The sequence below is a fragment of the Ciconia boyciana genome, chromosome 21, assembly GCF_034638445.1.
Source record: "Ciconia boyciana chromosome 21, ASM3463844v1, whole genome shotgun sequence".
Taxonomy (NCBI): domain Eukaryota; kingdom Metazoa; phylum Chordata; class Aves; order Ciconiiformes; family Ciconiidae; genus Ciconia; species Ciconia boyciana.
Genome location: NC_132954.1, coordinates 3,030,344 through 3,171,418, shown reverse-complemented (window position 1 = coordinate 3,171,418; position 141,075 = coordinate 3,030,344). Strand labels below are relative to the sequence as shown.

The 141,075-nt window shown below is 50.0% G+C and overlaps 4 protein-coding genes and 1 long non-coding RNA gene across 12 annotated transcripts; 1 reads left to right on the top strand and 4 right to left on the bottom strand.

The window, feature by feature from the left end:
• Window positions 1–1,045: 1,045 nt before the first annotated feature.
• On the bottom strand, window positions 1,046–15,508 carry TMEM200B (transmembrane protein 200B). 2 transcript variants are annotated; one of them, XM_072885245.1, is made up of 2 exons: window positions 14,662–15,090; window positions 1,046–7,881 (listed from the first exon to the last, which is right to left on the bottom strand). In XM_072885245.1, the coding sequence occupies exon 2, from the start codon at window positions 7,856–7,858 to the stop codon at window positions 6,554–6,556; it is 1,305 nt and encodes a 434-aa protein (XP_072741346.1). In that variant the 5' UTR covers window positions 7,859–7,881; window positions 14,662–15,090; the 3' UTR covers window positions 1,046–6,553. The 2 variants fall into 2 exon arrangements, with proteins under 2 accessions (XP_072741346.1, XP_072741344.1); XM_072885243.1 differs by lacking the exon at window positions 14,662–15,090 and adding an exon at window positions 15,322–15,508 and having other exon boundaries at window positions 1,047–7,881.
• A 2,600-nt stretch (window positions 15,509–18,108) lies between these two features.
• On the top strand, window positions 18,109–31,379 carry LOC140662192 (uncharacterized). Of its 2 annotated transcripts, none has more exons than XR_012046010.1 (3): window positions 18,109–18,378; window positions 19,160–19,227; window positions 24,644–31,379. It is a non-coding gene; the product is annotated as an uncharacterized lncRNA (long non-coding RNA). The 2 variants fall into 2 exon arrangements; XR_012046009.1 differs by lacking the exon at window positions 18,109–18,378 and having other exon boundaries at window positions 18,548–19,227; window positions 24,644–24,880; window positions 25,379–31,379.
• Window positions 31,380–36,309: 4,930 nt separating this feature from the next.
• Window positions 36,310–88,711, bottom strand: LOC140662050 (lethal(3)malignant brain tumor-like protein 3). 5 transcript variants are annotated; one of them, XM_072885066.1, is made up of 21 exons: window positions 88,571–88,699; window positions 85,061–85,202; window positions 70,107–70,215; window positions 69,383–69,554; window positions 67,871–67,928; window positions 66,728–66,816; window positions 65,351–65,455; window positions 64,583–64,718; window positions 63,990–64,081; window positions 62,859–63,010; window positions 61,144–61,220; window positions 59,598–59,683; window positions 55,694–55,804; window positions 54,385–54,499; window positions 54,171–54,270; window positions 53,148–53,327; window positions 51,649–51,780; window positions 51,192–51,253; window positions 48,596–48,762; window positions 43,945–44,007; window positions 36,310–40,546 (listed from the first exon to the last, which is right to left on the bottom strand). In XM_072885066.1, exons 3-21 carry the CDS (start codon window positions 70,166–70,168, stop codon window positions 40,418–40,420), a joined length of 2,088 nt encoding a protein of 695 aa, XP_072741167.1. In that variant the 5' UTR covers window positions 70,169–70,215; window positions 85,061–85,202; window positions 88,571–88,699; the 3' UTR covers window positions 36,310–40,417. The 5 variants fall into 5 exon arrangements, with proteins under 5 accessions (XP_072741167.1, XP_072741168.1, XP_072741166.1 ...); XM_072885067.1 differs by lacking the exon at window positions 85,061–85,202 and having other exon boundaries at window positions 88,605–88,711; XM_072885065.1 differs by lacking the exon at window positions 85,061–85,202 and having other exon boundaries at window positions 88,571–88,703.
• Window positions 88,712–96,004: 7,293 nt separating this feature from the next.
• On the bottom strand, window positions 96,005–108,574 carry SRSF4 (serine and arginine rich splicing factor 4). 2 transcript variants are annotated; one of them, XM_072885312.1, is made up of 6 exons: window positions 108,384–108,574; window positions 101,572–101,714; window positions 100,584–100,696; window positions 98,600–98,814; window positions 97,621–97,704; window positions 96,005–97,440 (listed from the first exon to the last, which is right to left on the bottom strand). In XM_072885312.1, the coding sequence occupies exons 1-6, from the start codon at window positions 108,488–108,490 to the stop codon at window positions 96,657–96,659; spliced, it is 1,446 nt and encodes a 481-aa protein (XP_072741413.1). In that variant the 5' UTR covers window positions 108,491–108,574; the 3' UTR covers window positions 96,005–96,656. The 2 variants fall into 2 exon arrangements, with proteins under 2 accessions (XP_072741413.1, XP_072741415.1); XM_072885314.1 differs by lacking the exons at window positions 101,572–101,714; window positions 108,384–108,574 and adding an exon at window positions 101,017–101,531.
• An 8,322-nt stretch (window positions 108,575–116,896) lies between these two features.
• Window positions 116,897–127,362, bottom strand: MECR (mitochondrial trans-2-enoyl-CoA reductase). Its single transcript, XM_072885071.1, has 11 exons — window positions 127,082–127,362; window positions 123,676–123,773; window positions 123,398–123,529; window positions 121,658–121,801; window positions 121,472–121,574; window positions 121,102–121,204; window positions 120,731–120,804; window positions 120,175–120,235; window positions 119,654–119,726; window positions 119,014–119,299; window positions 116,897–117,848 (listed from the first exon to the last, which is right to left on the bottom strand). The coding sequence occupies exons 1-10, from the start codon at window positions 127,210–127,212 to the stop codon at window positions 119,136–119,138; spliced, it is 1,083 nt and encodes a 360-aa protein (XP_072741172.1). The 5' UTR covers window positions 127,213–127,362; the 3' UTR covers window positions 116,897–117,848; window positions 119,014–119,135.
• Between the last annotated feature and the right edge of the window lie 13,713 nt (window positions 127,363–141,075).

The window sequence follows — 141,075 nt, the reverse complement described above, 5'->3', positions numbered from 1 at the left end:
GTCCCTTCCAAACCCCCCGAGCGGGGAAGCGGCAGCTCCCTGGCCAGAGTCCGACCCCTCCATCACCCTGCGGAGCGGGACACCCTGGCTGGAAGCGTCCCACTGCCCTCGGTGACTGCCTCGGTGACGAGGGGGTCGGTGGGTGCAGCTCTGGCACCCAGGGGACATCGCGGGTGGCCACGGCATTTAGTGCCTGGGCAGGGACGGCTCCATCGGCCCCAGCTCCGGCACCCCAATGTGGGTACTTCTCATCTCCCAAAAGCAGCTGCCCATTGCAGGACACCGAGGCTGCTCCAGGCGCCGGAGCCGGTCCCCGCTGCGGCGTGGCGATGCAGCCGAGTGCCGGGGAGCCGCACGCGGTGGCTTTCGGCCGGTCCTGACCCGCAGCTCCGGCTCTGCAGCAGTGAAGCTCCAAGGTGGTCAGACACAAGCTTTCCCCTGCTGCCCTCCACACACATGTCCTACCAAGCTGCTCCGTATGAGACAGTTTTCCTGAGGTAGGAATGGATTCCCAAAGCCCAAATTCACAGCCCTTAAATGCCCCAAGTCCCAGTCAACCCCTTGCATGCCAGACAGACATTATCTGCACATCCTCCCCCCGCCCCGTTTGCCCCCAGCACCGCTTGTCCCCAACAGGCTCCAAGCCAAAGCCCCAGAGACCTGGCCCGCAGCCCCGCCAGCACGCATCGCAGGGACGCTGATAGCAGCTGACGGGGGACTCGGGCTTTGGAGCTCAGCTCTCCCCGTCCCACCCAGAAGCAGCCCGAGGGGCTCAGCCCATGTTGCACAGCCCCTTTCTGCAGCAGGAGAAATGTGCAGAGCCTGGGGTGCCAGCGAGTCTGTGCAAGACACCCCCAAACCCACAAGAGCCAAAAAACAAAGCAAAAAAAAAAAAAAAATCAAGCAACTACTCCCATACCCACCCCAGCTCCAGCCTGGTCCCGGCTCCCTCGGGTGCTGGGAAGCACGAAGACGGGTGCCCTTGGCTCAGTGCTGGCTCATTAATGCAGAGAGGCACTTTGCATCACACTTATTTCCTTTTTTTTAAAAAAAGTATCCAAAAGCAGCACCCTATATACCTCGCCAAAAGGTCACAAGGCTTTATAGCAGTGGGGAGCACTTCCACACCCCATCACTCCCCATCACCCCCGCTTAGGGGTCCTTATTGCTGAACACAAGGTGCAAAGTGCCGCACTGTCGCTCGGTGCACGTTGCGATGGCCCCAGCCTCGGCCCCGGCACAGAAAGCCCTGACACTTCATCTTCCCAGCGCCTCAGGAAGGAGATTTATAGCAGAGAGCACTCACCCTAAATAATGCACCAACATTTGCATTCCCTGGCTGTACTACAAGTGCGTGGCCGCTAGCAGAGTGCTTTCCTTCACTTTAAATCTTAAGGAAGGACTTTCTGGCCAGGCAGACTCATGGCCGTGGCCTCCCTTGCTGCAGGGAGAGGAGGAGGAAGGAGGAGGAGGAGGAGGAAGGGCTGCAAACCAGCCCGAGGGCTGGCAGCTTGGTGGGACCCGGTGGGCTGAGCAGCATCGGGCGCGGGGTGGGAGCGACCGTCCCCAGCTGCGGCCGATCTGGCCGAGCATGGCCGTGGCTGTCTGCGCTCGGGGGTTTGGGTCTGGATCCTTTACAATCGGGGTCTGCTGCTTTTTGGCATGGCTGCTCCAGTCCTCTCCGTCCCCCCCCTTTTTGCCCTTTTGGAGGACGTTTCTTGGGCCAGCTCCGACCCTGCCCCATTCGAGCTGCATGGTCCTTGGCTCCAGCTCCATGCAGGTGCCCGTTAAAGAGCTGGCCGAAGGGCTGTTATTAGCCCCCTCCACCACCTCCCCTGGGGACAGAGCATCCCAACAGCCATCCTGGAGCCCCACCGGTGCTAGCTGGGGAGGCTCCAGGTATGGGAGACCCTCTTACAGCTGTTGGTGGGGGCTGCACCCTCCCCAGGGCAGCTCTCCCACACACAGCCGATGGCGGTGGTTTCCCCCAATCCATTTTCCACATTTTGTCCATTTTTGGCCCAAACTACAGCTGGCCCGTAACCGTGCACCAGCCTAGAGGTCCCTTGGTGGTGCGGGGGTAATTGCAATTAGCGGGGCCCCTTGCCTCTCCTGCCTCCGTCCTCTGCTGCGGTGGCCCAAGGGACACCCCACGGTCAGTCCTGGTCAGAGTTGGGGACAACCCCGCTATTTTCATTTGCTGGTGTTTTTGGTGAAATCCCCCTTTTCCTGGTAGGAATCTCCCCCGGCAGCAGGCACCTCCTGGGGTGGGGCTACGCCAGCGGGTGATAACTGAGTACCTGAGTCTGAGGATTTAACCTACAGTTTATAGAGCCAGTTCCTGGGCAGGGCGAGACGACAGGGTCCAGCATCGCCCCTCACAAGCAGCACAGCGCGAGATCTCCGGTGCTTCCAGGATGGTTTAACTTCACAGCTCTGCAGCCGAGCGGGGTCAATGGAGAGATTCGGGGTGGATTTTGTTGCTTTAGTTTTTTATTTTTGTTTTAACCCAGATCCATCCCTGCCCGGTGTTATTCCCAGCACGCTGTGGGGACAGCGTGGGTGTGAGAGCATCCACGGCATCCATCCGTTGAAACCAGCGCTGTTAAAACCCCACAAAACAGTGGGAAACAGTGTCCGCAGGCAGAGCTGCAGGTGAGGGATGCGCAGATGATGCTCTCCCTAGAGAGGGCATGGGTCTTCTCACCCCATTGGATTCATTAATAAAGCAGCCTTGCATTTTGAAACGATCCCTGTGTGGCTCAGAAACGTCTCCCCAGAGGATGCTGCTGAGTGGGGCAGGAGGATGCTGGGGCGGGAGGAGGATGCTGGGGCGGGTGCGTGGTCCCGGCAGGAGACGTTGCAGGCAGGTTCCCCTCGCGTCCCCCGTCATTTGCCATGTTGCATTGCAGCCACTTCCCGAGGTCAGGCTGAGCCCCAGCCAGAAAATGAAGGGGGAAAACTAAAACAAAAGCCCCCCGCCCTGAAGCAGCTCCTGGCGTGGCTCCTCACAGCGTTTCGGGCTTGAATTTCCTGCTGCCGGTTTCCAAAGCGTGGCCCAGGGCCTGGCATTAGCTCTGGCTGCAGCTGGTTAAGCCCAAATGAAAAGTTATTTTCAGATAAAAAACAACCTCCTGGCACATCCCCTGGGATGCTGCTTCGGGGCAGACCCCGCCGGTGACTTTCTGTTGTTGCTGTTTATTGCATTGAGCCAGTGCCTAAATAATTTTGAGATTAAGCAGCTAAATAAATAGCTGAGCCGTGGGCTGGTATCGCTCCCAGCGGAACCTCAGGGATGCTACCAACTCCCAAACCGCAGCCGTCGGCCCCATCTCTGCTCCCCTGCAAAGGGGGATGCCGGTACCCAAACTTTTTGGGAGAGTTTGCACTGGAAACAGAAAGAGCCTCTTCTTGTAAAGCAGGAAAAAAACACTGCAGGGGTGTGGGGGGAAGCTTAGGGGTTGCTTTTTGGGAAAAGGGGGGTTCAGCAGCCCCGCAGCCGGGGGGTCTTGCATGGGGCAGGCTGGGAGCGGGTGGAGGGACACGGGGGAAGGTGGAGATGGGGCCGGATCTGCTCTGGGCAATAGGGCACGAAGCAGATATCGCTCCTGTTTGAAAGGCAAAATAGAAATGAAAATCAAAAAAATAAGAATAAAAATTGAAACAAAAACATGCCGAGTTTTCAAAGGGAGGAAAAAAATAGAAGTTGTGCCAAACCCTGACTTTTCCAAAACAACCGTGGAGAGGTTTCGTTTCTTGCAGGCTTTAATCTGCCGTTCCCCAGCTCCGGTGCCAGGCGCTGTTGGTAATGAGGGGCGATGTGGATGGTGATGAAAACCAGGCGAGAGACAACAGCATCGCTGGCACAACCCTCCCTGGCTCCCACAGCCCTGACTCCCGTCCCCAACCCCATGGGGTGACAAAAAGGGGTGACAGGAGCCCCCGGCCAGGGATGGTTCCCCTCTGCCCAGCACCAGCCCCGGGACAGGGGGATGCCGGCCTCTGAGCTGCTGGGAACGCTTGTGCTGAGAATATATTTTTGCCAGAAAAGGCAGTTTCCAAGCCATTCTGTAGGGATGTTTAGGTCTGGAGAGGGATATTGTCCCTGAATTTTGCAAGATCCAAGGCTCCGTGCTCGCTTCAGACCAGAGAGAGGGAGAAGCAGAGACAGGAATGAAAAAAACACCCCAACATTTCATGCAGAGAAAACATATTCCAGCCATTTATGTGCACCACGGCGGGCTCTGGTCTTGGGAAGGCAAAAGGCAGAGATCCCATCTAAGCAGCAATGCCACATTTTGAAGCCTTCTGAGTCACCGGAGAGCACCTCCTGAGTCGCCCCTCCGCTCTGATCCACCCTTCGACACCCGCGGCATCCGAGATGAGAAGAGCCGGGGGAGTGGGACGGGCTGGACGAGCCCCCAGCACCGGCAGACGCAGCTGCTGCGGATGGACGGGGTGTTTCTGGCCGGAGAACAGGATCAGGGCAGCGATCGGAGCACGAGGGGCACCGTTTACTTCTGGATCGACGGGGAGGATCGGGGTGGTCCCGGGGTGCCCGGCAAGATGCATGTGCCGCGTGCTTCAACAAGCCAAAGCTGCTGCTGCTGCTGCAAAAAAAAATATCCTTCTCTGCTTTTTGGTAGGTGACATCTCCCCGGAGATGGGGGAAAAGAAACAGGCAAAGAGCAAAAAGATGCTTTGGAAAGACGCAGCCATCACGGAGGGGCTGTGGGGATGCTCCCACCTCGGTGCCCTTGGCAGCCACCAAAGGCTCAGCGTCTGCCGGTGGTGGGTGCCCAACCGCCCCCCGGCTCCTGGGACTCTGCCAGAGCCAGAGATGGACTCAGTGTTAAAAAAAAAAGGGGTTTTTCTGGGAGAAGAACCAGCTCAAACCCTGGCGTCGTGCCTCCCAGGGTCAAGGGAGGACAGCCCGGTGGAGGTTTGGCCCGGTGTTCGCACGAGCCGGTGGCACAGCCGGGACCCTCCAGCCCCTGCCTTAAAAATACAAAGGTGAAGGATGTTCCTCCAGCTCCACCACTGCTGCCCCGTGGCTGTGCCACGGCCGGTGGCACCTGACAGCTCCTCACCCCTGTCCCCATGAGCCCTCCTGGGTGGGCTTCACCCACGGGGACATCGGGGGGACGCTGCAGCCACGTGCCGGGGGAATCCACAGGAATCGGGGCTGAGCACCAAAGCAGCGATCAGCCCACGCCTTCCCCAGGGGCAAACGTGGCAAATACCCTGGGAAAAGATCAGGAAAGAAATGCCGGAGCAAAAATTGCTCATTTGCAAGAAAACGGAAAGTGGACGCTTCCCTTCTCCGGGCTGCTGAGCCCGGAGCAGTCTCCCGAGATGGGCTGGGGACGGCATCCCGCAGCGCAGCCTCACCCAACAGAGGGAACCCTGTTTCTCTACCTCATTTCTCATTTTATCCACATTTTCCTACTGCATTTTCCCGCTGTGATGGGTTTTTGGAGGGTTTTGTTTGCGTGCTACCTCCTCTCCGGGGATCGCACCACCCCAGTGCCAAGGCTGGCTCTCTGGCCTCATCCCACGCAGCTCCTGTTCTGCATCCAAAGGGCACCAAGTGACGCGATGGCACCCAACGGGGCCTGGCAAAACCAGCACCAACACTCACCCCTACCGCTGCCCCATCGCATCCTCCCACTACCGCATCCTCCCGCTACCCGCATCCTTTACCCCACCAGAAAACAGCACAAATAAACCCCGACCCGCAGACGGTCTTTGGGAACCACCGCACCCCAGCGACTCGGTTTTGATTTCTCAGCTGCCTGCACAGCAGGAGGGTGGGCAGCAGCACCTCACTCGCTGCCTGCAGCTCCCCAAGCACCTTTACATCCCTGCTCTGCAAAAAAACCCACAACCCCAAACCTTGAGCTTATCACCTTATCCTGCAAATATTCAACATCTGGTTATAGAGCACCCGTACTCTCTCCAGCTGAGCCTGGGTGGGGGCAGCACGGCCTCGGAGACCCTCCGGGACCCGCTCCCGCAGGCGTGCTGCCCGCTCCGAGCATCCCGCAGGCGAGACGATGAGGCGAGGCGAGGCGGGACCGCGTGGCATCGAGATAATATTTAATAGCCCCGTCAGGCTTACGTGCTCTGGTCAAGCAAATTTTCTGGTGGGTTGAGGCTGGGCAAGGGGTCACCCCCCCCAAAAGATCCCCCCACCCCAACCCTGCTGAAATAAAGTGCTCCACAGGCTGGTGGGGCTTTGCCTGCCCTGCATCCCCATCCTGCAGTTTGTGTTGGGTCTCAAAGCGAGGGCTCCTCTGGAAAAGCCACCAGGAGAAGGGCTTGTAAGGCCAAGGGCATCCACCGGGAAGCTGTCGAGAGGCAGCCAGGAGAGGACATCCCACCTCAGGCGAGTCCTCCCCCAGGAGCAGCGGGTCGGGACCTCGCTCTTGGCATCCACTAAAAAATGCTGCCCCCAAACCCCTCCTGGATGTGGGGTTTTGGGGTCGCTGGTGGGTGCTGTGGGCCAGGATGAGGGACTGCAACGTCACAGTCGCCGAGGGCCACGGGGACGTCAGACCCGCGTGCCCCGCTCCATCCCCACCGCCCAGGAGCTGGGTCGGGGCTCGCCCCGGCCCTGGGGCTCGCTGGACTCCAGCAGCCAGTCTGAGGACTCGCCAGTGCTTTCCAGTTTGGCGTAACCCACCAGGCTGACGTGGTCCAGCCGGGGCCAGCTCCGGTTCTTACGGTCCTTGATGGGGGCCACCAGCAGCACCGCCGGCCGGCCGAGGTCCAGGGACTTGGAGTGTCCCGGGGTGTGGAGCTGCGCGTCCGGGCTGAGCTCCGCCGCCGGCGGCTCCGTGCCGGGGCAGCTGCCATCCATGTTGACGATGACATGGCCACCACCGCCGCCACGGTCCTGGCCGCGGGGCGCGATGCTGCCGTTGCTGGGGAGCGGAGCCCGGGAGAGCCGGGGGGCTTCGGCAGGGGGCTCGGCAGGGCCCCCCTCCGCCCTCTCGCCAGCCCCCCGCGCTGCCGCGTCCAGCAAGCGGTTGTTGAGCTTGATGACGGGCAACGCCAAGGCACCGACGGCCGAGGAGAGGAGGGACTCGGCTCCGGCGCGGCAGGAGAGGCTGAGGTTGACCTCGGCGGAGGCGCCGGAGCGGAGGCTGAGGAGGGAGGTGGCGGGGGATGCTGCTGGGGGCTGGAGGAGCTCGGCTGTGGTCTGGAGCCTGTTGGGGCTGTAGCAGTTGGACCACTTGCTGCCGGGGCTGGGGCAGGGCTGGCAGGAGAGATCCACCTGGTAGCAGCCCTCCACGCACTCGGCCTTGGCCTTGGGGACGGGCTGGCCATCCCCATGCTGGCAGTGCCTGTCCTCAGGGCTGATCCCCTCAGGGAGCCCCACCGCCATGGAGTAGAGACCCTTCTGCATCAGCCTGCGGGTCTCCATGTCCCTGTTCTCGTACAGCATGGTGTTGGCGCAGATGAAGATGAAGAGCCCGATGCCCATGATGACAGGACCGATCAGCTTGAGCTTCTCGCTGTGGGGCACGTGGCGCCCGGCGGCCACCTCCCTCCTCACGTCCCCCGTGGTGCTGGCATTCCCTGCGCCGGCCCCGGTGCCCCCGGGTCCCCGGTGGGGCCAGTAGCCCACCACAGCGATGGTCATGCCCACCAGGACCACCGAGATGCCCACCATGACGAAGGCTCCTGACGGCGAGCGCATGCGGAGCTGCCCTTTCACCGGGACCTCCGGCGGCGACTTGCGCCGCAGCCTGCGTCCCCGGCGCCGCGGCGGGGCGGGGGGCACCGGCAGCTTGGTCCCCCCTGCCTCCGGCTCCCGCATGGGTCCATTGGTTTTGGCGCTCTCGGCAGTCATCGTCTCCGGCTCGGGCGCTCTTCCTGCAGGGTGGGGAGGAGAAAAAGGGGGAGAAGAGGCATCACTTGATGGGTCTGGGGGTCTGCGTGCCTGGGACGCTGGGAGCATGGGGACGCCAGGAGCATGGGGACCACAGGGACACTGGGAGCACAGAGATGCCGGGAGGATGAGGAGCGTGTGGACGCTGGGAACATGGGGACCACCGGGACACTGGGAGCACGGGGACGCTGGGAGCATGGGGAGGAGTACATGGACACTGGGAGCATGGGGACGCTGGGAGCATGAGGATGCCAGGTGCATGGGGGGCATGGGAACACCAGGAGCGTGGGGATGCCGGGAGCACGGGAAGCACGGGGACGCCAGCAGCATGGGGGGCACGAGGACGCCAGGAGCACGGGGATGCTGGGAGCACGGGGGACACTGAACCCACAGGCTGCACCACATCAGGGACCAGCAGCTTTGCTCTCCTCCTTCGCCTGCCTGCTTTCCTCGAGTTGCTTCTCTCTCCCCGCTCGAGAGCAGTGGAAGGGCTAAGGGGCTCCCTCCGATCACGCTGCCAAAGCCTCAAAAATATCCCTAAACCCCCTGGGTTGCCCAAGGCAGCGAGGATGGCCGGGACCCCGCGGCACTGGCACAGCGACATCGCTGGCATTGGGGGGCCAAAACGACCTGTCCTGGGTCACCGAGTCCTACGACACCTGCAAAAGGGCGGCACCATCCAGCTCGGCTCGGCAGCAGCGAGGGAAGGGGCCGTTTATTTGCCCGCTGGGGAAACTGAGGCACGGCTGCACATGAAAACGCAAACCAAAGGTCTGGCAAAGCCACACCGCACGGGGCCCTGCAAGCGATGCAGCTCCCCAGTTTGCTCCGCTCGCTATCCAAACAGGACCTAAAAACCTAAAGCAACGTCCCATCAGCCTCGAGCCGCTCGTCAGATCACAGGACCCACCAACCCAGCACCCGCGCAGGATTTTAGCTGAAAGAGGCCCTTTTCCCCAATCTGCTGCTGTCTTCCGCTTCAGGGGGAAGCCGGCCCACTCAGTGCATCCACAGGGTCCTGCCCTGGCATACACCGAGATAGAGCTCCACATCCAGGGATTTATGGGGCGTTCCAGAGTGCAAAGCATTTAATTTTATCCAGTACCTTGTTTCCCAGATGAGCAAGAAGGCGTCAAAGTTGCTGCCAAAACCAGCCGGTGACCAGCCCGGCAGGGAAGCATCAGCTGGGCTGGCACCGTCGTGCACAGGGTAAGCGGTGCCCTGCGATACGGGGAAGCTACAACACGCTCTGAACATGTCTCAGACCGAAAACATCTTTAAAAAAAATAAATAACCTCATGTTGACAGGAATCTGTGTCCTTGCAGCCCGGCTGCTCGCTGCTGTGTGCCCAGCAATGGTTGGTAACGTGGGCCGTGGCTGGGCAGCCCGGGCAGGACGGCGCGGCTGTGCCCTCGCCCGCGTCTCCTGGCACTGCCGGGGCCGGTGTGGGAACGCTGCCCGGGCTGTTCCCAAACGGGGACCGGGGACATGCCGCCGGCGTGAGCGGGGAACGCTGCAGGGTGGCCCCCAGCCAAGGGATGCTGCGGGAGGGGGCTCACCACGCCGCTGCATCTTAAATTGCAAAAGAAAAGCGTTCGGATAGCCCAGCAGCCCGGCAGCATGGATGTTCAGCAATTAAAAGCCAGAAACTAAAACCAAGGAGAAACACCCCGGCAGGAGGAGCGTGACCGCTCTAATTTTACTCCCCGAGATGAATGAAGCGCCGAGACCCAGCAACCAGCATCACCGATGGCAGAAAAATAAGATGCTAAGTTTTTTTTTTTTCCAGTCTTAATCATCTTAAGGTGTTATTAGCATCAGAGGGAAGGAATTAAAGATATGAGTTTCAGGATGACAGTGTGTTCCTGGCACAAGGCTGTCAAGCTGTGACAATTTGAATAAGGGAGATTTAAAGGGGAAAAAAAAAAGTCCCAAACAAAACCACGCGAACCCACAGCCCACTGCTGAGTGGGGCGTTAAACCTCGCTGTGAAACAAGCCGATAATCCTGCATTGCAAAGGGGGAAACACAATAAACCAAAAGCAATGGTCACCCTGAATGGAAAATGAGTTTCTAAATATTTTGGTATTAAAGGGAAACAACCGGGCACTTGAACGCATCCCAAAGACTGGGGGGTGTTTTGCCTCCAAATGCCCTGATTTAGGTTGTGTCCCAGCTTTCTCTAATTACCATCTTAGATTCAACTTCTCTTAAATTTCTATTAAACCCTTTAAATGCCTTGCTGGCTACTTAGGGATTAAAAGAAGTAAAGCCCCCTAAACCACAAGAGCTGAGCAAAGGCGCTTTGATACCGGCTGGGGGGGGATGTGAACCCCCCAGGGCTCACGGCCCCGAACTCGCCCTGAACACACACCCCGGCCGCCTCCCATTTCTGGCCCCGAGCCTCGGCCGAGCCTCTTTAAACCCAATTCCGCCGTTATCTCCTTTAACCCCCCCGAGCCCCCGCGGAGCCAAAGCCAGCGCCCGTGGGGGCCACGAGCATCGCCCCGGGGTCCCGCCCAGGGCCCGGTGTTGGGTCCCGGTGACGTTCACCTGGGCCGTGCCGGGCTGCTGTTCCTCCGCTTTCGTACTGGATACGGCCCGGGGTCGAAGCGTGGGAGCCGGGGTGCTTAAAAATGGGTGCAGCAGGACCAGAGGGTGCCCATCCACCCCGCATCCATGGGGCCCAGACCCAGGCTGGGTCTGAAACAACCCCATTCCCGGCTCCTCTCCCTTTTCCCGGGCAGAGGGATGGAGATACAGGGCAGGAGGGACAGGCAGATGCCGGCAGTCTGCCTCCAGGCAGGGAATCCCCTTCGCCCCCTCCCCAGCCCCCTGCCACCACTCCTGCCCCGAGCGTCTCTCCCCTTATCTCCCCGCCGCCCGATAGCTGCCTGCTTTCTGAAGTCGGAGCATTTAATTGCTCAGCGTCGGGGCTGGTTGTTCCCAGAGTTCAAAACCATTATTTTTATTAATAGAATCCCCAAGGTTATATAAGCTCTTTAAAAAAAAAAAAAATTAAAAAAATATAAACCCCAGCGTTGCCATCCAATTCTGCAACTCGCAGACGCCGACACTCACGCGAATTAATTCAATGTTGGAGCAGCGGCGCTGGACGCAGCTCAGCCGGAGGGCAGGGCCGGGGTCCCGGGGGTGCTGGCGGGGCAGGGGGACAGCCCGGTCCCTTGGCTGGGACAGGCGGTGGCTCGGGGCTGCCCCTCGCTCCCGGCCACCTCCCTCCAGCCCGGAGGCAGCCGTGGTTCACCGGGACCGACGCCTCCAGTTTTGAGGCTTCGATTCCCGGTGGGGAGGAATGACAGTATAGAAATGTAAATGCCGTTAGCGTTATAGAGCGAGATGAGGGCTGCTCTGCTGCCAGGTTCGGAGTTAAGCTTCCAATCCCCGCAATAAGCCTGGCATTAAAATAAACGCAAATATTTCTCTAATCCCCCCCATCACGAAGGCATATTGCTGGCTCCACCCTCCCACCCCAATCCTCTCCCGTCGCCTTTGCAGACAGACGCTCCTAAAATTTGACACTAAATCCCAACGCATCCGACGACAGCGGAGCTGGACTGGGGGCAGAGCAGAATTCGGGAAGGGTCCCTCTCGCAGGCGGGTCCCTGCACCCCTTGGGTGCCCCAGGGGTGCTCTGCCCCTGCCGCGACCGTGCTGTCAGCTTGAGTTTGCAGCACGCCACAGGCTATCAGAAAGCAGATTTGGCCTCAAAATCTCCCTCCGGCCGGGGGATGAGGGGCTGCACCGGTGCCTGGCAGTGGCACCCTGGTGCGGTGTCGCAGGCGGTGCCAGCCCGTGGCCAGGCAGCAGGCTTAGGTGCTGGAGAGCTGCACAAACACCTTACGGACCGGGGCCAAGCGCAGGCAACGCGGAGGGCAGCTGCCTTCCCCTTGCAGGTTTATCCCCCTTGCCAGTTATCCTTCCAGGATAACACCTGGAAAGGGCTTCGGTGAGGGACGGACTCCACCACGTCAGCAGGGATTTAAAACCCAGCACCTCCCCAGGGCACGGTCCCATCCTGAGCCCAGGATCCCGTCGCGTGGGTCTCCTGCACGTCTCGTCTGCAGCGCATCACCCCAGGGAGCCGGTACAGGGAGCAGCCCAGGCTGTAACGAGCGCTCAAGAAACGCCTGACAAACAGAAAGCCCCTTGTTTTTCCTTTTCTTTTCCTAAAATATTGTGACTTTAAAGCCGCTCTCCTGACTTTGGGAATAAACTGATTTTGAAATTCGTTGCCAAATCAGCCAGCAAAGGCTGCAGTGTGTTTAAAGGCCGTGGTGATGGGTGAGACCCCCAAAGTGCTGCGACACAGCGCAGCCCCCTCTGCCTCATCCAAGCCCCCGTGGGAGCCCGTGATGCCAAAGCCCATGGTGGCTAAGCTCCCCCAAATCCCCCCTCCGCAGGGAAGGGGGACCCAGGCAGCCAAGACCTTAGGGGTACGAGGACACACCGAGCTGCGAGAGCCCTCCCTGGCTTCCCCACCCACCGGGGAAGGTACGGAGAATGGTAATGACAGTCTGTGCCGAGATGTGACACTTAAAAATAACTCCCTTTTTCAGCCTAACCTCCAACGCCGCCCCCGGCACGGGGCAGGGGGGGATCGCGCAGAGCAGCACCCAGGCACCAGCTCCCCTCTCCCCATCTCACCTCCCACCCCGGCTGGAGGAGAGGCGAAGCCGGCAGGGGAGCAGCACCGGTCCCGGCGCGTGGTGCAACCATCACCTTGGATGCTCGGGGTGGTTTGAGGCCCCACGTCCTCGCCCGCGTGGTGCCTCCTCCTTTCCTATTTTTCGCAGTCCACTTCAAATTTCCCCCCTTGGCTACACATTAAAGGTGTCCAGAGAGAAGAAACAAGACAAAAAGCCGCTGGGCGTCTTTCTGGGACTCTCCCAGCAGAAGAAAACCCTGTCACCATCCCGGCACCCACCAGCAGCTCCCAGCCCGAAGCTGCAAAGCCTCCTCCAGGCTCCGTCCCAAAGGGTAAATCTCCCTGCCGTGACCCCAGCACAAGTGTGTTCCCAACGTGGTGACAAAATCTGTCTCTCCGGCTTCAGCTTTGGCTGGGGACACCTGTTAATCAATCATAATTAATTAAGTTCCCTCATAGAAGCTTTCACATAAACCCTGTAACGCTAATTATCATGGTGCGAGAAGGATTATCCCCCTTCCCAGCGGGAACCACCCTCTGGTCCTGGGCTGGGGGTCTCACGCCTGCTTTTAACGGGGCTTGTGCTACATTTTCACCTTTGCTGCAGCACAGGAGATCCCGGCCATGACTATTTACCCTCTGCCCGTCACCCAAAGGTGATGGCTCATCAGCCTGAAACGCCCCCCGTTTCTCTCTCCACAGCAGTGGAGACCTCAGCTTCCCCGAGCGAAGGACGGGATGGACGAGACGTTAACACCCAACCACCTCCACTAAGCACTCGCTGATGGAGACACCACCTCCACGCCTGGCCAAGCTGCCGAGAAGCGTCTTGCTGGCTTCCCCTCTTCAGGTCACACATCCCAGACAGCAGCTGGGAGCCACCAGGGCTACCACTGCCACCTGGAACATGAGCCGGGACAGCAGGCTACGGGGAAAGACGGTGCTGGGGTGGTCTGGGGACACCGACGGGGCTGTCCCTTTGCTTTCCACCCCGTGCTTGATGGGGTCCCCCCGGTGAGAAGGTCCCGATGGGCAAACGGGATGCAGCAACGCCCGGGAGCGGGGAGAGCCACCAGTGCCACCAGCCCCGTTCACCTTGACTGCTCCAAAGTCCTCTCTGCTCCCAAAACGGGGCCATCCGCTAAACTCCTCTCTACCCCTCAGGCAAAGAAAGTGCGTGGAAACATCCAGCTGATTACTAATTACAAGAGCTTGCCTTACCCAGATTTGCTCTGCTAATTAGACTAATCTCTACGGCTGGGAAATGAGCCGCAGTCACCCATAGCGAGGAGATCACGCAAGTTGGATGGATGCTTAACTCATGTCAGACCCCTGTGAAGGGGATCGTAATTCCCGGCCGCCTCTGACGGGCTATTGTTTATGGAGACAATAGAAACGCCAGCAAATTTTGTGTTTCGCCTCCAAGCTGACGCCGAAATCAGGACATCTGCATTGCTCAACTTTTTTTGATATGAACCAGATGCAAATAATTAATAAATCCAAATTCAAGATAATGCAGGCATCTAAATTTAAACGGAGAGCGGATTTCTAATGGCAGCTTTTTGCTTGCTTGGAGGAGGAGGAGGAGTGGGGAGCTCAGGGGGATTTCCTGGGAGAATTCCTGCCTCTTGGAAGCGGCGCAGGGTGGCAGGGCACCCGGGGATGCGGGCTGCAGCCAAGCACCTTGCAAATCCTCACGGCGAAGAGAAAAGGAAGGAGAGAAAAAAAAATCCGTAGGCTGGGATTTCCAGGGAATTAGGACCAAACTCTTTCTGAATTTGGCACCTTCCCTGCTGCTCCTTTGAAAAATCCCTGCCAGCGTGGAGGGAGGGAGGGAGGGGGGAGACTCCGGGGGGCTGCCAAATCCTCCCTGCTCCCAGGCACGGCCCAAGTTCTCCAGCGGGTACAAACACCTCCAGCCCACCTCCTCCCACCCAGGGACCCACATCCCACTTTGCCTACAAGCAGCGAAGTTCCCAGCCGTATTCCCGGCCGGGATTCCTCTGGCCTCCGGCATTTTAAACCCCCCACCTCCCCTACTCTTCACCCGGCAAAAGCCCGGTCTCCCCGCTTTTGTGAACAGGAATCAAGACCCACCTGGAAGCGAGACGGGAGCCGTGGGTCCGGCTGCGGTTGTTCCCCCCCTGCAAGCCACAAAGCTGAGCCCCTTGTGCCGAAAGGCCCCCCCGATCCCAAAGTCCAGGAGCTACCGGGATAATTTCCACCCACTTCTCCTCTCTCGAGTGTCTGCATCAAATCCTGCGTGGGGATTAGCTGCGTGACCGCTCCTCGCCTCAACCCTCTGCCAGGAGACTCGGGGAACTGCAAAAAGTGCCGGGATTCGGGCAGGACAGCCGGCTGCTTCCCGGCTCCCGGTTTCTGGCCACGCAAGGGGGGATGTGTCCGCGCGTGGGCTCGCACACGAGTGTGCGTGCACATCTGTGCCCGCCTGCGTGTCAGCGTGTGCAAGCGAGCGTGCGCCCGTGTCCGTCTGTCCATGCGCTGTGTCTGTGCGTGTCCCTGCGTGTGCCTGGGCTCTGCGGGAGCGTGGCCGTCTCCGTGGGTGCCCCATCTCCGTGGGTGCCCCGTCTCCGTGGGTGCCGCTGCGGGGCCGGTGTGCCCGGGGCTGATGTCAGCGTGCGGGGCCGGGGCCGGGGCCGTCTGTCCGTGTACTCGCGTGGGCACCCACCCGCCGGTGCCCCCCCCCGGGGCTCCGCTCCCCTCCCGGCCGCCCCCCCCAGCCCAGCCCGCACTCACCGGCGGCCGCCGAGCCGTGCGCCTCCCGCCGGGGCCGGGGCCGGGGCCGGGGCCGGTCCCCCGGGGGCGGCGGGCGCTGGGCTCCGCCGCCGCGGCCGGGGCCATGGAGCGGCGGGAGCAGCGGGGCGGCCGGCTCCCGGCTCCCGGCTCCCAGCTCCGGGCCGTCTGGGCGCGGGGCGGGGGGGCGGCGGGTTCCGCCCGGCCCCAGGTCCCCGCCCCGCCCGGCCCCGGCCGCGGCCCCGCGGGGAGGCGGAGCGCGGGGTGGCGGCGGGGGCCGGGCCGGGACCCCCCCCCCCCGCTCTCGCCCCGGGGGCGCGGGCTCCGGCGGGGCCGGCGGCGGGTTCCCGGCCGTGGGAAGGTCGCGGTGGCTTTGCGGGGAGCGACGGGGATTTTCCCGCCTGCGAGCGGGGCCGGAGCCTGGCCGGGCCCCGGGGAGCGGCGGGGAGGAGGGCGGGCAGCCGCCGGGCCGGGATGCCTCTCCCTCGGGTCCCCTCTCCGCCCTCCCCAGCAGGGAGCCCGGCCCCGGCACCCCCCTGCGCAGGACGGGACCCGCCGCTGCCGGAGAGGATGCTCCGGGCCCAGAGCCCCTGCGCCCACCCCTGCGAGGCACCCACGGATCCCATTTCTCCCGGCCAGGCCAGCCTGCGCTGGGACTGGGGTTGTGGCAGTTTCCCCCTTCCCGCTGTGAAGGCACAGGGGAGTTCAGCAGCTGGGATAAAAACGTTACCCTAAGTGAACTTTAGCAGCCGAGGCGTTTGATGCAGCCCCCCGCAGACAGGGTTTAAAGCAGGTTCCAGAAGCACTTTCTCCTCCGGGCAGGCACAAAGAGGAGAGCTTCTGCAAGGAGCCGGCTTTGAGCGCGGCGTTTTGCTTTTCTTCCTCTGAACTTGCCAAAGAGACACCCACAGCCCCCTCCGTCACTCCACGGATCGTGGCACTGCATCCCTGCATCCCCATCCCTGCATCCCTGCGTCCCCGTCCCTGCATCCGCGTCCCCGTCCCCGCATCCGCATCCCCGTCCCCGCGTCCGCATCCCCGTCCCCGCGTCCACATCCCTGCTGTAAGCGCCGGCGGCACATTGCAATGCACTGAAACAACCGATCCGAGCTTTCACCAACGTATTCGTGCACCAGCACCACAACACAACGCACTGGTAAATTCTGAGGAGATTTGGCCTAATTACACCCCTGAGCCACTGATGCTTTGCAGGCAGAGAGGCTGTTTATCAGCCTTTAATTAAAAATGTACCGAGCTTGCATTCCCCATCTTCCCCATAGTTGTGGTAAATCTAAGAGCATCAAACCAGACCCCTGCTCTCCCCAGGGAGCCACAAAACACAACTCTGCAATTCCCCGTGCGACTTCGCCACTGGCACCCGTAAGCAAATGCAGAATCCAGTCGGCCGGCTCTATGGCAGGCAGCATTCCCCAGGAAAGGTTTTTAGGGGTAAAGCTCAGAAATGGGGTGCAGGATGCTGGGTTCCTCGCCCGTCTCTGGCGGGGGAGCATCGTCCAGTGAGTCGATGATGAAAGAAAATCCCCATTTCTGGGTTACGCTGCGGAGATGCTGCACGGGGTCATCTTTCTCTGCCCTCTGCCGGGGTCAGTTCAAGCTGCGGTTGGGGAATTTTGGAGCTTCTTGAGCGATGAGCGCTGGGGAAGGGCAAGGGATTACAGCTGCGGGTTCAAGGTGCCAGCTGCACCGCTGGACCGGAGCGATGCCTCGCTCGTCCTGGCTATCCAGGCGAGCTAACAAACACCCAGGGAGGAATGATATTTGACTTTGGCTTTCCATGCTGCTCAAGCGACACGTTCAAGGTCTCTCTTCGTTACCACTGGAGACCATCTGGGCACTCCACGATCCAGAAGAAATTAATGCTTTTGAGCAAAATTTGATTTCTATTCAGAGGCTGTACCTGTGCCAGGCGGAGCTGGCCAAAGAGCCGGCGGGGGAAGCGGCGAGAGCTCCGCGCCGGCAGCTTTAGGAGTGAGGGTCAGCGCTTTCGGCAGCGCGGGCAGGGACGGGATCTGGCAGCGGGGAGCTGGCAGAGGGCCGTCGCGCTCAGGCACTGCCCATCCTTACACAGGAGCCTGCTCAAAAGCAGTTTTCCAATTGCAGGTTGCCCAGTGATGCCCCGAGTGGGTTGGCCTCCCCGTGGGTCTACCATTAATGTGATAAAAGACGTTGGAAGCAGGCGTAGGCGAGAGGGCAGCTGCCTGCAGTTCTGCAGGGGTTAAAGCTGGACCGTGCAGGGGACAAGCTCCTGCAGAGGAGGAAGAGCTCAGCCTGGCTCATCCACCCTTCCTGCGGTACCCAGCTCAGGGAGGGAGAGGTGGGTGTTGCTGTTGCCTGTGTCCTTGCAGACGGTGGGGTCACCTCCGGAGGAGCAGAGAGGTGAAGAGGAGAAAAGAACCCGCTGGGGACAAAAGTGACAGCAGGGAGAGAGAGGAAGGGGCGCAGGGAGGAGGCTCTGGAGCAGAGCTCGTGGCAGGACGGGAGGTGTGCAGGACCAAAGGCTCAGAGCACTTTTCCCGATGCTCTGGGAGAAGGTGGGCAGCGGTTGCTCTTACAGACACGTCTTGGATGGCGAGGAACGACAAAAAACAATACGAAAAAGAATCGACATCACTGTCGCTCTTCAGAGAGAGGAAAAGATGAATCTCATGGTAATTGGGCACCTCCTCTTGACTTTGGGGGAGGGAAGTGATCTGAATCCGCCTTGTTTCAAGCTCTGGTGATCCTGGCAAAGCCTCCTCTGCTCTCTGCTGCCTCGGCTGGGGACTGAGCCTGGACAGGAGGGACCATGCGGACGGAGGAAGGAGAACTAGACAGGAGTGCTCACAGCCAGGATCTGAGATCAGAGAGAAGGAATGTTGTTATGGAGAGGCTGAAAGCTCGGGGTGGGGATGACTCATGCTGGAGAACATACAGCTGTTGGAGCGGGATTTGGCACCCGCTCGCCAAGGCTGCGGAGCCTTCCCCATCAGCAGAGACGGGAGAGAGGAGCCTCCGCCATGTCTGTGACCGGGCAGAGGCAGCTGCCAACCTGTGCTGGAGGTGATGGGGAGGGGAACGCTGCCTGCCAAAGTGGGGTCATGACCCGGAGAGGTATTTCGGGCAGCAGGCAGGGCTTAGCAGTGAGGTTTCTTGCTAGCAGGGTCCCTTCTAGCTGAGGGATGTGCACCCTTAGTGCAGGGCCTCGTCTGCTTTCGGCTGGGGTCGGTGATGCCGCCCTGGGGAAGGGGGGAGTCGGAGCAGTGGGGATGGGATGGGGCTGGATGGGTCAGCTCTGCTCAGCCCCAGGGCTGCAGCTGTGAAGACGTACGAGGTACAAAGCAGACATCCCTCTCCCTTCCCTAGTAATGGGGAAACTGAGGCACAGAGCGGGGCTGTGGTGTATTCCCACCACCAACTCAGCTGCCGAGGTTAAAAAAAGCCTCGCGATGGCTCTTGCTCACTGCAGCATCCTTGGCCCGTGGTCACGCGCTGCTTGCGCTGGGAAGAGGCAGAACATTTTGTGGCTGGAAGCAATCTCTGGCTGAGGAGTCAGACCCCCATCCGCTCCTGGGCTGCTGGCAGCCAACGCTTGTAGGGCACGAGGGCTTTCACCCAGCTTTCATCCAACTTCCATCCAGCGGGAGATGCTGTAGCAGCTTCCCCAGTGTTCACAAGGCTGCTGCAGAGAGAAGGGGGAAAAACCATTCCCCCCATCCACTGAAGCCAGGGCAGGCAGGGAAGGAGATTTGGGCAAGACGTTAGGAGCAGGGGGATGAGCCAGCATCTTCCCAAGGTCCCTTTCAGAGAGATTTTTTGGTATCATGCCTGGAAATAACCACAGTGCCAGATTCCCAGCGCCGTGGGATAAAAAGCTCCATAGGCTGCTTCGGAGGTGGCCCCGTTTCAGTGGTAAGTGAAGCGACTGTAAATATAAACAGACTTGTTATTAATCACGTTCTGTAAGTGTGGAGTCATTATCTTTATGTCCCTGGAAAAGTAATTATCTCTGGCTTTTCAATAAGAACTTGGAAAAGCCTAAAGACTTGAGTTCTGGAAATGTCATCTGTCTCCACACAGAAGAAAACCTGCATATTTTCACAGATTAATACAAGTTAACCAAATTTACAAAATGAGTGAGTTTTAATATATTTCCAAAGCTTTAAGTTAAATGCCTCTTCCCTTCCCAGTGATTTATAATCCTGTTTTGCAAACTTTTCCTGTATTGGACATATCATACTGTACTGTATGATGCTGCATTTTATTCTCTACCCAGTAGTATGTGTACAGGAGACAAGGTGGGATCTGATTTACGGGATTTCTCCTCCACTGCCATGTAAAGCAATTCCTCCTCGCCTGACCAGGCTCACGGGTCGCAGAGCTCCACATAAAGAATTATTTCTTCCGTACAAACAACCAAAAAGAAACGTTTTCCAGTTGAAGGGAACATCAAGCTGATGACTTCAGGCCAAAACGCAGCTCTGTGAAGTTTTATGCAACTGAAAGTCCACAGAAACATATCCACGCTCGACAGAAAATATTTGGGAAGATAACATTGCCTGCTGCATTTACATTCCTGATGTTCCAGCAGCTGCTGGGGGCAGGGGGGGAAGAGGAGGAGGAGGAGCAGCGAGCGAGATGTGAGATGCGGCAGACCCAGGACCGGCCCTAGCCAGAAGCCACTTGCATTTCCAGCTCCGACGACGCAGCGTTAGCACAAGCTGGGGGAGAAAATCTGCATTGAAGCCGGTTTTAATTTCACCCAGTGTCTCTAAAGCAGAACACACACTGTACGTTAGGAACTGAACTGATAGCTAGAGGGAAGGTGGTTGCTCCCATCGCATACGTACCCACCACCTCGGCGGATGGCTCACGCTGGGGGTCAGTGCGTTTTTAAGCAGCCAGAAGCATTCAGGAGCAGGTTTTTTTGCTCTGGAGTAGCTGCATCTGGGCATTGCTTCGTTTGCTTGGTCACGCAAGGGATCGAGATCCAACTCCTGATGGGAGGAGGGGACTGTCTAGGAAGGATTATCCCCCAACGCACCAAAAGGCTTGTCCTTCTAGCTCTTTTCCAGATTTCAGAGGTTCCCGCATCAAAATGTTTTGGTTTGTCTTTTCGGTTATATTCTAAATTACTACGCATTAGTGCTTGCTAATGTTGAAGTAACAGAAATAAAAGCTGGAGTGAAGTGCTTCAGCTAAAGCTGGGATGAGATGTTTCATAGAAATGCAATATTCTGAGATTGCCTTTTCATTTCAAAATGAGCCATAACATTTCCAGCTCCACATGGCTCTTGGGAGAAGGTAATTTGTATTTTCAACCCTCTCTTGCTTCGGTGGAGCGGGCAGGAGCAGGGCAGGACTTGGGGCAGGTCGGGCTCTTGCTGACGGCAGGCAGGTACGGCAGCTCGGTAAAACCCCGCGGTTTGGGGGAGAGGCGAGGGATCTTCATGATGTCTCATCCTACAGGAGAAATCCCCGGGGAATCCAATGAAACCATCAGGGCCAAATTTTAACGCACACAGAGGGAAATGCGTTTTCAGACCCTGTTTAATTGAATTGCCGAACTCATCGCTGTAGGAGCTCACAAACGAGCTCAAAAGGGGAGAACTCAAATTGACTAAGTGCTTCATCGGCAGCTAATGCACGTGATGGATGGGATGACGTCTGCAGCCGCAGAAGCCCTTACGGCATCGGTGCTCCGAAGGGACGGAGCACACCGGGAAAGCATCATCCTCCGCACGCCCGGCGCTCAGCCCGGTCCTTGATGGGAGACCTGCCCTGCCACGGGGCTGACCCGGGCTGGGGTCTGTGTCCGCGACCCCGCCGTGCCTCCCGTCCCCCATTTCTCCCCTCCCTTATTAAATCACACCCTCATTAGTACCAGGCCTTCGCTAGCAGCTCGCTGTGCCGGCGTGGCGGGGAGAGGGCCGCTCCCCGCTCGCAGCCCGACGGAGGGATCCTCTTGGTGGAGGTGACACCAACAGGGTCTGGCAATGTCCCTGCTCCTTGTCCCCTCCGGCGGGACACGGAGCTGTCCTGTGCCAAATGCCCCCTTCCCAAAACACTTCGATATTTGTTTTGCTGATGCAGAAGCCGAGCATCTCCAGTCCGTCACAGGAGGAAAATCGCAGGGCTCAGGCGTTTGGGCAGCCACGAGAGGAAAATGTCCCCTCGGACCACAAGCTGAGGACACACCTTAGGTCAGCACATTAAATAGGCTTTATTGGCAATTAAGATAACTGAGCCCTGCATTTCCCAAATACAGCAAATATCCCCAAAGCAGAGATGTACCCTCACCGATATTTGCTCACGTAAATGGTGTCTCTTGCTGTGTCTGAGCACCAGCGCCCCAGGCAGCCCCAGAGAAGGCTCTGGTTCTGCTATCAAGCCTCTGAAGGCTTGATAATTTAATTTAAAATTTAAATTATTTTAATTAAAATTTAATTTTTAAAAAAAATAAATAAATCGCCCAGTACAATGGCCACAGCCTTTTCTTGTACATTCAAGTTAGTTACCACAGGTCAGGTAGGAGCAGGAGGAGCCTGAGCAGTGTCTCAGCACTAACACATTTATCTGCTCCTTGACCCATCAGCTGCATCTCAGCATCTCTCAAATGTTATTGCATTTATCCACATCCCTGCTTCAAATAACATCCCGGGGCGCAGGCAGGGAGCAGAGGTCTTGGGAAGGGGGAAGGACTTGGGTAAGAGCCCTTGGAAAAAGAGAGAAGCCCAACCTGAAGCTCAGACACAAAGCTTTCTTGATTTGGGATATTCAGCTTCATCCCTGGATTAATGCTCGTCCTCTGCAGTCCTTTCCTTGACAGATTCGGATCCCCCCACCCACATCCCTTCGCAGGCACAGAGCCGCCACGCACAAAGAGCATATCTCACTTTCTAGGGCTTGGGAGGATGCGAAACGCTCCCACGCATCTCGCTGCGATGCTCCCTGCAGGACAGCCCCCCCGAGGGTCTCAGCAGGGGATTTCAGCCCTGTAGCACCAGAACCGCAGCGTGGCCCCCCGAATCCTTCCTATCCTGGTCCCCAGGGACAACCAGTCCGGCAGCAGGGCTGGAGCTGCACCCTGGTCATGTTTAGAGGTGATGGTGGTAAAATTAAATGGATGTGGGGTGGAGGTGTGGGGCCAGAGCAGGGCGATGCGCTTGAAGCTAAGAAGGAACCGAAGGGCAGGAGCACCCAGGCATTTAACAGCACCTTTCAGGGAGCTCATTTCCCTCTGACCAGCTCAGATGTGGAGATTTATCTTGGACACCCGATTTTCCCTCCCCTGGGAAGGTCCTGGGGCCCCCCTGGCTGCTCAGAGAGATGAGACGTGGTGGCCTCACTAAGATCAACAGCCACAGGGCTTACACAGGGCTGGGATTCACCCAAAGGACACATTTCCACCCAAAGGGTGCATTTCCACCCAAAACAAGCCAGAGCAGAGCTTGTTTGCCATATGGCGCGGCCGGCGAGCAGCTGGCACGAAGGCAGACCAGCTCTCCACAATTTCATCTTTGCAATTTTCTTCTCTTGAGTGAGAAGATCAAGAGGAAGAAGAAACAGAGAGGGGACATTTGCTGGCATCCTTCTCCTTCCCTGTTGGAAAAGTCAGATGCTGAGGATGGAAACCTGGCACAATGGCTATTTCCAGGAAATTATTTGGGCTCCAGCATCTCACTGTGCTTGACCCTCCCAGCAAAGGCTGGGCATAGACGGACGAGTGGGCTCCATAGACGGACGAGAGCAAGGAGAGCTATTAAACCTAATGGGTGGGAAGTGGCCATGAATAAATCAGCAGCATCTTTCCAGCCATCAAAGCCTGAAACCCTCCAGTATGGAGCGAGAAGCGGAGGGGATGCCAAGGTGACATATGTCTGGTTTATGATAGGGGCTATTTAATGCTGTTACCTACAAATCCAAAACACTTGGCCCATGGACCCCCACCCTGCTGCCGTGGGGTGGGATTTTGGACCTCACCCCCCAGCCCTGCACAGAAACTCCCTCCCAAGGCCACCCTGGAACACTGGCGAGCGAAGCCTTTCATTTCTGAATGCCTCCAGGCTGGATCTGTGCAGGGGTTTCACGCCTGCCCTGCCCTTTCGATGCCGCAGGCGGGAGAGAAGACGTGGGAGGCATCACCAGTTCAAACCTCCCTTTAACCAGATACACCCTCTAACCATCCAGCCTGGCCTCAGTAATCCCAAATCCTAGGTATTAGGCATTTAATCTTGCATTTTATCATGTCTCCTCTTACCAGGGGGTCCGAAATTAAAAGGGAAGCAGGGAAGAGCTGAGCTTCTGCAAGTTTAATTGGTTCTGGCTGGTGGATAAGGAAGGAAGGAAGGAGGAAAAGGCAGCGGTTTCTTTTGTTGGCTTTCCTTGGTGCTTCCCGAGCAGCTATAATTATTCTGGGAGAAGGGAAGAGATGCAGCCTCAGGGGAGGGAGGGGCAAAAATGCCCCCTCCCCGGACAGAGGAGGACCTTGTGTTCGTGTCTCAGCCGGCCCCGGGCACGAGGGAGCCAAGCAGCTCCGTGGAGCTGAGCCAGCAGCCTGGGCTGGAGGCCCGCGGACATTATTTTCCATGATGCAAACCAGGGGGGGAGAGGGGCCAACGCAGGACACGGACGAGTCAGAGGTTTGGTGCCTTTGATGTCTTCCTCCTGCCTTGCAGGAAAGCTGGAGGCATCTCTCCCCGCCCCGGGCTGGTGCTGGGGAGGGTCCTGGTTGGGCTGCGAGCGGGGACGGATGCTGAGCACTGGAAGTGGCAGCAGGAGGAACCGGGGACAGAGCCAGAGGGGATGCGAAGCAATGAGCGGGGGGCCGGGGAGCCCCATTTCGAGCGCTGGGAGCTCCTGGGTGGTACCCAGTGCAGGTCTCAGCTCCGCTTTGCTGATGCCCTACAGGTCCTGGGATATAGAAATCCCAGTTTCCATTCCCTCCCCCCAGCCTGCTACACATCCTCTGGCCATCTCACTTTTTACTCCAGAACAGAAAGCTCGATGCAGGATACCTCACCATTAATGCCGTCTCGCTAGTCACCCCCAGATCCTACCAAGGCTACTCAGAAATGGAGCTGCCTTGGCTAATAAATGCACTTATTTTATTATTATTAGCAGAATGGAGAGCTTTTAATTGCATTTCCCCACCCCCCCAGATGTAACGAAGGACTGTACTTTGATCTCAGTTGAAATATCTATTAGCAACAGGTATGTACCTTCAATATGCTATTTTCTAGATAAAAATAAGCAGATCCACAGCTGATGGGATACAAGAAAAAGCCCAAATGGTGAAGCTGTAATCCCGCTTTTCCATATTTACCAGGAAAAAGCACGATGTGGGAGTTTCAGCATCCCACAGCAGTGACCACCGGCTGCTGGGGAAGGTCTCCGGGAACTGGGATGCTGGAAGATGTCACTGCTGCCAGCCTGTGGGAACTGCTGCACCTCACTAGGAAGACGACGAATTTTGGAAGAACCACGCGCACTTAAAGAATAATGCAACCTGCCAGCCACTTAACGCAGCCCAGATAAATGGAACCGACAGCTGGAGCTTACCCAGGTAAAACTGGCAGAGCAAGAGGGCTCTGGGGACAGGCAATGAGCTTGGGGATGAACTAGGACACTTTCGGAGCCGATACTGTGAGGTCTTTCCCGGTGTGGGTGTGCAGAGGTCAGCACGGCTTTGGGAAGGGGGCAAGGCGGGGAGGTGGGGCCTCTCTCACTGCGCCGATGCTCTGCAGCATCCGTGAGCCGATTGCACTTGTGGGACCAGGCTGTACCACCGTGTCCTCGCTGCCTCAGCCCTCTTCGTTCAGGAGGGCGCTGCTGGTGATACATGGGTGATAAACGATCCAGAAATATGCAGTTTGAGGCCACCGAAGTGGCAAATCACCCTCCAGCAGTGAGCCCGCTACCTTAGACTATTTCCCTAATAAAGACTGCAATTAAGATTAGAGTCAGAATTTTTGCAGCAAATGCATTTTCACCTTAAAAATAAGAAAGAAGCAAAAAAAAGAGTGTGATGGATGAACCCTGCTTTCTTTCATCTTCTTTATAGTGAGCGCTCTCTGCTCTACCTCTACTCCAGTGCCAACCTCAGCCTCCTCGCTGTCCCTGTGCATCAGGAGCTGGTGCCTCTCCAGACACCTCTTGCAGGGCAGCTTATAAATTTCCACCCGAAGGCTCAGCACTGACACAGATCACTCAGAAATGAACGGAACAACCATGTCTGGCGAGGGGTTAAATAAAACCCCATGTGTTGTGGGGCCATAGCATCGTCCTTTCCAGCCTCAGCGGGACCATCCAGCTCTGCAGTTTGTCTGTGGGGTGCAGGGCATCCCCCTTGTCCTGGTTAACAGCCGAGATGTGACCCCCTCAGGTGCGATTGCCATCCTCAGCTGGACAAAATTCCCCTCCCCTTCTCCAGGCTCCTCTGGTCCCCAGCAGGGAGACGGCTTAAATCCCACTGGGATGCAAGGTCGGCACCAAGCACGTTCCCTGTTGCAGTGCAGGAGAGGGTTTGCAAGGAGAAGCTAGAAGAGGCTCAAAGCTCCTGGCAGCTGAGATGTGCCAGTAGATGTCCATTTGTCTCACCCTCTCGTATCTGGAGAAATAGTGGAAATCCGGAATTCAGCAGGACCCCCAGCCTCCTGCAGGGCCAAGGGTTGGGTGCAAACACGCAACCTAAACACAGCACAAGAAGACGTCCCACTGCCCCCCGCCCCATGCTGCGCACTGGGAGATGGGGCAAGAAAAAGAGGCGTCAGGACGGTTTCATGTCACAACGTTGGCTACACACGCATTGCAGGAACATCCCCGGAACGGCTGCTCTGCTGGTGTCCCAGGCTGGCACGCTCCAGAGAAAAGGTGCCCATAAACAACATTTTGCAGCTTAAACCCATCGTGAGAATTAGGCTCTGCCTGCTCCCATCCAGCCAAGCATCCTCAGCGTGTTGCTCCATATGGCAACCATTACCGCTTGCGGCAACCGGAATAGTTTGCACCATGCACACACACACACGCACGCACACGCTCTCTCCCCTGCCAGCCTCCTGCCCTTCCTTGTGCATAATCAAGCCCACATGCTAACGAGCAGGCGTGCAAAGCCAACCTGCCTCCCCCTGCAGAGAGCGTTTGCCGGGGCAGGGTTTGCCGCACAACTTGCCTTGCCGAAAGGAGCCCGGCATGAGCGCTCCCGGCAAAAGGACGGCTCAGCCTTTCCCTGCTCCATCGTGTGCTTTGGTTCTTGGGGAGAAACATCCAAAGGCTGCTTCTCCAGACCCAGGGAGCAGCCGCTGTGAGCTCCTGCTTGCTTGGGACAGGCTTGGACACAGCGGCGGTGCAGCCAGGCAGCGCGTGCAGTTGTTTTACAAGCAAAGCCAGTAATGCTGTTTGCAATTAAAACAGCCCAGCCCTTTCCATTGCGAGGCCTTGCTTCTTGCCGCTGGACCTCAGCAAGCTTCAAAGCCCTCGGCTGGTGTTTCTTGGCACCGGGCGAGTTTTCCCCCTCCTCTCCAAGAACCTCACTGGAAAGGACTTGGTTGCTTGGGCCTACAGCATGTAGCAGAGGCGAGGAGGCTGGATGCATGGACAGAAATTCAGGAGGTGAAATAACACCAGTTACCGTGCTTTGCTGAGAAGTTTTACCTAGAAAACATCAAGCTTTGTACAACCCGTCCCAGTCCACACGTGCCTATACATATGTATCTGTAACCCCGACTGGTTGCTGCAGCCTGGCACCCCAGCGCAAGTCCCGAGACGGTCACAGCCAATCGGCCATCAGTGCAAAGGCAATGACAAGCGTGAAAAACGCTGGCTATAATCCCTCTGGAGAGGATTAAGCCATGCTGATTTCAGAAATCAAGATGTTTTATGGCCACCTAAGGACTGAGCAAGGGAGGAGACACTGGCAAAGGGACGTGGGATGGACTGAGCAGGGACAACCAGAAACCAGGGTTTTTTCTGGGAGCAAAAGGGATAACTTTCATTTAGGGAACCTGACACTGTTTCGCCCAGCAAGTTTTCAATTACAGCCTGGCTAACAGAAAATCCTGTAATAATTATGTCAGTGTTGCAATGTTATGGAAAATACCATCACGAGATCAGGTCTGTGCCAGGCTCCTCCAGCAAGCAGCAGGGCAATGTGCACAGGCTGGCCCGCATGCCTGCTCCCCTCCGGCCTCTCCTGCTCCCCACAAAGATGTTGGGGCTCAGAAACCTTCCGGGTGCCTGGAACACCATCAGGTTGTGGGTACACACCGTGGGTTTCTCCCACTGTAAGCATGGGCTAGAGGGGAGTCAATTAAGGTCTCACGGCGTGGTGGCTCACGGAGGAGGCTCTCCAGACCTCTAATCCTCTTCAGCTTCATAACCTCCATTGGTGGTTTTTTTCTTGGAGATATTTATGGCTCTTTCCGTGTTGCTTTCCATGTCCCACTGAATATTGCATGTGCTACCGTTCCCCAAGGACCAATAGTCTGTCGAAAGTTGATTCTTTACAGGCTTTTCTAGAGCTGCTAAATGGCACCTCTTCTCTTCCCCCCGGCATGATTATATCTGTGCATTTACCACTGATTATATTTGCAGGCACATTTGCTGTGATTATTAGCTGAGACCTGTCAAGGAGTCAAGCTCAGTTGTTAGAGCATCTCTGGGGGCTGCAGTCGAAAAAAAAAAGCAGCATCTTTCCTTTTCACGGGGGCACGTGTCGGAGGTTCAGTAGAGCTGGGTGCTGGCAGAGCCACCCACGAGGGGTCCGAGCCACCCATGAGCCATTTATTCCCATCCCCCTTGCCATGGGGGTATTTGGCTGCAGATCCCGACCCAGACACGGACAGCAAGAAGCAAGGACTAGGAGCTAAAAACAGGGTAAAAAAAGGTAAGAAACGGAGGAGAGGAGATGTGCAGGTCCAAAGAGAAGGTGGGGAATCTGTGCCATGAAGCAGGGACCTTAGAAAGCTCTGTTCCTTACAAAGGTGCTTATAGGGATTATTATTGTTAATTTATGTAGATCCACACTTGCACTACAAGAACTTAGGAACTAATTAAACAGCAACCGAAGAACAGCCTGGCCTTGGCTCTTGCCCAGAGCAACTCCTAGGAAGAAAGGATCCCGAACCTAGAGGGAACCCCAGCTGTCAGAGTGCTGCTTTCCTCTATATGCTGCTTAATCTTCCTAGAAATGATACGAAATTTGGGATGATTTTCTGGAGAAGTAGTAAAAAAATAGGCTCACAAACCCTGGAGTTCTCCCGAGGCAACACTGCAAGCTCCTTTGGCATCTCAACGCTACAAAATGGGTTCCCTCTCAGTGATCCAGGGGAAAGGGATCATCTGATGGGCAAAGATTTTTGACACCACGTTAAGTAGAAGACTTGGATCTGGTCTCCAAGCGTCTGTGTCTAGATGAAAACCAGGGAAAAAAAGAAGCCATTTGGGAGAGTAATTTGCTGACCCTGCTAACGGGCACTGGAGCAATTACACACATGGCTCTAATAGGCAGCAAAATAATTAACACTCTGCCAAGGGCTCAAGTGGTGATTTTATGAGTCCTGCTGAAGCTGAGCTCCCACAGGGGTATCAGGGCAGGGGTTTTTTTTTCATTCTTTTGGGACTATTTCATGATCTCATGTGCAACTATTGAATTTTTCCATCTATGAATTTATGCTGAGCTGCCTGAGCAGCAGTGAATTAGCTGACCCTCCTGCCCTGCGAGGAGAGAGCTCCAATGCACCTCACCTCCGGGACCACCCAAGCCATGCGCCCACATTACCAACCCCTCCAGCTGCTGATATTTCCTAGCCGATGGTTCCAAAAGTTAGCCAGCACTTGCTGAATATTGCAAGGAGCTTTTCTAGGTTAATCACGCTCAGAGCCTGCGCAGGCAGGCGTAAGGAAAGAGGAGAGAGGAGAAAAATCCTGTCGTGTTATTATGACAACGCATGCAATAAATACTACTGAAAGCATCCTGTACATCTCGCCTGCGGGGATTCACCACATCTGACCTCAGTCATCTGAAAATCAGCCATCCTCTGGGCTCTCCCAAGAGTTAAGGGGGAGAGTCAGCATTTCCACACATCAGATCCCAAAACAGCTGTGTAAGGGAAGGGGGATTAATTCATTTCTGCAGATGCTGGTTTCTTCTCCCTTGACCAGCACAGGAGCCGAGATACCTCAGACGAGATGTTCAGCTGATGCCAGTTGAAACAAATCACACTTTTGACTGGAGCTCTTCCCGCGAGCCAGGCAGTTGATGCTCTGTGTTGTAGCTACCTGCAGGCAGGTCTACACTCATCTGGGTGATGCTCTCCCTTGAAACCAGGCAAGAGCAACACATGATGGTCCCTCATGGTCCAAAGTTGTTTGGCTTCTGCTCAAGAGCAGAAGAGTGTGAAGAGGGTAACGGAAGGTAAAACCGTCTGTTATTACAGAGTATCTCTGCCATAGCAGGTCTCGTCCCATGGGATCAACAGAAGACTTTGTTTTCTTTATCCCTTCCAGTAATTAATCAATTTTACTGCTAAACAAAGCCGCCTCTTTGAAGGGGAGGTCTCCTATTTTAAATCTTGTTTCAGAGGAAGCAGTCGATGATCCTAACCAGACGTGTCTTCTTAAAGGGATGCAGTTGCTACTGCTCTGACTGAAGACTCTGGAAGATCAAACAGTGCTCTGAAAATTCACTTTACTACTTCATATTCCTCTGCGAAGACGCTGTTACCCAATTTCCACCATCCAGGAGGACTTAAACACATATTCCCAGCTCTTCCCCACTGATGAAGCTCATACAGAAACTTCACATCCATCTCACTGGGTGATAGAAAGCTCCTAGGGAGGACGTGGGCAGTAGCATCTACCAGAAGCTCCATCATCTCACCATAAAGGCTGTGATACCCCGATCGCTTGGGTGTTAGTTAAACACAACACCTGGAATGAGAGCCAAGGCTCATGGTTTACTTCTTCTGCCATGCCAAGAGTCTCCAGCTGGGGTGGACATTGTTTTTTTGGAGTTATTAGCATGTTATGCTCCTCCTGGTTATCACCAGAAGCTCTTTGTGGCTACAAGTGGACAGGGTTAATTTTGTTACCTTCTGTGCTCACGTCCAGCCCTTTCCTTTGCAGTTATAAGGGCCAATCTCTGTATTTTTATCGCACCTGGAAGAAGGCTCCTTGGCTCCGCGATCAGAAGCTCTGATCCAAGTTTATAAAGGTTTTCCATTTGTTGTAGATGTGGAGTTGTTTGCAACATCCAGCTGGAAAAATGGTGGCAACATGCAAGAGTGCTATCCGCTGCATCACTCTGGGTGTTTAATGTAATTTGATTGTAAATAGATGTAAACAAGCACTGGCTTTAGGGCAAGAGAAAAGCTTCGGCAGCTCTGTCATGCGGGTAACTCTGTGCAATAGTAAAAAAAAAAAACAAACTCTGCTTCCTGCCCTGCTTACATCAAGTCCTCCTGCACATTTTATAAGAGAAACTGCCTGGGTATAAAAAAAAAAAATAAATGACTCACTCTGAAACTGGTAACATTGAACACAACTATGTTTTGATCCAAAGCCAAAAATGCTTTATTTATTTGAAATGTGATTCCTTTATCTACTGCCTGGTTTACGAGTTGTTTAGGGCAGTTTCCTTCCAAATGGGTCGCTCAGCACAGAGTTTTGCAAAATCCTGGAGAAGTGGAGAAAGCAGCAAGGAAGACATGGAAACCGTCTTGGCTGATTTATGGAGAGGAGGGTGGGAAAGGGGCCTCCCCATCCCTTGGGAAAGCATTCTCAGAGCCGCCTTCGCTGGAGACCTGCTGCGAGGATGCTGCAACGAGATCAGCAAGGCAGCCCGTGCTGCAACCACCAGCATCGCTCTCCCACTCACACCAACTACATCTCCGATGCTCACTTATCCTTCCAGCCCAGCCTGCGATCTCTAGTGATGCTCTCTGGTGAGCATCACAGGAGCACAAAGATCCCGACAGCATCCTGTGTCGACAGAGGAGTCTTTCTCCTTTGAGCACCGTGCAATTCCCACTTGTTTTGGGTCACCCCATCCTGGCTCCTGCTGCAGTGGTGGGTAGAGAGACGGTGCTCCTGCCTGTAGCCCAGTCTCGCTCAGGCTGGATGAACTCGGTGCTGCTTGCTCCTATTTATTCTGGGCTTTCTGGCTGTGGGAAGGGTCTACAGCCCATCTTGGTGGGAGCAGGGGAGGCTGCGTTGCTGCTGGGGCTGTGTTGCTGCTGTCCGAGAACATCTTCATGCTGTTTTGTTATGGGATTTGGAGAGGGTGGTGGTAAAAGCTGGGGGTCTGCCTTCACCCTGCGATGCCCAGGGACACCCCGTCCTTTGCTGCCCAAGCCACCACCTCCGGGAGCGATGCAGGGTCAGGGTGGACCTTTGGGAGAGCGGATGTTGCTGGGAAGGTGGGGAAAGGAGGGATGGGGGTAAAGAGAAGGGGAAGCTGCATGTGTGTGCAGCGTTCATGGATGGGAAGAGAATTGATTGTGGGAAAGCGGCAGAATTAACTGATCGCATGAAGAATTGATTGATGGGGAAGCAGCTTCACAGGGCATGGAGCTGAGCAGGCAGGGAAATCCTGCAGGCAGGGGAGGGAGACCAGAGAGAGGAAAAACAACCCAGGGAGAAAAACAGAGAAGGTGCTACTGAGCTCTGAAGACTAACTAGGTTAATTCTTTCAGCATGTGGGGCTCTGGCACAGCACAAGAAGGAAGAAAAAAACCTGTGTCATGGGGGGAAAAAAAAAAAAAAAATCAACATTTCAACTGTTGTTTTTCTTCTGCAATGAAGATGCTTGAAAAGTTTTTCACTGAAACCAAAGAGCAAGACCTTCCCCAGCCATCGACTAGCAGCAGAGACATGCTTGGGAAAAGGGAAATTTATATTTGAGCCTCTTCTCTGGCCTTTTTCAATTTCATCCATAAGAGAGACGAATTCAAGATGGTGCGAAAACCATCTGGAGAGACTCATTGAATAGTTGTGTGGTCCCACTTCGTAACGCAGAGACATACCACAGCTTCCCTGTGCTTCGTTTCTGCCAGGGATAACAAAACCCAGAGCTGCGTGCCCCGGGTACCTGAGCCCAGAGCAGAAAAGCTTCATTCGAGTTTTAGGACGGTGCCTGAAGCAGAGGCATTTTGACAACCCCGACCTGCAGAGCTGCCGGCTCCCAGCACAGCCACAACCCCAACCATGGAAATCATCCGAGTTTGAAACAACCTGTTTTGGGTTTTTTTTAACACTTGGGTAATTTGAGTCAACTCAAGCACAGAGCTGAAAGGGAGCTCGGATAACGCTCTGCAGGTGGAAAAGCTTCTTAAATCAGCATTGCTGCAAAAAGCCACTTTCTGGCCCAAAAGTACCCACCACTGATGACATGTGGGGACATCAGGTTGACACTGGTGAAACCATAACCCCGTTTTTGAGGACAAACCTTACTGCAAATGCAACACCTACGTGATCAAAGGCACCAGTGCCGTGCTCCGAGATGGGAGCTGGTCAGCCCGGCAGGGAAGGGGTTTGCCAGGGGGATGCCAGAGCCCCCGTGCCAGCATCTCTCGGGGCAGTGGCACAGATACCCTGCTCACACAAGTCCTCAGCGCATTTCTCAGAGAAACAGCTGGAAACATTCCAGCAGCAAATGTATCTGTCTCCAAAAGGGGGAAAAAAAAATCTTGCTTACATTAACAGTGTCTGGATGGTGAATAATGTAGAGAGGAGAAAGTGTCATGGGGCAATTAATAAGCTGAGGCTGTACTTGGTGGCAAGGATGTAAGAAAATATTAGGGGAAGTGACACGCAAAGCCAGTAAATAGTGGAGCAAATGCATTATTTGGGGAAAGGACCAGCAGTTCTGCTGATGGCTGGGGTGCAGCAAACACAGTTAAAGTCCCCCCTGGGCAGAGCACAGCCAGCCTCGTCCTTGAACCCCTCCAACCACCGTTATCTTTCTCCTGAAGCTGGAAGTTGTCCATCAGCTTCAGACGTGCAGGATGGAGAAGGGCAGGTTCCTCCCTCCATCCCCGCATCCTTTTTCCCCGCTGCGGCTGGGCTGTCAGGGTATCGCAGCGATGTTCGTCTTTACAGTTCCTGCTGCTGGGCAAGCTGCTGGGCTTGAGAGTTGTAAGTGGCCAGATGAGATGTGTGTGTAGGAAACCAAGGCAGAGGCCCTGCCGGGGGTCCCTGGAGGTGCAGGATCCGGCCAGCCCTGTGGGCATGTATGAGGAGGTAAGAGCTGGCGTGGGGTGCTCAGTACTCACCTCCTTTTACGCCCACTGGTAATAGCAGGTTAACTGAGCCCTGATAAAATGCTGATTAACACCTCAACCCTGCTGCAAAAGCACAATGAAAATCAGTGTTTAAAAGCACTTAAAAGGCAAATGGGCTTGGCTGCTTTTTCATTTAAGAAGATGCTCAGCAGAGCAACCTTTGCGGCAGCCTGCGGGCTGCTCCCTCCTGCAGGTGAGCCTTGGGGGGACACAGACGCCTCCTTTGCCAGAGCAACCCCACTGCAGGCCCCCAAAATCCCCCAGGCCAGATCTGGGCATTCAAGGGAATAAAGGCCACAGTCAACCTCTCAAAGGAACAACACAACTCCAGCACAAGCTTTTCTCTCAAAATTAATGTTATTCATCTTTGAAAGCAACCAGCTCACACCACCCCAACCATAAAACCCCGATCCGCTGCCGCCGTCGCTCCAAATGCAGCCCCTCTGTGCCGTACCATCTCATTTGATTTGGAACAGAGCTCAGCCCAGCAAGTACCAGTTCTTAAACTCCAGAACCATGCAGCCAAGACCAAGAGCCTCCTGTCACCCACAGCTCTCTGGAAGGCTGCAGCACCCCTGGCTGTAAAGGCAGAGGATGCCGGCACGGGGGCACGGATGCAGCACTGCTGCTCTGCCGCCAAATCCTCCAAGGGAGGAGAGGACGGTGGGTCACTTGTTTTATGGTGCAGGAGATGTGCTGCACGGGGTGGAGGTAGGTAGGATGCTCCTTTTCCCAGTTGCTGGCTCTAGCCCCATCAGCCACATTTGCCCCTTCAGCAAATTTTCGCACCAGCATTAACAAGAACGAAGGAGCTGCTCAAAGGGGAACACAAAGCTCTGTGCAAGCAATAAAATCACACGATGCCCCGGTGAGCGCTGCAGGTCACACCTTCCCTTACGGGAAAGCGTCATGCTTCCAGCAATGAAAGGCAACAAGCAAAGGTTTGTGCACGTACCTCACTGCAGAGCTGGGTATCGCTGTCCTCCACGGGGCAGAGCTGCTGGAGAGGAGGAGGAGGACGATGACAACAAGGTCTCTTCTGGAGGTGCAGGCTAAGGGGGTCGCCCACCTGCTCCAATGGAGTGTGTGCAAATGCCACCCTTGAGTCACAGCTGCCAAAGCTCGGTGTAATTACAAGGGTTTGATGAGCGCCTGGGACAGGTGGAGTTTAAGGAGTTTTGCTTCAGTGACTTGAGCTGGTCTGAAGGGCTGCAACCAGGCTCGCGAGGGGAGAGATGTTGAGCTGGAGGATGATGCAAAGAAGCGATGCAGGTGGCACATCCCTTCCCACCATACTTGGTCTTAACCTTAAATCAGAGACCCCTCCAACCCCTCGAGTGGGTGTGCAAACCTCACCAGGGAACTGTGCAAGGGCCTCGGCACGAGGGAAAAAACAGTCCCAAGGAGCATGGTCAGGGCTGACACTGAACAACTTGAGCATTCAAGCAGGCAAAAAATATCCTGCCCAAGGAGAAATATGGCTTGGGACAAAAAATTCCATGTCTGCCTGAGCAGAATAATCTGCAAACATAATCAGCCATTTGGGTGATTAATGCACCCTGCTCTGTTAAGACTTCTTCATCAAAATCTTGGTTAAAAAAAATCCCTTCTGCAGAGAAATTCAGATATCACAATGCAACGACACAGACAAGCACGCATCCCAGCAGAACCCCGAGGGAACTAACAGAGCAAGTAAAAGCAAAATTTGCTGTTACTGAGGGGGCAACAAGCATCCAAGCTAACCAGACTGGGAATCCGATCACGGTAACAAAAGCAAACAAGCCAAGGTTTAAATAGGAGCAAAAAAACCTTGGAAGGGAAAAACCAATGAGAGCAACTGTTTACCCTGATGATGGGATAGTTTAGAAATTATGGCTGGACGCCAACTCTCTAATATTTTTAGTTTTGAAAGGTCTGCTAATCTCAGCAGCCAAAGTGAACCTGTGCCCTGCTCCCCTCTTGCCCTTGGCTCGGCGATGTGCTGCTGGTGTGGCTTCAGCCTTTTGGCTCTACCAGAAACACCTCTGTGAAGATCAGGAGGAAAGCTTCCGCCACCTGATTTTGGGGGAAAACCAACTGAGGGCATATTGCACAGTGTTTTGCTATTTATCAGCTAATTATGATTAGAGCAGAAACAAATGCCCAGGTGAGTTAATTAAAATTATTATGGGGGGCACAGTGAAGAAGCCCAATAGGGCATTAAGGAAGGTAAAACAGACACAAAGACCCCAAAATGCAGAGTTTTGACATTGATTCATACTGATAACAAGTTCTTGCTAGTTTTAGTTAAACACTCAAATTCAGAAGCTGCTTTAGGAAGACAGCAGAGTCCTGGGACGGTCTGCAATAGGAAACCATGAGGGATTAAAATATTCTGTCAGCAGTAGAGGACAGCAAGGAACTGGGGGATCAGGCACAGCCTCAGCGGACGATGGCAGCCAAGGCTGATGCTGTCCTGCGTACAAATCAAGGAGAGCTTGGCTCCGCCTGATGAAAGAGATAAAAGATGAAAATGCTGCCTGCATTCTGATTGCCAGGTTTAGGGGGAGGAAAACAAGGGGACAAAGCCAGGGACCCCTGCGATGACCAACCTACCCTGGTGATGGCCCTTCAGGGCAGCGAGCCAGCCCAGCTTCCCTGCGAGCACGTGCCAGGGTCAGACCCAAACACGGAAAGAACGAGTCAGGTTTGAACTTATATTAATTTTATTCACATTTCCAGAAGAAAGCATCAGTGGAGTGCAACGTCATGGCTAGTGTCAAAAAGCTCAAGTATTTGTTTGGTTTAAAACAGGCAAACATTTCAGAGGCTGAACCGAGACAACAGGCACACGCTCCCTTCCCCTGCACATGTTTCCAGTTCAAGTAATAGGAATTTCAAAAATAAGCTAGCTCATCACATGATGGAGAGGATGTCAGAAACTTTAAAGCTTTCTGTGGTATAAATCCCTAAGCAGGGCATGAAAGTAGCAGGCAGGAAATCTTCTACAGCTGAACTAGCTTATCCCCTGGGCTGAATGTTTTGTGTTTTTTTTTTTCCTTTGGTTGTAGAGCTTTGCTATCAGCATTGGGGAACGCTTCCGTCCAACTTCAATGCGATTCATTACCCAGAGCATAAATTTGCTGCTGTTGGATTACAAGAATGATCGTTGGTGATGGCAGAGAAAAATTTTAACAGGACTCCCTACCGGGGAGAAAAAGAGAAAAGGAGAAAAATCTGATCATTTTGGATTTCAAAAACAGGGATGCAGGAATAAGAACATATCCAGGAATAAGATCCATTTTAATTGAGAACTGAGACTTCCCAATTGCACTGCTGGCCCATGGGAAGGTGTCACAGCTCTGAGTTGCTTCGAAGTAATATATTTCTAAGTGACTTCTGGGTTCAGTTGGGCCAACAGCTGGTTTCTGCTGACAGCAGACAACGCAAGCCTCCTAAAACCAGGTGGCATTAACCAGTTTCAGCTTTGTTCACCATGGAGCTACAACTTTTGGCTTACTGCTTCAAAGTGCATGTTTCAAATTAGACAACAAGGCATTAGACAATCAAAGGCATCTGCAGACCCCTCGCCTTGACAGAGGCCTCGATCAGGACTGGGAAAAGGCAGAGCTGAGTTTGTACAGGCAGAGTTTGGCAGCAGAAACAAGTCACTGAGCCGCAAGTGAAAGCGGGGCTCCTCGACGCAAGTGGAACGGCATCAGCAATCAATGAACTCCCAAGTTATGGGGCTAAAAGATGAGCTGGTTTAGGTTTTTTTCAGTCATGTAAATATTAGGGAATTTTAAACATGACCAGTGAAGACACTGGAAATCTTTCTGCCCTTGCGTTATTGTGAAGTGGCTTGATTTTATTAGAATATAGCTATATTTGGAAAAGGAGTCAGTAATAGATGTGTGCACATTCTTGCTTGCTCTGCAAAGACAATTATTGGATTACAAAAAAAGGCACAAGAAGCACATTCCTCCTTCTTCTATCCCTAAAAGGGTTCCTCCTTCCTCCTTGTTGAAAGCACTACTCTTGCTGTCACTGAACAAACTCCAAGTACACATTTTCGTCTTTGATCCAGCTGGCTTGGAAGCCCCTAGGATTAAAGATTTCTCTTCTGTTTGAATAATTTCAGTGACTAGAATCTCACTGCTTGTTTCACTGATTCTCTTCATCCTCTATCTATATATAGTAAAAGAGATGAAATAATATTATATTTTGTTTTATTGCTGGAGGCAATCTGCTGTCCCCTAACTCAGTTTCCCAAAGGAAGGAGGTAAAACAGAAAATCCAGCAGGACCGGCTTGCTAGAAACAAGAGAAAGGCAAAATTGCACTCGCCCCACCTGGCTGGGTGTCACAGAGGGGGGAACTGGAGCAAAGAAGGCCTCAGGGTTATTTAGCAAGTCGGTGGAGAGCCAGGAACAAAACAGTCCAGATCCTCTGCTCCAGTTGTCAGGAAACAATTTTGCTTTGCCTAGAAGGCGAGTTGTGTCAGAGTCCAGGACATGCCACTTACAGTTCAAGTCTTTACACAGACGTGGGATGTGCAGAGCGGGATAAAGGAATGTGACTCTTTGGTGAATATCCTGGTTATCATACTAAAAATGTATTTTAATAAATTAAATTCATATCTTGTCTAGTCCTTAACACTGCATTAAATTACTCTCCTGCAGTTGCCTGGCTGATATTTAATGTTTCAGCTATTAAATATCCCAACCACCCCTATGTCTTCTCTGTGGAAGGCTTAAACTCCTTAAACATCTTATACAAAAATAGAAAGTATGGAGACAAATTGCTCTATATATTAATCCAGGACCGAATGGCTTCAGCAGTGTGGATTCTGCTCTATTTACAATTTTAAGGAACTTGCTGCTTTAGGCAAGTCACAAGGACCTTCTCAGAAGCTGGAAGGCTGGACAAAGGACATGGTGTGATTAGGGAAGGAAGACCAAGTGTGCTCCTTGTGTCACGACACAGTCACGGACAGCGTGTTCATTCTCAGTTCCTGATGGCTCTTGGAGAAGCTGCAGGGCTGGGACGACGGGAACACCACTGGTGACAAAGATGCCAAGTGCAGGACAGAGTTTGAGGTGCCTACGGATGGATGACATGTCATCATGCGATGCCCTGAGAAATTCATGCAATCCTGGGCTGAGGCTGATGGCACGCCTGCCTTTGGCAACACCGTGTACACACACTTAGAGCGCTCGGAGGGGTCCACGCACGCAGGATTCAGCCTGGCAGCTCTGAATGAGGGGGTGAAAAGGCTTCCCTAGCTAAGATGGTTCTAGCTAAACTCCAGAACAGCCAAACATCTATCAGGGAGAGTGGCCAGAGGGAGAGTCATGAGCTAGCATGCTGCCAGGCACAAACGGAAACAACAAGCAGAGCCCCAGCAAGGCTCACCACTTCTCCCAGGGCTTCCATTGTAAGAGAACGGCTCTGGAAGCAACGGTGTGGAAATCCCCCACCCGGGACATTGCAGTCTTAGGTGCGTGTTCACAAAACCATGCTCTGACTTCCAGCGCAGCAGGAAATACTCGTGCTCCCCTGCCGCCAGGACAGCACAGACTGCATGCACAGGAACACAGCCACAAGCTTTGCTTCTGCTCTGACGCAGATCAGCTCTCTCTTTTGAGAAGCAATTCTTACCTCATTTTGCTGTCTGTTCAAACCCTGGTTCCCCTCCAGTCAAACTTCCCTGTGTGCTCTGCCTGCCTTGCCACTAGAGAGGCAGAGGAGCCGATTCCCTGCTGCTACAGCACACTGACTCTTCGGTAGAACAGACGAAAGTCCACCTGGAGGCTGAAAAGGCTAAAACACTAACCGTTCATGAGTTTCGATTGTTCAAAAATAAAAGCAAATTGTTTCTAGGAAATCTGTTTGCATCTGTACACATATGCTGGCCACTGCTGGGTTTCCAGTGAGTACTCCTAGCATTTGGCTGACAGTGGAGAGGACAAGAATGAACCCACCAAAATCCCAAGTGCTCCTGATTGTGCTATTTTGCCGTAAGATGTTCCTGGTCCATACAGCAGTTGCACAAAAGCACTGATGGGAGAATTACAGCTAGAATATTTATCTTTGTCTCCTGTGGGAGACATCTTTATGAGAGATCTTTGCCGACCCAAAGCTTATCTACAGAGGGCTTGCTTCCCGCTGTCTGGTGGCATGAATGAGAACGTTTTGCTTGTTACCAGAAACGATGCAAGTCATCACTGATGGAAACCCTTTGGCCACGGTACCTTTCTGCTGTGGTGTGAGCAGCCCAATAGCCAAGTGTATCAGAACAACTAGGATCAGTAGGAGAAACTGGAATTTAAAAATCCGTCCTGAAAAGGTCAGCTCTTGAGTCACAGCATTGAAGGATGCAGGTGAGTTGCTCTGAAGTGCATCTTTTTCCTATTTTCTTCCTCTCTTTTCAGAGTTTTTATACATACAGAATATATTAAACATGCTGGTGATAACTCAGTCTCTCTTTCAGGCACTATCATTGGACACAGCAGTCATTTTACTCATAGCTTTCTTCTTGCTATTGCAGCTCCACCAATGTTACCCTGGATTCCCCTTATAACCGGAGGTTTCTTCTAGATCTCAAAAAGAGATTGATATATCAAAACCAAATTCAATTACAAAATATAATAATATCCTCTTCTTGGAAGTGAAGCTGCCCCATATTCCAGACTGTGGCAGGATTTTTATGTCCTCAAAATATTTTTAATAAGTTCTACTTAAAATACATCTGAGTCCCAATCTGCCTGTTCGGCACGTTGTAATGCTCTCTGTTGAAGATCTGTTCCCTGTCAATTCCTCGTGGGCTCTGCCGAAGGGCTCTTCTCAGTTGTCTTCTGCAGACTTGAACATGAGAATGGCGTTGTAGATCTTCAGGGCAGGACCCAGCTTGATACTGAGTATTTTAACTATGTCGCTCTGGTTCAGGAGCAGGAAGGCCTCACCATCTATCTGCTAGAGGTTGGAAACACAACATAAGATGAAGATTACCATCAAGAGATAGGCAGGATTCTCACTTCTGGTCGTTCAATGAAACAACATACTTAGATCTGAGGAATGAAAGTACAAACACAGCTCTGAAGACTGAAACCTTGTATTTCTCCCTAGTGCTGGCACCCACACCCCTGTGAGGTCTCCAGGCATGCTGCCCTTTCCAAGGGTCTCAGGCCTCACCCAGCAGCCCTTTTTCTAGAAACAGAGAAGCCTGAGTGTGGGCAAGGCTTATGGAGAGACCATGAGGAGGATGCTGGTTCATTAGACTTTATATTCACTATAATTGCTCTAAAAAGCCAACAACTGTCAAAAATCCTACAGCCTATTCACAATCTGTGGCCAGAAAATAGATCAGGAAATCCAGAATGCGAGTCTTCAGGAGGCAACTATCCAAGAATTAATATATTACACTGATCTACGATGATTAGAAATATAAAATCACCATTTCCTAGTGCATTCATTACATACTGTCATTGCACAGGCTCTTCAACTCCTGTTAAGCTGTTCAGGGTAAAATTTAAAGCCAAACACTCTTTTTTTCTGCTTTTTTTGGTCAGCTCTGCTAAAAACCTTACAGATGAGAAAAATTCCTGAGATGTGAACATCTGGCTACTCTCGCAGCTAGTACGTACTATGCCCATAGACAAGAAGTCTCTATTTAAAGGAGAAACAGTAGGCTACTGTGAAATAGTTTTCAATGACGCTAAATGGGCTTGCTTAGCACATGGTAAAAGAGTTCATATGCTATATAAAACAAGGCATAGTTAAGACATATAATTTGTCTGGACTTACATACACACTCTCCTAATCCATCAGCAAGGTGATATTCAATTAGATTCAAAGTAAGCAAATGAAAAACATACTACCTTGTGAAAATACAGGATGCTCTAGGTAGCAGCGAGTGAAATCGTAACGTATTATTTTAAGAAGAGGTTAAAAATTTACTTGGGTTTACAAGAACATCCACAGAGACAACACAGATATAATTATAAACCCCAAATGCTGCAGGGAAGAAGCCAAAGATTAATGGACACAGACGAACAATATGTGTCTCCCTAAGTTATTCCATTAAAGTCCATTTACAGGGACTGACAGCATCTCATCCTCTCACTTGATGTTCACCAGTGCAGCAGACAACACCGGCCACTCAACTCATCCAAAATAACAATTCTTCTATTTCTGTAGTCTTCCTAACTAGAACTTTTTTGGACATCAATGACTGGTGGAAGAGGATACAATGAATAAACTTGGACAAACATATAATTAAAGCAAAGAGCTGGGAGCCAGGAGGTTTGGTTTCCCCGTCTCTAACCACACAAGAGACCATTAACAAGTTACTTCATTTCCCAGTCTGCACACTGGAAATGACAGCAGTGCTCCTGGTCCACAGATGGCCACACAACGTCCCCGAATCCTACTTGCAAGCTGCCTAGAGTCTACACTACTGCAATGAACGTGTTAAAAATAGCTTGAAAGAAATGGACTGCTGCTTAAATTAAATAATATAGAGTCAAGAGTAGCCAAAAACTGCTGGAAAACAGCCCTACGTTTCAAAACGTTTTTCAGTCCAATATTATTATCGTTTTCACTGCATTGCCTCAAAGATGCTTATTTTAAACAGACCTTCCCTGAACTGGACCTAGAAACAAACACAATATCAGTGCCTGTGCTTTATTATTCATTTCTTTGTTCCATCTTATTTGGATGGTTTTTAAAATTCTGTGCACAATTTGTTCTGTTCGCTCCTAATGTAAGCAGCAACTTATCCCTCTCCCCCCCCGCCAAGAGAAGTCTGCAAGGGATTTATTTATCCTAAACGGCGAGCACTCAAAGGCCTGATTACAGCTAATGGACAACGTGAGTGGAGCTCAGCAGTCCCGTCACTCACACCTGAATTCTGGCCAACGCCAAACTGCTGAAAGGGTTTTAATTTCAAACTGACAATTTGGTTTGAGCATAAACCTGAAAAATAACCCAAGCCCCTCTCATTTGGCACAGGGAATCATACTTTGAGGCTGCAGAAAGTAAGGTATTAAAATAGAACATGGCTATCTGCTCTCTGAACCAGAAAGCAGTCACTGTGTTCAGGGCCTGTTTAAATGATGGCTAGAAGAAATAAGATACATTGTGAATGGTTGGATTCGTTAGAAGATTTGCTAGTCACATCTTACCTACCAAACTCTCACCTCTGAATAGATCTTCACTAGAAATCAGGATTCACCTTTGACACTCAGCTACACTGGAAGATTGGTTCATTCAAATAAATTTCATTATTCCCACTATACTCAATTAAAGATTATTCCGCTATATTGTTACATTGTGAACAGTGCTTTTTGCAAGCCTCCATTTCTTTTGCTTTATATTTTGTGTGAGTGCATGTTTTTTAAAACAAGGGAAAACAAAATACAGATACATAAATCCCATAAAATGCACTACAGCCTGATTCATCCTGAAAGGAAGCCAGCTCTGGGGAGCAGTCATCTATTCCAAACCTGCCCTTTAGAGTCGCTACAATGTGCAATGCTTTTCCTCAGTACAGACGGTGCGCTCAGCGCTGCACAGAACAGAGAAGGTACAGCCTCTTCCCTCAAGCTCTTACAATCAGAGCGGTAGAGCTGTGATAATAGAAGGGGAGGTACGTCTGTGCAAATTTATCAGGGGCTCATAAAGATTCTTCAAGTCATACCTGCAATGTAACTAGAAGCTAAAGCACTCAACAGAGCCTAAGTGTCTATGATCCATGCAAAGAAGTGTGCTAAGAAAGAGGACAGCCATATCCTGCACTAGCTGTGGTTTCTCAGAAGCCATGAACGCACCACAAACAGGGAACAGAGTCCAGCTCAGCAAGTGGCAGCAAAGACAGGACACGCTGCATGCAGGAGATGCTCTGATTTCCCAGCTGCTGCTTGTTCAAGGAAAGGTTCCCCTCCTGCTCTCACCTCAGCCATGGGGGAAGCGAGCAATTCCTGGGAAACCCTAAAACTCTCAGCCTCACCAAGGGAAGCAGGCATATGTGCTTGTCAGAGGGAGCAGATGAGATCTTCATTGCACCATTCCAACAGGACATCTTTATAACGATGCCAAACCCTCTGCACAATAGTCCAAGACAGGATGTTAAGCATAAGCTCAGTGATCGGAACTGCAGGGGAAATTTAAAGCAGCAGAATGCAATTAGCCATGCTGGAGAATTCAGCTCAATGCTGAAGCTGCCTCCTAAATGCCACAGGCTCTTTAATGACAAGGTCTGAGCGTATCTGTGCTCTCTGCACTGTAACTCCAGAGTAACGGGGTACAAAACCACCTCGCTGCTGTTGGACCCGCCAGCGGCACAGCACAGGATTTGGGCAGACTTCACTTACCTCTTCCCTGAAAACAGATGCTTGTTCTTTGCAACCAGGTAAACGCTGGATAAAGCTTACCACCTGGAATTACATTTGGGAAGAGAAATATGGACAATTAAAATGGGGTATCATCAAGCAAAAAGGTCATCTTTCTGTATATGAGTTCTATATGCAAGAATTTAAAAAACTTTAATACTTAAAACTCTCCCATTATTGAAGGGTATATATGTAAAACATTACTGGGTTGTTGCTGCAACACGCCTGCAAAGCATATGCTGGTTACCTGTAATACTTTCTGTATGGCCTTTTGACCATTTATCTTTCTGTAAAAGTCCAGTTTCTCCATTGCTCAAAAGAATCTTTATAAAATATCAACAGTATTTTTACAGAATAAAAGCCATATATGGCTATACTATTTTAAACCCATCCACAACTTCTCTTTCTCTACGGTATTGCCAGAAAGTAAAATTTAAAAGAAAAAAGGATTTAGGCAGTTTCCCACGATGACATGACTTTAAGAGACAAGATAAACCAACTAAATGAGTACTGCCAGTTTACCAACATTAAACACAAGGCAGAATAGCTGGGAAGGAAAGGAGTTTTGGTTTTATCTAATCCGTGGTGGGTGCACAGGATCCATGGAACCAGCAGGATTAAAGGAGTAAAAGTTAATTTTACATTTCACATTAGGGAAAACCTTTCTAAGCAGGAAATCTGTTAACATTTGGAATAATCTCCCCGGAGACATACAAGCAGCCCTTGGATTACATTATATAACGCTAAGTAGTGCGAGGAGCAGTCCTGAACGCAGTGGAGGATGACTTAATATGTATTGTCTTCTCCAGCTGTAGCTTCACTGGTTCATAGAAGATTTGTATATTGAGGCATAATCAGATCAAACATCTCATGCTAATTGGATGCTCCCTTGCAGGAAGAACTCTGTTTCATGAGGCATATTCATTTGAGCTATTACAGATGTGACATTTCTTCCATGAACACAGACAAACAGTTAGGAGGGGTCACTGTCAAATACGAGCTTCCCTTTAACTCATGATTGTCAGACTCTCTCCTAAATCGTGTCACTGCATCTCCAGCTGATCCCACCACTTCGCTAACATTCATTCCCTTCCCCCAGTTCCAACCACGCAGGAACGGAGCTGTCAGCGTGCCCTCCGGTTTTGCTCTACCCTGGCAGAAGCCGATTTTTGGTGAACAGCTCTGACTCCCGTTGTTTCTGTTATGTAATCCGAAAGCAGAGCATCCCTCTCATGTTTCGCCCTTATCTCCTGCTAGTAGGGACAGCTCCATTTTACAGGGCACCCCTAAAATCCACATCTCCATCGGGCAGTGACTCCAAATTTTCTTCTGTAGAAGTGCAAACTCCTATTATAAACAAATAAAAAAATAATACTTTCCTTTTGAATCCCTCTCCCTCCTTACAATTAAACACAAATGAAAATCCTTGTGCAGGGTCTGGTACCTTCCAGAATTTAAGAGACAGTTGGACCCCTGGGGACAAGACCATAAGTGCCCTTTAGTGTCTATGGTATTGAGAGGCTGGTAGAAATCTCCAGGGAATGATCTGAGCTTGCCTTGCTCCTGTGTCCCTCCCTGCACAACTGCTGCTGGCTATTGTCACAGACACCGAGTGACGGGCCTTTGATCTGTCCCAGAAGTCATTTGTACGGACACTGCAAGCACTCTGTGCCACAGTAGTGGCCTTTTAAACAAACAGGAGTCCTGGGGCTTACCAGAAATGGAGAAAAGAGAGGGAAGGAGGATGCAAGAGAAGAATACAGGACAGAAGGTCCCCAGAAAGCGAGCCAGACCCTGGCTTCCACCCAGCCGCAGGGACCTGCCTGGCTCATCACTGCTGGGGGAGGAGAGTCTCCAAACCAAGACGTGGCAGTTGAGGGACAAGGGAGGCTCGGGTGCACAAGGCCAAAACACAGTAATAACATGGGCTAGAGGAAACCAACACAGCCCCACAACGGTGGCAGTGAAGCCCTGAACCAAGAGAAAGGGTGAGGCTGGAGGGGCTCAAGATGAGGGTGGGAGAGGTGTTGGACAGGTTAGGAGTACAGTGGGATCAGGCAGATCAGGGCTTTTCCTTGAGAAGGCCAACGCCTGCCTACCCTTCCTGCTGGTAACAACCTCAGTGCTCACAGAGCTATCTGGTGGAAGCGTCTTACACTACGACTGCATATTGGTAAAGGGAAGGGGGTTGAAGAAGAGCTTTGTGTAATTCTGAGGACACCTTAGAAACTCCATGCAACCCACATGGAAGGTGCTGATGCAATCCCAGATGTGTGTGGCATACTGCAATCAGCACCGTATTGGTATACCTTTTTGGTAAAGTTGGAAGGTAGCCTCATACAGCACCCCTTTAATATCAAGCTATAGGAGAACTGGCAATGCCTCGTGAGACTACGCAGAGAGGAGCTGGGTTTAACTGGGATTTAGTAACCCACAAGCAATTAGCACAAGGACAGTCCCCCCAGAAGGTATTAGCATCTGACGCAGGATTAACTAATGAACAATACAACTCTAGCACGTATTAATGTTCTTCTGTGACTCAATATCCTTCACTAGCTGTGCTCTGAAAACATGACAGGAAGCTTTCAATAAATAACAAAGCTGCATTAAAGTAACTACTCTTGTTGACTGTTCAGTGTTACCAAGAGTTTCTTAGCTCGAGGGCCCCTAAATACTGCTGCTGCTCTGCCATTTCAGCTGTTCTCAACCAACAGAGAATTAAAGCAACATTTTTTTCCTTAATGTGGGTTTTATAAAATAAAAACAGTTCTTCAGTCTGAAACCAAAGGGGAATTTTACACCCCCATTGCTCTTGTTTTAGATCAGCAGAATGGCCTCCTTTGTGCAGCAGAGTTCAAAGCACAACCCAAAGGCAAATGTTTGCCCTGTAGGAAGATGTCAGGAGCCCAAATGCCGACAGATCAAATCTACTTTGGACTCGCTAAAACACAGAGTCCTGCTGCTTTCATCTTCCAGACCCGCGGCTACATTTCACTGCACATGCTGATCCTGCAAGTGCTCATGCAGAGGCCAAATTGATTCCTATGGGAATTTGTGATGAACGTAATTTGCAAAACCAGATCCACTTTACTGAAATTTAAGACAAAACCTGTAATGACTTTAGCCAGTCCATTGTGGTGCTGCAACTGATCTTTTTAATGTGCCATTCACACTCCTACTGGCAGTCGAAACTTCATCAGTTGTTTCAGGCTGCAGCGCAGAGCACAGTTCAGTGTATTCTGGGTTTTGAATCGCTATATCCAGAGTGCCCTGCATTCATGCCCTGTGGTCCCTGCTTACATTCATCCGTTATCAAACTAATATCCCAGTTAAATTTACCCAGCAGTTGCTTTAAAGGTCAACTGCAAAGGACAAATTTTATTTGGCTTGTATCCTAACTCTGTTCTTCCATGAACCAGCCTCCTCCATGTTTTATCCAAAAGAAAGAGATTCTGATTTTCATGTCAGAGGATTAACTGCTTCTGCCTTTACTGATTTTCTAAAAGACCTTTTGGAAAAATCATTGGAAGCTTTCTCAAAAGAAGGATACAAACAGCAAATCTTTCAGAGATATTTTTTTCTCCTTGCTATGAATTTAATTTAAACACATTTTCATTACAAAAAAAAAAAACAACCCCAAAAAAACCCCAAAAAACAACAAAGAAGGACCAAGTTTTAAAACAGCCACACTAATTGCTCTAACCCCTTCACAACTGCTGCGGTTCCCGTTTCCTGTGATACTGCAATCCCACCAGACTCCTAGCAGACCTCCAGCATGAAGAGCAAAGGCAAGATTGGCTTTATCTGATGTAAGAGGCACTTAGGGAAAATGCACTTTCTAAAAGTCTCTGAAGATCCTCCATGCAACATGAAGAATGGCACCTTTTTCCTGCTTTGCAGATTACCTACATCCTTGCAAGCACAACATTACAGCAGATTTCTCTTGAATTAAATGGCCTGCAATTAAGCGCCAGGATCCAAATTGTCACCACTTCCCAAGTGGAGATACAAATATTATTTATGCCCAAGGCATCGAGGCAAAACCCAACTACTCAGCACACAAAAGATACCGGCTTTTTCACACGCCACCTAATTACAGGAGACATCTCAAGAGCTAGGACTGCAGAGACACATCCCCCGCTGCACAGCTACCTCTGTCAGAAATCAGGTCAGGCTGTGGGCAGTTTTGTTCCAGGGGAATCAGGCAGGGAGACGCAGGAGGAGTGGGCATGCACAGTGCAGTTTGGAATTATCTGCAATGTAAAAGTGAATCAGCAGCAAAGTCACAGGAGAGGGGGAGGGAGATCAGAGAGAAACGGCATCTGCTGTCAGAATCATGTTTCAGGCCTGAGGAGTAAAGATCAAGGGGTAAATAAACAAAGAAAGGGAGGGAATCCTATTCAGGGAAATGAGCCATGGACATCAGAGGATTAATAGGGATCCTTCCCCTCCTTTATAAAGGGACTTGGGTATAACTTCTAGCTGAGTCAGCTACGGCATATGCAAAGCAAACAGAAAAGCATTGCCTAGGAAAGGAAAGAAAATAAAGATGTCTTCCAATTAGCACTCCAGAAGAGGAGGACTCTGTCATTCCTGCACCCCAAGAGAGCAGAACAGGGAACAGGTAACTCACCTCTTCCACAGTCCATTTGGCCACGTGTTTGGCCGTGAGGCCTGAGACCTCTGGCAAGAGTTTGCAGTGCTGCTCCCAGCAGAGATGGAGGCGGTGGGTCGGGTTAGAGGCCAGGGAAGGCATGAAGATGGACTGGTGGAGGGCCTGCTGGAGATCCAAATCGGGGTCTGGAAAAGGAAACGAGACAAGTCAGAGCGAGGCTTCAAGCAGGAGCAATTACAACAAAGCAGGAGGAAGGGTCACACTCTGGAGGGAAAAGCAAGGCAGGGCGAGCAGACGACCAGGCACAGCTACTGCATGGCACACTGAGCTTTCAGGGTGTCCTTCCCCCTCCCCAGGAGGAGAAAGGGAAAAAAAGATAAGATAAGATTGCCAGGCTGGAGGCTTTATCGTTAGCTTCTTCCCTGGAAAATGATGTCATGCTGCTAACAGAGAAGATGTTTGCAGCATTTTATTGACAAGGTGAAGGAGTTCTGTTAACAGCATCTTCGGCTGGAAACTAATGGCGTTGTTCCAGCTCACAGCTGTAGCCAGCCTGCGAAGAGTGCTACGCGTGCCAGCTGATGGCCTGGGCTCACCGCCTCCCTAGGAGACTGCCAGGCCAGGAGTGCTGCACGTTACCTCCAGACATCGACTCCCTCCTCATGTGTCAAGTGATGGAAGCTTTAAAAATCAAGGCAGAAAAAGGAAGAAATCACTCCTCCCTAATGAGATCACTCGAGAAGTGCAGAGTCATGGTCCTACAGGGACTTGCCTGGTTATACAACAGGAAGCGAAGCAGAGGATGGAAACAAGATGGGAAATATTCCTCTGGTTTCCAGCAGTTAACGTGTGCTGTCCCCTCGCCCCCCGCCCTGCCAGGCTGTGTGTAGGGTGCGCAGGCTGCCCGGCGCCATCCCGTGGCAACCGTGCAAAATTCCCATTTTGTTCCTGCCTTCAGAAAGGTTTGGCATGCCCAGCGCCGGTACGGCTGCTGCTCGCCTCTGCCGGGTTTGCTCAGTGTTAGCACAAACGGTTGTTAGTAGGATGGTGTGTAAGGATCTGTGGGGTGTGCCAGTCGCTACATGTAAAGCACAAAGGAAAATAGTATTATAAAGAAAAAGCAAATTTCCATGATTTGCCTGCTCCTCACCAGCCAAAGTGAAAGCAGCACTGGAGGTAGAGCCTCATCTAGCAAAAGGTCACTCTCCTGTCCCCAGCTGTGTCACCTTACCTCATCTCCACCTCCTAAAGGATGTGGGACAGCATCCAATACAGGTCTCTATTTCTAATAATGAGACCAAACAGGGAGGATTTAAAAAAATAAAGCCTGAGCCAGAACTGCTCAGTCCAGGACGCTGATGCTCCTGGTGACAACAGGGCACAGGACACTGCTCCTGGGAGGGCTGTCACCTACTCCTCACCTGCCTCCCCCACTTCCCCGGTGGCAGGGGCAGCAGCTGGCCTTGCCCCCACCTCCCTGCTGCAGGAGGTCCTATTTGTGCCCAAGTTTTTATGTACTGCTACGTCCCTGATGGGTGGGCACTGCTTCCATCACAGACTGTCTCCTGTCCTTCACTAAGCCCAAATCCTTGGGGGTAAGCATCCAAACCACAATCTAAAGAAATTATTTTCCCTTTGAGAAGGAAGCAGTGTTCTAATAGTTTAAATACAGATGGGATGAAAGCTCTGGGTAATCGTGAAATTACAGGTCAGTGGATTATTGCAGAATTTCCCTCCACTGATTTCCATCATTCTGTTTAAGGTGAATGCAAAGGGAGAGCAGACAGCTCTCCCTGCCAGCTGCAACTGCAGCTCATAGCTGGCAGACTTCTCCAGCTCTGACTGCAGAAGTCAGCACTAGGTAAAAATGAGTATTAAAAAAAAAAAAGCCAGGCACCTGTCCCAGTTTGTGCCTGCTTAGCTATTTCTGATTGGAGACTTATTACCATGTTAAATCCTCCTAAAAGCCTGGTCAGCTCGGTTCTCTGAAACAGCTTTTTATAGTAAATCTGAAAGTTAAGCATATGGTTTGCTAAAGTGATATCAGAAAGCTTCTCTTAAAACTTAACCTGTCATGTACCAGAAAAAAAAAAGGCATTGTTTTTCCATTTCATTTTTTGTTTTATTTGGCATTCTTAGGAGAACCTTAAAAAAGTTACCACCCAAAATTATTCTAATTATGTTTCTGAATACCCCGTGGGGTCTACCGAAAGAAGTCCATGGAACTTAAACTATCTGCCAGGTTTTGACCAAGTCTCCGTTGTCACCTCTGCTGGCTCTGTCAGCAGAATGGTCATCGACTGCTCGGGGAACAAAAACCCCTTGCCACTTCAGAAGAGTACGCAGTGGTACAAGAGACGGTGCAAGCTTGCCTTCTCAGTTAATAAATATGAGGCTTCACTCTACAAAGTATTAAACATTTCACTTCTAAGTAATTTTACCCTTCCTCCTCATTTTAAAGGAAGAAAGACTACCACTACCACCTCCAGCATGTGCTTTCTCTTGACTGTGGAATCAAAGACAAAAAAGCTGTAAAGTTCTAAATGCTCCTTGTGACTGTGGTATATTGCACATATATCCACACACACAGAAAAAGAAATAAAATTTAACCAACCTTTCCCATTGCTTTGCTGTTTCACCAGCTGGAACTTTATATAGGCACGCGAGCACCCAAGCCTGAAAGCATCAATTACAAAACATTTCAAAAGACACACAAATTGATATAATTTCTTCTCTACACAGAGATTAATGGGACTTTTAGGAACCAAAAAGTTTTCCCTCTTAAAATAAGCAATAGCACTGCTCTGTCCCTGCCCTCTCTCTCTAAGCTAAGGACTGTGCTATTAAATTCATGGCTAGAACTCAGATTTGAGTTTACTGCAGGAAAGAGAGGGCCCAAAATAATGGGAGGAAGGGAGGAGATTTACCATGTCATTCCAAAACCCTATGCTGCAAATCTCTGCTCAAATTGGGCTGTTCTAAGTTATGATTTACACCTGTTTTTCAGATACAGCAGCAGCATCAAGGAACACAACTGTTAATGCATGAAAACACATCACAAAAATCTTTACTTTTCCGGTTTGGCTTTGATGTCTGCAGAGGAATCCTCTTCTACCCAGTCTCTCTCTTGATTGTTTTCAGACTGTTCCGACAGACTGTGAACACTGCTTTGACACGACTTTTCACTGTCTTGTGCAGATTTTCTGGAAAGACAGATAAATGATAGTAGCTAAACTGACATCCTCTGTTCCCTTTTCCCGCAAGAGAGCAAAGCTAGCTGCTCCTTGCAAGTGAGAGCAACAACTACCACCTAGTGGTAGAAGCCTTCCTCTCCCCCACCATCATCACTGGCGCAGCACAAAGTGCTTTTTTACTCTTCAGCGCGGATTGAGAGAGATTATGTGAAATAAATCAGCCCCTGTGGACTGAGGCTCTGATCCCAGCAGCTACAAGAAACCCACTGAAGCTTGTGTTACGATGAAATCAAGAGATTTAAGATTTCTGAATCTTGATACCTCCAGATAACATCTAAGAGTTTCCATGACTGAGTTTGATGCACAAACTGAGCTACACAGTTGCCCAAGGAAGGACAAGCAGTAGGGTGTTATTAGAGGTGCATACTGAATTCAGACCTCCCACTATCAGGAAATGAAATAATTAGAATAGAAATACATCACAATTTTAGAATGGCATTTATTCTGGGAGAATCCCAAAGCTCCTGAGAGCGCTTTATGGTCACAGTGCCATTGAAATGCAATCAGTTCTGGTGTAGCGGTGAGCAAATTGAGACCCCTGCACATTTCTGGGATGGGAGTGGCCATGTATGCCGGGGAAGGGAGAGAAGTATTCCTTTTGTCTGGCCAAATATATCTTGAAAATGTTGTAAATCTAAGCAAAACAAATGAACTTTAAAATGTATATAAGCCTTCACATACAACGAAGACCAAAAGTATTGCTGGAGTTTGCTCTAGTGAGACTGGATTTGTACAGACTAAAGGTGACAATAATAAAAGCCTTCATGTCCAGGTCCGTCCCATGACATGTTTTAACTGCCTCCTGCAGTCCAAGAACGAATATGCAGTTTGCTTCAATGACACTCAATTCTAAGATTTTGATGTAAGAAAATAAAATATCTAAAGGAGCTCAACTTGTTTGCCAAGTGATACACATACAGTTGTTACATCTACCAGTGTAATGCAGCTGACTCTGGGGTGGACTGCAGTTACAGTTTAATAGTGCAAAATAACCTTGCATGACAGTTTTAGGACAGGAAACGAAGGAAAAGAATATATTTTAAATTGAAACAGCAAGGAAAAATTTATGGAGACAGAATGCAATTTCCTTTGTTGGAATGCGACCAGAGCAGCAGGATTAAGGAATCAAGAAACCTATTAAGGCATATGAGTGTATAACAGTGCACTGCTCTGTGTTAAGAGTGTCTGGAGCATGGGTCAATATTACAGACAGATGAACTCAATGCTCTGCTGCTTCTCTGCCAATTCCTGTGTTTTTCAGCGTTGTAAAATGCTTTTGCTCCTCAGTACCCGCCCAAGAAAAGGGTTCAGCTCACCTGGATTGTGGAGAGTCCTCTTGAGAAGACTCTCCTGCTCCCAACAGAAATGGGGCAGGAGTCTCCAGCCTCTTGGCTTTCTGCATGCTATTGCTAGGGGAAGGTCTCTCCCCGCTCAGGCGGTCCTGTAACAAGTTTTCTCTGTTGAGGTTCATATCAGAATAGGGGCAGCCAACTAACCTGTGTTAAAGAAAAAAAAGAATAAAAGGACAGAGAGAGAGAGATGACAATGCATGTTTTTAAGTCATACAGTCTTACCAGCCTCAGGCAGACATATCCATCAACAAACCCAGAAAAAGTGAGGCCAAAAACACTCAGGGAGATGTTATTACCCAGTTTTAGGTGCGGGAAAGCAGGGGACTACATGGCAGAATTAGAAACCAAAGTAATGTTTTTAAAGAGTCACCTCAGAGAACAAGAAGAGCTCTTCCTCTGTAACCTGCTTGTCTGAACAGTATTTCATGAAGTAAGAGAGTCCTGCAACTTTCACTCCGAAAAATTCAAAGCCCTTTACCACATTATATACTACTAGATCTTCAAACCTCCCGTCTGAGATTGTTTTCTTGCTCTTTAAATTAGTTTAATCGAGAAAAACCTTCCTTTTCCAAAAGCACATAAGAAATCAAAAGGCAGAGCACAAAACATGAGCTAGCTGTCCTCACTCTTATACTTTAATAATCTATCCACACTCTCTCCCTCTTTAACTGTCTCCTTGCATGTTGTTCTTGGGTATATTATTTTACAAAAAAAATTCCTTCAGTAATGCCAGAATGTAGCAATTGGAGTGAATTAATCTATGTTGGATTGCATTGCAGTTGTAATGATTAGACTGGTATAAACAGAATTTATGATGAAACAGCACATTTAGACACAAGAGGGAGCTGCAATTGCAGTTATAACTATCTCCAGAACAAACACCCTGAGATAATTTCAGTGCAGTGCAGGTGCTTGTTGCTGCATTACTATTATGGACAGCAGTCAGGCTCTCGCAGGCAGAACGCTTATAAGATCTCATATACATACGTATAATGTGTTCCATATCGTGGTCCCCTGACATGACCGATACCATGGCAGCCTGGAGTAGGACACGCTTGTCCCACTGTTCCCACTCGATCAACAGCACCTGGTAGTAAGAAAAAAAAAGTTAAACAGATTTGTAAAACGCTCCCTGATTCTGAAGAGCAGACTGCACTTAGGAAAACTATTCAACATAACAATATGATGTCATCTACTTTACCTAGAGGGACTTGCAAAGCATGTCCAGTTTTTGCACACCAGCCTACTGGATGAACATCAGGGCTGTCTGCATCGACCCAGAAATCGTAATTATGGTCCCAACCATCGAAATGTATCTAAAAGAAGCGCACAGTCTCAGTGAGAGATACAGTTAAGGACATGACTCAGCTTTTATTTTAACTTCCCCCTTTGTTTCACCTTGCTCAGCTCGGGGCTGATTCATTCAATCTTTCAGTCAAGCACAAGCGTCCTTTGTGCTCAGTTGTAACTATTTGCTTTCCTGACCCCTGCATCTATGTTTTACAGAACAACCAGATTCTGGTGACACAGTCAAATCACAGGGTCTGCAAGAAAGCAGAGACCACGGGGTGCTCCAGCACGCTCTATACTCAAAGATTAAATCTATGCAAACACGATTGCTCATTTAATTGTTTCCCAAGGATCTCAAAACACCATAAAAGCCAACAAGTTTGGTGAGTTTTGCAATGAACAAGCTAGAATTTTCTGCTGGACAAAGGGACTAGTAATAGTTAGCTCAGATCCAGGTCAGGTTAACAGAGACCAAGGATCACTGCAGTTTAAAGGCTACTGGGTTGTCTATGTGGCAAAGTTTCAAACAAATGTATGAACTGACCATCATGCTACTATACATTGGCAAAACTTGACTTTTGCTTGCAATCACAGCAATGAGACTGAGAATCAAATGGCTAATGGGGAGCGAACTCCACTTCTGCCCACGTAATCATCCTTCAGGAAGGAGAACTGTGGCCGAGAAGCCTCTATCAGTGCAGCCTCCACTTTAGCTGGCTCATAATTTCTCAGAAGCCAAAGCACAACAGATTTTTCTGGCAATATATTTATGTGAGAAGAATTAGTTAAAATCCATTTATGTAACAAATTCATACTGGAGAATGAAGCCGCGTCCCACAGGTACCAGCGTTTAACTTGCTTTGGGTTTTCCTTTAAGTATGCTAGGAAAAAAAATTGTCAGGTAGCTTCTCACCAGCAGAACATTAATGCTGCCTTCACTCGCACAGATCTCACAAAAACCGCTAAGAGATGGAAAATCATGCTGTCAAATGTTATTTCAAAATAGTTACATTAAAACAGTAACTAACAATACCAGGCAATTTCATCAGATTTCAACAGGACAAACCAACAGAAATCATTTCCAGTTGGGCAGGCCTGTAGGCTAGATCGTCTGCAAGGCGTTTGTTTGCTGCTCCTCATACCAAATGGGTATTTTTTCTGTACTGCCAATCACTATATTCCTCAGCGCAAGGACTCTGCACTTTGAAGCAAGGTCATACCTTAATGCGATGGTCATCTTTGTCAACTATTGTTGCCACTCTTATCAAGATGGGATTTCTTCTGTCCACAGTCTCTAACTTCATATTAACTTGGAATCCGTGAGCAGGACGCTGTAAGAGAGGACTGTAAGCAGAATGCTAAAAAGTCCAGGCATTCAGAGCTAGTCACTTGCTCTGAATTAAATGCACTGAAGTTTACATCTACCATTCAAATGCCTTTGCAGCTTTGGCCCCTGATCTTACACGGCAGACTGATTCAGAGGTTAAAATCAGAGTTTCCTAGAGGATTAAGCTGTCTGTTTGTCAGCAGCCCAAAACTACTCGAGAGGAAGTCTGAACTTTCTCAGTGCAGAGGAGCATTTCACAGCCAGGACAAGAGGCACTTCCCTAACAGAAAAAAGGCCAGATACTAGCACAAGCTCCACCAACACACAGACTCCACAGCCCGACAGCGAAAATCCCAAACACAGCAGAGAGATGATCTCACATCTGACAAGGACAGTGGCCAGTTCGCCACTGTCTCACACCTGAACACCTGAAACACACTACTGTGTGACGTCTCTCTTCACTACACCATGTGACATCCTTCCTGGCATCTGGATATTACAGTTATCTTCATCAAGCAGTTTACCGTCTACTTCTTACGACAACAACTGCATCTGCTTGTTAATGATAACTGTCGAGAACTGCAGTGCTGGGACTCAGAGCAGCTCCAGCTGCTGGAGTCTCCCATCTGCAGTTGCTGACTTACCCTTTCTCTCAAACCTCAGCAGTCAAACTACTTTGTAAAAACTCCAGAATGTCCTTTGACCTGATGCGTGCCCTTTGCAGCACCCACAGATGTAAACCTCTAAGTAACAGACAGCATTTACCAATTTTTCCAACAACCTTAAATGACTGACTGCAAATTCCTCCTCTGACCTCCTCTGCTGGGGGTTATGGAGCACAGGATACTCATTCAAAACACGTCCTTCTTCACTTCTGCACACAAAGGTCAGGATTTTAGCAAGAGATGATAAATGGTGTCTTTGAACAAGATCAGGTTAATGAAAAGATTATTATAATCACTCTTCCCTCACAATCTTCCTTATCCTTTTTACTGCCAGTAGCTGGGGGCGGGGAAGGAGGTCCACTTCTGAACTAAGGGGATTACAGACTCCAAACCTCAAGTTTCTCTTTGGTCTTTTCACCTGGACGCAGACATTTATCCACAGGCTTTCAGCCACACGGCACACCGGAAGCCAGACAATCTAAACTGCTTTTAGTTTTAAGAGCATCTTATTGAACCAGGCAACCTTGTCCGTCTTCCTTGAGGAAGGAGCCCGAGTGCTAGAGAACAAAATCCTGCCCAGAAGATGAGCAGGGCTATTTGTTTAAGTCTTGCTGAAGGGTTGCTGCCTTTTTGGCAATAGCTTATGAATGTTTTTGAATTGACAGCCCAAGACAATGCGCTGAAATAGCGATGCTGACAACCGAGCTGTTTTTGGGTGGAGGAGAAGGCAGAAATCCAGACACAAGATCTGCTATTTGTGCTGATGATCAGTGTCTCCAGACTATGTAAGATAGCTCTTGAAAACTGTTAAAAACTAATTCAGTGAGAAATGCCTGTTCTGGCTCTCAACCCATATTTTTATGTACTGATTTCCTGTAATTGCTAGCTGGAATAGTAATAATAATGAAAAAAAAGCAATAACTGTGCCACGTATTTGCACTTCAGACCAACCAAGCCAGAAAAATAACGAGGTTTGATCTTGAAAGAGTTCTATTAACTGTTGATATATTAAATGCCTTTTTTTTTTCCCTGTCTCATTTTCAAAACACAGTCTTGGATGCTCATTTATATTCTGGAGTTTCACGAGAGCCAAAATTAGCCCTTCTACTATTCTCTCAAAGCCAGATACCTGAAGGAGCAAAACAATGGCTGCAGAGATGTACGTAAAACAGGAAAAGAGGCAGACAAGGCAGTTGCATTCCCCCTTGGGAAGACACTTCACTTTGGAAGAATCCAAAAAAGGGAGTACTCGGTACCAAAAAGGCTCCCTGTTCTGAGCAAAGCCGTGTCATCTTCAGGTGACATTTCTCCACACATTTTATATTCTGAAAATCTGCAGGAAGAATGCCGTAATGACAGATGATTGAGGACTTCAGACTGGGAATTTTAAGTAGGTCGTACTTCACTGTTTCTTTTTGTATCATGAAGAGTTTTATTATCTTTCCAAAATATTTGTCTCTACAAAACTACTTCTACTGTTCCTCTGTTGTGTAGAAGACCAATTGCTGCATTCTTTTGCTCTTGTATTCTGAAGGTTCCCATTTTCTAGCACTGTTGGGATTTTATGAGCACGGCTCAGAAAAAAGGCTGAGCCTACCCTGGGGGCAACAAATGTGTCCTACTGACAAGCTTCACTCATTACCCTGCACACTGGCTCCGAGGTTTTTCACATGCTGCGCTGCATGATCGAAGATGCTGTCCGCCCAACTCTGGAAAACCTTAATCCAAGGGATGTTTTGGAGTTCAGCTGTGCTGCAGATAACTCCAGCTGTGGCCTTACAGTTCTCTAAAGAGGCAAAACCAGCCTCCTCCTATTCCCTGACACCCACCTTGCAACCTACAACAACTTCAAATGGACACCTGCTGAAATCTAGCAATTATCAAACTTGTCTGGCTGGATTTTTACCTTCCTTATCTGAGGCCTTCCTGATTGCTTTTCCTCCTCAGTCCCAAAGAGCTTACCAACAAAATATACAGGAGGGCAGCAGGTATTAACCTGCAACGCTAACTTCATCGAAAGGCATCAAGACAAGTGTCACAATGACACAGAAAAGTTTTTAAACATATTGCAAAGTTTAGCAAGGTGAGCCAGCAGTGCGGAAGAAGCTGCTAAGAAAAAAAAATCAACTCTGAAGTATGGGTTTTTTTTAATGAAGTTATTTTAAAGGCTTTTGTTTTGTTTCTGCTCACAGTAAGCTTCCAGATAAATGCACTGAACTGCAATGTAAGAAACAAAAGCTCATGCTCCCAAGGTTGAGAGAACCATCTTCAGATTTAGTCTACAGGATGATCTTACTCCGTCTAGGCGTTTGGCAGAGATGCTCTGTCATCTGTTAGTATGCTTATTTCTGTGGAGGGCACAGCTGGCTCCTCCCTGGAAGAACTAAGATCTATATTAGAACATGTAAGTCCTTGATAGGAACTTCTCACTCTACCTTAATTCCAGCCTAACCAACCAGGGGAAGAAGGATCTGCACAACTGCAAGGTGAAAATATTTTAGAGAAGTTTTTAAAACTTCATGCGGCGAGGACACCTGATGGAGGAACTGCACACTTCTCATTCCCCCTCACACAGACAACACCCCACCCCTTCCTCCCTTCCCCACCAAAAGTCACCAGTTGCAGGCCAGTGATGTCTACTTCTGACCCCCATGACAGGAGAGTCTGGAAAGTCTGTTCAGCCAGCATCAGTCCTGCTCAGATGTCAACTGGGAGATCCCCTTTGCCCATGCAGGGAGACCTCGAGCAGAAGACCAGCTCTTTCTCTCCTCCATGCCCTCCCTGAGACAAGGTACTGCCCTTCACACATTCCTCTGAAAGCTACAATTATCTCTGTGGACTGAAGGCTCTTCCCCTAAATCTGCTAATGGAGCAAGTGAACACGTTTAGTCAAAAATCCTTTCCAAGACAGCTTTTCATGTCATTTTTTTAAAAAAAATTTTGTAGTCTGCTGCGTGTTTTGTTTTAGCAGCAGTGAGAGATGATCTTAAACTCAAAGTAAAAAAATGAGTTTCACCCTCTTGGCACAGACATATGGTGAACCACCATCAAATAAAGCATCTAGCAAGAAAGGGCAGATAACAGCAGTTTCCCCTACCCTCCTGATCTAGGACAATCAAGAGATTCACCAACCAGTTTGAATGCTCTTGCTGGGGCTGCCTGGGAATTAGTTTCTTCCAAGTATTTCTCCCATGAGAAGGCTTTGGAATCCTTGTACCCTGAAAAAACAGAGAATTAACATTTAAGTAAGAAAAACCCACATTTATTGTTACAAACAACAGAAAAGCAGCTATGTAACACATGGCTATTATGTTACTTTAGCTCTTACAATGGATGGCACTGGAAAGTGGTCTGTTTATTCATACACACCACTTACAGCACACACAGCAGCGCTGCATGTTTCCCTAGCTTCTACACAGACCTTTAACCCTGACCTGAAAAACCTGAAGAGTTCATTTCTGTACAACTTAATCAATGCTTATTCTCTAGAGAAAGCTGCCAATTAAGCGCTAGTCAGAGGATTCTGTGATGTGCAATGGCATCACTAAATTAACTTCCTATTTTATTAACTATTCTATGTGTGAGTGCCTGCAAGCTTGTAGAAACTTCTCGTCTCCTGCTACCTACTCACCCACAGCTGAGTAAAACCAGCAGTCTGGAGATAAAAGGCTCCATCACTGTTACCATAATCTCAGACACCTACATGGGTGTGCTACTCTAACAACAATGGGATGTCTCTCCCTGGCAGCTACATTTAAGAAACTGCTCTACTTTTTTCCCCTTCCTATTTCAGTATTTTTTAGCCTCAGTATTGTTTCCTTTTGGCAGGAGGGTGAAATGACTAAACCCATAGGACAGTCTGCAAATTGCTGCACGTAAATCTCTCAGCAGAGAAACCAGAATTGACTGCAGATTCTGCTGGGGACACAGGCAATCGTGATATGAGTAGGGGGAGTAGGGGAGCTGCACACCACAGCCTTGGTGCATGTCCCAGGAGCAGGAATAGATGCAGTGTTGCTGAAGAGTAAGCGTTTACAACCCCTTTTGCATCTGCAGCAAAGGCACAGAGACTAATTCCTCCAATGCAGAGGGATCTTGTAGTGCCACCCACTCTACTAAACTTGATACGCAGTAATTACAGAAATTCTTGCTCCAGGGCCATCAATCTAGCAAACAGCAGACATATTTTTAAAATTTTTGTTATTTTTAAGGTGAATGAGCACTTCCAAGGCCTGAAAACAACATTGATTTTCCTGTAGGTTCTGTCCTTTTTCATTTGCCAACACTCTCTTCATTTATTGAATTCCAGTGTGGCAGGAAGAGATGTGGCTTCAGTTACTCCTTCATTTCCAGAAATTCCATCTTATCATCTATGAAATCATGATACTGATTCCTCTTTCTTCCAGCTCACCTTAAAGGAAACGCTGCAAGAACTTCAAAGTTCTTTCCCTTCTGAAATCAAACGTAATTACAGATTACCAAACCCCATTCCATTTTCTGAAAGAGCTATGAAACAAAATAAAATGCGGTGGCAAAAAGTAGGAACAACAATATTGTTCAAGCAGTAGAGAAGAGAGTACTGAATGGAACCTGTAGCCTGCAAATATGTAATTATGTGGAAGATAAAGCTTGCAGGTTCTTTGACTGAGGCAGGAAATAAGTCTCACTTTCAACATACCAGGTGGTGTTGTCAGTGGGGTTCCAGTTTCTTGGCAGTACCCAACAGGACGAATATATGGGCTGCTAGCTTCACACCTGAATCAAAGAGGGAAAGTTGGCACCAGTCAATTTTAAAGCAAAAAGAAAAGCAGAATTTCAAATTCTGTCTGATACGCCTTTGCTGGGTTAGCAGATGCCTTCAGTGGGTGTGATCATGGTGTAGAAGACAAGCATTACCTCGTTAGAATTTATAACGCCAAGTTTTCAAGGCACTCAAGCTGCCCCAAAGGATGGGGAAATACAAAGAAGAATGTCTGGTGCTTTAAAAAAAGAAACAAACACCCCCCCCCCCCCCCCCCGACCATACCAACCACAGTTCAGCTTGGACATAGAACATCCAAGCTAAAATGCAAAGGAAGCAGAGAAACAAAAAACAAACCCTCATCTCCAACTGAAACACTATTACTGTGGAAGAAGAGGAAATTACTTTTAAGGTCTTTGCCAAGAATTGCATGTTATCCATCAATTCTAGCTGAAACCTAGTGGTAGTTTGCCTGGTTCCCAATTCTATTGCATGTTTAGATCTTCTGAGTCCCTGCAGGAGGCAACGGGCCAATTTGAGACAGCCCCTTTTGTCACATCTGCTCTGAGGAAGGGACCAAAGTAGTCTTTCAGATCTAGGAAAAAACCTGTGTGTTTTCAGCCAACCTGTACTTTGAAGCTTTGTTTGCCTGTGTTTCCCATTAAAATTTTCAAATTCCAAACAAAACATGGAAACATGGAAGCTTTGTGGAAACAAAGCTTCACAGGCTAAAATGGTAAAGGAACAAGATCTAAAGTCCTGCAAATGGAAACACCAGCGTTAGAAAGTTCTGCATGACGTATTTATGGCAAAGAAAGAAAAGACCAACTTGCCACCAAACAGGTGCCTTTTCCGAAAAAAAAAAACCAAACAAAAGGAGATAAGGGAGAGAACACAGAATACTGATCGAATCAGCATTAATTTGATAAGCATGTGCCTTGCATTGCTTTTACAGACAAATTCAAAGAAAGATGCTCCATTCATGTAGGTTGGAAAACACGGACCAAAAAGGGAAAACGTTTCCTTGACTAATATTCCACCTGGCCCCAGCATGAGGGCAGGGGATCAAGATTCTCAGATGCAGAACAACTGTAGCGCAGGTCAGGACTTAAAAGCCTAAATGTTGGCAATCATTTTTATTTTCAAAGGGCCTTAGCCAAACTCCGCTGAAGCAAATGGAGAAGATTTTTACTGACTTCAGTACTGCCTGCTTCCAAATTTAAGTTTGCAGAGAGACATGCCAACACCCACTACGAGTCCTGGAAGAGAGGTTGTTACTCATCCCAGGTGGTGTCACTAGTGGAGCTTACTCTTCCTTTAGCTCTGCCAGAGGAACGGATAACATGAACATTCCCTGACTCGACCCAAATCAGCCAGCTGCATCACCTCCAATGCTTTTTACCTCAAATGCTTCACAAGCTAACCCCACTGGTTTTGCACTGAGCCAACTGACGAGCACTCAAACAGCAGGAGAAGCTACTGGGCAACTGGCACCTTGTAAAAACCCAAAGTAATTATTCAGATGATTGAAAACTGATTTAAGATCCCAACTTTAGTGACTACATTTAAAATATTAGATATTATCCTTAGTGGAAGAGTGAAATAAACCACAGTCTACTTGCAGATATATATTAGAAATAGAATCTCTTTACCAGTAGTCGTAACTCTCATCCCAGTTATCGAAATGAATTAGCAGGCGGTTATCCACCATGTCCGTGATGGTTGCGACACACATCAGCGATGGATTCTTCTTGTCCACTGCCTCTAGTTTCATTCCCAGACGAAAACCAGAGGGTGTGACAGGCTGAGGAACAGGATGTCAGCAAAGGGAGATTAGCCACATTCTAGGTCAGGCCATTTAAATTACCCTTCTAAACTCATTTGTTGCAGGTTGTAACCCCGAAACCCACAGACCAAAATGCACTATAGTTACTAGGAAGACATCTACAGACAAGATTTCCGTGTGTTCTGGCAATGATTGTTACTATTTCTAAAAAAGAGCTGATGTAGCTTGAATAACAGAATCTCCAGGCACACAACACTACAGATTCAAAGGCTAAGATGCACATGTCTTGCAGTGATGAGTACTGGCAGAGGATAAGGGTGAGCACTGCAGGTCCTGTCTTATTAGCGGAAAAGTTAGAGTCTTCAAGGAAAACAGGTGACTCAGAAGCAGAGCAGAGCTGCACAGTTAGGCCCTGATCCTACTGAATGTAGTTAGTGCTCTGTCCACCTGCAGTATCAAATCCGCCAGACCGTGGACTTTGTGTCATCTGAGTGACACAAATGGGAGTGAGTGTTATACAGGAACTGAGGCTAACAACCAAAAAGAAAGCAACAGTAGGTGAAGGATGAAAAATGCTCAAGATCCATAGCCTCATAATGAATCCCATGGCGCACATGAGTATGCTGCTGGAAACCAGAAATTATTTTGGAAATGATTAAATTAGAGGAAAGTGACACAAATATCTTGACTGCAGGGACACAGCAAAACAGACCGTTGTAATATATTTAATAAATGGTAGAGTAAATCTTTTCCTCCAGTATTAAGGAGGAAGGGAAATACAAATTCTCTCTCTGGAAAGTCAGTGACTGGGGGAAGGAAGAAAAATTGTACTAGTTTCCCATCTTAAAAATAAATCACAGCAGGAGACAGCTTGCATCTGATTGTACCATGGTTGTACCTCTGACATGAGCATATTAAAAACACGTAAATATTCTGGTCAAAACTCACTTAGCATCAGACCTATTTGAATCATCTTGTATTCAATATCACCACTTACAGTGCTGAGGGTCTTAAAAAGGCTCTTTGGAGCTGCTTGAGCTTTGCTATTCTTCAAATAGGAAGTCCAATTAAATTCTCCCTCCTTGAAACCTAGAAAGAGAGATAAAGAGATTGTTTTACGCAGCCCCATTACATTCAGATTGTTTTTTTAGAAATGGAAATTACCTGGGAAGAATACGAACTTTGCATGATAACTGCCCTTCTACAATCTTCAGGGGTTATGCATTTCAGCTAAAATATCTCTCTCTTTTTCAGTATAATGTCCAATCATTAATCTCAACCTTCAAATGTTTCTAGGAAATTGAATGCAGGAAAGAAGCAAGTTCTGAACCCCAAAGAGACTCCTTGCTTTACATGCTCATCCAATAAAGAGTTTCTAATTTGACTAACAATGTCAATCTTTGGGAATATCAAAAGGAAGCTGTTTTGTTCTTTTGTGATTCACTATCTTAGTTACACATCTTCCCTTTCAGCCACTCAGGTTGAGTTCCACAATGAAATCATACTAAAAATGAAACATGCAGAGCCAGGACAACTAGTTCTTAGTAGAATTTATGGTTTCTTGTACACCATTCTATTTTTTTTTCATACCTTTAGGAGGGAGCAGCTTATGACTTGTTTTTTCACACCAGCCAACAGGATGGATGTCTGAGGAATCAGCATTAACCCAGAAGTCATAGCACTCTGGATAACCATCAAAGTGTAATCGCATTCTGTACCCTTGAACCTATAATGAGGGGAGCTCTGATTATCATAAAGGGTCATAAAGAAGTTAAAGAAAAGCACTAATCAAACACTCCTTCCATATTTGGATTTATAGATAAAAGTAAATGTAAGATCTCATTTATTTCTCAAAAGTCGAGTTTTATTTTTCCTCATCCCCCAGTTTCCACACTCCTCTTTCCTCACTCCAAACAGCTGAAAATAAAATTGGTCAGCGTAATTTCACTGGCCTCCTATTCCATACCCATGCACACATTACTGTGCGGCATATCTGGAGCACAAATGCAGTCCAAGAACTTTTATGTCTATACCAGATCAACACAGATTTCACATAACTGAAGAAGCATAAAAGCATTTTAACTTGCTTATATTTACTAAGTCTTAGGGCCTAATTGCATTGTTCTTTTTCATATTTGTTCATTGCATGCAATTAATAGGTTTACTATTCTGAGGTACAACTGCAAAAATCTGACAGTAGGCTTTCAGGCATAGATCATTAACCTTCAGTGTCACCTTGAACTCCTCCTAACCATTAATTAATTAAAGTACTATTATTCTTACGTGTTTACTTTTTATTGAAAAAAAATCCTGAATGTACACGGGACTTTTGGAATCAAAGATAGGAAGAACAACTACCTCAGCCACTGTGAGAACACAAAATCGAGAGGGGTGTTCAGGATCCAGCCCTTCCAATTTCATTCCAATTTTAAATCCATTTCGGCCTTGTGGGAATGATTGATACTGTGAGGGGGGGAAGAAGGAAACATTTGTTTTTAATTCCTAAAGACAAAATCTATTGCAGAGCAGTCATCAGATATACTTAAGGCTTCAAATTTTCAACTCAGAGAAGAAAATACTATCACTAAATGATCGCTGCTTTAATACACAGGTGCAGGCACAGAGATCAATAATGGCATGATCACCATATTTCAGATTTACTTGTTATTCTAATTAATCTCTCAAAAACACTGAACCACGAGCCTGTTGCAATTAGCTCTGAACAAATCTTTCAGCAGATGCAGAAATGAGCTCTGTTCAAACACAAAAGAATCCCCTTCATAGCCCAGTGTAGGAGGGCTGGCAGAAACAAAGAGCCAGGAAAGCTAAAATCACTTTGCCTGTGTCAGCACGAGGTCAGCAGTCCAGACTTTCCCAAAAGGTAACTTCTCATCTTCAAATGGTAAAAGGGACAAGGCATGTTTGATCTGGAGCTCATTTACACAGTCATTCCAGAAAACATTTGTTTTTTTCATTTATTTGCAGTCTTAATCAAAATTACATATTTGAAGTATAGTACAGGCTTAAAAGTAATCTGAACTGGAATTGCAAATGGCTTACTGCACCCACTGCAGTTACCTGACTTTCCTTCTCACCTCACTCTGCAAGGTGCCAACAGCCCTCGTCTTTGAAGAGCTCACTGGGAGCTGAACTTTTAATGTGGGCTGGCGCACTGGAGTGCAGACGCAGCTTCACCAAGGCTAAACTCATCCTCTTCCACCTTCAATGCATCAGACTATGAAGGAACACAACTTCCACCCTCTCTCGTAACAGTCGCTTCTCATTGAGACCATCTACAACGCTCACAGAGCTAACTGACTTGCAGTTTTCTACAGAGGAAGGATGGAAGGGGTGTTGTACAACCACAGACAAAGCACAGGACATGTGAAAGACATTAAGCTGTTCCCCTCCAACATTACTCGGAGATTGCCTAACAGCCCATTTATCCAGAGCTACCCAAAGCAGATCGAAACAGTCATTGTTTATTTCCGAGTGAGATTCAACCAGCATTTTTTACACCCTGGTTTGGGATGAGACTCACAGGGCAGATGCTTGTTTCCACAGTGCTTGAGGGCTGGAAACAAACATGGGGGTTTTACTGCCTGCTTGCACCAAAACAACTCAAAAACGTAACTGCTGGCTTAAGGGTAGTCTCCAATCCTACCTCCACGGAGTTAGTAATTCTGTGATGTTGCCTGAGAAAAACATAGCAAGAGAGCTGAAAAAGCTGCCAACCTCTCTGAACAGTTTTAGGGGAGCAGCTGGCATCCGTTCCTCTTCTAAGTAGGAAACCCAGTTCCATACCTTCTTCTTTCCAGGAACAACTAAGCAATCAAAAACAAAGAGAAAAATGAATGTTTCTCTCGGATGCCTCCCGCTCTGCCCTCTCTTTTTCTCCTCCCATGTACACGCCAATGCTGTTTTGCTGTTGTACCCCAAAGGAGGCAGTGTTACCCAACTTTTGAGGAAAGGTATGAATTCCAGCAGTAGGAAAACCGTGCTCATTTCTCATTTTAAAAAAATGTATTATATCACAGGTCAAATGAATTGTGGCACCCGGATTGCTGGCAAGCTGCCCATGGAAAGTTGCCACTGTAAAGTTTGGACAAGATATAACAACTTAAAATTGTGGAAAATAATTCCTTCTCCTGATATTTCACAGAGGAATAAGGGGTTAGATATAAACTAAAAGACAGCACAGAGAGGCATACAATTGCAGCTGAAATACACCTAAAACAAAACAAATGAAAAACCAAGTGAATTTTTGTTTAGTTCACAAGATTTTTTTAATATATATACACATATATTTATAACCTGCTAATACCACAATGCATCTGCTAGAGACGCAGCTACCAGTACACAGACGATGAAAACAACAACTTGGGCAGGTGCTTGGATTCATTCTAGTAGGACCATGGTCATACACACAGAAAAATACGTTTTAAATGCATATTAAAAATCTCCCCCCAGTTTACATATGCCAACTCCTTTAAGGTATATAATAAATTTAACCCAAAGTCTATAATCAATCACATGATGTTTACAACTTATTTTCTGTTTAGCATTTGTAGTCTGTGGCTATGAAGCTCTCCAAAGTCAATGGAAAAAATATTCTTACTGGCTTCAGGGAGCTTTGGATCAGGCTGTCTCCTTCTAGATCCTCTACACTGTGCCCACCACGCAGGCAAGTCTAGTATATTCTTGCTAATACATTTCAGAAGACTGACTGTGGTAAGAGGGTTATGTACCTAATAAGCTATTCAGAATGTGAAATGAGCTCTACTGTCCTTTCCTCTTCTGTTTACTATTACTCATTTTATAATAGCTAGTAAAAAAGTCTATAAACATTAAAGAAAAGAGACTATGAGCTTAGCTCACCTTGTTTTATTGGTTTAGTGTTTCTGCGGCTTTTCATATTATTTGATTTATTCTTCTCCTAGACACAGATATGTTAAAAAAAAGTTTAGCAATATTGTTTTTTCCTCCCTCTTTGATCATCTCACAATGCAGGTACAATAAGGATGTAACATGTAACTAACAGGACTATTAGCTAGCATTATTGTCTTCTGAATAACCCTGCAAGAACATTAGTAGGGTATGTTATGTATATAACTTTGATCCTGCAGTATCCCAAAGTGCTTTACAAATTATTTAATATATGCTACTAAAGTTCATTTAAATATGGCTACTGAAGAGCAACACGGGCCCAAAATCTCCATTACAATACAGAGGATTTGCCTTCTGCAGTGCAGGATTTACTGCTCACATAAGGAACTTTATGGTAATGCTCCACTTTCCTTTTCCTTTCAGAGGTTCTTATGTCCATCTATACCAGGGAATGGATACAGAAAAAAAAAAAATTATGAAGCCCTGAAGGAAGCAGAAGCTTCAAGCAACTACTGTCATAGATGAACACCCCAGAAAATGCGGTCTCCCTGTGACACACTTGGAGCCAGACTGCCACTCACATTTCTTCTATGTGGTTTTCAAACTCATGTTAATTCACCCAGGGTTGTCATTTCTCAAAGCAAACCAAAAAGGGCAAATCTGAAATGCAAAGCTGCCTGCCAAACATGCCCCAGAAGAGACAGGGGAGCAGTTTCAAGTGAGGAGAAGGGGAAAGAGACAGAATGCAAGTACTTCTGAAAACACATGTACTTAAAAACATCTTATACACATCACAGAGAAAAGCTGAGCAACAAGATGAGTTAAACTGTTCATGACATCAGAAGTTGCAGCTTGCATTACCAATGAACACCTACCCCAGCGTCTCTGCATTACGAAAGCACGTGCAATACGTGAATAAAAAGAAAATGGTTCAGGCCTGAGATGCTACACACATGGTAGCAGAGTGCAGGCTTGCACAAAGAAGGGCCCCTAAAGGGAGTAAGATGCTTAATGAAAGTTAAGAAAAGATCAGGACAGGACTGAGGTACTTCTATTCATCCACCATTAATACAGGTCTCTAGTAGTGTAGTGAGTGTACATGCAAGTACCTAATAAAAAGCAATCAAACTCTGCGGTTTGACACTGATCTTCACTATCACAGAACAGTACTTGACTGTAGTTAGATAAATTATTTTTGGAGGCATGTGTTTTTATTACTGTGCAATACACTTGATGCACAGGGCTATAACTACACCTATGAAGATATAGTCTGAAATCTTGACTTCAACTTCACATGAGCTATTCACCCTTACAACTCCTCAGACTTCAGAACAGATATTCTCATTACTGATGTAAATCAGGATCAGATCCACACCATTCTCATGGGTACAAAACAACCTCCCTCAGCTCAGTTTGCATTGCACAGTGAAAACTGAGACACAGAATGGTCCCTGCTCTTCACAGTTCTCTTTCTTTAAAGAAAATACATGCAGCCTCATTTACCTCATCCTCATCTGCATTTTCCTCGTCATCCTCAGACTCCAGAAGCAGCCTTCTCTTCCTTCTGAGACGTTTGACAGGTCTGTCAGCCTCATTCACCTGACAGCCACTGCTGGTATTAAGATTTCTACTACTTCCCCTGTTTCTGCAATCATCTGGAATGTCTCTGGTATCACTAAATATCCAAAATTGAAAACAAAATAAAATTAAAAGTGCAAGAATACTCCTGCAGCATTCCCCATGTCTCTGTACCTCTTTGGAAGAATGAGGATGCCTGGGCTGACAACCTAAAGAAGTGAATCATGTTTGCAGGATCTGCCAGATAGATATCTTTTAAAATCCAAAGTACCGGCACTGCTCTGACCACCAGCACAGCTCGAGAGGGTCTTTAATTTTGCCTTTTTACAACTCTACAGGAAGTTAAGACATCATGCTTATCTGTAGGATTGGGAACTGAGGCATCAAGCACACAACCAGCATTTCCGCAGGCTGGGAAGAGAAATGAGGACCAAGCTCTAGAGGGGAGCTTTCCTCTGTCAGGCATGGGAGCCTCAAGGGTAACAGGAAGGTCATCGTCAGAGCTGCGCAGGTGGCTCTGCTTCAGCAGTGCCACGGTAACGCTTACTCTGAGGATTTCATTGTACTCACAGCAACACTTTTCTCTTAACACAATGTTCTCTTTAAACATTTTTAAACACAGAACAGGAAGAATATGGGGTTTCTTTACCTGTCTCTGTGCTGCTGGGAGCCCGTTTGAGTACAGAACTTTCCATTCTCAAAGCAATCCATTTGCTCACAGGTTTGGAAATGGGAGCAGGGCACGTCTTCTCTGGGCACTGCAGAAGCAAAGAAAAAGACAACTATTAAATTAAAGTGTTAAAACACCTTTCATGCAATTAGTTTTGTCAAAGTCCTTTACAAACTTTCCTTAAGTGACCCTCAGTATCCCATTGTGAGGGAAGTAATTATTATCTGTGTGCTGGCATCTCACTAAAGAAAACCCCCTTTTATCTGCAATAATTTTGGAGAAACCCTGCCCCCTGTAAAAGTGATAAGGGAGGATATAATCTCAAGGCTATAACCAGGACACAGTTATAAATTGTTTTATACTTCTTTATTCCTAGTAACCCTCTAACTTGAAAGACAAATATCAAACAAGTCCATCTTGTTTGGATACTTTTAATACAGTTGGTTAGGTTTTAAAACTTCAGCCTTTAAATATACTTTGTACATATGAAAACTCTTCATAGGCAGCCTCTAAAAATAGCACATTATTGATGGGAGAATAGAAACAATTATTTCTATATCTAGCAAGGGATATATATCAACGTTTCATCTGAATGAAAGCATGAAAATGTAAGGAATAACTCCATATATCATTTATGTTTACTTTCTCCTATGATTTGAGTTCTTCCTAATGCAAATTAATTTATGTTTAATATTTTAACAAAATACAACTACAGTGATACCCATTACCAGGCATCTGCACTATCCTGATGCATACTTTGCTCAAGTAACCTGACGTGCAAATTGTGAACAGGGGCTCCTACGTATACGTCATTCCTATTCTGCATTTAGTGGCACCGTTTGTGTGTGCTGGTTCAATCAATCCATTTTTTAATGCACCATTAAACACTTTAAAAGAAAAAAAAAAACCAAAACCACACCACATCACACAATCCAGAACGCTGAGATATGAGTCACTTTATTTTTTGTTTAAAGCCATTTTCATAGTCTCCTTACCAGTAATTGCACTCATTCTGCTAAGACGACTGACATTTTTCATTTACATGGATTGCTCCCTATAGCCCAGTTATGGACGTCAGATGGTGCTGGCTGGAATTGGGCAGATAGATGGCCTGCGCACAGAGTGCATGCATGCCTGCTTGTATCACAACTTAAAGCCTCTCCCTGTACCGTCGGGGACCAATGATTGCAGGCAGGGAAAAGACAAAACAGGGAAAACTTACAAGAACCAAGAGCGCTTGAAGAGATCTGCTCAATTAGAAGTCACACTGATCTATGGAATACACTTGGACTAAAAGGGTGTGAAAAATTCTTAGGGCTGAGCTGTCCATGTAAGAGTTGGTTCTTTGTGTGATGGATTGACATCTCCTCAGCTCTTGCAGACGAGGAGAACAACCCACAATCAGCAGGAGAGTAAGCGAATGCCTGTAAGTGTAAGTGAATCTGCAGAGCTTACAATGAAATCTGAGATGAGAAAAGCCAGCAGGGAAGACAGGTACAAAGCCTTCCTACCCAAAATCAGAAATAGTTCCATCAAAATCCTGGGGAAAGCCAACTGGCAGACGCTTGTCCAGGCAGGCAACAAGAGGAGAGATTGTTCTCTTCCCAAAGAGGAAATTCCCTCCACGGGGGTATATGATTTCAGTGATGTAGGGATCCAGCGTTGCTAACACAGACCTTGTACAGAGTTAACGCCCTTTCAATTACTGCATCAGGATGCACCGGTGATGTTGAAGACAATGAGGCACTGAACAGGCTCCAGCTGCTGTCCTGTAGTGCCTCTGTGTCCCAAGCTAATTCTCAAGTCTCCTGCCACCACCTTAGAAGAAGATCTGTGTCGGCACAAGGCGTCAGGCAAACCTATCAAGGGCTCCCTATGCCATAACCACATGCTGTCACGTTTAACCAAGAGCATCTTTAAAATATGACCTTATGCTGGATGGCTAATGATACTCTTGGGATGAGAGCTCTTAATCATCACTCACTCCCTAGCTAGGACTGGTCTCCATTAGGACTCTCTGGAAGACACTCAGGCACATCTGCGAGGGAGCTCTGCTGAAACAGTGAGTAATTTAATCACAGGAAACTAGTGATTTACCAAAGTAAGTGAGGCTGGCCAGCCTAACCAACCGAGTTGTCTGGACTGAAAGAGCTCAGAGGTTAACATACAAATATTCTGTTTTGAGCTACTGGTTTCTGGATAAACAGAGTAAGAACAGGTCTGCAAAGAACTGAGATATTTCTTGTCCGTTACATTGATGTGCATGTCCAGTAACATGCTTGTATTATCCTGTTAAAGCTCAGTTTTTCCCTAATTTCAATTACAGTAGCCTTGGAAACGTCGAAACTCTTATGGCTTATAGTGTATTTCTTGGCATGAGCCTGGTTAGAGGAAACTCTCAAGGATGTTCTTGCAAAGATAACTGACACTACTGGGGATTCACCCTGAGCCAGGAATGCCAGGTTAGCACAGCACTGTGCCATCCATTCATGCTCCACACTGCGTAATGCATGCAACCAGCGAAAGGAATCACGCTGGAAGCTCCCGTCACCCCCGAGAGAAGTCAGCTAAGGCACAGCTATACGAGTAAATCAAACAGTGCCAGGTTCTGCAACTCAGCCACATGCATCTTTAGCACAGCGCCGGGCCACTTCTGGCCTAGGGCACCTAGCACCATCCCAAGTAATTCTGAAGCATGGTTCAGGAGTTAGCATGGAGCTGAGATGCTGCCCAGTGGATGCAACCTATCTGTTTTGGAGGCTGAGAGTGTTTAGTAAGGTATATATGACCAGATAATTCTGGTCTCAAAGTCCCAAACCAGGCAGTTTAGTTTAAATACAGATGCAGACTTAATTGCTGTCATGACAAGTAAATCACCAGTGTTAAGGAGAAACGTTGATGTCATTGCTGATCCACTACCCTGGAAAGAAGGGGCTCCATCTTCCCAGAATCACCACTTAAAGAGATCCTAGGACGTAAGTTAAAACTCAGCGTGAGAGGGATGTTTGACTACATCGACAAATCCAGCCCAGGTCATTTATATAACCACACTTACCTTCCACAAAGGCGAGCACAATGCATGCGTCAGGTACTGTTATGACTACGCAGTAATTATATTCACTCTAAATACTCCTAAAATATTCGAAATAAGACAGTGACTCACTCCACATGCTGCGCCAGGGAGCACCACGCTACTGAAGCACACATTTCAGTTAGACCTGTTTCTAGAAGCTTTTTCAGAAACTGTATATTCTCTTCCACAGCAAAAAGCTCACCTTCCAAATCAGTGCTAGAGGCAGCGGAAGCATTGATAGCAGCAGGAGCAAAGCTGGTTGGGTTGGCATTTACTGCTGAGGCTGAAAGATTTTTTATGGCTTCTGCTTCTACTTCAGTAATGATTTCTAGCAGTCCAAACTCATTTAAACGGAACTGCAGGTAAGAGAAGAAAGCAAGCGAATAAGCAGTAAAAGGGCTAGGAAGGGGACAGGAAGGAATACAGATTCCCTGAGGAGCAACTACGTATGGGACAAAAAGAAATGGCTGTATGTACATTAAAAAGCATTAAAAATAAGTAACAATAAAAGTGAGAAACACCCAATGCAACTCTTCCTCAAAATGCCACCAACAGGCCCCAAAAACAGTCCAACGATGCATTTTGTTGTCAACAAAAGAAAGCTATGTTAATTCTACCTGCTTTGGATGTGCTCCCCTTATAAAACCCAGACCTCTGATGAACACATCAGAATAAACACCCTCAGAAAAGCAGTTTAACCCAAAACTCTGCTCTGACGGTTCAAATTCATCCAAAAAAGCACAATTACATTTATTGCAGTTATGCCATACAGCAACTTCCCTAACTCAGTGCAAGCAGGAATCACCCAGCTCTTGACAGAAAGGTCACGTTCCAGTGGAGAACTTGTCCAGTACGTCCCCAGCTGGTGCTGGCTGGGCTTTAAAGACCTCAGAGCACAGCAACAGCCGGGACTGCATAAGCGCCGCAAGCATCTGGAGCTGCAAGAGGCCAAGTGGTTCTCAACCCTTCTTCAATGACACTTGACAGTCTGGTGGGAAATAACTTTCCAGAGGAGCAGAGGAATGTGGGAATAGGCAAAGGCAATACCATCGAAGAACAGCAGACACTGAGAAGTAACTAGCCTTTCTTCAATTGATAAGCTTGTCCTTGCACAGGACCACTTATTAGTGAAAGCCACAGTGGGGCCCTGATCCAAAGACAGAGGGGAGAGTCTCAAGTCCAAACCAACTGTTTCCTAACAACCTAGAAATACACCTAACAGAAGCCACAGGCAGTGCAGGTGGGTAGGTGACGTGTACCAGTACGGCCAGGAGTCACAGTGTCCGAACTCCCAGTTCCGGCTCCCCCAAGTTTTGACCCCTAAGAAACCCTCCATCAGCTGCTGGGGTAGGTGACCTTCCTGTGGAGGCTCTGCTAGCACATCCATCCGCTGATCCAATACAGCACCTGCCTACCAACCCTGCACACACGCTGCCTGTCCTACTACAGGCCAAGAGTAAATTCAGATGCAGAACAAGAAAACCCCTCTAGACACATGGCGAAGCACTCACACCATGGGGTAGCTATGGAAAATAAATGATATGTGCCAGACTTCACAGACTCTCATCCTTTAAGCTTAAAACATTTCTTAGGCTATGAAGGAACACTTCCTTGGCCCAGATAAAATTATTAAAGTGTGCCAAATAGTGTCAATGTGCATCTTTTATTAGTCCTGATCTGCAAAGGCAACCGAGCACCAAAAAAAAAAAAAAAAATTTTTTTTTTAAATCACCTTTCTGAAGAGCAAATAGCTCTAAAGATTACTCACTCCTTGATCTTCTTTACTGTCTCCAATATGGAGCTACTGAACTCCAGAATGAAAGAGACAAGTCAAAGGTGGGTTGCATTTGCAAGCTTTGCTCCAAAGCTTTTATTCATAGCACTTTATTAGTTTGAGATCTTTTCTCAGCCATCCGCTCTTCACTCAAACCTGCTAAACCCAGTTGAAAAGCATTTCCTTCACCTCTGAAGCAGGGCTCCTCATTGCATTGAGAAGCACCGCTCTTCCTCTACTCCTGCATGCTTCCTGCACTCCGGAACCTGCCTCCAGCACCCTATCAAAGCCTTATCCCAAATGTTCTTCCCCCTCTTCCCTCTTCTTTATCTGAAGCCTGTATTTCTTAAAGCTTCAAAGATGCTGGACTTGCTTCTAAAAAGCTCACTTCTTCCTCTGCAGCCCTGAAGAGACAGAGCGTCATTTTTATTTCAGCACAAAGAGAAACAATCCATTTCAAAGCAATGATAATTCTAAGTGGACTAAGTTTCCTGCAGGAGACCATCTCATTTAGAGAAGAAACCTATCACTTTCCTCAAATGCCAGAAGAGCAGCAGCACAACGGTGCAGATCCCAGGGGTTCCTGGCTGTGGCTGATAAGGACAGCTCAGCATCAGGAGCAGAAGGTCAGTGGAAGGAGCACCTCCAGAGCTCTACGTGCCACTAAGTGGCAGAGCGAGCACGAAGCAGAGCTCGCAGCTGGAGGTGGGGAAGGGTGCCAATGTCATTTTGTATTAGCAGATTAGTCTCGGGGGTAGTGACATTCCTGCATACAAATTAACAGTTCTGATTCAGCCTAAATCAGTGAAGACAGCAGGCTGTTACTTCCTCCGTTAATAATTTGATGGCATACCTGCAGCCACACAAACTGGTGAAGCCCAGCCCAGGCCCCAGAAAACATAAGTTTGCGTTAGAAAACAATGAGCATCTTTATTAATAGTCTCTGATCTGATGCTGAGGACTGGCTGATCCATGGAGACAACCTCCAGTTTCATCCCGAGACTCTTCAAGGCAATATCCCTCATTCCTAAGTTCTGGAAATGCATAACTGTGCTACCATCAGGACTGCATCTTCCTTTACACAAAGGGGTTCAATATAGCATGTTTGCTAATACGAAATCTACACAAACCCTCCAGAAACAATCTGTCCTTCCTGAGAATTTTTTTAAGGGAATTAAGGAAAAATATATTTAATCGTGCATGCAATAACTGCAATACAGCAGGAAGAGAGGGGAGAAAAAGATTAAACAGCAAAAGCAAAAAAAATTAAGTGTTTGACATTTCTGCAGGGGAAAAAGAAAGTGCCTGGCATCTTAAGAATGAAGTGGCTTCCTGTGCAGCTAGTTACCACGTTCCAGCTAAACATTTCTACTACACTCACTAACCATGGTACTCAGTGCTCTTATACTTGATCATCCAATATAAAACAATACAATATTATTTGGTGTCTTTCAGTCTAATAAATAACATGGTGCTTTGTTGATTCTCTGCTATTAAGAGGAATCGATAAAAGTGAAGCTGTTTCTGCAAAGGAACGTTACTGCTGTTTAACAGAAAACCTGAAGCAATACACTGTTAAGCTCTTTTAAGAAGCAGAAGTATGATGAGTTTGATTAAATATAGGGCAAAAGTTAGGCCACTGCAAAATAATCATCCAAAGCACCTCCTAGGAAGTCAGTGGGCCCAATTCCATGTCAGTTTTATGGAAGTGTAAACTGCTGATCTCAAAATACTCCAAGCATGCAAGTTCATCCATGTTCTCTCGACGTTTTCTGGCAGAAGCATTTTCCTTGTAGCCTAAGCGAGGCCTGACAGCCCATGTAGGAGACTTTTCTGCACAGAGGGAGAAGGAGGAGGGGAGGAAGGGGAGACTGTCAACACCTCCAGAAGGTGGGGGTCCTGATTCTGAATGCCTGATGTGATACCAACAATCTGATTTTTCAAAGCTCTCAAGTCCCTTCAGCTCCAATTTATTTCACTTGAAATTGATTTCCCCCCGCCAGAGATTCAGAACTTGCAGCCTTGAGGGCAATTTTATGTATTCATTTTCAGCCATCAGAAGTGCAATCGAACTGAAATAACAGTTGAAGGTAATTTGGGAAACAGTCAACAGACACTCACCCTCCTCCCCCCTCTAAAATAGAACACCATGTTTGTGACCATCAGATCTTGGTTCCGATTTACACGAGAGCTGTATTCGTCACTATCATGAATATGTAAAACGGAGACAGCTGTCAAAAGCTGCAAAAAAGAACCACTGATATGAAAAGAACCTAAAGACTCAACCCTACAAATTGAGAAAATTTGTCTTTCTGAGAAAATGTCTTTCTCATGCTGGGCTGAAATTAATGGGATTTCTTGCCTGAGTATGTTGTATGGACATGACTGAGAATTAGGAAGATCAGGCCCATAACTTCTATCAGCAGAAAACAATTATTTAAAATACTTCCTGCCTTTAGAAATCAATTGAGCAAGAAATTAGAAGGGGAGAGGGAGTATCACCAGGCTTTCATAAACGTTACTAAAATTTCACCACTTCCTTGGTACTGCCAACCCCATTGTTTAAAACAAAGTGTTTTCACTGCACAACTTTTATTTGCAAACTGCAGAAGATATAGCAAATATTTTGCACTGCCAAATGCATGGTGGCCACTCATGTACTGTGTTCCTTGGTTTCTTACTTGTATGTTGCTACCAGGCAAGGTACCAATGCCGTCTTTCCAGTCTAAGGCATTCAATATATCGCAGTCTGCTGTCGGGATGCTGATGATTCTCTCCGAGACATTCTGTTCCATCTTTCTGCTTAGTCTTTGGGCTCTTTATTTAATTTTAAGAAAGAAAACTAGGGTGTGAAAACAAAACAAAACAAAAAAAAAGAGGCACAGAATAAACAGGCCTGTTGCTTACATTTCACGAAGGGTTTTCAGAGCAATACGAGTTTCAAAAGATGGGAAAAAACGTCCAACTTGCATTTTGCCCATGACACTTAAGTAAATATGAGTAGGAAGTTAAGAGCGTTAAGCATATGTGCAGTTTGAGGACAAAAAGATAAACCAGTAAGTTTAGCAGTTACTTGATTTGTATGACTTTTTTGCCAATTACAGATCACTGGCAAGATCCTGGGGTCTCTGGATTCAGTAGGATCCGGATATTCAGTAGGATCCGGATATCAGATGGTCCGGATATTAGGAGTACCAGGATTTAAAATGACAGAAACACAAATACACAGCAGTATGCACAAACTCACATACTACATACAAGTGACAAGTCTGTACAACTTAGGGGGGAGCAGCAGCATCTAACAGCTGTTGCCAGATCCCTCTATACTGCTATAATGTCAAGGCTCTACGCTAGAAATGCTATAAAGCTCTTAAAATGCTTAAGCTCCACGTATTGCGTTCACATCCCAGCAAATAAACTAATGGGCTCCATTAGAAGGCTCGACTAAAAGCCATACTGCTATATGGGCTCCCCATATCCAATTACTCAACTATTTTTGCAGTAGATGTTAACCAAGCACTGACCATAAATTAACTGTACGTTCCTGCCCTTTAAACGTAACCTGAATATTTTCAATCTATGAACATAACTGTTTGCTTCAAAAAAAAAGAAAGAAAAAAAGATTCACAACCTTCCCTTGAACTGTCAGCTCTACTAATTTTTCCAGTGTGAGCAAACCCACTGGTGTTAAGTTCGAAAAAGCACAGCCCAACTGACAGGTCTAACTGCATTCCTGTGGGAATGGGGCAAAACTGCCCACGGTGGGGGTCTTCCCTCTGACATTTGAATGCTTGAGTTCAACAAGGTCACTGAGCTCTTAACTCAGAGGAAGAGCAGGCATCATCCAAGGACCATGTGCTTGATTTGCCTTTGGCAGATCCTTACTCTCCTTGAGCACCAGAAAGTGCCTTAAGATACATAGCTGGGGCAGGTTTTTAACCGCTGAGCACTTAAATTAGGGCAGGCAAACTCCGCTCCTGATGTGAAGCCTTCCACATGCTAGACCTTCTACCTACAGGTTGAGAGTGTAAGTTTAGTTCAGCCAAAGGCAAACCCACAGATCTGATGCAGGATAATTTATGGCATTTGAGCATTCCTGCAACTCTAATTCAAGCATCACAGCTCTTTATGATTATCTTAATTGGGTCAGAAGCAGGACAGACGTTTGTAAACTGCAATACCAAGTATCTTTGAGTATCACAATCTAATCCCCGTAAGCGGAGTTCCTCCTCCTTTTTTTTTTTATTTCCCCAAAATATAAAATTCCAGCTACTTACAATCCTGCATAATTGTGAAGATTAGCGGCATATAGGCTAGTCAGAATGAGTCAGGAGGGTGAAAACGGGAGCAAAGCGGAGCAGCAGTCAAGCTGCGGAAGCCAGTTCAGCTTCCACTGGTTTTAACCGAACTGCAGGTGCGGAAGATCCGCAGCTGGTGTCCTTGGCTACGTACACAGAACAGATCCGCATCCGCACCACGCGCACAGCTGTACGGAGATCTATGAATCGGACTAAATAAGCCTTATGTAGGGTGGTATTGCACAACCGTAGCCGAAGGCTCACCATACATTAATATTTGATGTAGCCTTGTATGTCGATAAACGCTTGTTTGTAGCCAACGTTTTGATGCCAGTTTCAGCGAGGGCAAACTCATCACTTTTTAGATGTTACTCTTTGCATTCAGGCTTTAAAAATAAAGAAGCTCGAACACCAAGGCTATTTACAGAGCTCCGTCTGGGATGAGGGGTTTGGAAGATACTTGGACAGAAGTAATTAAGTTGTAGAATTTATTTAAAACTGGGCCAGGAAAACTGTCAAAAATCACAATGTAGAAAATAATCTTGTACTAACCAGAGAAGACCTGATACAATAATGGGCCTTTTTCATCCCTATATTTTATAAATCTAGTAAAACTCCTAGAAAAATATAATAAATAAATTACTTTTCTTATAATGCTCCCTATCAGTAAAATCTACAATAAAACCAAGATAGCCCAATAAAGGGAAGCAAACTGTGCAATTAAAAAGACAGCAGAAACTAACTTGAAACATTTTGAAGAGCCGTAGTCAAGCACGAATGTTCCCCATTTGTGATTGCTTTTCATCTTTAACATTTTAAGACTCAGAAACATTAACGCAAAAGAAGATACAGCAAAACTAAGATGAGTCATTTAGTCCCAAGTCATAGATTCACATTTATGAAATGATAAATGACTACCATGCTGGCAGAGATAATGGTTCATAATTAATATGCTACCACCCAGGCCTCTGTGCTTTAGCTTTAGACAGGGGATCCACAGGCAGAGGAGGTCAGAAATACTCAGGTTTTGATCTCGTTTCTGCCACTGAACCACAGGGCAGCCGCGGGAAACTGCTTCATCATTACTGTAGAAAACCAGCTTTGGCTTTTAACATCCATCTTGCCTTAGTTAGGACATAAAAAAAAAAAAAAAAAAAAAAAGAAAAAATGCGCAAGTTCATACAAACAAATAAAAGCATGAAGGCTAAATGGGTGGATGGGGGTTCACCGTATTTCTCTCCACACCATCAGACCTAATGGGAAGAGAAACATTTCAACAGAAATCCCGTTTCAGATGCTGCCAGGTTGGTTTCCAATCATGTGAGGATGTCAGTGTCTTTATATGAGGGTAAATATGAGAAACACAATGGTGCAATAAACCCAAAGACTGTAAATCAAGTAACAACACTGAAGTTTGCAGCCCTTCTGGCTAAGCCTCCATGTAGCAGGAGGCAAAATTGCATTTGAGAAGCAGCTGGCATCAAGAAAACCATCTGATACTGTGCTGTTCTGGGAATAACCGACTTACAAATCACCCTTCTTCCCCAAAACTGAATGGGAAACCTAGCAAAGCTGGTCATTTAATTCAGTGTAATATATATGCACTCAAAGCGAGCTGGCATTCACAGCCCTGCACATCCCCAGCTTCTTGTAAGATTTGGCAGCGGTGTCTAACACCCAGCGCATTAGATCTGCCAGTCACCCTTCTGACGTTAGTGGAGAACTGAACTGCAATTTAAACAGAAACAAAAAAAAAATAATTCATGACTTCTTGCAGGGCACAACTAATCTGGTCTCAGGAACTGCTTTGAACACTTACCAGTTCAGACACAAAAATCATTTGCCTGTCCTTTGCTATGATGATGACTGATGATACTTTACTTACCCATCAAAAGCTATTACTCACCTCGGGCAAGTAATATTTTGCAAGGCTGAACTAATACCATTACCAAAAAAACCAGCCTCACCTCCAGGAACCTCATCAGTCAGGGACTGAAATGAACTTTCAGAGCCTGCAATGGAACCGTACCAACGCCTCAAGAGAAAGTGTCAGTAGCCACCGGCAAGCATTTAACGGCACAAAGATGACTTAAGTGCGTTCACTATCTATGTCCGTGAAGGAAAAAAAAAAAAGATAAAATTCAGAATTGAGGAATCCAGGCCCTACCTATTGTACTTCCCACTAATTTTCGGTTCTCAGAAAAAGAGAGAAAAATTGTAACTACAATACAAGGAAAATACTGCTCTGAAAGTTCAGAGGGGGCAAATGGTCTAGGAAAGGAGAGGGATGCCTTGGGCTTGCAGCACGGGCTGGAACGGAGGAGAAGCAAACACTTTTTGTCTTAGCTCTGCCACAAGACCACTAAGATAAACTACTTTGGTTTTCGGGAGTTTGCCGTGTTCATTTGTATAATACAGCCCTTCCAAGGTTACCCTAAGTACACGTTAATGTATGGATTATGCTTAGGTGTTATTGTGCTGAGAGACAAAAAAACAGGCACCATGGCAATGCGACTTAAATCAGTTTATACAATCTCACAGCAATATTGTGAGTTTACTCTAAACCCAGCAGCTGATCCTAGTATTAAGCCCAAACCAGCATCATAGCTCATAAGCTGCTATCTCTTGGTTTCTTGACACAGTTGTGTCAAAAATACACACGTGTGCACATATATTTATTTCAGCTGTTGAAAGAAAAGCAGCCGCACAGGCTGTGGCTGCTCGCTACGTAAACGCGCTTTCTGCAAAGTGCCCGTCTTACACACAAACCCGTTCCCTGCCCAGCTGACACACCAGCCACCTTTCCCCACGGAGCACACTGCAAAGCAAGTGCTCGGCAAGGCAGCGGCAGCACGCCGGATTGTGAAGGCTGAGAGTGGTGCTGCCTCACTTCTAGGCTGACTATCCCCATCGGTGATCATACTCACTTTGCTACCTCTCTCTTTAGATTTATGTGACATTGTGAAGCCAGCAAGGACACAGCCTTTCGCCTGTCCCGTCTGCTGCAGGAGATGAACAAGGCACTCAGTGCTACACTGGAGAGCATTTCGACCTATTCCCAGCAGAAGGGAAGGGACACGAAAGAAGGTATAAAATCTACTTCCACGTCCGTGGAGTTCACACTTACTGTTCGTTTACTGAAAGCAAGGAAGAGAAGCACACCTTAACTTCATTTTTATAGCTTTCATAAAAAACGTTTGGTGCCAAGCTCCTCACCTCCTCCTGCCTCTGAAGAACGGTAGCTCTGGAGAAGGCACCCAGCCACTGACAAAGCCCCGCGCAAACCTGACACTCAATGGGCTCAGCCAGGAGGCCCAGGGACGTCTCCTCGAGGCCTGAGACTGCAACACTGCTAATCCCAGTCGCAGGGAACCACCTGTAACCACCGTAACACTTGCACGCACTCGTGAACTTCACCCAGTGCCCACGCAGAAATCATACCCCATAAAAACTGTCACGTTCAGAAGAAGCTCTGCAGGAGAGACCCAAAGCACTCCCTAGCAAGATGCTGGAACTTCTGCCATTTCTAAATCTGATCCAATTTCTACAACGACAGTGCAAGATATAAATACTTTCCATCACTTGTAATCAGAACTATTTTAATTCAAAACTTAATGACCTGTAAGGAAGCTGTAAGATTTGTGATTCAAGATAAAGTCAATTTTGTGACAACATAAAAATTGCAGTGCTGGGGGAAAAAAAAGTGATTCTTCTAATGGAAAACTAAAACTTCAGTCACACACTTACATGTTTAACTAAGACACAAAGAATTAATTTTGCAATAAAACATGCTCTTAAAGTGGAAGTAGTTAATGAAAGCAATCAAGAGGAGCACGCCATTACCCATAATGTTTTGTTGTCCTCCAACATTTATGACACCTATAATGGCTGCAAGTTGGGTGTCGGGTCCCAGATAGATGCTTTAAAGGGATGTCAAATGTCTGCATTAGTTATTTGAGTTGCTTCTGTGCCGAAGCCACTTTACTACATTGTACTTTTCTGAATACTTATAATTTTCTGGGAATAATTAAGGTTAGTTATCTAAACTCCAAATGACTGGTGTTAAGGGAACTAGTATTAAACTCCAGAACTACCAGTACCTACTCCACAAGTTTTTCATGCATCATACTGACACCAACAGCAATTGCTCCACGTTGAATAATGCATGTCAAGTATTTCAAAAGAAAAAAAGTGCACAGAATTGACAAAGCAAGCTTAAAAAAATACAAGTAAGTGTAGGCTTGTCTTTCAGATCCATTTGATGCTGAAGTCAAGAGGCAGAACCAGCCAGAGTGCCCATATTCTGTATACATAATTGTGCAACAAAAATTGCAAAACAGATTTTTCTTCTGGTATTTGTTTTCTAAATAGCTTGGCATAGTATGCAGTCAAATTGTTATTTGCAGATTTAGCATTACTACAGAATGAAGGAATTAAAGTAAAACCTGGCACACATGGCCATATAAAAACATCCAAACTTCTTTCAATTAAGCATCACATGCCTTCTTTGTGTTAAATACAATGACAAATTGTAAAAATACTGCCGTCCCTGTTGCAGAAAAGGTTAGGTCAAAAATGAATCTTCTTAGAAAAGCATCTGAGTCTGAAAAATGAAGTGTTTCGTCACAGAACTATTTGAACAAAAACCTAGAGAAGTACTCTTTCAGATAATATGAAAAAAAGCACAGCTTGCACACATACATAAGCCATTTTCCATCCCTCCTTTCCCACCAGAAGTTTCAGCAAGTACAGATGGATTGATATCACAGTCATGAATGGTGAGCGGGGGAAGAAAACGTGCAAATTTCGTGAGCAATATTGCTGTTATTGATCCAACAATGCACTTAAGTATATGCTTAGTCCTATTTGATGTCCTAAAGGGTTTTGCATGTGCTTTGGAGCTTCAGTGAGAGTGCCCAGAACAGCATGCTTTCTTTACTTTATCACCCAATTTTTCACCTTGAAAACTTATAACCCTAATTTCCAGCTTTAAAAAAAAAGAGAAAAAAACCTCACCCAGAATCCACACAGAAGTACCAACGTTTTCCAAACATGATTTATAAACAACTTGTAATTTATAAAACAAGGATAATAAATGATACCTTGGACTCTGATATCCCTGTATCAGCTTTAGTACAGTAAGAGTTACAAACCAGAGTTGAGATGCTCTTTTTCTCCAACAACCCAGTACCATCCCCAATCTTGCCATGCCTGCTCTCGCAACTGAGTGAGCCAGAGCAGCTGCAGACCCTCTCCAGGCATTTCAGAGCAATTCCTTCTCAATAGCCCTTCTGTAGCCAAGGGTGACCCGCTGGAAGTACAGAAACCTGCACCTGGTTTCAACACAAGTGAAGGACAACAAAAAGGACTGCTGAGCAGGTAAGGGCCTTGCACTGTTTGAAATAAAGAAATGTAAAAAAATTACATCTTTATGGGACTGACCTTTTTCCTATGGGTTTATTTTATTTATTTAAAAAACCTTAAGAGATCAATTCCTATGCTGTCTCATTTGAAAAGCTGCATTATGCCAAACTTACATATATTCCGCCCCCGAAGTGGACATAGCTCCAGCACCAACTGGGAAACTGGAGCCCAGGCTCCCGTGCATGGGAGCAGACAGGACGGAGCTCAGGCTCCCGGGCCCTGCGCCACGCTGCTATCCTTCTCTAGCCATAAAGACATCCTCTGAACACAGCACAGGGAAGAAAGCATCTCCTTAGAGCCACGACAAGGGCACGTGAGTTTAGCATTAACAAGGGAAGTGAAGGCTGAAACTACTGTAGCTCACCCTGTAAATTCACTGCAGCTACCTTCTCCCTGCTCCAGCGTTCTCACCATTCATGTTCCAGCTTCTGGGGAGACCATAAAGTAGCATCGTGGAGACCAAATACGAGGAAGCAGTCCAAAAAACCAAACAACATCCCAACAAACTATGTGCAAAGAGAAAAGAAAGGGTCACACAAAGACACGGAGCAGCAGGAATGCAAGGAGAGCTGCCATATGCTATTTGAAGCACCATTCTGATGCAGGTTGGAAGACATAGCACACCCCTGCAAGCCTTCCAAAACTCCTGTCTCCACCAACCCCACCACAAAGAGACAGATGAGCCACATGACTTTTAAGAGCGGTAACTATTTCCATGCCTGGGATCATCTGATGTGCCAAGGGGACCTCAGCTCTGCACTGCCCTGCTACCAGCCAAACAGCAACATGCCAGGAAGCTTTGATCTGCCTCACACCAGCCAAGAATGAACTCTGCCGCTGCTTATGTTCAGGTTTCTTGGTTAAATCGCATATGTAGTTTGGTTTAAAACCTACAGCATAAATAGGGTCATCAAAACAAATCCTATGTGGTTCATGAATACAGCTTCCACCTCCGTTTGTTTAGATCTACCCATGCTTTTATCCCATGATTTAGCTGGATTCAATCAGAAATAAAAAAAAAACAAACCCAAGAGGTGAGCCAAAAGATGCTAAACCTAGCCATAAAATATCCATTCCTTGGAGGTAAAGTATTTTGCCAATAAGTTGAACCATCCTCTGGAAAGTGATCTGCCAAATTTAGCAAAGCACATCTGCACACATACCTCACCTGCGGAGCACAGTCAGTGCTACTAATTAGGAAGGACGGGTTTGGTTGGGTCTCTGTTTGCTTCCACTGCTAATTGATTCCATGTGCCAGAGCTTTCAGCTGCCAGCCTTCGTTAACAAGTAAACATTTGGTCATTTTTCCCCCCAGCCTCTAATTTTTCAACCCACTGTGCTACCTTCTTCCCTCTCCTCTACCTCTAGACAACACCCTGCTGGCAGGCTTGAGAAAAGGCTGAAATAGATTAAAAATTATAAACTTTAATTTCTAGAGGGAATGTTATAGAGGAGAGAGGGAACAGTGTTTGTCTGGGGAAGAAGAACTGACATTGCAGCTCAGGAACCACCTTGTTATTCCACAGAAAGACTATAGAGGTCCTGAGTAACTGCTGCTGTGGTTCAGTCTGGTTTTCACCCAGTTTAACTATGTTTTCCTGACATTCAAATTGTGCAATTCTGATAATGGGGCTTAGGCCTCCAAAACCCTTTCCTGCGCAGAGGTGAGGCATGGACTGGCTCAGGAAGGCTGAAGAGACAACACTCCACACCTTCATCCACGTCTCCATCACCACCCTGGGAGAATCTGATCTCATTACCCATCTCCCACTGTCAGGCTTGCAGCCCGCCACACTTCTCACCTCTCAAAAAATACCGGTGTTCATATGGAAAAGGACAAGGGCATTATACTGAGGCTTTACCCTAAAATTCATATCTCCCCGGCAAAGGAATATATCATCATACCTAGAAGTGTTTAGACTAAAAGCTTTGCATGAAGGTAGAAGTGAGATAAGGGAGAGCCAGACCTCCTGCAGATAAAACAACACCATTTTAAGCCAACCATTATAAAGTAAAATTGCAGATGCAGTTTTAAATACATTCTAGATGCTACTTTTAATAATCAGTCTAAAGACTCATGCTCCTGCTACTGCCTTAAAATTCCAGTAAATAAAGAATTGGTGGTAAAAAGTGCAGACAAATAGCATGGCTGAGGCAAAGAAAACACGCCCTTGGGCCACGAGAAGTCAGTCGGTCAGGAATCGTCTGCAGAACACATCTGTTTGTAACCACTCACCCTACTGCAACTTACTTCTTATGACAATAAAAACCACAAAGGCAAGATAAATTAACTCTGGCCAAGAAAAATGGAACTGGCCCTGCACAATCTGCCCAGTAGTTGTGCCCAGTTGTACTAGGCAGCTCAAATTCGGGCTCCGTTTCCACCTCGGTACTCACGATGAATTACAATTTATTATTTCACACGCATTCAGCCTTAATGGGATTATTTGCAATGTAAGGTGCAATCAATTTTAGGCCAAAACTAGAGCAACAGAGGCCAAAAATGTCCTCCATTTTAATTGCATCTGTAATTACTTTGTAAGACTACAATCCAGCAAATTACCCAGGGGACTCTTACTAATTATTATTACATATCTTACACCGCCAAGTAGAAATATTCACTGAGGAAAAGACTGTCCCCACCCTCAAAAATATATAATCTAAATAGATGGGACAAGGAACAGTGGGGAAGCAAAACACTGACGCTAACGAGACCACATCGGACTGTTGTTAATTGCTGCATGGTAAGAAGAGTTTGCAGCATCAAGTACCCCTTTTCTCTGCTTTTACTTCTGTTTTATTAGATAAGAAGACACGAACCAGAGAGGTCTTACACAATCTGGCACCAAAGATCAGAGCTCTTTATCCCTTAATCCCAATTACAGACCAACGTGCGTATGTTTTTGTTTCTTTTTTAAACTTATCTGGGCAATATTTGAATAAATTAGAGTAAATGTTTTCATATTAAAAATCTAATCCAATTCCTTGTGGCACCAAGCGTCAATAAAACTGTCCTAATCCCTTTCTTCTGAACACCAAACATCATTAAGATTGTCCCATACCGATCTTTACCCAGAGCACTGATCAACACTTTTAAAGTGTTATATTCATCCCTCTATTTATCTCGCACTGGCCTTCTCTCTGTTCATAAAACCTTGATATCATTAGTTCCAGTCTTTGAATTTGCTGTCAGAAAGTTTGATGATGTTTTTTTCCCCTCATGTAAAAAACCCTCTATTTTCAAACTCAAATTTTTCTGGTCTTGGGTAAGTCTCCAAGTTCTCTTTCTATTGCACTGTATTTATATATTTTTTAATATTTTTGAGTTTTCACACTCCCAAGACGTTTCCACCAGGGCTGGGACCAGGGCTGGATAACCCCAATTTTCTCAACCACCTCTTGTGGACCCATTAGAAACAGGAAAAAAAAAACAACCCAGAAACTGTAAATAGTTTATAATTTCGCTCCACAGCCTGTGAGCAACTTAAACTCGTCTTCTGAACGCGTCCTTAGCTGAGCTTTAGCGTGGACTTTCCCCTTTAGAGTGGTTTAAAATACACTTTCCCCACCCAACTGGGAGCTTTACGCTGACGGAAACCCTGAGGGGTTTCCTCAGCACCCAGCGGGGAGGAGACCCCCGGAGAGGGGCCCGTTCTCGCCGGGGGCCGAGCTGGGACGGGAGACGGGGCTGCCCCTGGCCCCAGAGGCGCCATTTCCCCTCACAGACCCCGGGGCCGAGACGGGCCGGGCCGCTTCGCCGTGGCTCCGCCACGGCGAAGCGGCCCGGCCCGTCTCGGCCCCGCCGCCCCCCGCCACAAGATGGCGGCCGGCGGCTTCCCGCGCTCCCGCCGTCCCCCCCGCCGCTCCCACTCACCCCGGCCCGGCCGCCCGGAGCCTCTCCCGCGTACCGGGTCTTTTTCTCTTTAACTCCGGTAACAATTACTGCTCCGGCCGTCCCGCGGGAGGGCGGAGCGCATGCGCGGCGGTCCTGCTCCTCGCCGGTCCCGGCCCCGGCTGAGGCGGCGCTGGGGGCAGGGCGGGACGGGGAACTGGGATGGGGACGGGGACGGGACGGGGCTGGCACTGGGATGGGACTGGGCAGTGGGACAGGCAGGCACTGGGACGGGGAGGTATTGGGACAGGGATGAACTGGGACGGGCGGGCACTGAGGCAGGGATGAACTGGGACAGGGCTGGCACTGGGCAGGCAGGCACTGGTACGGGGATGAACTGGGACAGGGCTGGCACTGGGACAGGGCTGGCACTGGGATGGAGCCTGCACTGGGACAGGCTGGCACTGGGACAGGCTGGCACTGGGACAGGCTGGCACTGGGATGGAGCCTGCACTGGGACAGGCTGGCACTGGGACGGGGATGAAGTGGGACAGGGATTAACTGGGACAGGGCTGGCACTGGGCAGGCAGGCACTGGTACGGGGATGAACTGGGACAGGGCTGGCACTGGGACAGGGCTGGCACTGGGATGGAGCCTGCACTGGGACAGGCTGGCACTGGGACAGGCTGGCACTGGGACAGGCTGGCACTGGGATGGAGCCTGCACTGGGACAGGCTGGCACTGGGACGGGGATGAAGTGGGACAGGGATTAACTGGGACAGGGCTGGCACTGGGATGGGGATGAAGTGGGACAGGGATTAACTGGGACAGGGCTGGCACTGGGCAGGCAGGCACTGGTACGGGGATGAACTGGGACAGGGCTGGCACTGGGACAGGGCTGGCACTGGGATGGAGCCTGCACTGGGACAGGCTGGCACTGGGATGGGGATGAAGTGGGACAGGGATTAACTGGGACAGGGCTGGCACTGGGACAGGCAGGCACTGGGATGGGGATGAAGTAGGACAGGGATTAACTGGGACAGGGCTGGCAGTGGGACAGGCAGGCACTGGGCTGGGGATGAACTGGGACAGCCCTGGCACTGGGATGGGGATGAACTGGGATGGAGCCTGCATTGGGACAGGCAGGCACTGGGACAGGACCACGGGCAGGCGTGGGGCCGTGGGGGCACTGGGAGCGGGGCAGGCGTGGGTCCCGGGGGGCACAGCCCCACGCCTGGTGCTGCTCTCCCTGAGCTGGCCGGGGGTGACGCCTCGGCGCACCCCTGGGGCATTAAGGCACGTTCACAGGGATCAAACGGAGACGTAAATCGCTGTTACCACCGGCACCCCGCACGCTGTGACCGCTCCATTGCCCTGCCTCCCTCGCCGCTGATTAAGATAAAATATTTCCCCCTCTTCTCTGCATTTGTTAAACTTGTTTTTCTTCTAATCTGAGAATGTTATTTTCCTTTGTATTTGAATTTTGAAACAATAAAAAAAAAACAGCAGTAGGGTTTTTTAACGACGCTTTGGGTTTTTTTGTTTTTGCCGTAGTAAGTGAGGAAGGAGCACGAGCGGGCCCCAAGCTGTGACGACTTAAATGGAATGGGATTTCAGGAAAATAATAAATGAGATTTGAAATGGCCCATTTGAAATACACATCGTCATAACCCCTCGAGTGAGGCACATAAAATACCCGTCTTTAAAATTAGTCAGAAAACAAACACATTTCTCACCTCATCTGCGTCAGCAAGTTCCAGTTACGGCCCTAATGCTGCAGATGCTCCTGGCCAGTGTTTAAGCACTTGCTAGGTCCAGGTTTCCTTGCTAGGTCCAGGGAAAGGTGAGGAGCTGAGAGTTATTTATAACGAAACTATCCATGTTTATTTAGACTCATATTTTGGTTTTAATTGCAGTAATTTAAGTTTTGTTGAGCGATCCCTGTTTTGGGGCTGCTCACCCTTTTATCTCACTGCTTTGACCGATTGTTTCAGGACAGAGCCCGCCCTGTGCCTGCCACACAAATTTATCCTTTCTCTCCTCAGAGCTCACGTACAGGTTGCGTTTCCCTGCTGAGACGGGTCTCCCAACCCTAAATCAGATCTTAGGACTCTTTTTGAGTGCATCTGGGTAGATATCTCCATCCTAAAGCTGGCTTCTCTCTTGTGTTTAATTATTCAAACAGAAATATTGCTCTGAAATACTGCAGAACTATTGCAGACGTTCCACTGATTCTTCCTCTCCGGCCATGCAATATTATTATTATTTTATATTATTATTATTACCATTATTGCACTGGCTTCACAACTGCTGCCAGTTAACATCCCTGCGGTTTCACCAGCCCGTGGTGCAGCACCGTGATTGCAGCAGCTCCAGGCTGGGAAACACTTAGCACTGGTGAGCCACATGAGCCGAAGGTTTCGATACAAAACCTACACTTTTATGCAAAATTAGCAGGGGAGACTCACTCAGTGATGTTCAGACACCCCTGAGACAAAAATGAACATTAAATTATACAGCAGGCACGTGCCCAGCACTGCCCGTTGCAGTGCTGGTGGCAGAGGGGTGCTGGGCACGGTGACCCGCGCCGCTGCAGAGACCTGGTGCAATCACCGCCCTGCCGTGGGGGGCACTTACGACGCTTCAGCCCAATTATTGGCAATAAGATGCCCCCAAATGTCCTTACCCTGGAAATTCCTGCTCCGACACCCCAGGCCACGCATCTGGTGCAAAAAGGTACCTGGGCTGGGCCGCAAATTGTGGTACCTGCCAGGAGGATGAGCACGCTCACGGGGCGGTCGCCCTTCCCTAGGTCTTTCCCTACATCGGGTCGTAAGGCATTGCAGTGCTCCTGCAACGGGTCGGCGGGGAAGTGATGATGCCCGTCACCCGAGAGCAGACAGACCCAAGTCAGTATTTCCATCCTACAGGTAGGGAAACCGAGGCGCGCTCTGTGCAGGCAGCAGGCTGAGGCTTCACATCATCCCTGCCCCTCCGAGGCACCCAGGATTATGCAGCAAAAGGAGAAGGTGCCATGGAAATGTCTGTGTTCCGATTTTTTCCTGCTTTCCAGACACGCCTCAAATAGTTTCGTTTTTCTCTTGGACAAAACATTGAGCAAGGGTGGAATTAGGAAAGAATAAAAGAGAGCAAGAGACTCCCGATGCGCTCCCTTCCAGCGCCATCCTGCCAGATGCCACCTCCCGAAGCTGCCGAATTCAGATAAGAATTTAGCGTAACGCACCCAAAATGCTGGGGAAAGCAGCTCCTCTCACCTGGGTTACAGCGGGCCGTTTTCTCCCACGGAGGCCAGCTCTGCGCGAACCGCAGCACCCCCCGAGCTGGGGGTGGTGGGAAAAAAGGGTTTTGATTTTCAGTGCCGCTGTTTTGCCTTTTTAAAACACTGCTCGCTGGGGATTTGGGGATGATGAGCGGAGGTGCCACCCCCCCCAGGCTCGAGACCTCACGGTGCTCGAGGGCTTTGCAGCCCGAAGCAGCTCCCTCGGGGCAGGGAAGGGGCAAACGCGCTGGTGGGTTGGTGATGGAGGGGTGGTGGGTGCAACGCTGTGCTCTCAGGATGGGACCTGGAGCACCTCAGCTGTCAGCAGCCTGCGGGGCTGTTTTGGGGGGTCTCAGTCCTGGAAAAGAAGCAGAGATGCTGGGATCACAGCCAAGATGGAGACACAGGGACCAGGAGAGGTTTGAGGACCCCCGGGCCTGCCCACAGAGCCCACCAGCACCTGTAGGCCCGGAGGCTGAAGGCAACGACTGTCATCATCTCAGCCTCCAACTGGGGGCACTGGGCGTGATGGGGACCACAGCTGATTCCTTGGAAGAGCCCATTCCCACCCAGCCCCCGGCCAGACCAGGGCACAGGGGACAAGGGGCTGCAGGGAACCCACAGGGACTTGGTGGCGACTGGAGTCGCCCACCCCACGGAGGCAGGAGGTGGAGGAAATAACGCCTTTTATTTTTTTTAATACCAACTTCCGTACCTTCTGCAACCCCTTTTACATGCTAAATCCTGCTTTAAAGCTTGCCTTGCTGAAGGCTGCCTTCGCTGCCTGCCTTTACGGCAGAGGAAGAAAGCCCCAGCCGAGATGCGCAGAGGGAGCGGGGCGAGGGCGTTGCAGCTTGCTTTGCTCAGCAGCTCAGCGCATTTTGGGACAGCTATCCCCTCCCCACCACGTCCACCCCATGGGAGCATCACCAGGTCCCCCCAGAGCAGGATGCATGGGGACCCAGCCCCAAACAAGCCACTTGCTGGTCCTGCTGCCAGCACTGGGACCTTCCCGCAGGAAGACACTGGGGTATTTGACAGCCAAGGACGGGTCATAGCCCAGAGCCGGTGCAAGGGTTTAATTTTTCACCTTCCTGGCTGCAGCTGATGAAATCTCCTCTTCAGGAAGTCGCTCTCCCCTCGTTGCTCCTACCACATCCTTTCTGAGTGGGTGCCCAGAGCAAGCTGTAGCTGCCGTCACGTGCGTGTGGTGGCACAGCCGGGTTCCTGGCTTTGTTTGTAACTTCATGGGAGCAACCAGAGATGCGGCAGCCTCAAGCCAGCCAAAAAAAGGACTCGGCAGGCTGTGAAAACAGCTTGTCCTGGGGATGGGGTAATGCTGCTGCTGGGGTTGCTCCACCACTGCAGCCCCCGCTTAGATCTGGGCACATTTAGGGGTAAACTAAAGCACGGGAGGGTGCAGAGCCAAATCGCAGCAAGCGTTTACACACACGTCAAGCATGAGAAGAGTCCCAGCCCTCCACTGGGGTTACTCGTGTTCAAAACAAATCCAGCTGGATCACAGCCTGGGAGCAAGGTTTCTTGAGGTAGCAGGAACCTGGAGTGCAGGTAAGCAACCCTGGGCTTCGCAGAAGACCCTGTCTCCGATAGGTGACCAAGTTCATACCGCAACCGAGAACAGTGCTTCCACATCGATGCTCTAGGTGCATCTCTAAGTACTTAAGTGATTTTGTTAAGAGCTGCCCCCATAGGGATAAGCCAAAAGCTCCTCCTGCTACAGAAGCAGGCAGACTTGGGCAAACAGGCACAGATCTTGGGCCGCCCAACTATCAAACACCTTTTTAATGAAAACCTACTTTTTCTACCCCTTGAAAATTTGCTCGCAACGATCAATCACCTGCTTTGAAACTGGCAGGAACAAGAGCAGGGAACTTACAATTAATTGTATCAAAAACCTGACGCTAACGCCCCATTGCATGCCCAGAAACCTCCCCGCAGGGCAGGTGCCGGCCTTATCCCTTCGGCACCGCCCAAGGTGCTCACGCATGCAACCTCGGAGGACTTGTCCCGTTGCAGGGAACGTCCCTCACCGCACACAATGAAAATTTACACCTCAGCCAAAAGTCTTCCACATACCTCCATCTCCAAAGGCCTGTCTTCAGGCATTTAGGGAAGAAATGTTCCTCCCAGAGGGCTCGCTCAAACCACGCTCACTTCATCAGGAGCAGCCTTGGCAGCCAGACAGCAAAAGCCAGAGTCACTTTTTAAAGTCTCAGCCTAGACTTTATCATTTGCAGATTTTCTTAAAGGTATTTTTCAGTTAATTATCCCCTATTAGCAAACATCTCGCATAGCCTGGTTTGCTTCTGTACTAAGATTAAGGAGCAAAAGGGATTAGAAATGTTATTGTGAGAACCTAAGATGTTAAAGCACTAAATATATATAGCTGATAAAGGCTTTTCCTTCTAAAGAAATTAAATATCACTTCCGCAGAGCTTTCTCATGCTGCTGTAGTAATATGACATTTGATAAAGTCTGAGCCACTCACCAAGCCCTGACCCCTCTTAAACTCTATGGAAATATTTTGTCTTGAAAGCAACTCATGATCTATCACCCTTTCATCTTTTTAATATGGCTGTACAAGTTTCAAATGATCAAATTATACAGAATTACTCGCACCTATGAAGTTAACATCTAGCTGCGAGAACTGCTGTCGTTAAGTATTGTTAGCAGTTTGAAATTTGCTAAAGAAAAGTTTTTGATAAAGCCATAACTAACCTTTTTTTTCCAGACCAAGCAAGAACTCACAAAATAGGTTTTGCCTTTTATTTTTCAGAACACTGCTGGCAGGCAGAGCAGGGTGCTGGGGACGTCAGTTCTTCATCCAAAGCTACCCCTGCAACAGAATAGCTTGGGGAAAGTTCAGCTTGAGCAATTTGCTAATGGCCCAAGTCTAAAATTGGGATATTATTCAGGAACATCTACAAAACCCCTGCTGGAAGCCACCTTCCTTCCTCCCCACGTCCACGGGGATGCTGGGGACACGCCAGCAGAGCAGCCCCCACCACTCTCAGTGTTTCCAAGCCCAGAGCTCCTCCGAAGCACATCCTGCCCCTTTTTTTTTTCGTTTTATGAAGGTTCCCTCCAAGCACAGGTGTTTTATTAGGAGGAATAACTCCCCAAAAATATGCTGGGAAGAGGCAAGCTGAGGCTCCAGCCTCAACTCCACATTGCTCTGGGTGTAACTAGAGAAGTCGGACTAAAGCAAGGGCTAGGGAATTTCAGTTAGATGGCAGAGCCCTCCTGGGCACTGCGAATTCAGAGCAGAGGGGGTTTCTGTACAGCAGCTCCCTTCCAGGAAAGGGCCACACACGAACTGAACCCTCAATCCATGACTGGAAATCCCCGAGCCTCAACTCCCCCGCGTTTTTGGGGGACATTGAGACAAACACGGGCTGCTGCGTCATGCCCAGAGCAAAGGCTGGTTCGTGCTACTGAAGTCTGTAACGTCCTCGTCCCGCCTGGGTCAGACGAACACCTTCCTATTTAGAAAGTCATGGCTCGTGGCTGAAAGCCCGAGGTCACAATCAGGGATCATAAAATCAAAGAACCAGAAGCAAACAGTTGGGACGGCTTCGCGTTCTCCTGCCGAGTGTGCTAGACTAGAGAAACACCTGTAAAAGCATCGTGCTCCTTTCCCCTTCATTTCCCAAAGGCACCGTGAGAAAGGCCAACGGTGTGAAAGAGGAAACAAGTGAACCGATGATCTACAGAATAAAGCAAGAAGCAGAAAAGCACCTTTTCTGTGCCAGTCACACTTACCTCCAGCACCAGCTGTACAACGCGTAAAGCGTTGTGGGACAGACAACGATTTCAGTTGACTCGAGTCGAGCGAGTTAAGTGGGTGAAAAATTTTCTTCCCTGTACGATGGCAGCCGAAGCTCAGACAGTGGAAGACGGGCTTGTCACCTTCCTATTGCTCCTGGCTCCTTTTCCTGTATTCTTCTCCTGATTGCAATGTTAAAGCTCCAAACAACACGGTAAGTGTTTCTAGAGAAATGAGTTATTTTAACTGGATTGTATTCGAGTGTCATGACTACACTGAATATTAAGTGGCTTTCTAAACCAAGAACCCATTCCCTGCGAGTAACTCTTCTGCAAATTCAAGCGTACACCGATCGATATAAAACGGTGACAATCACAACACGACTTCATGGAACCACCACCAAGTGTCATCAAGCAAAAATAGTCTTTATTCAAATTTCATGGAAACAGGAATCACTGTACTTTGCAAGACAGGGAAAAATAAAATAAAAAAATTTAATATAAAACAAGGATATTGTCACAATACCAGAATATGGAACTATACTTCTTTTCCCTACGGATTACTGCAAGTACCTATTTTTTTTTTCCTTTTGACTGTGCTATTCACAACTTTTTAAGTCCAAAAAATATGAAACAAAAGTAGTATGAAAGTTAAGACTTAGCACTTCCACTAAATGGCATACATCAAAGGGCATCAATTCAAGGGCAAAGACTGTTGAAGCTGTCATACCTACCTATCAGTCATCACTGCAATCCCATAAACCCACCGAGGTGCAGTGCTCATTCTCTGCGAGGCTCGTCCTGGAAAACAGGGCAATTTTGGTGCTCTAGGAAGAGTTATATTTAAAGAGAACCTTTCTACAGGGTAGAAAATGAGCTGACCGGCCTTGCACCAGAGAGCGTTGCAGGGAGGGAGCACTGCAGGTCACAATGACAGACATACCATCAGGGTTGTTAAAAATATACAGCATCGACATGTTTTCTACTTCAATCACTTGCGCTACAACTACTGAACATGTACAAAAGACTTTTCCAACCGTTCCAAGTGTGGTTGCAGCAAGGTTAGGATCTGGAACGAGACCTTGACCGCGATCGGGAGCGTGACCTAGAGGCAGACCTAGATCTAGACTTGGACCGGGACCTCGGCTTTGAAACAGATTTAGACCTGGAACGAGAATCTGATTTGACATTTGGTTTTGACTTGGAAATCGACCTAGACCTGGAGCGAGACACCTGACGCGTGGCTGCCTCCTCACCCTCGCTTTTTGCCTCCTTTTTGTCAGAATCTGATTTTAGATGCTCCTTTTCTTTGGAGGCTGACCTGGACCGCTCGTGGCTGTCCTTCCTTTTCTTCTTGCTACTCGGTTTGCTGTCTCGCTTGCTGCGCCTCTTGCTTTTCTCACTCTTGCTGCGGCTCCTGCTTCTACTTCTGCTGTCATCCCTGCTTCTCTTCCTACTTTTCCTTTTATCCTTACTGTGGCTCCTGCTCCTGCTCTCATCCCTGCTCTTGCTCCTGCTTCTAGCCTTGCTAATGCTCTTCTCCCTGTCTTTGCTTCTACTCTTCTCCTTGCTCCTGCTCCTCATGCTCTCCCTCGTCTCTCCCCTGTCCTTACTCCCACTCCTGCTCCTACTCTTCTCCTTGCTGCGGCTCCTGCTCTTTCCTTTCTCATCGCTGTTATGGAGAGCGCCCTCAGATTTATCTTTACTTTTGTTTCGCGATTTCTCTGCACTCCTGCTGCGGCTCCTACTTTTATCCTCTTTACTTGGAGTCCTGCTTTTCTCTTTTTGGCCTCTGCTACGACTCTTGCTTCGACTACGGCTCTTGCTTCTGGAACGGGACACAGACCTGAAAGCGCAAAGGCAACAGACAGCTCCACTTTAGCGAGGCTTGGATTTGACTAGCACTTAAATACTGTGCATGATACGGTAGGGAAAAGAAAAAACAAACAGTGTTCCTACTGCAAATTTAGGATGCTTCTTCTCATTTCAGTGGGTAGCCCCCATTTCTTCCCACACAAAGACATACCTGGATCTTGATCTACTCTTGGAGCGACTACTACTGGCACTGCGGCTCCTGCTCTTATGAGAATGTCTGCTTCGAGAGCGAGACCTGGAACAAGAAATCAATCAGTGTAACGTTAGCACATGCCCACAGAGAGCTGGTGATCCCCTGGTCCTCTGTGGGTAAAACCCCATAGTATTAAAGCATCTTTCAGGCAGCCGAACGGTGAGAGCGTTACACAGTAAAGTTACAAACTTAGAGTACCCTTCTCCCCACTGCTCACCCCCTGCTGCCATGTCTGGAAGGGAGCAGGGCTGCTAATCTGCAAGAAAATATGCAACCTTATTTAAGATAAGGAAGCGAGAATACCTTTCCCAATCAAGTCAGAGTTTGAGTATAGTGAGACACTAGGATAAAGCTTCGACTTCAGGCTTCGATTGCATAAGCAAGCTGTTCTATGAACAGCAGAAGTTTGCCTGAGTTTTCTTGCGACAACAAGTTCTACCCCAGAATGGAAAGGAGAAAATACTTGGTGTTGCGTGCTGAAGCAGTTCTCTCGATCATACAACGAAAGCAGCAAATCTCTAAGAAACAGGGAATGGCTGGGGGTTTCCAAGCTGAGAAAGAACTGTTAGTCCTGGTGCTTATGGCAGAACACAATGTTCAGAGCTGAAGTGCTAAAAGCACCTTCTGTTTCATTCTGTATGCACAGCTCCACCTGCCAGGCAGCCTTCTCCTGCAAGACAGCAAGGACTATGGACTTGATGTCATTGCGGAAGAGCAGTCGCATGCTGGCGGGCGTTCAGCTAGCAGATACACACCTTCGCCAAGGAAGACACCTCCGAACAGAGGCCTCATTTCCCTTGGTTACTTGCAGGTAACTAATACCTTCTCAAAAACTAGGTTAATCGAGAACTCTGAACACTTCCAAGGTGTTTTGGAACCTGCTGTATATTCATGTAGTTGCAGCTAGATTCGGCCTGAGCATTATAAAGAGACATACCTCGAATGGCTTCGGCTTCGGGAGTAAGAGCGGCGCCGTCTCGATCCAGGTCTGTCTTCCACTAATCTAATCTTTCTGCCATTTACTTCTGTCCCGTCCAGCTTTTCAAGGGCTCTTTTCATGTCAGAATAGGATTTGAACTCAATCACACCTTCATTTTTCCTTCCTTTGTGTGCATCTGCATATGTCACTTCCCCTGCCTGACGCATATAATCCTAGAGGAAGAGGACAGAATAACCATTGCCTCGAATCCAGAGTCAGGCTTCCAGGCTGATCCTGTTCATTTCTGCAACGATGCTCACTTAGCCTCTTCTATTCACAGGGATGTCAGCAAGGGTTTTAACCAAACAGCATTTGCAGTGCTAACGCCAAGGTTTCTGAGCAAGCCAAATAACACGCTACGATTTCAGAGCTGGTGTGATTAGAACCAAGGTGGCGTTGACAGTTTTAAGCCAAACGATAATTTAAGGTCTCCCATCTTGAGTCGAATGTCAAATATGCTCTGGACTATGGTAAGTTTCAAATTACAAAAGCGATTTAAAGAAATAAAATGCTTGCTCTCTAAATCACGTTTTCAAAGGTAACTTGGGAAAGGTGATAAACTTAAAGGTCGAATATGAAGAGGCAAGAAGACTATGGGCAAGCAGATTTCCCTTTGTCCTCCACCTAGGTACACAGCTCATTCTGCTGGAAGAAACCCCCGCACAAGTAAAAGCTCAATTCGTTTTCCCACTCCATGCTTCCTGGCTTCTCTGTTTCAATGACCGAGCAGGCCGTTTATCAGGGAGGGCCACTCTGCCCTGCTTTCAGCAAGCCGTCAGACAGGGCCACCTTTCAGCCACTGCGGACTGTGGCCGCAATGGAAACGGGGCACAGAACTCCGGTTGGGTCTGTTTTCAACCCAGCTACTCCCATCTTAAGTACACTGAAACGAAAGCTCTTCAAAAAAAGCAATGCATCCAGTAGAGGATTAATCATGCCATGCTCTACTTACAATTTTTAATACCAGAAGCAAAGACAAGCTTATTGATGGTGTGAAGCGTTAACAACAAGAGACATTTGAAGAATCTCAGTACGTACCTGAACTAGTGTTACATATTCAATTACAGACCAGTTTCTACTACGTCAAAGTTTGTTTAGAACAAATTTTACACATCCTTAAAAGAGAACCATAAAAGAAAGCGCTCCTGTAAGAACAAGTCTTTTTAACCATTGCTGCTAAGTTTGATAAGGAAACACTATCTTTTTGCACCTACTGTTGAAATTCTGCTCCCTGTCCTGCCCCCCATCCACAATGTAGATAATCCCGAGTCAACGCTTCACCTCCAGCGTACTCGGAGGTACTGTGGGCTACACAGCGTTACCCAATGCTTCCACTGCCGAGAATCACTTTCCACTCCTTCGGACTTTGAGAAAATATTAGCTTTTGGCAGGGGTTTTGCATGATTGCTCATTCTGGAAGCATCCTTTCCCTGAAACTCTCTTTAAAACAGCTTTACATGGTGTGGAAGTTCTTAAGAGAGACTGTGCAAGAACGATGCTATCGTTTCCAAATAGCTCTAGCACCTTACAAGTTGATGAGTAAAATCCAAAGTGACAAGGGCGAACTCCTCCATCTCTAGTGAATCCTACCACCGGCATGATTAAAGTCTGTTTTGACAGGGCTTAAAGATAAGATAAAACACATCTGTACGTGATGTTGCTTTGCGTCAAGGAAAAAAGTTATTCCCTCAGTGACACCAAGTCTGCAGGTGCAACTCCCAACGTTGCATTAATGATTTCATATATGCAAATACGCTTCCATATTGACTTAATGTGTGTATTACTTCCAAAATCTACTTGTATGCACACGAGCACGCAGACTTATTAACAAGTTGGAGTCAAGAACACAGGTCTATACCACTTTTCCTTGTTGAAATGGAAGCTAACTTTTTTACCCTTTGTGCTCTTTAATAGAGAGAGGGTAAAGAAAGGGGCCCCATACCTTAAGATCTTGCCAACTGCAGCGGCTTGACAAATTTTCCACAATCAATCTGTATTCTGTACGGGTAGGAGGACCGTACTTATCTCTTCCGCTTCTTCTATAACCATATCCACCTTTAGGAGGTGACAAGCAGACAGCAGTACTTCAACTAGGGAAATGGAGCGCTCGCTCTACATCCCGGCCGAAAACTGTTCTGCCCCGTATGATCGCAAATACATTAAAAATTCACCCGCCCGCTAGTCTAAATTCAATCCCCCTTGTATAAAACGTTACAAAGATCCAAAGCATTAAAAAAAATTTACTACGAGCACATAATTAAAACAACGCACATCATTATAATTACGCTACAGTTAACATGCAATTAAATGTAAGTTATTTTTAAAACAGTTTGAAAGAAGAAACCGAATTAAGCCAGTTTACTAATGTTACTTACATTGCTTAAAGGTTTTCTGAATATCTGACATGAATAAAGCTTTTCAGGCACCTATTTCAGATTAATCTCATCTGTCTCTAACCCTTGGGGTCCTCACCACCCAGGTCTAATGGGAAAAGGTTGCGGTCGTCACATGGCTTCCTTTTTTTGGTCAGCCAAGGGCCACAAAGGTCAAAGAGCCACTCATGGAAAGGTAACCCAAGGTCAGCAAATGGAACGGGCAGTCATCTTAGCCTCAAAGGACTCTTTTAATTAAAACATTGAGGTCTTTGTTAAGTCTATGTTAAACATCACATTGCAAATAAACCATTCAAATAGTTAAACGAAATGATAATAATAAAAATGGTACAAGAAACTGTTTATTAATTTATCAATTAAAATCGTTTAATACAGCAAACAAGTTAATAAATATTCAGATCGACAGTTACATTTACAGTTACAGAACACTATTCACAACTTCATATCATTTGCTTTTAAAATTACTTTTTTTAAAAAATGAGCAAAACATGTTTTATTTAAAATAAGTCACGGATACAAATGCATGTTAGTGCTTACTGCGTCCAGAACCGTAACTGCTGTCACGACGTGGGCCTCTGGCATGCTCAACGATCACTCTCTCCCCACAAAGATCTTTACCATTTAGCTCATAAACAGCATCATCTGCATCTCGCAGATCATCAAACTCCACAAAGCCGTACCTAGAGAGAGGGAGAGAAAAAGAATCACTCGGAAAGAACTGAACGCGAGGTACCCGTGCTCAGAACCAACTCACATCCCAGAGCAGGTTTCTGCGGAGCCCGAAGAGCGTGCCTCTCTGCATGCTGTCCTTCAGATGAACATCGGTCGCAACCTCCCGAAGGCCACCTAAGGGTTCAAGGCCACGAGCGCTACCCCCACAAACCCACCAGACGTGGTGCTATGCTGCTTTATTCAACAAATTTGCTCAACAGCAGTGAGGCTGAAATGGCATTTGACAGATATTGCACTATATATGTTCCATGGATGAGGATTTATCCTGCTTTTTGAAGGGCCCTGGGTTCATTCCTCGTCCCGTTAGGAAGCTACCTTAATTCCTACACTTCAAATGGAAATATTCATTCACCTCTGTAAACACAAGCGGTCTGTACACCCTGCATGAAGGTCCAACAAGAAATAAAATACAAAGGCAGGTTAGGAAAAGGGATTGTGTTCTAATCAGACTCATTTTACTCTTGACTGTGGACAGTACTGATGGTTTGGGTAAGAAAAGCAACGTGCTCATGCAAGAGGACAGATCTTCCACCTGCTGAGATACTTGCAGCTTCCCACGTACTGCTGAGAAAGTCTTTTATGCCCGCTATATTTCCAATATCCTAGCATTTAAGAGAGCATGGTGAGTCCCAACCTTTTTAAGGGACTTGAGAAAAGGCAGCAAGAGTCACCAGGAAGAAATTCCCTGGGCAAACTGAGAGTCCACCTGCGGCCAAGAGGCCTTGCACAGGCAGCACAGCGTGCAGGTCCAGAGAAGAACAAAGTTTTGTGTTTGAAAACATCTGCTGCGTTGCCCTTGCTCAAGACTTGGAAGTGGAGGGCAGATCAAGCGCAAGAGGAAGGATACAAGTGGCAAAAATATATAATGCTTAATTTCACCCTTCAAATCAACATCGTGGCATCGGCTTCCTATTACCAAAAATGAACACAATACAGAGACAAAAGCTTGCAGACCACTGCTTGCCTGAAAAGTTAAAGCCAGCGTTTTCAGTTTAACCTTCAGAGGTGCCACAGGCATCAGTGCCAACGTCAGGCTGCTGCAAGTGCCTAATCCCTGCTGGCTAGAGATGCCAAAAGGCCGAGCGTAGGGTTTTTAAGGAATTTCTTACAGCTGGTGCCCAGGGACAAGCCGGTGTCTTGCTTACGGTTGCAGAGCAAACTCACAGCAGCACTGAAGCAAAACTCGAGCCTGCCAATTTCTAACCTGACAAGAGTGAAACACCTATTTAAAAACCAACATCGTGTAGATACCCATTATCCCAACGGGTCAGAGGGAGAGGACAAAAAGCATCAGAGTGCTGTTTATCGGAGTTTAGAGTCCACCTGCAGCTGAAATCACTTCTCCTTCAGTTCCCTGCCAAGGCCAGATCCAGGCTCCGGAGTCCCCCAGGCAGCAGCCGAGGATGCTGCAGCCCTGTGCACAACTGGGAGCCTCTTCTCGGCTGCAACCTCTCCGGCTGCTGCAGGCAAACCCGTAATCCTGAACTCGGGTCTTAGCGAGCCACAGCGGGAAATTTTTTGTGAGTGCTGGTGTTTTAAATAATCCAGAAGAGCAAACCCCTGATACAAAAATCCTGGCCTCCTCTTTCAGGTCACTTCATTTTTAAGCTTTCTCGCTACCTGCCCCAACCACGGCCACAGCTTTGCTGTGTAATGGTACCTGTAGTAACGAAATGCTTAAGAATGACGCGAAACACCACAAATACGGTGGCTGCTTTCGCATACAAGTGCTGTAGTTTCATGGAAGAAACAAGCGTGATTGATTTAACAACTGAAACAATCACAGTCATTATAAAACGATTCAAATTGCAACTTTCTTCCCTTCAATTCCAAAAATAGAGCAAGCGAGCTCAAACGTTTAAATGAGATCTCACCCTAAAAGCAATTACTTACAAGGTGAAGTGCCTAGTACGCACCAGCACTAGACAATTGTGCACCAGACAATAAATGCACAGACATCTGAAGCTAGAATAACGGAGGAATATCTGGATTCAATCAGAGCACAGTATTGAACTTGTTCTTCCCAGAAATGCACCCAGAAGTTGCTCGGGGGCCCTCGGTCACCCGTACCGCACAGCAGGCAAAACACAGTACCTCCAGCAGTTCTTTCTTTGAGACAAACAAGCAAGCTCATACAAACCTCGAGATTACTTGCTTTTAAGGAATACTAAAAATCATACCCCACTTCACTCATAAATGAAAGTCATACTGATCCACCTGTTAAATATGTGTAACATTGCACCGTATAATCTAAAAACATGAATCAAAACTCTTCAGAAGCACAGTTTTACACCACAGAAAGCCGCAACTGCTGACACAGCCTTAACTACAGCAATCTGAACCTGCTGTGATATGACAGCGGTGCAAGTAAATCTTCTTTTAAAAGTCTACTATTACTACTTCATATGTGGCATAAAACTACTTACTAAAAATGTCAATGCAATTTACTTCGGCTAATGGGAAGCTACACCATTTTCTGTTCATGTATCAAAAAAGGAAAAAGCTACAGGGTTATGTCCTTATCCCAAGCAATTGCAGTAGACGGAACCTCCTAAAAGGTGGGGTTTGTTTTTGAAATCCAAAGTGAAAGGAAAAATGGGATTTTTCTAACATTGCCTACTACCTGAAATAAGAGGCAGACCCTGATCTTCCTCCTCCTTTCAGCTGCTCCCCCACCTGCATCGCTTTCGAAGCCTGCTGGACCCTCCCAGCCGGCTCCGCACCCCCTCTCCACGCCAGCCCACCAGGACCAGCACGAAGCCCCCACCGCTATGGCATTCCCCAGGTGCCAGGTTTTTTTCCCACTACTCATCAACAGCTGCTGCTGGAGCCCAAAAGCACAAGTCCCATGCGCCGAGAAGGACCTCAAAGCTGCCGTCTCTGCCCTTTGCCAACACCGGCGAGAAATCCATGAAGTTTAGATGGGCGGCAATCCGTCTGAGCTTGACCTGCGGCTGCGGGGTCGATTCAGCAGCTGCTTTGCAGGTTCCCAACAAAGAGAGACCTGCTCAACTCTCGCCCCGCTCTCCTCTCAACAAAGCAAGCTGACGGCTTGGCAGCTTTCCGAATTTCATATTACACGATTGCTTTGTATGGACAGGTACGCTCAAAACGAGCTCACTGCACTTCATCGCTCCTCCACCACCTCCGGACCAGCGAGGTCGGGGCAAGCAGGCATCGACATGAGCAGCCGCAGAGAAGGAAACACATGAAAAACTGATTCCTGGCTTCAGCTTCGTTTGGAATAAAGAACGCAATGCGTCCAGCCCTAAAAAACACTCCTGAAAGTTAACTTGTAGACAGCTCGTGGTCCATTCGAGGCTGCCCGCTCGAGCTGTACGCTCGCCCGCACCGTCGCCAGGAAGGGGAACGGCAGAGACGCAGGCAGCAGCTCTGCCTGCCAGTCCTCCTGCTGGACCAGGCTACCGCCAGGAGCAGGGCGTTATCAAGGAAAAGCACCTTCAGGCCGCTTGAAACAAAACGCTCATTTAAGTGAGGTCACTGAAGTTACACCCTCAAAAGATATCTGAATTTCAATACTTAAACTACTTAAATGTAAGATTTGGTAGGGATTCTTTTAAGTTTCTGCACTGATGGCAAATATCGCTGGCAATCTCTGGTCTTCTAGCACAACTGAACACCTTAAAGCAAAAAGAAATTAAAATCTCACTTTATTCACCCTAACATTAGCAAAGGAAAAAAAAAATTCCACAAATCCACAGTAATTAAAAACCAATTCATTAGCAGGTCACCTCACCGACATCTAGGTGTACTGGGTATCATTATGTTGTGACACCAATTTGGTCTTTTTTTTAACACTAATTGCTCTAATTTAAGTTAATGGCCATTAAATATTTTGGCGGGGATGGTGCAGGGAAATCGAATCACTTCTCTTTGGGAGACAAATACAGACTTTGAACCTAGCTAGAGGAAAGAACTGAAGTTTGGAGCTTTTAGTTTTGATCTGCGTTCCTCAACCTGTTGGAGAAGTTACATCCCTCTGTCTTGCAGATATTTTTGAGGATGAAGCCGTGAATTCTCGAAAGCCGGGCAGGGTCATGCAGGGCAGATAACTACACAGGTAGAACTATTTTTTTTAAGCCAGCAAGATTGCAAATTGGTCTCTCCATCAATGAAAGCTTGCAGCTCTTAAGAGTTATTACAACTAGCATTTAGCGTGTTTTTAGAAGATAAAAGAGCGGGCTGAAAAGTCCAGTTTTCTGGTCACATAATACATAGACTACTGCCACGCACAGCTCCGGTTGTCAATGCAGTTCTGAGTAGGGAAAAAAAATATGAAAACTATGAGCATACAATTAGAAATTGCAACTTGGAACGGAAAATCCTATAGAAAGTGGATTTTTATTTTCCCATCCTTCTCTCAGGTACATTGCTTTAAGCCGTTGAATTGCAAGCTTAAATTACAATTAGCAGCAAGCGAGACCCAGCTAAGCTTTTAGGACTCCACTGTATCACATTGCAGTTTCATCCTCTTGCTCAAGCATTTCAGCTTAACTGCTAAAATACCAAACGGCTAATCTCCTGCTGGCTGAGCACCGAAAATAGCCCACAAATTTCCAGAAGAAACTGAAAGAATCTCTCAAGTCAAACACCGTGTGGTAATTTTTAATCGTTTGCTAAGCATTACTAAAAATAAATCGTGGAGAAAGGATCAGAGGGCGAACAAAGCAAACCGCAGAGTACCCTGGCAGAAGTGCAGCACCGAGCTATCCCCAAGCAGAGAGACACAAAATCTGATAGCTCAAGTCAAATTTTTTGTCAAACTGGCATTTAACTACAACCCAACAGCAACCTGTTGAAAGAACTTCAGAATACACAACTAAAAAAGGAATTAAACTGTTGAGTTAATCCCAGAAATACAGACTGAGCTCTATCTAACCCACAGCTGAAGCGATGCGCCACAGAAGCGGCAAAACAGCAAGGTGAATGACAACCCCATTACATGACCTTAAGTTTCCCCGTATTCCTTCTGTTATCTGCAACTTTTGAACTCGGTCTCCCCCAGGTGAAGTTACAAAAGTGACTTTACCTCTGGAATAAAGCGTATCGTGTACAGAGCGCCTGAATTTTAGATCCAGGCAGGCTGCGCCCTCCTCCCCTCTATACCCGTTACCGTTCACGCTTAAGATGCCGCAAGTTTGGGCCACTCAAGCACACCCGTAAGGCGACTCCTGCACCCACACCACCTCCCCGCAGACGATTCCTAGATGCCGAGCTGGGATCGCAGGGCTGGTCCTTGGTAGGTATTTTTCAATAAAGCAAGAAGACAGGTCCATTAGCCATGTAACTTGGGAGTTCTACGTCTGCCAAGAAAGTTTGGGGTTTTTTCCAACATGTGTTTATGAAACAGAAATATTTCATTTGGAGGCTTTAAAGAGCAACAGGAAAACTGACCCCCCCCAGAAAAACATTTTCAGGGATACACAGTGGGACTGGGAAACAGAGCGCTCAAATATTTCAGGTATGGGCAATCTTCAACATCGCCTGAAGCTGTGTTGGGGAAAACACTGACACGTGCACACTTGTTTGTTTTAATAAAGGCTTTTATTCATCTTATAAACCTGTTATATGTCCACCTACCACTGCAACCAGTGTTTAAACTTAATGAGTCTTTTTTTTTTTTTAAATGCTCAAGGACTAACTTTTACAAGAGATTCCTCATCTCAACCTCTACAGCAAAAATAATAATTGGCTCTCCTGGCTAGCAACAATAAAATCCGTATGCCACTTGGTCTTCCTAAGCAAGGCTTCAAGTTGGGTTTCTTGTAAAGACACCAACACTCATGGGGCTGGCGGCTTTAAGCGTTGGGGAAAAAAACACCAAAAATCGCAACTGGTTTTCTCTTGAAAAATCCACACTTGAGCGTCTTGGGCAAGTCCTGGTGGAGCAGGACCCAAACCCTCCAGACGCAGCGAGGGGCCGGCCACGGCCGGGCTTCGGCGGGGCTTCGGGGCGCAGGACCCCCCACCGGCTGATGCCTCCTCCCGCCCCGGGGCGCCGGCAGCCCGGGGGCTCCGGGAACAGACCGCTGCTGCTGCAAGGGGGCCTGCAGAGGGGGGGTCTCTGCCCCCCCCCCGGGGGGGTTTTGGGGGCGTTGCCCTGGGGTGCGGCCTGGCTGACCCTCGGGTGCTCGTCCAGGGGCGCGGAGGGGCCTGGGGGCGCGGGGGAACCCCCCGGGGACACCCCCTCCCCACGCCGGGTGCAGGACATGGGGCACCTGCCCCCCCCACCCCAGTAGCTGCAGCGGGGACCCCGGCGTCCTGCCCCCCGTTGCCATGGGAACCCCGGCGTCCTGCCCCCTCCCGCCACAGAGGCCCGGCGTCCCGCCCCCGTTGCCATGGGAACCCAGGCGTCCTCCCCCGCTCCCCCCGGGGGGGCCCGGGCGTCCTCCCCCCATTGCCACAGAGACCCAGGCCTCCTCCCTCCCCCGGGGCCTCGGGGGCCCGGCGGGGACCCAGGCGCCCTGCCCGCCCCACCCCCCCCGCCCCGGGGGCACCCAGGCGTCCTGCCCGCCTCTCACGGCCGCCGCCCGGGGCCGGGCCGGTCCGCGCTCCGCCGGCGGGCGGCAGGAGGGGCCGGGCCGGGCCGCGCTCACCCGTTCTTGAGATCCACCTCCAGGATCTTGCCGTAGCCCTTGAAGAACCGCTCCACGTCCCGCTCCCGCGCCTGGTAGCTGAGGCGGCCGATGTAGACCCGCGGCATGGCGCCCGGCGGGGCCGGGGGGGCAGGGGGCGGCCCGCGGGGGCGGGGCTGCAACGGCGGCGGAGGGCGCGCGCCGGGGGCGGGGCGAAGCGGCGGCGCAACGTCACGGCGCCGCGCGGGGAGGGGAGGGGGAGCGATAAGGGCGGGAGACGTCACGGAAGGCCACGCCTCCCGGCCTGGCCTCGCGGCTCTTAAAGGGGCCGCGTCGCTGGCGGGAGTTCTCTCTGTGACAGCGGGCTGGTGGGGCCCACCTCCCCCATCCGCAGGGCAGGACGGGGTCCCCCTTCCCCGTATGGAGAGGACATATCGGTCCCCCCTTTCCCCGTATGCAGGGCACTGGTGGGGGTCCCCCGTTTGTCAGGGGGCTTGTGGGGTCCCCCCTTGCCCGATATGCAGGGCGTGGGTGGGGACCTCCTTCCCCGTGGGTCTGGGGGCTTATGGGGTCCCCCCCCTCCCCATACACGGGGCGTTGCTGGGGTCCGCCTTCTGATGGGTCGGGGGTCTTGTGGGGGTCCCCCTTCCCCGCATGCCAGTGGTGGAAGGGGGGGGGTCCCCTATGTGCCAGGGTGCTTATGGGGTCCCCTATATGGCAGGGGCTTGCGGGGTGCCCCCTTCCCGATACACCGGATACTGATGGGCTTCTCCTTCCCCAAATGCAGGCAGGGATGGGGGCCCCCACCCCCACCCCCCTGGGGTGCTCAGGGGTCCCCCCATAGCATCCCCCCTCCTGGGGACCCCCCTCCCTGGCTGCACTCCTCGTTCCTCATTGCCACTGATGAACAGCGACGTCCCTCTTGCAGATCCCTAAATGCCATTTTTGGGGACTTATTTTTATCGTTTCAGGCGTCACATCAGATGCCTAAATCACACCAAACCCCAGCAGAGGCTCTCGGGAACATTTCAGCTTTAGCAGCCACCCTCCCCCCTAAAAAAACCTCACCATCACCCCCCTAAAAAATTAATACCATGTATTTGCAATGCCAGCAGCTGGATTTCCAACCACGATCCCGCTCGGTTGACAAGTAGAGTTAAATTTAATTATTTATTCCGTCGTGCCCTGGTGTAGGAGTAAGCGCTCGGGAACATTTTGTGAAAGTAAGAGAGGTCTCTAAAGATTGTTAGGTTTTATTGCCGAGTCAAATAAACAAGGGGGATAAAAGCTTTGCATTAATTTTTCTGGTTTATGTCATGCTTAATAGTGCTCTTAACGATCTCAAAGTCCTTTTCTTGCTTTTTTCCCCAGTATATTTGTCGATCGGGAAAGCATCGGGGCACGCGATGCTGCCCTGCATCTAACGCTGGCAGCTTTGCTGCTGGGATAATGAAAATACAAAATATTGGGGGGTTTAATAGTGATGGGAGAGCAGAGGGCAGATGCTGGCAAGGAGTTTATCACGGGTTACATCTAGTAGGCTTCTTGGATTGCTCTTGTCTAAGGGAGGTCTGAGTGCGAGGGGTTATGAGGGGATAAAATGGCTTTAATATGGCCCAGCAAATTTAGCTGCTAACGAGAGCTGTGAGTTTTAATTGCTAAGTGGTTTGCTCTTCCAAAAGCAAACGCAGTTGTAGAGGAGTCACCTCCAACCTTGAGCAATGTCCCTGCCCAGCTGCCCTTCTCCTCGCTCCCCCGGACCCAGAAGATGCCTGACAATGAAGGTACGATGCTTAACTCCCCCTTTTCACTCCCAAAAGCTGAGCTGGAGGAGCGAGACTCCCCCCTGCAGCAGTAATTTTACATACTGGCGTTTTCTGTCGCACGTCACCCTCCAGGGAGGTAAACGTGCTGCTTGCGGCTCTCCCTGCCATCAGCAAAAGGCAGCCGTGGAGCAGAGCGGCTGTTTACCACTCTCCGCCAGTGATACTCAAAAAGTCCCTAAGGGAAAGAAAAAATATTGCATTGACTCCGACATGGTGAGAGGCTCAGCTGGAGGATGGAATTACCCGAGGCACGGCATGCACACCACGGCCGTGCAAGAAATAACCAAAATCCTCGTTCGGAGCTGGTGCACCAGTTTATTTCATTTGCAAAATATATTTACGTGGCGTTTCACTTAGACCTCATTCTAGGGAGCAGCACGGAGAGCCTGCTGAAAGCTGAGAGCGTCACCTGGGTACGTGGACAGCCATGACAGAAGCCGCGCTCCTGAACTCACAGAGCGGGGGCTATTCCGTAGCAGAGGGTACGGGCATTTCTGCACGGGGGGAAGGTGCCCAAGGGAAAACTTCAGGTCTGGGCCACTTTGATGCCCAACGCTGCAGCCTTCCCCATCCCTCCCTGGCGACCAACTCCCAGGGGCAATGGGACGCAGCGCTGCCCTAGCAGGACACACCAAATGCAAATACACTTGGATTCACTTCTTGGCTCAGAACAGCTCTCCCCATGAAAAGAAATCAGGGCTTTTCAGCAATTTCTTCTGTCTTCCGCTTCCTGTTGCCAGGAGATGGGTGCCACGCTGTGATGTCACTGTGATGCAACACAGGCATCACCGTGACATTGGAGAACTTCCCAGGCAGCTGGCACCATGGCCCTTCATCCTGCTGACCAGCAGGACCAAGCCTGGCTGGTTGGGGAAAGGGCCAGGGCTGGAAGTTGCAGTCAAGCGGTGAAGAAAGTCATTAAAATGGAGCCACCATCACCAGGGACATCCTGGGCTTTGGACCTGGAGGAGCCAGACTGGTGGGAGGCTTCAACTTCTCCTGACCGTGCAGAAGGTGATAGGGGAACATCTTGGGGTGCTGTCACCGGACCTCTCGCAGAAGAAAACGCCTTTCAAGGTTTGCCTGATGAATCCTGGGTCCCCATCATGCGCTACCATTTCTGGGAGGAGATCTCTGCCAACACCAACCAGTCTTCAGCCCGCTCCTTCCTCCAGAAGCTCTGGAAGATCGTCGGCAGCCATCGCTTCCAGTCCATCTGGTGGGGCGACGATGGAAACTGCGTCGTGATCGCAGAAAAACTCTTCAGAACAGAAGTGCTGGGGAGGAGGGGACCCCTGAAGATCTTTGAAACTGAGTCCATGAGAAGCTTCATTCTCCAGCTTAACCTCCATGGATTCTGCAAAATGGAAGGGGATTCTCTCATATCGGCCTCCGTCGAGGAGCTGCAAGCCGTAGCAGCAGCAGGTCCTGCTCTGGGCAAGGTACGTGGCTTCCTCCGCACACAAAAGAACCCTCGGGACGTTCAGGAGAAGAGGTTCACATTCAGCTAAAGTAAGCCCTTACGAGGCAGGGAGCATGCATGGGGATGGGAGCAAACAGCCTGATTTTGTCTCGCGGGTCATTTTCAGGAATCCTTGACGCAGGATTTCGGAGGAGCAGAAATGCTGACAAAATAGATTGTGGTCATTTCTGCTTACCTTGAATCTGTGAAACGGAAAGATAGTCCCATTGTATCATGCTTTTTTTGTGCTTGCTCTCTATCTGGCTGCACCAAAACATTAAATCTTCTTGTGGCAGCTGCTTAACGCTGACAAGATACACGTCAGCATGGCATTATTCCCGACATGTCCATTCCACACTGAGGTAGCTGAAAACAAGTGGTCTTTGGGTTTCTCCGTCAGTTTTTAGGCTTTTGAAAATCCTACGCTTCTCTGCTCCCAAATGCCAAAAACACAAGGGTGGTTCTTACTTAACAAAACCCTATCCTAACATTTTATTCAGCCAAATCTTGAGGTCTGAAATGCCCCGGAGAGTCCTTTTTAACGCCCATGTTTGTCTTTGCTGATGCAGATGCTTAGCTCAGTATCTCTTCTTTCTCCTCCTTGCAATCATGGCAAGTAACTCCTCTCCTTTGCCTTTTGCAGCTGCTCTTCTACTACAACCCCTTCTTTAAGAGGGATTACCCCAACCTCCTCCGGATGGTTACTCAAAGTGCTGGTGAAAGAAAGAGAGCCCCAGCTCCATCCCCACTGGGCGCCCAGTCGAAGGAAGACCACCCGAGAAGAAGACGACCTGAGGCTCGGCCGGCCGTAGGAGATGCAGAGGACGAGAACGACACCCAGACACCTGCGACCACCAGCTCCACACCGCCCGAGCCACGGGCTGACACAGCCGCCCAGACGGGCAGTGCCGGTCCATCCCCACCAAAACGGCACTGCAGCCACGGCCCCGCCGGCACCCAGGAGGCAGCTCCTGCTCCACCCACGGCTTCACCACGCCGCGTCACGCCGCACGCCCCAAACGGTCCCTTCACGCCAGCCACGGGACTCCCCGCGCTTCCATCTGGGCAGCCAAATTTAGCTGCTAGGCAGGTCCCCGGGGCTGCCCTGCCTCCGTTCTGCGCTCCGTGGCTAGCGATGGCCTTACTGGCAGCAGCTTCTGCCCTTCCCATGCCAGGGCCACCGCAGGGCCAAGCTCCAACCCGACCGCCACTGCCCAACCTGCACCTGCGGACCAGACACCGCAGCTGCCAGCAACAGGGTTGGAGCCCAGCGGGGGCTGGACCAGAAATAGCAGAGATCTTGGGCAGCAAGCAAGCGTCCCAGAGGTAGAACTACGTTAGTATAGGAATAAGTGATAATTCATTGTTTGTCATTCTCAAGAATAAATCTTTGCAAGTTCTCTTGTCCTGTCTCTACACTCTCACAGTCACCGTCTCGACACCCGGCCAGGGGTTGCCTTCAGGGACACAAAGGGTTTGGCTCCAGCCCACAAAAGCCAAAGGCCCCAGGCACCGGAGCTGCGCTCAGTGAAACCCAGCAAAAGGCCAACCTGGGGCTAATCCAGGAGCTGCACCAGCACCCACGGCCACTCCAACCAAACCGGTCCCTCGTAGCCCTTGGGGAGCCCATGCCCCTTCCTCCCCCAGCTCAGAGCAGGGGCCGGGGCAGCGGGGCTGCAGGGAGCAGACGTGGGCTTCTCCTGCCCATCCTACATCACATCTGGGGACAAGCACAGCGTTGCAGCTGGCAGAGCGGGACGTCTGTCCCACAGGACTCACACGTTGGACTTGCCGGAGGAAGAACCTCTCCCATCAGCATTTACTAAGGCTTCCTTTAGAGAAGAGGCTTTAAGCAGAGCATTTAAACAAAATGCTACTTCATGATCCCATTCCTTCCCACAGAACGGGGAATCGGGGAATTTTGGTTTTTTGGTGAGAGCAGACCTGTAACGCCAGCTGTGGAGGACGCTCCACCCTTAACAGCCATTTCTGCAAAAACATCACAGTGCTCATGAGAAATCAGACCACGAGTTCATAGGTTCACCAGTAAACATGCAGTGCTAGACAGCACAGTCCGATCGCAAAAAGCTTCCCTAAATTAGGTCCCGAGGTACGAGAGCTGAGCGTGTGATCCCACGTCCCCAGTTAAGCATCCATAGGCCAGGGGAAGAGGACAACGGCCAACTCAACTGGCACCGGGAAGCAGCAGACAAATGTATTTCATCTCGTGCCTCGTCCCAATGACTTCAAAATAGGTATTGCTGAATTGGTGGCTTGGGTTACGGAAATCAGAGATCTTCAACAGCACCTGAGAGCTCTCCAGGTCTGCACAAAGCCATCGAGAAGCAGATCAAAGTGGGAGCACCAGCTCCAGCAAGGTTCCCAGGCGGAAACATCCCCCGTGAAGTCACGGACGTTAAAAACGCTAATCCAGAGAGGGGGATGTCACTTGCACCGAACCCGGCGCTGAAGACTTCGGGGCCTGTAACAGGGTCTCCAGCAGAAGACACCCAGATCATTCCTCACTTGCGTTTGCTAAGCCAGCGGTCTCCAAAGTGGGGTGTGCAAGACAATCCACCGGGATGCGGGAGGGAAATACTTGAACTTGATTCACTTTCCTTTGCGTTATATTTTCTCATACAGAGATGGTATATTCTCAACAGTAAATGACTTCTTTACAATACGTTGGAATGAGACGGGGAGCAACCATGAAAATCTCTCGTACCACACGGAGATTGGCTGCTTGTCTTGCGGCAAAGGGCTTAAAAGAGCTGTCGAACTTAAAGGAGTTTCATTTTACAAAAACCCAAGTGTTTCAAACTTGCTGATGAGCAGCTGCTGTCAGCAGTGTGTTATTAGCAGATGTTGTCCAAAAAATAAACACGCTTAAGGTGCCCCTTCAAGGTGAAGGTGCCCTCGGAACGACGCGTGAGAAAGGAACTGCTTTTTGAAAGAAACTCGTGCTACGGAGACAGCATTCGCTAAAACCCCCAAAACGCAACACCTTCCTGTTAGTTTGCACGCACAACGGGCTGGCACCGGGGAAGATGGACCTGCACCAGCCAAGAAACCCCTTTGCCTAAGCAGTGGAGGGACTGAAAAACAAGCACCAGGGTTTACTAAGCGCAGCTGACGACGCACTTCTTCCACTTGCATCTACACATCTGCGTGAGGAATTCTTTTCAGCACCGGCCGTCATTAAGTCCAAGTATCAAAATAAGCTGGATCAAAGCAAACCAGCCCTTCGGATGGCTGTATCGCAAAGTGCTCAACCAAGATCTTCAAAACTAATGAAGCGTAGGCAATCACAGAGCCCTCACTATAAAAGATTGTTATTTTTAATGGCATTTTTTTAGCAAGAGCAAAAAGGGGGGTTGTACCATTAATAGAGTAAAATAAAAACAAGTTTGCAAATATTGTTCATCTTTATTGCCTACTTTTTAAAATTTCTACTGCCTGTGTATGTCTGAGAGGGTACCTAATATATTAGTACAGGAGAACGTACATATGATTTATAAATAAATACACACATATGGGGGGGTGTCTGCATAAACATTTTTTCCTGAGGAGTGTGCCATCAAAAAAACCTCTTCAATAGACAGCAATGGCGAGATGGACCTTTCCTTCCCCCACCCTCTCCAGCAAGACCCTCAGCCACAGTCCAGCTATTGCACTGATCGTCACAGAATCATGGGCTCATTTAGGTTGGAAAAGACCCTTAAGATCATCGAGTCCAACCGTTAACCAGCACTGCCAAGCCCACCACTACACCGTGTCCCTGAGCACCACGTCTACACGGCTTTTAAATACCCCCAGGGATGGGGACTCCACCACTTCCCTGGGCAGCCTGTTCCAGTGCTTGACAGCCCTTTCGGTTAAGACATTTTTCCTAATATCCAGTCTGAACCTCCCCTGGCGCAACTTGAGGCCATTTCCTCTCGTCCCATCGCTTGTTACTTGGGAGAAGAGACCGACCCCACGTCTCTACACCCTCCTGTCAGGCAGTTGTAGAGAGCGATGAGGTCTCCCCTCAGCCTCCTTTTCTCCAGGCTGAACAACCCCAGGTCCCTCAGCCGCTCCCCATCAGCCTTGTGCTCCAGACCCTTCCCCAGCTCCGTTGCCCTTCTCTGGCCACGCTCCAGCCCCTCCATGTCTCTCTTGGAGTGGGGGGCCCAACACTGAACACAGCATTCGAGGTGCGGCCTCACCAGTGCCCAGTACAGGGGCACGGTCACTGCCCTAGTCCTGCTGGCCATGCTATTCCTGATACAAGCCAGGATGCCATTGGCTTTCTTGGCCACCTGGGCACACTGCCGGCTCACATTCAGCTGGCTGTTGACCAACACCCCCAGGTCCTTTTCCACCGGGCACCTTCCAGCCACTCTTCCCCACGCCTGTAGCGTTGCATGGGGTTGTTGTGACCCAAGTGCAGGACCTTGCACTTGGCCTTGTTGAACCTCATACAATTGACCTCGGCCCATCGATCCAGCCTGTCCAGGTCCCTCTGCAGAGCCTTCCTCCCCTCCAGCAGATCAACACTCCCGCACAACTTGGTGTCATCTGCAAACTGACTGAGGCTGCACTCGATCCCCTCGTCCAGACCATTGATAAAGACATTGAACAGGACTGGCCCCAGCACAGAGCCCTGGGGACACCGCTGGTGACCGGCCACAACTGGAGTAAACTCCATTCCCCACCACTCTTTGGGCCCGGCCGTCCAGCCAGTTCTTCACCCAGCTTAGAGTACACCCGTCCAAGCCACGAGCAGCCAGGTTGCTGAAATCCCACCCCATCCCTCAGCAAGTTGTCTTGAAGTGATGGTTTTTTGGCAAGTGCTGCCATGTGGATTCTCTGCTGTCTAATAGGGTTGAATGGAGCTGAACCCCACTCCTGAGCAAGAGCACAAGGAGTTTCTCCCCCTCTTATTCTGCCACTGGGTTTTATGAAGCTTTATAGCCCATCTTCGGGATTTTCACTTTTCTGGCAAGCGTGGATGAGACTGGTTGTGGCTCCGGCTGTATCGGCGGAGCCGCTGGGGGAAGGATGGGTAAAGGCGTCCATTGCACTCGCAGCATCTCATCCCCTTGCAGCTCAGGACCGAACCGTCCTCTTCCAACCCCAAACCCTGGGGCGAGCAGAGGGACACGGGTGGCCACCAATATGGGGGGGGAAATAAATAACCTGGGGTTTCTCTGCCACTTGCAATGGACCTCGAAAGGCCAGGCAGGCATCTCCCCGCTCAGGCACCGGCCCCTTGCCCCAGGGCTGCGCTGGCCACGGCGCTGAGGGACATCACCGGCAGCTTCCCCCCCGCTGAATAATTAAGCCCAAAAATTGAAATTAAAGTGAACCGCATGCTGCTTCGAAATGACTTTTGAAGGGACTCATGGCTCTTGTCCCCCTGCCCTGTTGCCCCGAGGATGAGCCTCATCCTTCCCATTGCAATAACTGGGGGGAAAAAATAAGTCTTTGTCTGTCTTGGCAGACAGATTTGGGGTAAGAAATGCTGGTTTTGGTGCCCGACGGGCACTAACGAGGCAGAGCCAGCCCTGTCTGCCCAAAACCACATCCATGCTGCAGCCGCTTTTAGCAGGACACTAACTGCTTATATGGAATTGTAATTAAAGCTTTCTAGGATGGAAAAGCCCCAGGATTCAGGACAGGGAAAGGGCCGGGCAGCAAGGGAGCCCCGTGCATTGGGTTTGCCCCTTCTTGATGCCGCGCATCCCCGGCCCACCCTCGCATGCCAGACTGAGCACAGAAACATTTATTGGCAGCATCTTAAAAAAAAATAAAAATATATATATTAGACAGTGATTTCCAAGAGGTTCTCGTCACGATCAGTAGTGGCAGCGGGAACAGCAGCAACACTGAGTTCAAGTCCATGTATTGCAAAAAGCCCCCCTTGCCCTGCGCGAGTCCGGCTGTGACCTGCTGGGTGAACCCCGTCCCCACCTTGAATGCCACCACCCCAGGGCTGTCCCCAAAGGGACGACAGTGTCTTACAGCTCCCGCTGGTGCGGCAGCCCTGGCTGGTACTTTGTAATTTGGTGATTCTCTTTTCTTTCTTTTTTTTTTTCTGCTGTTTGAGCTCATTTTTGAGATGAAGTGATGCCAAAGGCTAGAGAAGCCCTTTGTGTCCTTGCCCTCCAGCCTGCAGAGGCGTCCCTTGCCCCTGTCCTGCCAGGATTGCATGGGCTGGGTAGGGAAAAATTAAAAAAAATTTTAAAAATAAATTTTAAAATTTGGGTTTTCTCTGCAATTCAATGTGGGGAGCGCCCCCAGCCCAGGGGCACTTGGCTGCTGAACTTGGAGGGGGGGACACGGAGGTGGCTCAGAGGCTGCAGCAGCGCAGGGGGGCCGTGCCGGCTGGGAGAAGGGCAGCGACCAGCCCCGTGCTACCCTGCAAAGTCACCCCAAAGCAGCCAAAGATCCCCTGGAGGGACAGTGCAAACAGCAGAACACCACTGCCAGCTGCTAAGGCGGGCAGGAGGTGGCGGCGCAGACCCCCAGCCCCAAAACCACGTGCGAGGGGAAACCGCTGCTCTTTTGACACCCTGAGCAGAGCGAGCGCCCTTCCCGGGCTCCCTGAGCTTTCTCTTGCACCCAAACTCACCCCAGCTAAAGCGAGACTGCAGCCTCCCTTCAGAAGCAACTACGCACGTTGCCGTCCATGCAAAGCTGCAGAGGCTTTTAAAAGTTTAAGCGGGCACCCAAAAGTTAAAAAAAGAAAAAAAGAAAAGAAAAGAGAAAAGAAAAGAAAAGAGAAAAGAAAAGAGAAAAGAGAAAAGAAAAGAGAAAAGAGAAAAGAAAAGAGAAAAGAGAAAAGAAAAGAGAAAAGAGAAAAGAAAAGAGAAAAGAGAAAAGAAAAGAGAAAAGAAAAAAGAGAAAAGAAAAAAGAGAAAAGAAAAGAGAAAAGAAAAGAGAAAAGAAAAGAGAAAAGAAAAAAGAGAAAAGAAAAGAAAAGAGAAAAGAGAAAAGAGAAAAGAGAAAAGAGAAAAGAGAAAAGAAAAGAGAAAAGAAAAGAGAAAAGAAGAGAAAAGAAGAGAAAAGAAGAGAAAAGAAGAGAAAAGAGAGAAAAGAGAGAAAAAAGAGAAAAAAGAGAAAAAGAAAAAAGAGAAAAAAGGAAAGAGAAAAAAGGAAAGAGAAAAAAGGAAACAGAAAAAAGGAAAGAAAAAAGGAAAGAGAAAAAAGGAAAGAGAAAAAAGGAAAGAGAAAAAAGGAAAGAGAAAAGAAAAAAAAGAAGAAAAAAAGAAAAAAAAGAAGAAAAAGAAAAAAAGAAAAAAGAAGAAAAAGAAAAAAAGAAAAAGGGAAAAAAGGAAAAAAAGGGAAAAAAAAGGAAAAAAAAAAAAAATCAATGGACCTGGAGGTTTTTTGCCCCTAAGCATCTCTCATCTGCGGACAAGGCAGCAAAGGAAAGCTTGGCTGCGGTGGAGCAGCACCGGGCTCAGCCCGCTGCTGCCCAGGAGCCGAGGTCTCGGGGGGTCAGAGGAGGAGGATCTGCTTCGAGGATGTGAAGGGCTTCATGGCTGCCTCCAGCGCTGCCCTGTAGTCCTGGAGCGGGACCTCGGTGCAGGCCGGCGCGACGAGCTGCCCCTTCCGGATGAGCTCGCACAAGGCGTCCATCATGCTGCCCAGGCTCTCCTGGTCTGCAAGGGAAGGAGGGAGCGCTCACCGTCGCGCGTCCCGAGCCCGTGCGGTGCCAGAGCCACCGACCGTCCCCGGGCAAACACCCGCCTGAAGCCATACAGGGTCCCGGGGATGCCGGGGTGTGATGTACTCCCTGCTTGGGCACGCAGGATGGGGCAAGAGCCCCTGGCACGGTGGCACGCCACGGTCCCTGCCCGAGGCACGCCACCCAGCGCCTGCGTTGCAGCCGCCCTGAGGACTCATCAGCACTCACGGCACACGTAACAGCAAAGAGGACGGCCCCGGCGTGGCGGGTCAGCGACCTGTGCCGACCCGCTGCACCGGTGCCGTCCCTCAGCACCCATCCGGCTCACCCTGCGCGTGGTCCTTCCTCCACTGCGTCATCCAGAAGCCACGGAGCCGCACGTCCCGGAAGATGAACGCGCTCTGCGGAGAGAGGGAGCCGTGCGCCCAGGTGAGACCTGTCCCCTCCCAGTGTGACAGCGGTGGAAGGTGGCAACGAGGCTCCTCGCTCCTTCATTAGCGCTCTCGTTTGTGAGTCAGGGCACAGTGGGATGCAGAGATGCGACTCCGAGGCGTGGAGTCAGGGCAGGTTTGATGCTCGGCATCTGCGGGGCCATTTCCCCGCTGGGATTTCACAGCAGCCCAAATCCTCCATAAATAAAGCCAAGAGACCTGCACTGGGATGCAAAGCAGCTCGTCCCATAACAGACCCCCATCAGTTAAATAAAAAGAAGGTTGGAGGCTCTCAGTTTGCAGGCAGGGGAGAGGTGAGCTCCCGCGGTGCCGAGCGGGAGCCGAGGGGACGGGGACATCCACAGTGGAGCACAGGGGACGTGCCCCATGGGAAATCAAGAGCATCTCCAGTACTCACCACAGGCACCATCACAGGCTGCTTTGCCATCCCCCCGTAGGTGACCATGGTCCCTTTGGGCCTGGAAGAGGAAGGGGGTATTCGCTATGTGGTCCCCAACACGCAGCTTTGACCTTGCAACCTCTCCCTCTGCCGTACCCAACCCCACCGCTGCACCGACGGGGCCGTTCTCGCCCCAAGGGCTCCCCCAGTTACCCCGCAGACTCCACTTTCCAGAGCTCCCCTCTCGCTCCCATGCGCCGTTAGCTGGATTTGCAGCTAAATACACCAGTTATACCTGGCCAGGACCTGGTGGACCTTCGTAACGGGACCTCAGCTGCCTCCAGCCAGCGGCAGCGTTTGAGACGTGCAGTGATGATGGGTTAACTTTAAGTCACTGCTATTTTCCAAAACCACTTCTCCACTCGTCTCCCCTCTCCAAAACTTCAGTGATGACCAACATCAGCTAACAACATCTCCAGCCACCTCTTGCAATCCAGGGGCTCTGGAGCAGGACCCTCCAGTGCCGGCTGCTGTCCCCGAGCCCGTGCCCAAGCCACCACCCAGCCAAACTTACTGCAGATGCCGCAGCATCTCCGTAGTGCTTTTGCCTCCGACGCAGTTCAGGGCGAGCCGGGGCTTCGGGACGCTCTGCAAGAGTTTATTAAGAAGGTTCCCAAATTTTAGGGTTCCTTTTGAGGATGAGACCGCAGTTCTTGAGGGAGCAACTGCCTTAACCTCAACATTTACCTGGGGGCAGCTAAGAGTCGTAGAGCTAAAATCTGTAACTTGGCCCTTGTGGTAGCAGCAAAACCCCTCAACTTCTGGGGCTAAATCCTGATCTAGAGAGAGATTTGTCCTTCCCACCATCCCTGCACCTTTCCCTGCAGCACTGAACTGTAGGGACAGCCCCGGATGGTCTCTCCAGTGGGATCAGCATTGAGGTACCTTAAATATATCCTTCATCTCTGGCTTTCTCAGCATCTCCTCCGTGATGACGTGGTCTGCGCCCAGGGCCATCAGCCTCTCCACCAGCTTTGGGAGATCAGGTCTGGGGGAGGGAAAAAAAAAAAAGACGACTCGATGAGCCAGAAAGCAGAATGTCACCTTCTCCTCCCTCCTGCTCAGACGTAGCCTGGGAACAACAGGGCAGAGACTGGAGGACACCTTGGAGGAGCAAACAGGAGAAAATCCTGGGTTGGATGGGCAGGATGACCAGATCCAGCTCCCAATCTTGCCTGACCTCCTGCCAACCTCCAGCCCAGGCCAAGGGCAGCTCCCGCCCCACAGGAGACCTCCTCCTCTCCCAGGGACCCACCTGTCCCTCACCACGTTGATGGTCTTGATGCCGGAGGCTTTGGCGATCTGGATAACAGCCTGGCCCACGCCGCTGTTGGCAGCGTTCTGGATGACGGAGTCACCTGGATATAAATAAATCCAGATTTTCATTGCAGAAGCAACCAGCAAATCCACCCGAATTTCCTTCCACCCGGCAAAGCCGTACCTGGGGCCAGGGTCTCGAAGTCAGCCAGCATGCGGTACGCCGTGCAGGGGTTGACGCTCAGGGTGGCAGCGCACAGCAATGGGATGTCGCTGGGCACCTTCAGCAGATTCTCCTCGGGGAACACCCCCTGCGTCCGCCACGTCCCTGGGGTACGGCAGCATCGCAGGCAGCGCGGCAGGAAGGCGGGCAAGGAAAGGAAAACGTTACGAGACCTCAACTCACGCCATAGCCTTAACGCCGGTTGCTGCAGCATTGCCATGCCGTGCACCGTCTAAATCCTGGAGAGTGAATTAGGAAACATTTTCCCATATGGGTACAGCCAAAATATTGTGAGAGGCAGGGGACGGATCCTCCGTTGCCCGCTAAGATTTACCACCCAGTGAAGTCTAATCGTTTCCCAGAGGGACGGCGGGGCTCCCTGGGCACAGGGAGTGTGCACAGAGCTAATGGAAATACTCCCCATCCTACGGATGAGCCCATATATTCAAAGCCAATTTACTTAGATTTAGTCTCTCTGTATTTATATCCGATTTAACCCCCTATCATCCATTTAGTTTTTTTCCTAATGTTTAAAAAGATCACATTTGGATCTTAACTAGATAGCTTTCCTTCTCCCATTAAGCGAAAAAGCCTTTTGAGAAGAAATAGGCAAAGAACGAGCTGTTACACTAACCCAGAACTGACAATTTTTCTGGCCATTGGCATTTTGGAGCACAAGAGACGTTTGTTGGAAAATAAATTCCCGTGCTTTCCCATCAGAGCACTATTAAGAAGAAAACTGTAATGAGATATAACCATGACCTTGCACAGGTTAAATGCTTTATCCCGGGTCTTTAAAGAAGCTCTAAGTAGATCTGACAAAACGCGGTTGTTTCCAGAGAAGCACAGATTGCTGCGATGCTTTGTAACGGTGCAGAAGCCCCATAAAGGGTCTGTGCTATAGCAAAGTAGATGATTTCTAAATTCAAGTTTAGCACAAGCAATGGCATCGCTACCGCTACCGCTCCTACTGCAAGTGCTCCGGGTTTTTGCATTGCATGTGGCTCGTGCACGGGAGCCCCTTCCCCGGGGACCCCCATCCTTCCCCAGAGCCCCCCTGCATCTGCAGAGGACCAGCAGCATCGCTCGCTGTGGCTGGGGATCTGGTATCGAGTTTGCTTTAAAAAAAACCAACCAAACAACATTAAAAATAAAAATACACGGCAGAAAGAATAAAACTTAAACCAAGATATAAACAGGTAAGAAATGAAGATGCCTTTGTGCAGCTCCAGGGGTTATCCCGATGCTTCTAGTCTGAGACCATCCAGCTCGTTATAGTTATGATTAGGCTAATACAGCATTAAATGGGTTCTAACTGCTGCTTCGCTCGCCTGGAACATTCTCTAATAGAGCTTTTTTTTCCATTTTAAGTCACCTCCAATTAGATGTAATTGCTGTAAGCGTGAGGGGCATGTGGCCCTACCCACACGCAGCAAGGACGGTGCTTTGGAGAGCAGCGGTTTTGCTCCGGGACCCCCAAAATCCCCGCACCAGCTCCCCAGGCAACGGTTCGCATGAGAGCATGACCACGGGTTTGCTCTCCGTGCAGGCTTGGGCAGCTCCCGGCGAGCTCGAGCATCCCAAAAATCCCCTGAGAAGATGCTTTGCAGGTGGGGGGATGCAGAGGAGGACCTCACCGGTGAGCAAGGACCCAGCGGTGCCGTGGCTCCCGGCACCGAGGATGCCGGGGTATGCACTCACCGAGTCCGGGGCCTGCCGAGATGACCCGGTCCCCGGGTTTCAGAGCTGCCACGCGACGCCCGACCTCCAGCACTTCCCCGACACCTTCGTTCCCTCCCACGGCTGGCAGCGGGGAGAGGATGGCGTAGGTCCCTGCCGGAAAGCCAGAGGTGAGCTGTGGAGTCTGTCATACCACAGACCTCCCCATCCCAGGAACCGGCTCCAAACTCTCCGAGACATCCCGCTGGGAGCATCACGCAAGAATTAACATGCAAAAAAAGATCCAGCCGGCGCATTACCTTGGATCATATTGATGTCAGCGGGATTGATGGGGGCTGCCAACATCTTGACGTGGACATCGGAATCCCCCAACTCGGCCACCTCGAGGTCCTTTAGTCTGAACGGGGAGACGCAAAGGAAAAATGCATTACTACAGGCTTGGCTGATGTCTTCTGCACCTTGGTTTAAGCTGGACAGAGATGCACATTACCTACCACCTACACAGCAGATTAGACTTAAAATAAACAGCACCGTATTCCCCATCTCATCTATATTCCTGTAGCATGGTCTCCTCCGGTGAAGAAACCCAACATCCAACTTAGATGACCCTATCGAGCCTCCTCCGTCCCCAGGGAGCAGCAATGCCCGTATCCACCCCTAACCTCACACCCTTAGCCGGGGCTGGAACAAAGCACAGAAAAAAGCCCCTCCAGGAGGGATGATGTCCCCAAGCCCTTTGCCACGAGGCCATTTTCAATGTGAAGATGCTCTTACACCGAGGGGAGAGCGGGGCTGGGGAATTCAGCTCAGCTCCCTCCCACAAACGCATCCTCCCGGCGTGCACGGCCCCGGGGGAATTGCAATATAAAGCTTTTGGGATGCCTTGGGTCTTGCAAGGGGAGGGAAAAGCTCCTCCAGAAAACCCAGCAGCACCATGACACAGACCAAGGGGAAAGAGGAACCGGGGGCTCGATGGCTGCCTGAGCCATCTCCCAGCCAGGGCAAACCCATCCAGCCACGGCCCTTTGCAAGATGAAGGCAATTTTAACAACATTTAAACGAGCCGGAGGCTCTGCAAAGCCTGCCAATTCTAAGAGGGGTTATTTGCTGCAATTACACGCCACTAAGTACATGTCATTAGGCACGATACACCAAATTTCTTTTCATGGCTTGGCCTGTGCTGGCAAAGTGGTTTCCCCCTTCCCTCCTCCAAGCTGCCCGGCTGATTTGAAGAAGACGTCGAGGTTTGGATTAAATAGCACCGTGCACATGTCAGAAGGCTTTCAGCACATGGGAATTTGCATCGCTGGCTGCAGCCCCGGCTATAGGTCCCGTGTATGCCCCAGTACTGGTTTCGGGTGAGGGCATCAGGCTCCAGCTCTTGTTCTGAGCAGCAGCCACCCAAACAGAAAGCCCACAGCCTGCACCTCTGCTGAGCATCCGTGCTATACGGGAGCATCCCCAAGCACAGAAATCCTCCGTCTGCGTCATGCAGATCCCCCTCTGCCATCACCCCGGCTGTCCCGTCCCTGCACACCCATCTCAGGGGCAGCTCTCTGGCTTTTGCAAGTGTTTTCCTCTCCTAATTAGCAATTAGGACGATGAGACCTGAGGGAGGCTCCCAGGAGGGTCCAAAAAACCTCACTTGGAGAATTTGGCATCAGCGAGGTGCAGGATATGGCCCTGCAGCCGCTGGGTATGACCAAGAGTCCTGACTTCGGTGGATTTTGCTCAAAACCATGTGGTTTTTGGCAAGGTTATGAATTATGAAGCCAGGTGCGTGTCTAACGTCCAAGCAGGAGGCAGCAGCGGCTGCTGTGCAAACCTCCCGCCAGAATTAGCAGGATGAAGTTAGCTCCTTGCAAACCCGCTTCAAACCAAACTGCAAGGCTTTGGCAGGAAAACACGGTGACTCCATCCTGTTTAAGGTTTAAAAAAATTAAAAATAAAATAAAAATCAGCATTACTAGATGCAGGGACCCATGTGGAGGCATTGCAGCCAATGGGCGCCCACGCCTCCGGCTCCCTGACCCCCAGCAATGCCGTCTCCACGCTGTATACATTTTTCTGCCTTGTTAGGCAACAAATTAAATCATTTTGGGTTTTGCCACCCTCTGCATGTCTGACTAATTGAAATCCCTTCCTTTTTCTTCAGTGAGATTAAATATTGAGGTTAAAGTTAATACCACACAGCACCTCTGCACAGCATCAGCCCTGTGCCAGCACCTTGGGCGTGAACCCGCCGCTCAGATTTCCATCCCATTAAAAAATCAGATTTATATTAGACAGATGGAGAGATTTTTGATGGAGGCTGCTAAAAGCCAACCACCCAACAAAATCCCGCGTCACCAAGCAAAGTAATGCCCGCCAATCTTAACAAATTCAGCAGGTTGCGCAAGAAAGACGCAGTTTCATATGGCCGGGGATTTTACGGCTCGTCCTGTCCCGCTTTAGCATTACTGGAATCAGGTATTTTCAGAAATCTGCAAAAAAGAGAAGTCATGAAGCACAAGACCGGCCTTGCACAAGCAATGGGGCGAGGGCAGCAAATCTCAGGAGCCGTCATTGGTGATAAGCACCATTGCACAATTAAATGGTCATAAGGAAAAGCAATAATTCATCCTCAAAAAAACCCCGGGGATTCGGTGTCTGGATGCACCCGGATAACGTATCGGCACCTCCTCCATTTCTAGGGGTGACCTGAGCTGGTTCAAGTGGGGCAGCAAGTCCTCGAGGTCTCCTCCCTTGAAAAAAAGGCATACAATCCACCAAAATGTGACTTCCCCCTTGCAAGACTTTTTGGCTGTTTTAAAAGGAAAATCCCACGATGCCGCCGAGCGCCAGCCGCTGTCCCCAAAAACCCCTCACAACGCCGAGGGGCACGACGCCGGCTTGGTCCCTTAATGGGGACCTCACAGAGAAACCCCATCAATGCGATGCGACCGAGGACAAAGCTGGGACGCAGCGATGCCGGGGGCTCGGACCTCCCCGTCGTACCCCAAATTAAGCAAGAATGGGCTTCCTGGGAAAACCAGGGGGTTTTAAGGCAAATTGAAGGAGCGGCAGCAGGCGGGTGGGGGACGGGGAGGCAACCCCCCCGCGGCATCCGCCTGTGAGACCATGGCAGGCTGTGGGAAATGGGGGCACCCCCAGAGTCCCCCTGTGTGCTCGGGAGCCTCCGAGCACCCTTGGCCCTGCCCCGGGGGTCCTGCAGAGAGGTGCCCCCCATCCCCACCCCGCCGCCCCTGGGGTGGGCAACCCCCGGCCCCCCTTGCAATGCACCCCCAAAGCAACTCGCCAGCACCCCCAGACCCACGCACCTCATCTGCGCCTCCCCGCTGCACCCCTCTGCTACCCCCCATACCTCTGCCCCCCACTGCCCCCCAGCCCAGCCTTGCCCCTACACCCCCACCCCCCACCCTCCCCGCAATGCACCCCCAGCTTCCCCCACCCCTTTCCTGCACCCCCTTCTGCCATGCACCCCAGTGCAGCCCCCACCTGCACCCCCTACTGCCATGCACCCCACTATAGCCCCCACACCCTATACCTGCATTCCTGCACCCCCTACTGCCATGCACCCCACTATAGCCCCCCGCACCCCCCATACCTGCATTCCTGCACCCCCTACTGCCATGCACCCCACTACAGCCCCCCATACCTGCCCCCCGGCAGTGCACACCCAGCCCCCCCCCCGCGCCCCCTTACTGCACGACAGCCGGGGGCTCCCCGTGCCGCCCATAGAGCAGTCCCCGCGGGGGGGGCCGCGCCGGGGCCGAGCGCGCCCGCACGGGGGGGATCCGCGCCCCACGCAGCACCCGCGCTGCCGCCCGCTGCATGCCCTCGGCCCGGCTCGGCTCGGCTCGGCTCGGGACTCGGCTCGGCTCGGCCCGGCCCGGTTCGGTTCGGTTCGGTTCGGGGCTCGGCTCAGTTCGGCTCCGTTCGGCTCCGTTCGGCTCAGCTCGGCTCGGCTCGGCACTACTCAGTTGAGCCCGGCGCGGCCACCAGCGGCGTCACGAGGGCAGCCCCGCCCCCTCCGGGTCGGCCCCGCCCCCCGCCTGCCTTAAGGCGGCCCGGCCACAGCTGCGATGAGCCGGCGGGGTCTCTGCGGGGCGGCCCGCGGGCCTCCCGGGCTGGCCGGGGCGGGGGCCGGGGTCCTGCGGCGGGGCGGGTTTATCCCCCGAACGCGCCTGAAAACATTGCATGTGCCGGTGCCAGCACGGCGAAGGCAGCGCCAGCTCCTTGTGCCGAGCCGTGCCAGCCCAGAGGCCTCGGGGATGGGCGCAGGAGCATCCCGTAGAGCCCAGGCGACGGGGTCCTTGGGTCTCGGTGCGTGTGATGAGACATTCTGGGGAGAACAGCCCCTTTCCTCTGGTTTATTAACCGGCGCCTTGCAGCCACCCTGGAAGGGAGGTGTCTGCTCGCGATAGGCAGAGAAAGGTGCACGGCAAATGTTAATCAGACGATTATTTAAAACAACAGATGCCTGACACGAGTGGTGAGGAAAAAAAAATGCTAATAGTAATTTAATTCAATGTTTTGTATAATTATCTTGAAGGAAAGGTCTCAGTTATTCTTCCAATTAAAACTGATTAAATCGGAGGGAAAAAAGGGAAGTGAAGATGCCTGCCGTACTGATCGACCTGTCACAGCAGAATAAACAGTGGATTTTAAAAATAATTTCTTATTTCGTGTAGAGATTGGACTTCTCCGACTGGGTGGCGGGAGCAGCTCAATAAATCCTGGTTTGCTCATCACAGTCCGCTTCTACGTGCAATTAGGAGATTCCTTCGTTAACACCATCCCTCCCCGCGCCAGCAAAGCTGGTTCGCCGTGGACCAGAGCATCCAGGGACGCAGCGTGGGCGAGAGCCCCGCGGCAGGGCCGGTGCTGCTGCCCCTGGGGCCACCTGGGAGCCCCGATGGGAGCCTGCGGCCAGGTCCGGCACCTCCTGGAGACCTCGCTGTTTGCAGGCCTGGGGGTCAGGCTTCCTTCCCTGCCTTACGGCGGGTGGGTTTCGATGGCCGCCCGTAAACCCGGCCGCTTTCCCTTCCCGCTCCCCCAGTCCCGTTCTCAAGCACCCGGTATTTTATTCCCATAAAATTGCTTTGCGATCAAACGATGTCCAGGTGAGAAGTTACTGGGCTCACACCCAGCAGATCTCCTGCCAGCAGACTGTCCCTCGTCTGTGCCCTCCCCAAACTGTCCCCGTCCCAGTGACACGGTGCACGCAGACCCGCGTGGGCATCCAAAATTAGTCCGGGTCCCTTCAGGCTCAAACCACCCATCCCTAAGGCTGTCGTGATCTGAAATGAAAGATCGTAATCAACTTGCTTGATATTTCACATTATTTTTTTAAGAAAAAAGGAAAACGACATTTTTTGGGGGGTGTGAATTCACATGAGTGGAAGGTTCAAGATGAAGGAAAAGTCTGTTTTTGGAAAAATATCCTCTTTGAAGGTGCTGATGAGGATTTTTCTGCCTCCCTGCTCTTCTGGGGTAGGATTTGCAACTGCTTTTGGGGGGGTGAGGGAGGGCTCGGCTCGGCGCGTCCCTGCCGAAGGGACATCCCTGTGAACAGACGAGGGGAGTGGAGAGAAGAAGGACTTTTCTCACCGACTTCTCCCGTTACGAGACATTTCAGTGTTGCTTGTAACAGGAGTGGGTGGAAAAGTCTTCAGACACCCGTGGGATTTGCAAGTTGATTGTTGCTGACAAACACACCCGCAAACGCCCTGCGCTCACCGAGCCGACGGCGCCCGTGTGCCGCAGGGCACCGGCCCGCTTGTGACACTGGTTGCTCTCTGTGGGCAGGATGGGACGGGGCGGGACAGGGTGGGACCGGGGCGATGTTCACCCTCCGAGAACCGAATCCACCATGGGAGGAGGTCGGCCAGATCCTGACATGTGGCACCTCATCTCCCTGCCTTCCCGGGCCACCCCCGTCATGGGATGGCGATTAATTCAATATATAGATTTCTATTGCATGAAATTCAATGTGGCATCAAAAACCAGATAGATAGGAGTGCTGGGGCAGGCAAAGTCAGGATCGACTACCAGCCCCTGGGTTGCTGGAGCTGGTTTCCAGCCCCTCACGTGGATGCTGCCAGGAGAAAAGCCCACACCGGAGCCGGGACCCGGCCCCCCGAGGTCAGGGCGATCGCAGCCGTCGGATGCAGAGAGGAATTAGATGAGCCCATGGATTTCGAAACACACTTTCTTGCTCTAATTGGCAGCACTCCCTTTTATTCAGCGTGAATCATCGGGCGAGGCTGGATTTGCTCCCTGCTCTTGCAGCGCCAGGGATGCCCCATCCATGCAGTGAGTTTGAAAGGGCTCAGAGCAGCCCCATGCCACCGGTGACGGCACCGCCAGGAGCCATCAAGTGACAGCAGAGTCACGGAGGGCAAAACAGGCTCTTCCCATCTCGGCGGTCTGGTGGGATCCTGAGCAGATCCATGTCCTGGCAGCATCTTTACCACTGGGGAGGAACGGTCCTCGGGAGGCTGAGCCGTGTGTGCAGTCGTCTCCGGCATGGCTGGCTGCTTTAAATCAGCGTTTTAATCTAATCACAGCAATAAAATAATAGGATTTTAATAGCCTCGACAACTGCGGCTTTCCAAGGGTGCCAAGAGTGCTTAAGATTTTTTATGGTGGGGCGGCTGCAGGAGCAGCTTCGGGCACGGCGGAGGATGCTCGCGATGCAGGCAAGCCTGTGCGCTGGGAGACGCGGGTGCCCACGCTCTGCACCGCGTGGCAAAGGGTTAATAACTAATTACACCAGCAAAATGAGATGCCTTTCCATACCCTTAGAAACGTATGCATTCGCAAATCAGGGCTGGCAGACAATTTATGATTATTTTGTTAATGTTTCTCCTGTAACAAGCACAATTTCCTGGTGATTAATGACTACTTCATCTCCTGAAATTACATTTTTTTTAGGAGAGATGCATGAAAATCCACTTTGCTGTTGAGGGTTTAGGAGTGGGTGGGGAGAGGAGGAAGAGGAGATGGTTCCTGAGCACCCGGCGCCGCGGTGGGTTGCTCCGGTCGGGGGAAGGAGCGATGCTCTCTGCTCCCCTCTGCCTTAAAACCCTGTTATTGTTAACGAGCTGTGATTTATCACAGCTATTGATTAATTTGACTAATTCATACTTGTTCATGGCTGGAAAGCAAAATTGCTGCCAGTGAGTTGGGTTTATTCTTGCAGACGTGGGCACCCCCTGGCCCGGAGCCGGGGGGATGCGGGGATGGGTGGGAGCAAGCGCCTGCAAGAGCTGGGTGACACCAGGGTGACACCGGGGTGACATATGCTGTGATTTTATCCCTAAAACCTCAAGATCTGTTGAGGACAGAGAATTTATTCCCTGGTTTACAAGGACGAGTTGAGCCCAGCGGGTTCAGCCCGACCCTGGGAGCCTCGTGTGCGCTGCAATGTCTCCAGCTGTCCTAGCACTTAATCAAGTTAATGTGGAATTATTAATTAACTGCTTACAAGATCGACACGCTTTTTAATTAAGGAGAATAATAATCTATTGCCTTTTCCCTTTTTGGTGGAGAAATTAAAGGTGTGTCTGCTCTGCTTAGGAATAATTAAGAAAGCTGAGTCTGGAGAGCTTGCCTTCAAGGGGGGTTCCTTCGGGGGGATGCTTGGTGTGGCATCTCAGTGGCCTTCCCACGGCAGCCAGATGTGGTCCAAGCACTGCTGGACCTCCCGGAGACCCAACACCCTTGCAGGTGTTTTGGGTTGGGCTGCTGGGCTGGAATCCCAGAGCCAGGATGCAGCAGCAGGACGAGGCTTGTAAAACAATCTACAAAATAATTCCCTTTTTCAGGCGGAGAAAAGGATGCGCAGAAACGTCCCGGGGGGAAGGCGGTCGATGGGCTGCAGCCATCGGTCCCACCGGGCACAGAGCTCCCGTCTCCACCAGCCACTTCTCCCTCTTTTCACCTGGTCACTGCGGCCACTGTCCCGTCCTCTTGTGTGCATCCGTCCCCGACCCGTCCCCACCACCTGGTCTTTCTAAGGCTTAGGAACAGCTCGGCCGTTATTTTCCCGTTTCCAGCCCCATTCACTCCGAACTCAGCAGCACTGGCAGCGTCCCATCGCTCTGCCTCCATCGCCTTTTTATTAGACATGCCTGAATCTTCGAATGAAAAATACATTGTGCTTAAAGACCCACTTTACATAATCCTCGGCTTATCCCTGAATCCCTCATTTAACACCTCAGACGGTGCTGGACAATCCTGTAAACTCTACTGAATCCTTCGCCTATAAACTCGTGCCCGATGCTCCCGGCTCGGGGCAGATGTGACTGGATGCCCGAGGACGTTTTATTTTTCTTAAGCGCACCGATGGCCGCTTCTTGCCCCTCTGATATTTTTATCTCCCTTTAACTTGTTTCGTTGTCAGATAATTAAAAAAAAAATATAGAAAGAAACGCAACGTTCGGCGGCTAACGGGGAATTGATGAGTTCTGATCCTCTGCCAATGAGATGAACAAGGAGGCTTCAGCTCGAGCCGTAAATAAGGAAGGAGAGGGAGATGCTGAGAGGATCCAGCTGTGTTGCTGCCCGCTAGCCCTGCCTCTGAGCAGCGTAACCTCGGGACATCGTCCTCGCTTGGTCCTTGCTGTCGCTTTTCCCATCGCTGCTTTTTCCCATGCTGCTCGTATGTGGGTTGTGCAGCAGAGCCGGTCCATCCCTGGACTCTCGGTGGTGGTCAATGCAGAAATCATCCTGTTTAGGCATCTTTCCAGCCTGGGGCTGGGCCCCTGGGATCGGTGCTTGGGGGTTGATGCAGAATCGAGGTGTGATGCCGGCAGGGCATCAGCCAGCCGGGCAGAGGAGGATCACGGCCAGCGGGGGGTGAGATGCTGGTTTTGGGCCCCGTGTTGCCGTGACAGCACCCAAAGGCATCGCCCCTGGGTGACTTGGCAGGGAAGATCTCTTGAAATATCTTGAAAAGTTGCTCAGGTGAAGAAAGGCATCAAAGCAGCATCTTTTATAATTTTTTAACTGTATTTTAGCTTTTCTTTTCTCCTCCCCACCACTCTAGGTCCCAATCCATTCCCATTCTGCTCCCGTCAGCTGCAGACCCGAAATATTTCCAACATTGCAGGAAACTGTGAGCGTGAACCGTCTTATTTGGGAAAAGAATTGATCGATCTCTGGGTTTTGCTGGTTCAAAAGCTGGTTGGTTTTGTTCGTTCCTGTTCTGCTCAAATGCCCCACGAGCTCTTTTTGTTGGAAACTGCTGAGCGCATCCTTTCTCTGATGGGGTTTGGAAAACCACCAAACTGGAGCTGCCGATGCTCAGAGGAGGATAAACAAGAGGGAGGAGAGCTGACCCTTCCGCCGTACATAAAATTGCATAAAATAAAACCAAACAAGCTGTAAAAACAAATTTAAAAAAATAATAACTAAATGCTGGATGCAGTATTGTTCCCTCCTTTCCTCTCAGTTGGATTTTAAATGATCGGGGAAGGCTGGTTGCACACCCATCTCTGTATTCAGGCTCCAGCCTGTCAGCACCAAGAGATGATTATGAGAAATTTGAGCAATATCCAAACCCCAGGTCTGAAAATAAACAGCTTTTGTGATTTTGGATGTGATCAGAGACCCGAAACGCCCCGGCTGATTTACATTCCCCCCTGCCTTAAAAAAAACCACCCCAAGGCAACAGCGGAGGAGACAGCACAGGGAGTTTTGGTGTAGATCTGTTTGGTTTTAACACCTTTATTCTTTTTTTTGATCGAAGTAATTTTATTGCAAGGTTTAGGGATGGGCAAATCCACGCAGCTGGGATTGTAGCTGGTCTGGGTTAAGCGCTGAGTGGACGGACAGATGGACAGTACATGGTGCTCTGGAATATTTTTGGGTTAAAAGTGGTTTGTAAAAATCCCAGGAGCGAATGTGATGCTCCTGGACAGCTCTGCCAGAGGGGAAGGGACCGACTCTGACCCTCATGTCCCCAGTAATGGGACTTTGAACTGTTTTGCATGACAACGCCGGCGGATGCTGGGTTTAGGACCTCAGGGAAGCGCAAAGTCATTCCCCTACTTCACCCCCCCACCACAGAGGTCTTTCCAGGAGTGAAAAAAAGAGACAAAAATGACCCCAAAGTGAGCTAAATAAGCCCAAAGAAGGGTGGCATGGAGGGGACATTCGGGCTAAGCCTGCCGGGTGGCAGCGAGCGGCTGGGGAGCTGCTGTGGCACCGGGGCCGTGGATGCAGCCCCAGGAACGTCACGGTGTGCCTGGAGGTGACACCGACGGTGCCGGTCCCTGATGGGTCCCCATGGCTGTGACACTCCGTGAAGGACAGAACCGGGAGGTTTTAGTGAGGTGGCAGAGAGGGAACGAGCATAGCCCTGATACCAGTGTTGGGATTTTACATTTTGAAGCGGAGCTGCTGCCTCGGACCGTTCCCTGCCAGCCCAGGAGGGAGGACCTGGGGGTTTTGCATCCCTCTAATGAAACCCCTTGAAAATCCTGCTGGGGGAATCTGTGGGCACGGGGAGGTCAGTCTGAGCTGGCCGGGGCAGTGCTGCCCTGCGGGGCCAGCCCGGGGGCTATGGGCTGACCCGCTGGCTCCGGAGCATCTCCTGCACGGGCTGGGATGCTGCCATGGGCCGTGCCGGCGGTTTCGCCTGCAAATTTGGGGAGATTGCATGCAGCTCATGGGAAATGCAGCGGCAGCTTGCGACAGCTCCTTCTGAGATGGAGAGCAACGATTCTCCTTGCAATCAGTGCCTGGGGTGAAAAAATAGCAGTTTTCTGGATGCATGTGGTCCTCAAACTTGGCCATGCGTCAGGCATCTGTGAGCCTGTGCCACCAGGCACTCAAAAAGATGCTATCGGAGCAGCGCCTGGGTGAGGATTTAGCTCTGGGTGTTGGGCACCGATCCTTGGGCTTCCCAATTCCCTGCGGAGAAACCCCAGCACCCTTTGAGCACAAACCAGGAGGCAGGCTGGCAAGGGGTCGGGTCTTAAATAACATCTTCTAACATCTTCTAACATCTTCTAACATTTTCCTGGCTATTTCCTCTGGGAACTCTTGTTCATTCGTTGCATTGAACAGGAATAGGAAGCTTTATTTGGATGAAGACACAGAAGTTATTTCATCCTTTCAGGCTGTGATAACTCATCTAATAGCCCTATTACATCTGGCCACGGCACCGCGTCGGGCGTCTGACCGCTCAGGGCTGGACAGACAGGGAGGAGAGCGGCGGGATGAGATAATCTATTTTGTCTGTTAAGAAAGAAAAAGGATTTTTGGCATTAGTAAAAGGCAGGTGATTTGAGAAAATAGCAGAGATTTATTAGAGATAAAGAACTGGATGGGGGTGTAATAGGTGTAGGTATAGAAAAAGGAAGAGGGGGATGTGGGGGGAAGAGGGAGAGAGACTGGTGTAAAGGGAAAAGGGGGAAAAAAAGGCAGAAGGTAAAAATGTAGGGGGTGAAATTGCTTAAATTTCAGTGCAGGCTGCTGGGGGTCATGTCCCGGCAGCTCTGCAAGAGCCGTTGGCTGCAGGGAAGGCACCGCTGGGAGCGATGCCCAGGGAGGTGCCGGCCCTGCGCCCTGTGGCTTTAATGGGGAAAAATGGGGAATTATTGTGCTGGCAGCAAAATGTGGTATTCTGAAGATAAATTAAAAATTAAAGGGTTTGGGCACGGAAAGCCCTGGTCAGCGTGGAGATGCTTGTCCAGCTGGTTTGGGTGAGGCCAGTGCTGCAGCTCCATGCTGCGGGTGCCAGGGTAAGGGCTCAGGGCAGCCCCTCTCCCTCGATCTGCCTTTTTATGGAGATAATTGAGAGCAAAAAAAATCCTCCCCAAAGCACTGTTGACTCCTAAAAGGTTCAAAAGCCCCAAACCCCAGCTTTTTACCCCCAACCTGGGGGAACCCGAGAGATGGGGTGAGGCCGTGACGGCTGCATTTGAGGCTGCTGTCACTGAACACCCTGGAGCAGAAAACATTTATCCTTCGAATGGGAGGGACGGTTTCAGTCGAGACCATTTGCAATCATGGCGAGGCCTATATTTTTCCTGCAAATGACTATACTTGAAGAGTGATTACTTCATTTTAACTCGATTGCTCCTGCAAGGCGCTCGGGGGCTGATGGCAGCGGGGAGACGGGGCTGTGGGCTCATCCTGCGGGGTGCTGGGTGCTCGCTGCCCCCGACCCCTCGGCTCTTGCTCAGGGTGGAAGGAGATGCTTGGGGAAGGATCGGGGATGGGATTTGCACCCCGGGGATGGGATGGAGCTTGGTCCTGGTGAGTGGTCACCAGCTCCATCCCTGTAGCTGCATGGAGCAGTGCTGTCTGTCCGTCTGTCCTTCCTCCCCGCTTCCCTCTCTCCCTCCTTTCTTCCCTCCATGCAGGACTGGTGCTGTGCTATGCAGGATTAGTCCCACGCCATGCAGGATGGGTGCTGTGCTGTGCCACCCCCAAAACCATCCCTGCACCCCTGCCTGCGCCCCCTGGCCCTGCGCTGGCACAGCGCCAGGAGGCAGCGACCCTCCCTCTGCCAAATTCCCCCAATTTCAGACCTGTTACACGAATGGGACTTGAGCTGGACGTGCTGGAGGGGAACTGTCCGCACTCAGAGCCCCGTGGGCAATTCCTGCTTGTCCCCAAACCTGCTGGCCACGGGAGCGCATCCCCTCCACGCATGCACACAGCCCCTCCACGCATCCCTTCCATGCATGCATAGATCCCCTCCACGCATCCCCTCCATGCACACATCCCATCCATGCATCCCTTCCATATATCCATAGATCCCCTCCATGCATCCCCTCCATGCACACATCCCATCCATGCATCCCTTCTATACATCCATAGATCCCCTCCACACATCCCCTCCATCCATGCACACATCCCATCCGTGCATCCCTTCTATACATCCATACATCCCCTCCACACATCCCCTCCATCCATGCACACATCCCATCCGTGCATCCCTTCTATACATCCATAGGTCCCCTCCATGCATCCCCTCCATGCACACATCCCATCCATGCATCCCTTCTATACATCCATACATCCCCTCCACACATCCCCTCCATCCATGCACACATCCCATCCGTGCATCCCTTCTATACATCCATAGGTTCCCTCCATGCATCCCATCCATGCATGCATAGATCCCCTCCATGCATCCCTTCTATACATCCATACATCCCCTCCACACATCCCCTCCATCCATGCACGCATCCCATCCATGCATCCTTTCTATACATCCATAGATCCCCTCCATGCATCCCTCCATCCATGCACGCATCCCATCCATGCATCCTTTCTATACATCCATACATCCCCTCCACACATCCCCTCCATCCATGCACACATCCCATCCATGCATCCTTTCTATACATCCATACATCCCCTCCACACATCCCCTCCATCCATGCACACATCCCACCCATGCATCCCTTCTATACATCCATAGGTCCCCTCCATGCATCCCCTCCATCCATGCACACATCCCACCCATGCATCCCTTCTATACATCCATAGGTTCCCTCCATGCATCCCATCCATGCATGCATAGATCCCCTCCACGCATCCCCTCCATCCACGCACACATCCCACCCATGCATCTCTTCTACGCACGCATACATTCCCTCCACGCATCCCCTCCATGCATGCGTACGTCCCCTCTATGCATTCCCTCTATGCATCCCCTCCACGTATCCCCTCCACGCGTACATCCCCTCCCTGCATCCCCTCTGCGCAGCCCGCAGCACCGCCGGCCCGGGGGGCTCCTCCAAGCCCCTTCCCCGGGGAAGGAGCCCGCAGGAGCTGGCGGCCGCCCGCGCTGCCCTGCCCTGGGCCAGCGCCAGCCCTTCACGGGGAACAAGGCGCCTTTGTGGAGCCCACGTCTCCCTCCGGCTCCTCTCATGCGAAATTCGGGCCGCGTCCCCACGACGGGTGGGGGGTCCAGGGTGCGTTAATGGGCCTCGTTAAGCAGCACAGATGTATTCCCAAATTAATCCCAGAGCTCCCACAAGAAGGTTGCGGTTGGGATTTTCCCCCCCGTGGTTTGGGCTGTGGGGTGACGGAGCAGGATGGTGACCCGCCACAGAATTGGGGACAGTTTTGTTGTGACATGTTGGCTGCAAGAAAAACCCCTTCCCGTTTCAGTTTGCAAAGCATTTGGTTTAGAAACACAATTTTGGGGTTTAAAAGGCCGTGGGAAGCGCGGTGCATTGCTCAAACAGGCTTGTGCGGCTTAAAAGCTCCGTGTTTCCAGGTTGGTTCCCCCCAAATCCTGGAAATACCCTGCTTCTGCTTGGCCTCAGCTGCATTCCCCCCCCAAACTGGGATGTTTCAGTTCAGCTGCTGGAAAAAAAAAAAAATTCCTCCCCAGACTGTCCCCAGTCCATCCCTCGGACGCTGCATGATGCAGGTCCTCTTCCCGGCAGGATTTTGGGGGGCTTTTCCCTTCGATGCATGAAAAAGCACCAACTCCCCCATCCTGACTTCACAGGGATGCAACGGGAAACAGGAGAGCGACGGCCGGATCCTGCGCCATCCCTGGGGACCGGGGAGGGACCCTGCAGAGCCAGCACCATGCCAGCCCTCTCCTGCCTTCGCTGCCGTGCATCTAAGCGGCTTAATTCCTTTATCGGGCATTATTTTAACAGGCTTTTAACGTCGCTGGGAGAGGATTTGTCAGGATCGCTGCGTGCGTGGCGCGGGGCAACGTGCCGCTGGTGCCGGCTGGGGATGGGGCCGCATCCGCACCCGGCTTGGGGCTGGCGTGGTTTGGAGAGAGGTGTCCATCGCCCTCCGCCATCGCCCCAACATGTGCTGTCCCGGCTGGGGGACATGCGTCGGTGCCGATGGCGGGGGGTGTGACACGTCTGCTTTGTCCCCGGAGCCCTGGGGACAGACACAGCCCTGTGAGTAAGTGCCACCGCGGTGCTAACCTGGCTGGGGGGCTTGCTGGGAGCAACTGGGGGGAACTGGGAATGGAGGGAACATGTCGCACAACCCTATGGCACAGGGAGGGGTGACACTGGGGACACTGCCAGGTGACCCCAGCCCTGCTGAGCCCCTGTCCTGGGGAGCTGCTGCGGCCTGGGAGGAGGAGGCAGGGAGGGGGCTGTGCGGTGTCCCCAGGTCAGTGCAGTGTCCTTGGGTCAGTGCAGTGTCCCCAGGGCTGTGCAGTGTCCCCAGAGCTGTGCAGTGTCCCTGGGGCTGTGCAGTGTCCCCAGGTCAGTGCAGTGTCCCTTCGGCTGTGCAGTGTCCCTGGGGCTGTGCAGTGTCCCCAGGGCTGTGCACTGTCCTTGGGTCAGTGCAGTGTCCCTGGGGCTGTGCAGTGTCCCCAGGTCAGTGCAGTGTCCCTTTGGCTGTGCAGTGTCCCTGGGGCAGTGCAGTGTCCCTTGGGCTGTGCAGTGTCCCTGGGGCTGTGCAGTGTCCCTTCAGCTGTGCAGTGTCCCTGGGGCTGTGCAGTGTCCCTTCGGCTGTGCAGTGTCCCCAGGTCAGTGCAGTGTCCCCGGGGCTGTGCAGTGTCCCTGGGGCTGTGCAGTGTCCCTGGGGGGGTGTCAGTGCAGTGTCCCTGGGTCAGTGCAGTGTCCCCAGGTCAGTGCAGTGTCCCCAGGGCTGTGCAGTGTCCCTTCGGCTGTGCAGTGTCCCCAGGTCAGTGCAGTGTCCCTGGGTCAGTGCAGTGTCCCCAGGGCTGTGCAGTGTCCCTGGGGCTGTGCAGTGTCCCTGGGTCAGTGCAGTGTCCCCAGGGCTGTGCAGTGTCCCTGGGGCTGTGCAGTGTCCCCAGGGCTGTGCAGTGTCCCTGGGTCAGTGCAGTGTCCCTGGGTCAGTGCAGTGTCCCTTCGGCTGTGCAGTGTCCCTGGGGCTGTGCAGTGTCCCCAGGTCAGTGCAGTGTCCCTGGGGCTGTGCAGTGTCCCTGGGGCTGTGCAGTGTCCCTGGGTCAGTGCAGTGTCCCCAGGGCTGTGCAGTGTCCCTGGGGCTGTGCAGTGTCCCTTCGGCTGTGCAGTGTCCCCGGGTCAGTGCAGTGTCCCCAGGGCTGTGCAGTGTCCCCAGAGCTGTGCAGTGTCCCCGGGGCTGTGCAGTGTCCCCAGGTCAGTGCAGTGTCCCCAGAGCTGTGCACTGTCCCTTCGGCTGTGCAGTGTCCCCAGGTCAGTGCAGTGTCCCCAGGGCTGTGCAGTGTCCCTGGGTCAGTGCAGTGTCCCCGGGTCAGTGCAGTGTCCCTGGGGCTGTGCAGTGTCCCTTCGGCTGTGCAGTGTCCCCAGGGCTGTGCAGTGTCCCCGGGGCTGTGCAGTGTCCCCAGGTCAGTGCAGTGTCCCCAGAGCTGTGCAGTGTCCCTTTGGCTGTGCAGTGTCCCTGGGGCTGTGCAGTGTCCTTGGGTCAGTGCAGTGTCCCCAGAGCTGTGCAGTGTCCCTTCGGCTGCGCAGTGTCCCCAGAGCCGTGCAGTGTCCTTGGGTCAGTGCAGTGTCCCCAAGGCCGTCAGCAGAGCCACCTGTTGGCAGCAGATTCCTTTGCTCCTATTGCACCAACGCTGGGGCTCTGGGTAGGGGACACGATGCACATGGAGCCATGGGGACAGGCCCGTCCCTGGGGCAGGACCACGCTCCCAGGCTGGCCCAAACCCAGACACCACCCAACACCCCTGCAACCCCCATCCTGTCGCCTTCCTCCTCTCCTCCTCCTCCTCCTCCTCCTCCTCCTCCTCGCGGGGATGAAGGCCCTGTGAAGCAGGCTGTTATTTTTAGCTCTGATTTAGCCGGTGCATGCCGCGTTTTCCGCGTGCAGTAAATTAAGCGATCCTCCCATCCTGGGGAGCGCCCGCCATGATGTACTCGGCAAAAAGCTCTTCAGCTCCCAGGAAAAATTCATCTTTGAAATGAAGTTGCAACGATGCAGCCGGGGCTGGCATTAAAACCGTGGCAGCGACGGCCTTTCTTCATCGATGCGAGCGCTATTGGGGTGCTCGGTCCTTCGCCTGTACCCCAAGAACCGGCTCCGGGGATGGATTGTCCTCCCTGGTTTTCCCGGCAAGCGTTTCTCCAGGGCCGGATTTGACCCCAAATAAATAAGTCTGCCCGACATGGAGAAGCGGCACAGCAGCATCCTGGGGACGAGCTGAACCTGGATGAAGGTTTTTGGCGCTGGCGGGCGGCGTTGTCCCACTTCCAGGGCTGGGAGCTTCCCGGCGGGTTCACAGGGCTCAGTGACACCCGGGTACCGTCCCCTGTCGTCCCCCCCACCCCGCTGGGTGCTGCCGCTGGGTGCCTGGTCTCGCGGGACAGGGCTGCCTCATCACAGGGTGCTGCTAATGCTGGGGCTTTGCCCTGCGGGATTTGGGGTAAAAAGACCCAATATTTTGTGGTATCATTCCCTTTGCCTTCCAGGTTTTCATCTGCCCAAGCAGTTTCCCAGCCCGGAGTCACAGCCGGGGCTGGGTGACCCAAGCACGGATCACGCCGGAAAGCTGATGCAAAGCTCCCCCCTCCTTACCCCAAACCTTTGGAAAAACATTTTCCTCCAGAAATAGGGCTGGAGAGGATGTCGGCGAACAAGGCGCCTTTCATCCCCGCTGGCACCGCTGGCAGGGACACCCGGGGGCTGCCAGCGCTCTGTGCCTCCCCCTGCGCCTGCGCCCCACGGCCCGGCTGGGAGAGGGCCGGAGATTTTCCTCCTTTTACACCCTTTTGGGTTTTTCCCCTTTCTCCTTGCCCTGA

Excerpts from the sequence above, each read along its gene's own strand:
- TMEM200B (XM_072885243.1), bottom strand. The coding sequence starts at position 7,858 with ATGACTGCCGAGAGCGCCAAAACCAATGGACCCATGCGGGAGCCGGAG.
- LOC140662050 (XM_072885067.1), bottom strand. The coding sequence starts at position 70,168 with ATGGATTGCTTTGAGAATGGAAAGTTCTGTACTCAAACGGGCTCCCAG. Across the intron at positions 66,817-67,870 it reads CACTAAACCAATAAAACAAG|TTGTTCCTGGAAAGAAGAAG; the intron begins GTGAGCTAAGCT and ends TTGATTGCTTAG. Across the intron at positions 54,500-55,693 it reads AAGATGACCATCGCATTAAG|ATACATTTCGATGGTTGGGA; the intron begins GTATGACCTTGC and ends CGCTTCTTTTAG.
- SRSF4 (XM_072885312.1), bottom strand. The coding sequence starts at position 108,490 with ATGCCGCGGGTCTACATCGGCCGCCTCAGCTACCAGGCGCGGGAGCGG. Across the intron at positions 98,815-100,583 it reads GCAGTTGGCAAGATCTTAAG|GATTATATGCGTCAGGCAGG; the intron begins GTATGGGGCCCC and ends CTCTTCCTCTAG. Across the intron at positions 97,705-98,599 it reads CGAAGCCGAAGCCATTCGAG|GTCTCGCTCTCGAAGCAGAC; the intron begins GTATGTCTCTTT and ends TTCTTGTTCCAG.
- MECR (XM_072885071.1), bottom strand. The coding sequence starts at position 127,212 with ATGCAGCGGGCGGCAGCGCGGGTGCTGCGTGGGGCGCGGATCCCCCCC. Across the intron at positions 121,205-121,471 it reads ATCAACGTGGTGAGGGACAG|ACCTGATCTCCCAAAGCTGG; the intron begins GTGGGTCCCTGG and ends TCCCTCCCCCAG. Across the intron at positions 120,236-120,730 it reads GAGATGCTGCGGCATCTGCA|GCCCAAAGGGACCATGGTCA; the intron begins GTAAGTTTGGCT and ends TTCCTCTTCCAG.